Source organism: Cervus elaphus, chromosome 18 (assembly GCF_910594005.1).
Source record: "Cervus elaphus chromosome 18, mCerEla1.1, whole genome shotgun sequence".
In the NCBI taxonomy this organism is placed as follows: Eukaryota; Metazoa; Chordata; class Mammalia; order Artiodactyla; family Cervidae; genus Cervus; species Cervus elaphus.
In genome coordinates this window covers 118,597,738-118,706,407 of record NC_057832.1, presented here as the reverse complement: position 1 = coordinate 118,706,407, position 108,670 = coordinate 118,597,738, and the positions used below count along the sequence as shown (strand labels likewise).

The 108,670-nt window shown below is 60.3% G+C and overlaps 8 protein-coding genes across 20 annotated transcripts; 4 read left to right on the top strand and 4 right to left on the bottom strand.

Annotated features, from left to right (window-relative positions):
• Positions 1–13,445: 13,445 nt before the first annotated feature.
• On the top strand, positions 13,446–16,003 carry TMUB1 (transmembrane and ubiquitin like domain containing 1). 2 transcript variants are annotated; one of them, XM_043872527.1, is made up of 3 exons: positions 13,446–13,578; positions 14,516–14,934; positions 15,190–16,003. In XM_043872527.1, exons 1-3 carry the CDS (start codon positions 13,462–13,464, stop codon positions 15,539–15,541), a joined length of 888 nt encoding a protein of 295 aa, XP_043728462.1. In that variant the 5' UTR covers positions 13,446–13,461; the 3' UTR covers positions 15,542–16,003. The 2 variants fall into 2 exon arrangements, with proteins under 2 accessions (XP_043728462.1, XP_043728463.1); XM_043872528.1 differs by lacking the exon at positions 13,446–13,578 and adding an exon at positions 14,213–14,331.
• Positions 16,004–16,259: 256 nt separating this feature from the next.
• Positions 16,260–20,871, top strand: FASTK (Fas activated serine/threonine kinase). 3 transcript variants are annotated; one of them, XM_043872523.1, is made up of 12 exons: positions 16,261–16,481; positions 16,701–16,754; positions 16,987–17,115; positions 17,300–17,725; positions 18,425–18,604; positions 18,712–18,851; positions 19,356–19,569; positions 19,674–19,833; positions 20,054–20,145; positions 20,229–20,343; positions 20,417–20,531; positions 20,663–20,871. In XM_043872523.1, the coding sequence occupies exons 1-12, from the start codon at positions 16,400–16,402 to the stop codon at positions 20,768–20,770; spliced, it is 1,815 nt and encodes a 604-aa protein (XP_043728458.1). In that variant the 5' UTR covers positions 16,261–16,399; the 3' UTR covers positions 20,771–20,871. The 3 variants fall into 3 exon arrangements, with proteins under 3 accessions (XP_043728459.1, XP_043728458.1, XP_043728460.1); XM_043872524.1 differs by lacking the exons at positions 16,701–16,754; positions 16,987–17,115 and having other exon boundaries at positions 16,260–16,481; XM_043872525.1 differs by lacking the exons at positions 16,701–16,754; positions 16,987–17,115; positions 17,300–17,725 and having other exon boundaries at positions 16,263–16,481.
• A 94-nt stretch (positions 20,872–20,965) lies between these two features.
• On the bottom strand, positions 20,966–35,991 carry SLC4A2 (solute carrier family 4 member 2). 3 transcript variants are annotated; one of them, XM_043872515.1, is made up of 23 exons: positions 35,810–35,991; positions 33,459–33,572; positions 31,483–31,654; positions 31,087–31,328; positions 30,880–30,998; positions 29,169–29,401; positions 28,928–29,070; positions 27,270–27,450; positions 25,853–25,988; positions 25,608–25,773; positions 25,362–25,476; positions 25,098–25,282; positions 24,754–24,979; positions 24,442–24,657; positions 24,204–24,352; positions 23,845–24,039; positions 23,077–23,331; positions 22,874–22,963; positions 22,517–22,683; positions 21,920–22,173; positions 21,638–21,807; positions 21,298–21,471; positions 20,966–21,203 (listed from the first exon to the last, which is right to left on the bottom strand). In XM_043872515.1, the coding sequence occupies exons 2-23, from the start codon at positions 33,507–33,509 to the stop codon at positions 21,123–21,125; spliced, it is 3,720 nt and encodes a 1,239-aa protein (XP_043728450.1). In that variant the 5' UTR covers positions 33,510–33,572; positions 35,810–35,991; the 3' UTR covers positions 20,966–21,122. The 3 variants fall into 3 exon arrangements, with proteins under 3 accessions (XP_043728450.1, XP_043728451.1, XP_043728452.1); XM_043872516.1 differs by lacking the exon at positions 35,810–35,991 and adding an exon at positions 34,062–34,255; XM_043872517.1 differs by lacking the exons at positions 33,459–33,572; positions 35,810–35,991 and adding an exon at positions 32,204–32,363.
• A 1,744-nt stretch (positions 35,992–37,735) lies between these two features.
• On the top strand, positions 37,736–42,114 carry CDK5 (cyclin dependent kinase 5). Its single transcript, XM_043872529.1, has 12 exons — positions 37,736–37,891; positions 38,574–38,662; positions 38,752–38,819; positions 38,935–38,995; positions 39,094–39,150; positions 40,147–40,242; positions 40,365–40,439; positions 40,587–40,683; positions 40,817–40,886; positions 41,456–41,516; positions 41,640–41,720; positions 41,848–42,114. The coding sequence occupies exons 1-12, from the start codon at positions 37,855–37,857 to the stop codon at positions 41,932–41,934; spliced, it is 879 nt and encodes a 292-aa protein (XP_043728464.1). The 5' UTR covers positions 37,736–37,854; the 3' UTR covers positions 41,935–42,114.
• Positions 42,115–43,265: 1,151 nt separating this feature from the next.
• ASIC3 (acid sensing ion channel subunit 3) lies at positions 43,266–47,967 on the bottom strand. Of its 7 annotated transcripts, XM_043873392.1 has the most exons (12): positions 47,654–47,809; positions 46,669–47,498; positions 45,589–45,739; positions 45,303–45,430; positions 44,968–45,163; positions 44,813–44,869; positions 44,539–44,686; positions 44,171–44,262; positions 43,992–44,071; positions 43,818–43,892; positions 43,563–43,621; positions 43,266–43,458 (listed from the first exon to the last, which is right to left on the bottom strand). In XM_043873392.1, the coding sequence occupies exons 1-12, from the start codon at positions 47,679–47,681 to the stop codon at positions 43,380–43,382; spliced, it is 1,923 nt and encodes a 640-aa protein (XP_043729327.1). In that variant the 5' UTR covers positions 47,682–47,809; the 3' UTR covers positions 43,266–43,379. The 7 variants fall into 7 exon arrangements, 6 of the variants coding, with proteins under 6 accessions (XP_043729327.1, XP_043729328.1, XP_043729326.1 ...); XM_043873393.1 differs by lacking the exons at positions 43,563–43,621; positions 47,654–47,809 and adding an exon at positions 47,844–47,967; XM_043873391.1 differs by lacking the exon at positions 43,563–43,621 and having other exon boundaries at positions 47,654–47,813.
• Positions 47,968–49,826: 1,859 nt separating this feature from the next.
• ABCB8 (ATP binding cassette subfamily B member 8) lies at positions 49,827–65,594 on the bottom strand. Its single transcript, XM_043872746.1, has 16 exons — positions 65,400–65,594; positions 60,505–60,817; positions 60,019–60,174; positions 59,843–59,937; positions 59,644–59,749; positions 58,833–58,994; positions 58,634–58,719; positions 58,418–58,515; positions 57,934–58,039; positions 54,731–54,764; positions 54,401–54,537; positions 54,117–54,211; positions 53,853–53,986; positions 53,218–53,365; positions 51,295–51,545; positions 49,827–50,641 (listed from the first exon to the last, which is right to left on the bottom strand). Exons 1-16 carry the CDS (start codon positions 65,492–65,494, stop codon positions 50,516–50,518), a joined length of 2,142 nt encoding a protein of 713 aa, XP_043728681.1. The 5' UTR covers positions 65,495–65,594; the 3' UTR covers positions 49,827–50,515.
• A 2,408-nt stretch (positions 65,595–68,002) lies between these two features.
• ATG9B (autophagy related 9B) lies at positions 68,003–75,969 on the top strand. 2 transcript variants are annotated; one of them, XM_043872363.1, is made up of 15 exons: positions 68,003–68,096; positions 68,496–68,640; positions 68,763–68,806; positions 68,946–69,010; positions 69,125–69,286; positions 69,834–69,975; positions 71,505–72,259; positions 72,436–72,589; positions 72,748–72,927; positions 73,626–73,862; positions 74,016–74,149; positions 74,315–74,411; positions 74,611–74,740; positions 74,824–74,965; positions 75,121–75,969. In XM_043872363.1, exons 1-14 carry the CDS (start codon positions 68,094–68,096, stop codon positions 74,949–74,951), a joined length of 2,376 nt encoding a protein of 791 aa, XP_043728298.1. In that variant the 5' UTR covers positions 68,003–68,093; the 3' UTR covers positions 74,952–74,965; positions 75,121–75,969. The 2 variants fall into 2 exon arrangements, with proteins under 2 accessions (XP_043728298.1, XP_043728297.1); XM_043872362.1 differs by having other exon boundaries at positions 68,007–68,640.
• Positions 75,853–94,308, bottom strand: NOS3 (nitric oxide synthase 3). Its single transcript, XM_043872361.1, has 26 exons — positions 94,089–94,308; positions 92,657–92,774; positions 92,285–92,433; positions 91,873–92,035; positions 90,438–90,529; positions 90,203–90,344; positions 89,743–89,882; positions 89,479–89,653; positions 88,675–88,776; positions 87,977–88,171; positions 87,774–87,847; positions 87,446–87,590; positions 87,090–87,194; positions 84,327–84,394; positions 83,804–83,920; positions 83,511–83,685; positions 81,344–81,476; positions 81,128–81,206; positions 80,785–80,972; positions 79,911–80,083; positions 79,402–79,612; positions 79,207–79,294; positions 78,091–78,212; positions 77,133–77,281; positions 76,630–76,824; positions 75,853–76,469 (listed from the first exon to the last, which is right to left on the bottom strand). Exons 1-26 carry the CDS (start codon positions 94,244–94,246, stop codon positions 76,308–76,310), a joined length of 3,618 nt encoding a protein of 1,205 aa, XP_043728296.1. The 5' UTR covers positions 94,247–94,308; the 3' UTR covers positions 75,853–76,307.
• Between the last annotated feature and the right edge of the window lie 14,362 nt (positions 94,309–108,670).

Genomic DNA, 108,670 nt, shown 5'->3' with positions numbered 1-108,670 from the left:
TAGGAAAATCTGTGCTGACAAAAAAGCCACTGTGAACTCAGTAACACTTCTAAATGGATCTGCGTGCCACCCATCACCGTGGCCTGAGCAGGTACTCGATAAAGCAGTGTTTGCTGAATGACTGAATGAAAACGGCAGGACATATGTGAAGGGCACATTACTTATAAAAAAATTTTGAATGTAATACTTTAGGAAGATGAATCCGAAAGGATATACTTTTATATTCAATTTTTCCAACAAAGAGGTATTCTTTCGTTATCCGACAGGATAAAATTAGAGCCATTCTTCCAATACCAGAGCCACTGGTACCTCCTGGGTGTCTGAAATGCGGCCGGTCTAAATGGAGAGGTGCTGAGGGTGTGAAACAGGGGAGCTTGAAGACTTCATTGAAAAAAGAATGTGAGATGGCTCACTAAACATTTTTATATTAATTGTACATTGAAATGATAATATTTCAGATACAATGGATTAAATAAAACACATCATTAAAGTTGATTTTCTTTTTCCTTTCTTTTTTAAACTTTTTATTTTGTATCAGGGTACAGCCAATGAACAATGCTGTGACAGTTCCAGGTGAGCAGCGAAGGGACCCAGCCATAGGTACACGTGTATCCATTCTTGCCTATCTTTTTACTTTCTTAATATGGCTACCTGAAAATCTGAATTTACACGTGACTCGCATATGTAATTGGTGCTGAATTAGAGGAAATACGCTAATCAACAGGCAAACAGTCAGAGGAAAGCAACGCTGGGTGCCTGTATGACACACTCCTTGTGACCAGCTGTGGTCCGGGGTCTGCGTCTATCAGCTGGAACCTCAGACAAGTTGTGACCAAGCACCCCTGCCCAGCGTCTGCCAGGCTGGACCAACCTACCCCCAACTCTGCCCCCTAGGTCCTCTCGCTTGCCCACTTGGGTCCAGGGAGGGTGACTGCGGAGCCACAGAGGCAGATGCCACAACGTACATGCCATCCTGTGTCCTCACCAAGTCATCGCCCCAGCCCTGCAAAGGCTGGAGCCGCTGGGAACACCTGTGAGGGGCCGGGGCTGGTCTAAAAACTTTGCACGCATTAACACACTTCATCCTCACAGCAATGAGATGGGTGCTTGTTAACCTCATTTTAGCCACAAGGAAGACAAGGCACAGAAAGGTTATGGAATTCACCCAAGGTCACCCAGCTACTAAGTGTTAGGAATCCAAATCTAGGCAGCAGGCTCCATTCTACTGCATTATCCAATGTAAGACCCTCTAGAAGAGTCTAGAAACAATAACCAGAATAAGTGGGGGCTTCAGAGGGGACTGAAAGCCACCAAATCTTCACAGCCTTTCTCACCAAAGGGTCTTCATTTAGGGCCTGTTTAACCAAAAGAGTCCAAGCACATCTACCCCTCCCTGGACGAGACCGCACGCAGAGGAGGGGCTGGGCGCTCCCACCAGGAGCAGAGCCGGAGCACCCAGAGTTCCCAGGCTCCTGCCCCGCACACACACAGACAGACACGCACAGAGAGGCCGTGCCTGGGCTCGAATCCCACTCTACCAGCTTGGGCTCCAGGTTCGCAAGCCATCAAAACATCAAATTAAAAGGCAAAAGAGAAACCGCTGTGGGCGGGCGCGCCAACAGTGGCAAGGAGGGGTGCTGACAAACAAGAAAGAGAAAGAAAATACACAGTATAAACAGGCATGAAAACAGCAAAGGCACATCCCTCTGGGACCACGTGCTGTGGGCTCACTCATCTTGGTGCCCAGGGCCCCAGGAGGGTCAGAGGGCCGCCGGAGAGACACAGACCACAGCTCACCTCCCCAGTCAGCAGTGTACACCTGCTCTGAATTCAGAGATTAAAACTGGCCCACACGTATTAAAAGCAGAAACATCATTTTGCCAACAAAGGTCAGTCTAGTAAAAGCTCTGGTTTTTCCAGTAGTCATGTATGGATACGAGAGCTGAACCATAAAGAAGGTTGAGCACCAAACAATTGATGCTTTTGAACTGTGGTGCTGGAGAAGACTCTTGGGAGTCCCTTGGACTGCAAGATCAAACCTGCCAATCCTAAAGGAGATCAACCCTGACTATTCATTGGAAGGACTGGTGCTGAAGCTCCAATACTTTGGCCATCTGACGCAAAGAGCCGACTCACTGGAAAAGACCCTGATGCTGGCAAAGACTGAGGGCACAGAGGGGACGACAGAGGATGAGATGGTTGGATGGCATCACCGACTCAATGGACATGAGTTTGAGCAACTCTGGAAGATAGTGAAGGACAGGGAAACCTGGCATGCTGCAGTCCATGGGGTTGCAAAGAGTCAAACACGACTGAGGGACTAAACAACACCACGTGTTAAGCAAAAGAGTAACAAACCATGGGGAAGACGAATAAAGGGTATGAACGAAATTCAACAAAATGCAGTGACCAAAAAACCATTGTTGAATCTTAACTCTCACTGGTAATCAAATACACACAAAATAAAACAACAAGAAAAACCCTTTCATCCTTTCTCTTCACCTTTCAGGTGGATGGGGTAGGGGGAGAGAACAGGCAGTCTCTGACCCAGAAAACAGGAAGGGTTTGTCTGCGGGGTACTGTGGCACGTGTGGCCAAAGTCCCCAAGAGGTCGTGCGAGCCCAACGGCCCTACCATTTTCTTCCTTCCAGGAATCTGTCCAAAGGGAATAAACAGATCTAGGCATGCAAAGGTCTCAGTGTGCAAAGATCTAGGCACCAGCAGACTTGGCTCGATTGCACAGCCCTGCCCCGGGCACCACGCAGCCTCTCAGATCACCATGAGCGTGCACCAGGTACCGCTCTGCGCCAGGCAGCGTGTGTCATAAGAGGCGCACAGGTAGGCAAGCTTGGAACCTCACACTGAACGGAGTCTGTCCTCCACGGACCAGGAATCCAAGACTGAGATGGCCCACAAGCTCATGGTGAGCTGTGCAGATGCGACCAGGACTGGGCTCAGGAGAACAGGCCAGGGTGGGGAGGGGAGTTTGGGGGCCTGAGTTCTCGCAGCCAGTCAGCTGCAGAACAGGAAGGAGACCCCAGGTCTCCGGATTCCCCGATGGGGAGCTGCCAGATGGGTGGTTGAACACAGAAGCCTTTCATGAATCTGTGGCTCTGGTTTCCCTTCTCCCCAGTGGAGTATTTTCCAGAGTCCCACATCTGCTATGAAACGGCAATAATAATCATTGATCGTGGAGTAATTAGATATAGCAGATAGATACAGGAGAGGAGGCAGATCAGAGATACCCATCAGACAGACAGCAGGTGTCCTGGGGAGGGGTGGGGTGTTTCTACTTCCTTTCACACTGGAAAGTGTTTGAACAAGCAGGCGTTATTTTCCCCATTTAAACATATATTTACATTTTTTAAACGTTCAAATATTTTGGAGTATTTCCTGACTGAGCATCTTTTCTACCATGCGCAGTATCCACGCTGCTTCCAGAAGGGAGATCCCCCCTCCAGGAGGCATCATTCAGCCGGGCATACAAAACATCCAGAAGAAAACTAAGGCAGGAGAGAAGAGCTCTGAATCACCCTTAAGTTGTACTCTAAAAGCTTGCAAAAGTGAAACCCCAGGTCAAAAGCTTGCCTGAGAAGCACCCAGCACGGCTGACAGCATGTCAGCGTGGCCCAGCAGAACTCAATCAGTCCATCCCTGTGAGGGGAAGCGCCCCAGGCCTGGAACTGGGAAATCAGGCAGAGTCCCTGAGTGGTCTTGGGGATGCGACTCGGACTGTAGGCTACCAGGCTCCTCCGTCCATGGGATTCATCAGGCAAGAATACTGGAGTGGGTTGCCATTTCCTTCTCCAGGGGATCTTCCAGACCCAGGGATCGAACCCGGGGTCTCCTGCATTGCAGGCAGACACTTCACTCTCTGAGCCATCGGGGACGCCCTTCTAAGTCCTAGGTGATCTCATTTGCAAAATGGGGATGATATGTGGATACCCGAGAAGACCGCAAGGGACAGCAGAGGCCTCATGACAATCTCCAGCAGGCAGGCGAGGAATGTTCACTGGTGGGACACTGCACAGCCCAAGGTCCGCGTCCTCAAAGCAGGCGGTCCAGGCACCTCCCCCTCCCGCTTCCATAACCCCAGAGATTAGCTCCCTGAGCCAAACTGGCTGCCCTGCGCCCTTGGCCTGTGTGGTGGAAGCCGGCTAGACGTCAGGAGGAACGCAGTCCATTCAACGAATCCCCCATTCTCTGTTTAATCGAGTTACCTGCAGAGAATGGGGGCAAGCCAAAGGGTCCTGGGTGGGTGTTCGGGCGATGCTGAACAGACCCCTAGGCTCACAGGGCCCTGGGTCGGCCCCCCTCAGCCTCAGCTCTCCCCGGCTAGGGTCTCCTTCCTTCCTCCACTCCTGGGGTTCTGAGATCAGAGGCCTGCTGACAGCGGCTCGGAAGGGCTCACGGTCAAGTGCACAGCATGGACACTAAAAGCTCATTCATCCGCTTCTCCTGCCTGAGTTCCCTGTGACCCTGTACCCTCTGGTCCAGCCAGCACCAAACGGAGACTTCATTCTCAAATGCGAGTGAGAAGGGAAAGCGTTAATCCCTCAGTCGGGCTCAACTCTTTTTGCGGCACCCTGGACTGTAGCCCACCAGGCTCCTCTGTCCATGGGGGTTCTCCAGGCAAGAATACTGGAGGGGGTGGCCATTTCCCTCTCCAGGGCATCTTCCCGACCCAGAGATCGAACCCACGTCTCCAGCATCGCAGGCAGATTCTATACCATTGGAGGCACCAGGGAAGCCCCAACCTGCTTTCAGATAACACCTGCCAGACAGCTCCTGCTTCAACCCTCCGGTGACTGCCCAGCTCCTGCAGGCGTTAAGTGCCACCTTGAGGGGTCTCCTGGAACAAGGTGAGCTGTAAATGAATTCATAGAGAATAAAACATTCAAAACTGCTGCACCAGGGCGTTCCCCCTGCGGACTCAGTGCTCACGTGAGCAGACCAGCCTGTGGCTCCTGGAACCCCATGCCTTGCTGCCTTTGCACACCTGCTCCCTCTGCACGGAGCACCTCCCAGACCCCGTGCCTGGCACGCACATTCAATTAAAGAAGTAAATGGCAGGGACTTCCCTGGCTGTCCAGTGGTTAGGACTCCAGCTTCCACTGCAGGGGGCGCGGGTTCAATCCCTGGTCAAGGAACCAAGGTCTCATATGTTATGCAGCCAGAAACAAATAAATGCATAAATAAATGGTAGAAGAAAGATATGGTACATGCCAGCCATGGGTGTGTTTAGGAACATGGACTGTCTTCCAAATCTGGCAGAGAGCTGGAACACAGTGAAGGAGGACTAAATGGTTGGGGGTCGGGGATGGGGGGGCATCTCCAGGCCGCCCCCACCCGAGTTCCTGCAGACTTGGGGTCTTGACAAGCCTTTCCCAGCCTCTCATCTTCGCCCTGCTTTTCTTAAAACTTGGGCTTTACTCTTGCCACACCCAGTCCCCACTCTGGGACCTGCTAAGGACTGATCCTTTCACCTTCAGTGTCCAGAGTGCTGGCTCAGCCCCCGCCCTCCCCTCCTGCTCTCTGCAGTGCTAGATGCAACTGGGCCACATCGCAGGAGCTAATACACGTATCTGGAACAAATGCAGCTTTCCCTGGCCCCTGGCACCCACACCAATATCCTCTTTTTGAGAATTCCTAGAGCTCTTTTGTGCAAAGTCCTCAATAACCAGTTCCCCACAAGGCACGCATTCCCCAAAGCAGCTAATTACCACAATGACCCCGGGGACGTTACACACCCTGGGCCCCCATCCCAAACCCACCAAGTGAGATCTCTTGGAGGCAGCAAGCCCAGCAGGCATGTGTTATCAGCAGGTTGGGGAATGCCTAGCCTCAGGAGTAGGAGAAGGGAATCAGCTCAGGACAGAGCTTTTCTGTCTCCAGAATGGACCCAATGCTTCTCTCCACATCACAGGGCTGTGGCTGGGATCTGGTCACAGGACAGGACACAACAAGAGACAAAATCTACAGCTCTGGGGAGACCTGCAGCTGCAGAGGCTCCGACCGCCCCACCCACAGTTTCGGGCCACCTTCTCCCCTTAGCCTGGATTTGAACCAGGAACACCCGCACGTCTTTTTATCTGAGTCCCTTTAGAATGTTACCAAACCTGGAGCCCATGGAGATAGGCGGACAATGCCTCAGTGAGTGAGGGGTAACAGGATAGCCATGTGCTGCCCCGACCAAGGAATTCACCGCTTAAGAGCGCCTGGCGGAAGGCAGGCCCGGACCCAGCGGAGGCCAGGCTCCTCACTCCCTCCCTCTCCATGGGGGCCTCGCAGCTTGAGGACTGGGGCAATCCTGGGGGCCACTCCCCAAGCCAGGTCCCCAGCAGGACCACACTCCTGGGCCTCAGCTCACCAGCTGGAGGCTTCACTTTCCTGAAGTTTTATTTTATAACAGGGGTTTCCCTAGGTGGCTCAGATGGTAAAGAATCTGCTTCCAAGGCAGGAGACCCGGGCTCCATCCCTGGGTCGGGAAGATCCCCTGGAGAAGGGAATGGCAACCCACTCCAGTATTCTGGCCTGGAGAATTCCATGGACAGAGGAGCCTGGCGGGCAACAGTCCATGGGGTCGCCGAGGGTCGGACATGACTGAGTGACGAGCCCTTTTTTCCACACTGTAGACAAGTTACATTGGTAAAACATGCTTTTAAAACTAAAGTAAGTTAAAACATCTCAAAAAAAACAACAAAAAAAAAACACCTGCAGGAACAACAAGGGCCACAGGAACAAGTTACCCGGTTGACGCAGCAGCCACCCAGGACCACGGTCTGAATCCAGGCCGTGTGTCGCCCTGGACAGACCTCCCCGAGCTTACGGCTACTCAGGGATAAGCCTGCCTTTCCAGGCCACCCGTGGGGACCCCAAGGGCGGCCTTTCCCAACAACTCATCCCAGCTCCCAGCTCACGTGACCCAGCATCCCTGGGTCCCGGCACACCCAGGCTGTCCCCATCTGGACCCGGATCCTCCGCGGCCCTCTTTCTAGGACACGGGGCACACCATCAGGTCCCCCACTCCTCCGAGCCTCAGTGCCCCCACCAGGGCGGCGAGGATGGCTCAGAGGCTCCGCAGGCGGTGAGCCGTCTCCCCCTCCGTCCTGGCTCTTGATGATACCCTCATACATTCCGTAAGGCCTAACAGCGGACAGGTTCTCTCTTTCCTTGCCTTTGGAGGGAAGAGGAACTCCCTCCCTCCAGATCCTGTGCTGAAACACAGGAAAGCTCAGAGTTCCTCTGCTTCTTCCTGCCCTGGCCACGGGGTTCAGAGGGGCTGAGAGAGGGTAGGAGGATAGGGTGCCACTGAGCCTTCTCAGTCCCAAAGGGACCCCTGATCACACCTCCCCAGTCACCTCCAGGGCTGGAATGAACACCCTTCACCAAAGCACCACCGAGTGAGGCTTACTCCACACGAGGGAAATGTCATCCCTTGCCACTAAGAGGCTCATGTCTAGTAAACACAGGATCGGCCTCCCAGGTGATGGACGTGTTTATGTAACAGCCTCTCAACCCAGGTCTGCGGGGCCCTGGTGAGGGGTTGGGGTGGCGGGGCTCGGTCAGGCTCCCAGGGTGAGCAGGGAAACGCCCTGCCTGTGAAGCTGCCCCCCAACCCCGCCCTCCGCTGGGGAGGTGGGGATGCTGTTTGCAGGACAGCAGCAATATGGTTCGGCAGATGGCGAGAGGAAGGATATAGGGCAGAAATCGAAGAAGGAGTTTTCTGGGCTTTTTTTTTTCTTCTTGATGCCTGCCTACAGTGGAAAAGCTAGGGCGACAGAAGTGGGAAAGCAGGGGTGAGGTGGAGAATCAAGATGGGTCCCAGGAGAGAGGTTGGCAAAAAAAAGAGGGGCGGTTATGGGGGGAAAAGGAGGAAAGAGGGAGGTGGCCTTGCCAAGAAAGAGTAGGGAAGTAGGGACCAGGAGAGCTGGGAGTGGATGTGTAAGAAGCAGCTGGGCCTGGTGACAATGAGACACCGGGTCCCCGGATCTGAGATGGTGATACCGAGCTTCCAGGCGAGGCAGACAGAACTCGGGGTACTTCCAAACCGCAGTGGGGAAGTTGGTCACGGGGGCGGGCTCTAGAGGGGGAAATTCTGCCTGTCGTGTTGGATTCAGGACGGGGGTGAACACCCAAGCATGGCCCAGAAATGTTGGCTTGCACATCACAGAAGATGCTTAGCCAGAGACCTCCTGAGCTGGGGAGGGGGGTGGGCAGAGATTACTGTTAAGGAATCGGAAGTTAGAGGCGGCGTCCAGCTGAGACTCCTGCCTCTCCCTGCTCGGCCTGCCTTCCTCCACACCCCCACCCTGTGGCTGTCCCACCAAGCCTCCTCCCCCTCCAAAAGGGCCTGTGGGGGGCGGGGGGTGGGTGAGGGAGGCATCTGGGCGCTGACGGAACTTACTTCCTCCGGGGGAAAGCGGGAAGCCGCAGGGAATGGCGGCTCTCCCCGCCCCACCTCTTCAGACTGAGGAGGAAAAATTGGTCATCTCCTCTCTTTTGGGGGCCCCTGGCTCACACAGATGCCACCTCCTGGTCCCCAGCCACACCGATGATTCAGGTCATTTACTCAGATCCAAGCTAATGAGGTTTTTTTTTTTCTGTCACATAATTAGTTCACAGTGAACTCAGCCTGGAGAGAGATGAGCAAGGGCTGGGCAAGGAGCAGGAAGAAGTCAGAGAGGACCATGTCTAGAACAGAACGGGACTCCAGCTCTAAATGAGGTCCCCTACCCCCCAAAAGCCCAACGACTCTTTCCTCAGCTGTGGGGACCCCTAAAAGTAGACAGGGGGTGTTCAGAGGAAGGACACCCCACTCCCAGAGCCTCACACAAAGAAAGATGCTGGCGGGGCCCTCCTGTGAGGCCCCAGTAGTGGACAGGCCCCTTCCCACCAACTCCAGGTCCTCAGCAAAAGGCCCTGCCCTCTCTCTACATTTCTGAACCCACCACCTGCTGGGGGGCGTCCCCCTTCAAAGGCAAAGGAGCAGGAGGAGGAAGCAGATGGCCCAAGCTGAGGTCCATCTGCCCCACGGGCGCTCAAAGGTCACCATGCCGCCGAAGGAGGGGGCGGTCTGCCGACGCTGCCTGTCCCCACCACACCAGGGGTCCTGGCACATCTGCTAGCAGCGTGCCCCCACTTGCTCTGCCCCTCAGCTGCCAAGTCCAGGCCTGAGACCCTAGAGAAAGGAGCGCTGGGTAACTCAGTGACCCACGGTTCGTTTCCAACGCCTGGTACCCTGGAGGTCGGTCAGCGCCCAAGAGCCCCCAGCTCGCCTCTGGAGTCGCTCCCTGGAGAGCAGCGGCGGGTGCCCGGCGCGCGCTGGACCCAGCGAAGGCGACACTGGCCTGGCCGAGGCCTCTCACGAGGCCCCCGGTGCCCCAGACCTGCGCCAGGCCTGCCCCGCTCCCGGCCGCCGCGGCGTGCGGGGTGTGCGTCGGCAGAGAGGGCCTCGGCGAGCGCCACCCTCCGGGGCCCGCGGGCGCCGGGCCCGGGAACGCTGCCATCCACTAACGGCAGACTCCGATTCACCGCTGCGAGGCGGGCAGGGCCGGGGCGGCAGCTGAGACGCCTCTCGGGCAGCGGCCCCACCTCCTGGCCCGCCGAGGCCCTCCGCCGCGCCCACCCTCCTGGGCCATGCCCGACCAGACCGGGCCCCAGGGCCCCGGAACCTCCGCGACTCCGAGAGCACCCGTCCCCGCAGCGACGCCACCCTCACACCCTGGAGCACGCAGACCAGAAAACGTGTCCCCCGGCACGAGACCTGCCCCCCAGCCCCAAAGTGTCGCCAGACGAGAAATGGCGAAGCCTGGCCACCGGCTCTGCAGCGCCAGCGATCGGCAAACCGCGTGGCCCCGACCTCAGGCGCGCGAGGACCCCCAGACCGGGAAAGCGTGGCCAGAACGGGCCCGCGAAGCCCCCAGCCGGGGCCGGAGAGGCCACCGCGCCCCGGCTCCCGCAGCCCCCGGCTCCGCTCACCCTCGATGGAGATGACGTGCTCCCGGATCTGATTCTGCAGCGCCAGGTCCTCGATGCGCTCGATCAGGTCGTAGATGGCGTAGATATTGGGATGCACGGACTCGAAGCGCTGGATCTCGGCCCGGATGGCCGCCGAGTTGGAGAGCGCGAACTGCTGGGGGGGCCCGCCGGCCAGCTGCTGCGAGGGGCCGCCGCCGCCCCCGGCCCCCGGCCCTGCGCCGCCGAACTGCCCGCCGCCCCCCGCGCCGCCGCCGCCGCCGCCTCCCGGCGCCGCCAGGCTCGGCTGCTGCTGCGGGCTCTGTCCCCCGCCCGCCTGGAAGTTCATGGCTCCGGAGCCGCGGGGCCCGAGGTGGGCCCGGCCGGGGCCCGGGGCGGCGCTGCGGCGGCGGCGGCGGCGGGCAGGCTCGCGGGGCTGGCGGGGCCGGGACTACGGAGCGGGCGGCGCGGGGCTAGTGCATGGGGCCGAGGGCTGGGGGCCGAGGCCAGGAGGTGCCACCGCGCACGCTGGGGCCGCTGCTGCCGGGCGCTCCCCGGCGCCGCGATCCCGCTGCCTGGAAGCCGCCTCCAGCGGCAACAACAACGGGACCGGGAGCGCGCGGCCCGGGCCCTCCCCCCCGCGTCATGCGCACGCACCACCGCCCCCGCCGGCTCCGGCACACGCAGCCCGAGCCCCCCTCCCCGCCGCCCCCGCCCCTCCTGCGCGCGGGCCCCAGCGCCCCCGCCCCTCGCTCGCTGGCTGGCGAAGCAGCCTCCACCCCCGAGCCGCGCGCTCAGCCCCGGCGGCCAGCCCCTCCCACCCAGCCTGGGCCCTTCCGCCTCCTTTCCAGCCCCCACCACACCCGCTGCGAGGGCCACTCGCTTGGAGGGGACAGCTGCCCTGCCCGCCTCGCGGCCCCAGCTGTCGCTTTCGCCCCCCTGCGCTGGTCTGGGTGGAGTGTCTGTTCTTCGGGCAGTGCCGGGATGCTGATGAACGCGGCTGGTGGGCCGAGGATGGTCGCCCGCCCGGACCCAACTGCGCCTCGCCTACACTGCCCTGCCATCCGTGCGGCACAGGCTCCCCTGTCCCTGCGCCCAGAGGTCACCGCTAGAGACCACGCCAACTCAGGGTTCTTTCTCAGGCCCTCCCTGGACTTTCCATTGCCGGCTGCAGGCACCGAGGCTGGGAATCTGGGTCCCGGGTTTCTATTTCCAGTTCTTCCTGAGACCTTCATCTGTGGGGCCCTTGAAGGTGACACTTGAAACAATGTCCTCGCTCTTATCTTCCAGCCTCTCCTAAAAGATCCCCACTGCCAAACTGGTGGAGGATTCAGTGAACGCTGCCGGACCTCCCTGGAAAGGGGAAGGAAAAAAAGAATCAAGTATTATGCCTTCTTCCCCCACTCACCCCATGTAAGACACTCACCAGGGTCCACATGATGGCCTGTTTTCCTTGTTTTCCCTCTTTTGTCCATCCTGTGTTCCTGTCCACTCCTCCACTCCCGGGGCCAGGAAGCCCCCTTCAATGTCCTCTGCATCCTCATTGCTAAAGCTGAATGCAGATTTGCTAGCCACCCCCTTCCCCCCAACTTTTCCTAAACCCCATATGAGGTGGCTTGTGCAGAACCCTGCCCCCAGCCAATCAGCCTGCTGGGACTCTACCCAGATGTCCCCTGGCACAGTTGACAGATACCATCCTTTTTACATACACTTACACTTCCCAGGCCAAGCTGGGTATTTTCCCAGCATAAAGTTGCCCACCATTTAAGCTACCCACAACCACTTGACCCCAGTACCAACCTGGTCACCATTCCTAAGTATCTTGGACCTTCCAAAGAACCTGGTGCAAGCTAATCAACACCTTGGGGCCTCCAAAGCTCCAGAGAGGTGTGGGTCCTACCTACCTGCTTGATCTGAAGAATGTCTTTCACCCTCTTTGGGTTTCATCTGAAAAAAATATAGTGGTTGAACAGATCATCTAGCCTGATGTTCTGTAAGTCTAAAAGCAGTACCCAACATATATTTTAGATGCTTAATTAGAACTGACAGCAAGAAGTTGCAGTAGGTACCTCCCAGGAGAGATGCTGAAGGTAAAGAGCCCCTCGAAAGTATTGCCCCAGCAGTTGGCACACACCTGTTTTAGCACTAGTGGGCTAATTTAATTGTCTGTGTCCTCTATTAGTACATTAGCTACATGAGGACACGGGTATAGTCAGATTTGCCATTGTATTCCCAGAGTTTGAACCAGTGCCCAGCACATGGTATACATTTAATAAATACTTCTAGAATAAATGGATAAATGGGAAGGAACCAGAGATAAGTTATTAATAGTTCTGTATGTTGTAAGTCTAAACTGACAGTCCCAAGGCAACATTTGGAGTGTCTGCTCCCATAAGTAGGCACAGGCTATCAGGGCACCAGCGTACATTACTTTTAATCAAGACTGACCTATAAAGTCTGTGGCTATAGGAGCCCAAAGGAAGGAGGGAAAACCCATAGAAATTAACTTGGCTCAGGCCACACAAGGCTCAACATCACCTGTACAGCGATACTCTAAGGATACAATTTCTGAGCCCAAATTTGAGTGGAGGAAGCGTTCTAAGTGAGTAAATGTCTACCGTGTGACAGATCCCCTATACAGTTTTCACACTTCTTTAATAAAACACCAAATTTTCCCCATTACAATTGTTTTCCAAGGTAAGTTTTAAGAACGAAGAAATTTAGGTTCATATAGATTCAATAACGCACTCAAGGTCATATATTTGATAAGCACAGGATAAGGGGTCAGAATTTTTTGCCAGCTTCCAAAGTCCATGCTCCTCACACAGTCTTACAGGAGCCCAGTGGAGGAGGGGCCAGGTAAATAAGGCAGCCCCAAGCCCCCCCAGAGGATGAGATGGTTGGATGGCATCACCGACTCAATGGACATGAGTTTGGGTAAACTCTGGGAGTTGGTGATGGACAGGGAGGCCTGGTGTGCTGCAGATCATGGGGTTGCAAAGAGCAACTGAGGACTGAGTGACTGAACTGAACTGAACTGAAGCCTCCCATGGCCAGCCATGAAAACCCATCTCCTCAGCCAGCCTTGGCGGGGACAGCCCGTGGCTACTGGGCTCTGGGTCAATGTGGAGAGTCCACTACTGGGTCAATGTGGAGAGTCCACTCTGACTTAAGAGTAGGACGGCGTAGGGTCCACCTGCGCTCCGCAAAGACTGCATCACCAAACAGGGGGGTGGGGGGGGGGCGGTGATATGACAGGCCTAGCCAGAAACCAGCTGACGTTGGTTTCTGTTGTGATACACGTCCTGGCTGCCCGCGGGCGAGGGAGAGGATCCTGCTGTCCCCCACCCCGCCCCGAACCTCTGCGGTCTAGTACAACCTCAAAGGCGCCCCCGCCAGCCCCTCAGCGATCTGTGGGCGCTGGGCGCAGGCGGCCGAGCCCCGCACGTGGGTCCGCAGCGCAGAACGCTGGACTGCGCATCCTTCCAGACTACAAGACCCACAATGCTCCGGGCGGCGGCGGCAGCGGGGAAGGAGGGGGTGCCTTCAGGTGTCTGCGACCTCGCCACCTCCCGCCCGGAAGTGCCCGAGGGTCCGCTATGGAGCTGGCGGAGTCGGACGGTGAGTCCCTGGGCCTTGGCCACCCCACCCCGCTGCCCCAGCAGCTGGCCCGGCTGGCCCCGCCCCGGGATCTCCCGCGCCCGCCAGCCACTCGGGGTGTGGGGGCGGGCGGCGGGAAGATGCGAAGGGTGGTGGAGGATGGAGGTGGGGAGGGCAAAGTCTCGGGTTCCCAGGCGAGATCAGGGGTCTTGCAGCAGGCTGGGTTTGGAGAGGCTTCCCAGGGGAGGCGCGGGATCGGGACGCCTCGGGTGGGGTTTGAGTGTACCAGGGGGGGCCGAGTTGGGGTGGGGGGTAGGGGTGGGCGGTAGGAGTGCGGGGGTGGGAACCCTCGAAGGTTCCAATTTGCCAAAGGGCAGCACTTTGACATTTGGAGTGGGGACGCCTTGGGAAGACGTCCTGTGCTGCGGGTGGGGGGGTTGGCTGAATTATAAGGGGGCGGTGTGCGTGTGTGCGTGTATGTGTGTGCAGAGACCGTTTTTCTTCTCCCTTGGAGAAACTTTAGCGATGGAGCAGTTTTAACAGATAGGCTTTGCTATGAAATAGGCAAAGGAGTAGATAAACTTTGAGATGATCTAGGTGGGAAGAATAGGTAAGCTTTGGGGTGGTTTGGTGGGGGCTGAATTTAGGGGAGAGGCTGCTTAGAAGGTCAAAGCTCTGACTTCGGAATAGGGTTCGGGTGAACTGGGGAACTGCTTAAACACCTGAAATTTAGGTTACAGAAAATTAGGACTTGTGATTTGGTGTTGGGAAGAGGTAGGTGGGGCAAGTTTGGGGTGGCCAGGTGTCAAGCAGTATATGTCCCAGGGTAGGGCTGGGATAACTGGGCGGAATGAGGACTGTGGGAGAGTTGTGGTGGGGTGGGGTCAGGGGCCCCCTGAAGTTCAGAGGGCTCTTGGCGGGTGAGCCAGCCCCTCACGGGTTCTTTGTGCCTCTCCAGCTCGGTAGCGCGGCGGGCAAGGCAGGTGCCATGGCCCTGATTGAAGGGGTAGGTGATGAGGTGACCATCCTGTTCTCCGTGCTTGCCTGCCTCCTGGTGCTGGCTCTCGCCTGGGTCTCAACGCACACTGCCGAGGGCGCCGATCCACTGCCCCAGCCGTCAGGGACCCCAACACCAACGCAGCCCAGCGAAGCCATGGCGGTCACGGACAGCATCAGAGGGGAGGCCCCAGGAGCTGAGACCCCCGGCCTGAGACAGCGAGGTCAGGCGGCACCACCAGAACCCAGCATGGGGCTCGCAGCAACGCCGCCACCTCCGGACTCCCCCCAGGAGCCCCTGGTACTTCGGCTGAAATTCCTCAACGATTCCGAGCAGGTGGCCAGAGCCTGGCCCCACGACACCATCGGCTCCCTGAAAAGGTAAGCCGGGAGGACGACAGGAAAGAAGTGCTAAAGAGTGGGGCGGGGATGATCACAGTCCTAGAAGGGCCAGCAAAGATCCGGGAGATCCTCTTATAGATGAGGAAACAACAACACAGTGTGTTTTTCCCCTGAAACAGGAGGGCCCCCCCACACACACCGTGGAGGCCAGCGGTGAGGGTGGGAGAGTTGTTCCGGACCAGGGGCCAGGAGTGCCTGAGACCCACTCTATTACCCAGGTCCCTCTCTCCTCAGGACCCAGTTTCCCGGCCGGGAACAGCACGTGCGACTCATCTACCAAGGGCAGCTACTAGGAGACGACACCCAGACGCTGGGCAGCCTTCACCTCCCTCCCAACTGTGTCCTCCACTGCCACGTGTCCACACGGGTGGGTCCCCCCCACCCGCCCTGCCCACCGGGGTCCGAGCCAGGCCCCTCCGGGCTGGAAGTAGGCAGCCTGCTGCTGCCCCTGCTCCTTCTGCTGCTTCTCCTGCTCTGGTACTGCCAGATCCAGTACCGGCCCTTCTTTCCCCTGACCGCCACTCTGGGTCTGGCCGGCTTCACCCTGCTCCTCAGCCTCCTGGCCTTTGCCATGTACCGCCCGTAGTGCCTCCGCGGGCTCTTGGCCACGCCGCTGGCCCCTTGGGACCTTGCTCGCCACGACAAGGTGGGAGCTGCTGTCTGCCCAGGCCCGCCTCTCCGACTTGCCTCTTCCCGCTACCCTGGAGCCCAGCGCTGCGCCGCAGAGCACTCCGGGGGTCGGCGGAGGCCCCTCCCTGTGACCTTCCTGGCTCTGGGCCACGTCCCGGGGCAGCTGGCCCTCAGCGCCCCCTGACAGTGGGCTACCCCAGGTCAGACAGCTGCTGTCGCTGCCTCGGCCCTGGACAGAGTGGGGCCACGCCCCTGGGCCCCTAGGGCTCAGCCTGAGGACCTGGGCACCTCTTAGTCCCGGATCACTCCTTGGCTGGTTTGGGGACCCGAGGACTGGGAAGGGCTGGAGAAGGGGAGTCGGGATGGGTGGAGGGGGCTTTCTGGAACACCTGCAGATTAAATAACTGTGAAGTTTTCACTCTTGGCCTAGAGTCTGCGTGTGTGGGTCGGGGAGGGGGGCTGCCGGGAGCTCTTGCCTACTGGGAGAAAAGGGGTGGGCCAGACGCTTCGCCCAGCCCTGCCCGTCCAGGCCAACCGCTGCCAACTCCCCTCTGCACCCCAATCTCAGCCCCCAGCCCTTTGGCCCCGCCCCGGTCCCGCCCCAGCCCTTTGGCCCCGCCCCGCCCGGCGCCGCGCGTGCGAGTGCGCGCGCAGCTTCCCGGAAGCAGGGGGCGGGGCGCGCGGCGCCTTGGCGCGCGAGGCTTGCCGGGAGCCACGTCTTTTGCTGGCGGAGGACTTACTTGGCGCGGCGATTGGCGTCCGGGCCGCGCGTTTCGGGGGCTGCCGGGAAGATGGAGGACTCGGTGGCCCCCTGATGAGGAGGCCGCGGGGGGAGCCCGGCTCCCGGGCCCCGAGACCGACTGAGGGAGCGACCTGCGCGGGGCCTGGGGAATCATGTAGGGGTGGCGCCTGCGGGGCGGGCCGCGGGGAAGGGCGGCGGGAGTTGGTGTTGGCGACCGCGACCACGGTCTCCTGACAGTACCCCCGGGCCGCGGGTGGGGGTGTGTGTGTAGTGGGGGCCCCCCTGACACCGCCGACTCCGCGCCGTAGCGCAGGCCGCGCCCGCGGGCTCCACGGGCGCCCTCCGAGGTGGGCCTTGCGTTCTCGTTTCACAGGCGAGAAGGTTTGGGCAGGGAGACCGAAGCCACTTGTCCAAGGTCACGCAGCTGGTAAGTGGGAGCGCCCAGCATGGAACCCAGGACCACGGAGTCCGCGCTCCACCCTCCGGTACCGCCGCCGCCTCCTGCGGGAGGGGGAGGTGGTCGGGGGTAGGGGGGAGCGTATCTGTGGGGCGAGCTGGGCTCCAAGCTGGGCGCGACCACTAACCAGATTCGGGACCTCGGGGCTTGCCTTAACCCGCTCGCCTCTCTGGGCCTTGGTCTCTCCACCTGTGAAATCGAGATAGTACCAGCCCCTGCCTACCTCCTCACGGGCGTGTCAGAGGAGGATCAGAGGAGATGATGCATGTGGAATTGCTCTGTAAAAATCCCTCCGTGAGAACTCTGAAGGATTCCGATTGCTCTCGCAAAGGTTGGAAGGAGTCAGAGAGGGGTGGGTTGGGGAAGAGGACCAGAGCAGTCACAAAGAAGGGCGAAGAGAGCCCGGGTTGCTCTGACCCCAGGCTTCTCTGGATGGGGAGTGAGGTGAGGAGTAGAGAGCTGGTCTTTCTCCCCTTTGGAGAATACCTCACCCCCTTTTCTGGGCCACCCCTCAGGGTCTCCAGCACCCAACTCCATGCTTCGAGTCCTGCTCTCTGCCCAGGCCTCCAGTGCTCGTCTGTCTGGCTTGCTGCTGCTCCCACCAGTACAGCCCTGCTGTCTGGGACCCAACAAATGGGGAGACCACCGGCCTCCTGGAGGAGGCCCCCGTGCAGGCCCTGTGCAGGGGTTGCAGCGGCTTCTGGAACAGGCGAGGAGCCCTGGGGAGCTGCTGCGCTGGCTGGGGCAGAACCCCACCAAAGTGCGCGCCCACCACTACCCTGTGGCACTTCGTCGTCTGAGCCAGCTCTTGGGGTCTCTGCCACGGCCGCCTCCTGTGGAGCAGGCCACGCTGCAGGACCTGAGTCAGCTCATCATCCGAAACTGCCCCTCCTTTGACATTCACACCATCCACGTGTGTCTGCACCTTGCAGCCTTACTGGGTGAGGATGGTGTCTAGGGGTGGGTGGGTGTTAATGGAAGGATAGAGAAACCGTAGCAGACCCACCCGAGATACTGACAGAACCCACCTCAGGCTTTGCCAGGAACGGCACACTTGCTGAGGGATGCCACACTTGCTGCTGCTCTGCAGAATCTACAACAGTTATCACGAATCAAGCAGCATGAGTCGGAGCTTAGATTAGGGTGCCACCCCTTTTTTGTTGTTGTTTAGTCGCTAAGTCATGTCTGGCTCTTCTGTGACCCCATGGACCATAGCCCACCAGGCTCCTCTGTCCATGGGGTTCTCCAGGCAAGAATACTGGCATGGGTTGCCATTTCCTTCCCTAGGGGATCTTCCCAATCCAGGGATCAAACCTGTGCATTGATTGGCAGGTGGATTCTTCATCACTGAGCCACCAGGTCTCTTCTAATACAGTGCCCTAGGGAGCCACTGCAATTTATCACCATTGGCAAGAGAGAGATCTTACTACCTTCCCTGTATAGGGCCTTCCCCACAGACTGTTGTGATACCTTTATTCACGTGGTAGTTCCCATTTCTCTGGTGGTTCTGCGTGCTCTGTAGCAGACCTTCCAGCCCAGAAAACAGATGAGAAGGACTGGGGATTCACTAACTAAAACTGCAGGATTGCAGCAGAGCAGAGCAGCTCCTTCCCTGCCTCCTTTGACCCTCTGCCTCTCAGGCTTCCCATCAGATGGGCCCCTGATTTGCACCCTGGAGCAGGAGCGAAGGTTCCGTCTCCCTCCGAAGCCACCGCCCCCTCTGCCGCCTATCCTTCGCGGTGGGCAAAGGTTGGAAGCCGCTCTAAGCTGTCCCCGTTTCCAGCGGCGGCCTCAGCAGCACCTCATCCGCAGCCTGGCAGGTGCTGGAGGAGGGGACAGGTGATGGGGGGGTGGGGGCAGGTGGTATCTGCTGGAATCTCGCCCATGTGTGGCCTGAGGGTCCAGCGTGATAAGCTGTTCTTCACAGAGGCCAGGCCCGAGGAACTGACTCCCCACGTGATGGTGCTCCTGGCCCAGCACTTGGCCCGCCACCGGTTGAGGGAGCCCCAGCTTCTGGAAGCCATTGCCCACTTCCTGGTGGTCCAGGAAGCCCAGCTCAACAGCAAGGTGGGATTGCCTCCCACCTTCCCAGGCTCCTCTCCTGATGGTTCTCAGACACCCCGGCAGGCCTAGCTGCCCACCCCTCCCCCCTTGTCCACTTGATTGGCTGCTGCTTAATGCAGCAGACCACCCACCTAGGCTCTCTGTCCTCTCCCCTGGGGTACCACCTAGGCTCACACCCCCACTGGCTTGTCCAGCCCCCCCCCGCCAGGTACACCTGGTTCTCTGCACTTCTCCAAACACCCTTAGCCACTGTCTTAGCTTGGTCGATCCCACTCCACCAAGTCTTCTGGGCCAGAACCCACAGCCATGTCTCTGCTTGTTTGGAGACTGACCTCACGGGGCTCGAGCAGTGCTTATGCTGTTGAGCGTCTGTGCTGTAGAGGGGACTGTCCTGCCTTTCCAGTGACTGATGTTATCAGCTTGCAGGCCAATCATTCCTGAGGTTCAGCTTGTAAAGAAGACCAGAGAACCTTCCCCCTGGGTGATGGGCTGCTCTTTGCCCCACAGGTGGTACAGAAGTTGGTCCTGCCCTTTGGGCGGCTGAACTACGTGCCTCTGGAGCAGCAGTTTATGCCCTGCCTTGAGAGGATCCTGGCTCGGGAAGCAGGGGTGGCCCCCCTGGCAACTGTCAACATCTTGATGTCACTGTGTCAGCTGCGGTGCCTGCCCTTCCGAGCCCTGCACTTTGTCTTTTCCCCTGGTTTCATCAACCACGTCAGTGGTGCGCAGACCTGGGGGGCTGGCTGTGTCCTGGAGGGCTGGTGGGCCGGGGAAGCAGGAGTGAGGGTCTGCACCCCAGTAAGCTTCGTCCTGCTTTCCCCACAGGCACCCCTCATGCCCTGATCGTGCGGCGCTACCTCTCCCTGCTAGACACGGCGGTGGAGCTGGAGCTCCCAGGATATCAGGGTGCCCGCCTTCCCCGAAGGCAGCAAGTGCCCATCTTCCCCCAGCCACTCATCGCTGACCGCGCCCGCTGCAAGTACAGGTGGGTGGGCACTTGGGGAAGGGGAGGGGAGGGGTTGGCTGGCGAGGAGCACCCAGGTAGACCGGCCTGGGGGACCCTGAGCTGTCTATGCTGCTGTGCTCTGGGTCACCAGAAAGCTAAGCCCCGAAGGCCATTTCCCAGCATGGGTGTGGAAGTAGGTGGGACCAAGCTAAAAAGAGTGTCCTGGGGGACCTTCTGACCCGGGCTCCTCTCCCCTCAGTCATAAGGACATAGTAGCAGAGGGGCTGCGCCAGCTGCTGGGGGAGGAGAAATACCGGCAGGACCTGACCGTGCCTCCAGGCTACAGCACAGGTGAGCTCCGGGTGGGCCGGCGAGCCCCCGGGAAGCAGAGCCTCCGCCGGAAGCCAGTGGCTCTTTCTCTCCCGGCCCCGCAGACTTCCTGCTGTGTGTCAGCAGCTGCGGCGCGGTGCTACCCGTGAGAGCCCAGGACCCCTTCCTGCCGTACCCTCCCAGGTCCTGTCCCCGCACCACTCGGGACCCTGCCCAAAGGTAAGGCAGGAGCCTGGGAGAGCCTCCCCGACCCCCGCGCATAGCGCCTGAGCCGCAGTCCCTTCCTCTCCAGGGTGGTGCTGATGCTGCGGGAGCGCTGGCACTTCTGTCGGGATGGCCGGGTGCTGCTGGGCTCCCGAGCCCTGCGGGAGCGGCACCTGGGCCTGATGGGCTACCAGCTCCTGCCGGTGAGGCCCCGCCCCCATCCCACGCCACGCCCTGCGGCCCCGCCCACACCGTGCCACACCACGCCCCCATTCGACCCGGCTGCCAGTTCCCCAGCCCCCAGGGATGACGAATTCTGTCCTCTGCCTGGCAGCTACCCTTTGAAGAACTGGAGTCCCAGAGAGGCCTGCCCCAGCTCAAGAGCTACCTGAGGCAGAAGCTCCAGGCCCTGGGCCTCCGCTGGGGACCTGAAGGGGGGTGAGGGGTGCACATGGGCTCAGGATGGCCCCCTCTTGGGGGTGGACAATTTGCACTTTGCTTCCCTCTGCGTTGATTTGTCATTAAAGTCCCTTTCCTTCCCCATCGCATGTTTTGTTTCTGGGACGGGTGGGCTGGGTTCCCCCACGTGTTTCCCATTCATACCGGGCTGACACTGACACACACAGAAGACTAGGGATAGGTGGGGGCCGAAGCACTTTACTGCGGAGGGGTGGGGGGGAGGGCCTTAAATTATTCACTTAAATAAAAATGAGGAGGGAAGAGGATGGGGAGAGCACCCCCCAGCCCCTGTTCCCTCTGTCCGTCCATCCCTTGGCTGTCCGTCCAGGCAGCAGTTACACAGGCATGGGCATCTCGTTGTACTCGTCCACACCCTCCCGCTCATCGAACACCGGTTCTGCCTCGTTAGCATCCAGCTGTGGGCCAGGACAGAGTCAGGAAGGTGGGCGACCTCCCAGCAAGACCGCGTGGGTGGGGCCGGGCGAGGCTGGGGAGGAGCGCAGGCCTTACGTATTTCATCTCCCGCTCGGTGAAGATGCGGGTCAGCACCACCATGCGAAGCGGCACTGTGAGGATGAGGATGAAGGGGAAGGCCAGGGAGGCCGCGGTGGACATGACCGCCCAGAGCACGGCCAAGCAGAGCAGCTGCAGGGCCGTGAACAGGTGCATACGCAGGGTCCGGACCTGGGGGCAGAGTGACACAGGGCGAGAAGGGTGAGCCCGGGCCCCGGAGGGAGCCAGGTCTGCACAGGCTGGTGGCTGGCCAGGGTGCATAGATGGGGGGCCGGAGGGTGACCCATGCAGACTGGGCAGGGGGAGAGGCGTGGGGCCCTTCCCAGCCGGGTCTCACCTTCTTGACGTAGGTGACATCTGGGTGGTGTTTGGGCGGCATGAGCAGCAGGTGCAGCCGCTCATAGAACTGGATTCCGTTCAGGGAGGTCACGCCCATGTATAGGAAAATCCCGAAGAGCACAGCCAGGGGGATCTGCCGGAGCAGATCCCCGATGACCAAGGAGAGGCCTGCGGGGAAAGGGGGAGGAACAGCTGGCCCCGGGGCACTCCACCCCTCCACCCGAATTGGCCATGGCCGTGAGACCCCTCCGGGAAGGCTGGGAGGAAGAGGCAAACATACCCACGAGCAGGGCCACCAGCAGCCCTGTCACCCGCTGCTCCTTGACCTCCTGGATCTTGGGCTTGTCCCCAGGTGCCACCGCCTTGCTCATGACCGTGAGCGCATTTGCGTGCGTGACGGAGCGGACAGTGGCGGCAGCCAACCAGGGCAAGCCGAAGAGGGCACAGATGCCGCCCATAGCCACGATGAGCAGCAAGTCCAGGTGGAAGCCGGAGCCCTTCTGAAGCATGCGCTCCTTCTTGGAGATGATCAGCCTGAGCGGGGACAGGCACGCCCTGAGCCCCGGGCCCCCCAGCCCAGCTCGGCAGACAACTGGGTCTTTCCAGAGCGCCCAGGCAGTCACCTGTTTCTGGAACCCGGAGGTCCCTGCCCATCCCCTTCAGGATGAGGGTTCCATCATGGAGCTGAGTCCTATCCCAGTGGCCACCCCCTACCCCCTGGACAGGCAGCCAGTGTGTACTGTGCCCATGTTGGCCCATTTCAGTGGGATTTTCTGTTGTCTACAAACTTCAGCAGCCAGTCTGCCGGGGGGCTCCAGCCCTCCATGCAGCAGGTCGTCCCTGTCTGCACAGCGACCCCTCTGCCAAGACCACTCACGTGGTGATCTGTGTTTCCATGAAGATAAGGATGAAGACCAAGATGGCAGGCAGCAGGCTGGCAACCATCATCCACACAGGGAAGGCGCTCTTCTCCCCCAGGGGGTTGATGACCCAGCCCCGCTTCTCTGGGGCTGTCACTGAGAAGCCGCTGGGCACGCTCAGCTTCTGCAGGGCAGAGGGTGGGGCCGAGGCGGGTGAACCTTGGTGGGGGGCATGCCCTGAGCTGCACTGGGGCAGGGGGCACGCTGAGCGTGTGCTGTGGGAGAGGCTGGGTATCTGCCCAGTTTAGAAGCAGCTCTGGTCCTGGGGGTCTGGAGTCCAGCACCCCCTCATCACTGCATGCGCACCACCATACCTGGGTGTAGGTGTCCTCAATACTGTAATCCACAAGCACCATGATGAGAATGGCGATGGGCACCCCGAAGTCCCCAATGACGCGCCGTACCTGTGGGCAAGCACCGCGCTCAGAGGCCCCACACCGTCATCCAGGCCGGGTAACCCCCTTCCTTCCCCCGCCCCGGGGCTTTATGCCTCCCTCGGGCCTGCCAGCCCACACACCCGGCCGGGGAAGAACCGGCTGTTCTTGAATTTGCGCAGGAAGAAGGCGATGAAGAAGGTGCCGGCCATGAGAACCAGTGACAGCAGGGCGGTGTTGGGTTGGCCCCGGAGCCTGCCCTGCCCGGGCGGCCTGGCTGAGCTCTCGTTCCTTGGCCCCAGCGTGGTTCCTGCCCCAGGCCATGTGGCATTTTCGCCACTGTCTGCCTCAGAGCTGTTGGAGACGGAACATCCGTGGAGGGGGTGCTCCTGGAAGGTCTGGGGAGAGAATGAAGGACTCCATACGCTTAATTGGCCAGATGTCTGGGACTGAGGGTGTTGGGTGGGACAGGAGGGCCCAGGGTAGTCAGCCTGCCCTCAAGGAGCTTGTCTTAAGAAAATGACCGAGGTAAACAGATGGGAGCGCAAGACCACTAAGGGTTAAGAGAGGGGGGCTGGTCTAACTGGGGAAGGCAGCTGGGAGCGAGGCTCCAGACAGGCCTGGAGGAGCATCCAGGGGAGCGTGGCAAACCCTGCGGACACGTCTGATCCTGACCCAGACACAGACATGAGAGCCTGTCTGTCAACTTGGGGGCCTTTCCCTCTGACTTCTGGATCCTCTGCCATCTTATCAAAAGCACACGTCACCTTTGTTATTAAAACTAGGTGAGTCTTTGAGACCGATCTGAAGTCCCGGTGTATGTGTTAGCAACAGGCCTCACACGTGGAGAACCCAGGGGCAGGAGGCCCCCAGCTCCCTCGCGGGCCAGGTCCCATGGGGGCCCTACCCACCTTCACCAGCTTGTAGAAGGTCTCATAGATGAAGATGAGCGAGATGAGGAAGGCAAAGATCTCCTGGGTGAAGCGGGAGACGAAGCGCACCAGGAAGCTGCCCTCCAGGGCCACCATGAGCAGGGCCAGCAGCACCAGCCAGAAGCCGATCCACACGCGGCCCACCAGGTACTCCAGGTTGTTGCTGCTGCAGAACTGGGGTGGGCAGGGGGAGGGGGTGGGCAGAGTTGGGCTCAGAGCCTGGGGGCTCCCGAGGAGTGGGGGGTGGGGTGGGGGGAGTGTGGGGACGGGTGCAGAGGAAGGGAGAGGGAGCAGAGCTGGGCAGGAGGAACCAGCACCAACAACCTGTGGCCGCTCACCGAGAAGAAGGCCTCCTCGAAGACCAGCAGAGGCCCCGAGAAGCCGATCACCAGCAACGGCTGGGCCCCCAACAGGCAGAAAATCACGCCCTGGATGGCCGTGGACATGATGAGCTCCGACACCCCGATCAGGTCGTGTGTCTTCTCCCCTAGGGCAGCAGGAACCCGCTCAGGGGCTGGTGGCGGGGCGTGGGGGGTCACACCCTCCCCTCTCTGCCCTGCCTAAGCCCCTCCTTACCCAGCAGCCCCCCGAAGGTGATGGCGGGAGACAGGGCCGCAAAGTAGATGAAGATGACGGCGGCCAGGCACTGGGGGTCCAGCGCGTCCCGGAAGTCGCTCAGGTAGTGGGGGTAGCGGCGCCGCACGTCTCGGATCAGCCCCCCAAAAGGCCGGCCCGTCCGCCGCAGGGGATCGTCTTCCACCGCACCAGCCACCTCTACCATCTGCAGGAGCGCTGCAGCCCGGGGCCTGCGTCAGGGCACCCGCCCACCCGTCTGCCCTCCTGACACCCCAGCCCGACCCAGCCCCCTGGCTCATACTGGCCCCGTACCCTTATCCTGGGCCGACTTGGGCTCCAGCCCGGCCCCCGGGGGCAGCAGCCGGCCCTGCTCCTCCCGCTTCTTGAGCATCTGGCGCTGGAAGTGAGCGACCGACCGCAGCAGCTCCTCGCCCTGCACCTCCGACGGCGGCAGCACCACGCTGCAGTCCAGGAAGGCGTTGATGGCCGTCAGCAGGTCCTCCCGCTCGTCCGCCAGGTAGGCCGCCTCGTGGAATTGCTGCCGGAGCGGGACCGGGACGAGTGAGGATGCAGGACAAGGGGCCAGGGCCCAGGAGCTGGGCTGGGCACCAGGGGTGGGGGGTTGGGGGTGGGGGTGGCGTGCTGCAGCGGCTGACCTTGTCAGACATGAGGGTGGAGATGGAGCGGCCGATCTCGTGGTAGTCCATGTTGGCGCTGCTCGGGCCCAGCAGCAGGAAGAGGAAGCGCACCGGCACAGGCACCTCCAGCACCGCGTCCAGCTCCACCGCCTCCCGCAGCCGCACGAAGGCCATGGTGGGGCGGGCCAGGAACTCCACGCAGCCTGTGGGTGTGTGGCCATCGTGGGTGAGAGCCCAGCCTGGGTGGCCCCCAGCCCCCGCCCCACCCCTTGCCCTGCATACCCACGAGGACCACCGTGGCCTCGGCGTTCTCAGGGATCTTCTCCAGCAGCTTCAGCTCGTGCTTGGACTTGGAGCGAGTGATGCCGGCCGGAGGAGCCGGAGCAGGCGGCTCGCGCTGGGGAGGCGGGAGGCCAGGGCTCAGTTGGGCCGCCCTGCCCCTGCCCGCCCCCGCCCCGCTGGGTCGGGGTCCTGCAGCCGCTGGGGTGGCCGGACCTCACCCCGGCAAGGCCGCCTTCTCCCCCTCACCTCTCGCTCCACCTCCAGCCGGGTCTCGGGAACGCCTCCGATGAGGGGCTCGGTGACGTGGGGGTCGCTCTCGGCGCCCTGGCCGTGGTGATGCCCCAGCAGGGAGCCCAGGGAACCGGCCGAGATGTTGCGGGGGAAGGAGAAGTCCTTCTCGTCACTCGGGTGGCTGCGGGGCAGCAGGCGGGGAGGTGAGGCGGGCTGGCGGCTGGGGTCAGGCAGGCAGAGTGTGGTGCGCAGGGTCTCACCTGTGTTTCAGTAGCAGGGCCCGCAGCACGTTGGCTCTGTCCTCGGCCTTGATCTGGTCCGAGATGACCATCTGCTCCACCACCTGGTGGGCCACGCCAGGCAGGGTCTGCTGATCCAGGTCCAAGAGCACGGCCCCTGGAATGAGGACGACACAGAGGGGCCTCGTCCCCAGCCAAGAATCGGGGGGCTGGGCTGGGAATGGGGGGACAGCCAGGGAGGCACTGCCCAACCCCGAAACCGGCGAGCGGGGCCCAGCTCGGCCTGAGGCCCAAGTCCCCAGGCCCTCTCTCCCTGCAGGAATGTTGTGAGGCTCAGCAGAGGCCAGGAAACCCCAGCTCTCAGAGAGGACACCTGGCTAGACCTTGCCCAGACACCCCTTCTGGGAAGCACACAGCAGGAAGCGTCCCAGGCCACCCACATAGGCTGGACTGCCCTTCGCTGCCAGGAACTTCCTCCAGACCACGCTGCCGCCTCTGCCGTCCACTTGAGGGCCCAGCTCTGCCCTCTGGAACATGACCCAGCCGGCTGCGGCAGCCCTGAAGCCGTCTGAAGAGTAATCCCCTCCCCCCCGGACTCCTCAGCGTCTCGAAGAAGTCCAGCAGCTGCTCAAGGACACCCAGCCCGTCCCTGCTCGGAGCTGCCATTTCCTAGAGAGATGAAGGTCCTCTCAAAAGTCACCAGGTCGTTTTCCCGTCAAGGTCAACTCACGGGGACATGGAACAAACAGAACCGAAGGCCCCCTGAGCAGCCAAAAGCCAGACAGCACAGCCTTGCGATCAAGCCCTGCGCTCTGGCGCCTCACCCAAAGCCCTCAAGCCTCACTCAGAGCCTAGTAACTCCTAGCTGGGAAACAGTCCTGACAGCAGGTTTCTGAGTCCTCGGCCGCTGACAGCAAGTGGGAGCGGTTCCCCAGCAGGAAGGAGGAAACGAGCCAAGAGCAGAACATCAGACGGGAGCACCTGTGCTCACGCGGCAGAGGCCACACCGCCCTACAGGTTAGGTCACACTGCCAAGAGCCCACACCGCCCTACAGGTTAGGTCACACTGCCCAGAACCTCTAGGATCTCAGAAAGCATTCCGCCAAAACCATTTAACAACACTGCAGCATCCAAAACATACCAGCTTCAGTTTATCTGAAAATATCACTTAGAGAAGCTGCTTGCTGAAGATGCCAGACCAGAGAAGAGGGTCAGTCCTGCCCTGCAGTCACCCAACGACAGAGCCCGAGGAACAGCAGGCCTTGCGAGAGGTGACGTCATGACAAGAGATGCTCCCTCCTGGGCTCTGGTGACATTACACACCCTGTTGCTCAAGACAAATGTGTGGGACCATTTGGTCCTCGGAGAACGGGCTTGGGCAAAGGCAATTCTCAGGGCGAGGATGGGCAGGCTGGGTGGGTACGGGGGCACGCGTTACCGTGGGCCAGGGTCCGGCGCAGCTCCAGGAGGCTGCGGAACGAGAGGGAGGCCACGTGGGGCTTCCCCCAGCGCTCCGTCTCCTCCTCCACGTCCTCCTCGAATTTGATCCAGCGCGCCGTCTCCCGCCACTGAGGCTCCTGGTTTTTGTCCAGCAGCAGCTCATTCAGCTCCACAAACACCTTGGGGCAACAGGAGAGGGCGCGGTGGGACAGAGGCTGTGTCCTGGGGGGGCACAGGGCACAGGCCCGGAGCCCAGGCGAGTTACCAACCCACCTGCGGCTCTCCCTCGGCTGTGAAAGAGGAGCGATGCCACCCACCTCAAAGGCCACTAGCGGGCCAAGAAAGACCCACGTACTGTACGGCTCAAAGAGCTAGGTACTCAATAGTCTGTAATAACCTGTAAGGGAAGAGAATCTGAAAATACAGATAGGTATACGTATGTATAACTGAATCACTGTGCCATACACCTGAAACCAGCTCCACCTTGTAAATCAACTATAATTTAAAAAAATGGGGGGCATAGTGGGGGATAAAAGAAAAGTACACAGAACACTTGGCATGGAGTATGACTCAGAGGAAGTGTTTGATGAGTGGTCTCTCAACACACACACAGGAACTCGGCAGGATGCATTTACACGCATTTCTAGAACTGGCAAAACTGAAGAGTGACACAGCGGTCACTTCTGAGGGTGCCGACTAGGCAGAGGCCTGGAGGAACTTTCTGAGTGTGGGCATGTCCTGTATCAAGGTAGGCTTGGCTAGGGTTGACACGTGCAAAGCATCGTGGAGCTGTACACTTAAACTGAGTGTGCTTTTACTGTGTCTGTTTGACCGCAACCAAAAGGTTACCCAAAAAAAACCCACTGGCAGGGGCAGGGCTCAAGACCAGAGCGCTGAAATCTCAGATGGGCAGCATCACTAAGTACGGGGCTGCCCTGGTGGCTCAGATGGTAGAGTGTCTGCCTACAATGCGGGAGACCCAGGTTCGATCCCTGGGTTGGGAGGATCCCCTGGAGAAGGAAACGGCTCCCCACTCCAGTATTCTGGCCTGGAGAATCCCATGGACTGTACAGTTCATGGGGTCACAAAGAGTCGGACACGACTGAGCGACTTTCACTTTCACTAAGTACCTGAGTGGCCTTGGCCAGTCACTGTCCCTGTCACCCTCACAGGATGTGGGAGGACTCGAGCGGGGAGGTGAGAGGACTCTGAGACATGAAGTGTGCTGCTGCACAAAGCCCCCCTCAGACACCTCACTGCCAGCTGCCAGAGAACGGCCGTGAGAGAAGTCGACATGTCTAAGATGTGGACCAGAACTGTAACAGCCACACCAGCAACGGCAGCTCAGTAACACCATGACAACAATTTGGGGACAGACGGCTCCTAGACTTAACCGTAGTGAACATTCTGTAATGTTTAAATGTTGACTGGTTATGTGGGGCACCTGAGGCTAACATAATATTGTGTTATCAACTATATGCCAATTAAAAAAAAAATCAATACTGTTGAAGATTGCACTCTTGTGCAGTGTGCAACCTTGGAAACCATACATGGCCACCCCTGGGCTCAAGATCACCACTGGTCTGAGAAGCGGTGGGGGCTGTGGAGAACAGATGAACGGGGAGATGATGGAAGGCGGTGGAGTGGAGAACTCACCTCGTGGGGCTTGTGGGGGGCCCGGGGCCGGGCCCGAGGCGTGGGGCCAGGCTCTCGCCCTTCCCGGCCACTCTGTACAGATGCCTTGGCATTCTTCCGCACCAAGTGCCTCCGTACGCCAGGAACATCCTCAAACCGGTGACCTGCAGTGGAGAGGGAGGAGGACAGGGTCAAAGGTCCCTTTCTCTTACCCCCACCCCCCGCCCCACCAGCTCCAGGCTCGCCCAGGCCTGGCACGCACTTTTCATGAGGTCCAGGTCAGCTGTGGCCAGTGTCTGCGCCTCGCTCTCGTCCGTGGGAACCCGAGGCAGCAACGCCTGCTCAGCCCCCGTCATGCTTCCGATGCGTCTCCTCTCCTGCAGGTTGTAGCTGCGGTGCCCGGGCTGCGCCTTGGTCAGGAGGCGCCCGGAGGCGCCCCCGTCATCACCTCCTGCCGTGCCGCTGGCCACGGCCGCCACCTCCTCCACCTGAGCCCTGCATAGACAGGGCGGCCGTGAGCGAGCCTGGGAAGGTTGGCCCCCCCGCTTGGCCAGGGGCCACACGGGAGGCCCCCGGAAAGGGGACCCCGCTGGCCCCAACCCTGCCTCCATCCCCACACGCCTTGGTAGATGGGGATGTGGAAGCGCAGCGAAGGTTCTGGAAGCAGACAGTGGCGTTTAAACCCAGCTCCTTCCTTCCCAGCAATCCCCCGAGCCGCCCAGGGACAGAAACTCAAGCCGCCAAAGGGAGGCTGAGGCCAGCCTTCCCCAGGGCCCAGGGTGGCCCAGTGACGTTGGAAAAGTGCCCAGGGTGGGACCCCTAGCAATGGACTCGGGGCTCACAGGAGACCCTGTTTCTAATCGAATGGAGTAAAGGACGTGGAAATGGGCTTTTGGAGCTGGAGACGCCTGCCCCCGCCCCACAGCCGTGAGGAAGGTATGAGGGCCTGTCCCTTAGGATTCTGGCTTCTGCTTTTATCTCCCAGGCGGGGGTGGTTTCCTTTCTCTCCACCTCCCCCAGAGGGCCCTGTCCCTGCCACACCTTTCTACATCATTCCCCCGGCCTCCAGCACCCCCATGGCTCCAAGCCCCTGTCCTGCGTGCCCCAAGGCAGGCTCTCTCCGCCTGTACCCACCTTCTGTGCCCAAGGTTCTGTTCGCACTCCTGCCCACAAATCTGACCCCCTTGTCCGACGCCACACTCTCTCTCGGGCTTCCCCGCCTCCTGGCTGTCCAGTGGCCCGCAGGCCTGCGCCCCCCATGCAGACGGCCGAGGTGGACCCAGCTCCATCCACACAGCCTGTCTTCCCAGCGAGTCTGTGCCTCCCCAGAGGGGCAACTCGCCCTTCACTTCCCCCCGCCCCTTCACACTGCCTGGCACCCGGAAAACAACAGGGAGGCGATAGTAGTGACCTTGAGACCTCGTTCAAAGTGGTTTCTTCCAGGAAGCCTTCCCTGGCTGACGTCCCCAAACTCTACAATCACCTGTTGGTACTGACGCTCCGCCTGAACCCAGTCGTCTGGCGCAGTAACTTGTGCTGACTACCACTTCACCAGACCACAGCCAGGGTGGGCTGGCAGCTCCCCAAAAGCAGGAGGGGGGGCCTCCTATTCCTCTCACCCCCTTGGGGTCCCAGGGGGCATGAGCAGGTCAGCTGTCCAGTCCCTGATCTGTTTGATGTTGCTCCCCTGAAGTGGTGAGCAGGAGGGTGGGGATGGCAGGCGTGGGAGGAGGTGGCTAAACCATGTTTAAAGCTTCTGTTCACACCACCCTTCAGCCCCTACTAACACCTTGTGGGAAAGGTCCTATTACACTTGGTTTATAGATGGGGAGACAGACTCGGAGACACTGGCTCTTGTCAAGAGTCAAATCCTAGCGGCATGACCCAACCTGAGCCTCTTAAGGCTCTGGCTTTGCCTCCCCACCCCACCTGACTGACGCCGGCGTGGGGGGTCTCAGTGTGGGGACCCTTACCCAGTCTGGGCTGCTTTGGTGGCCCGGGGAGCTGCCTCCTGGTGGGGCTGGGGTGGAGGCGGAGAGGGACTGGTGGCCTCTGCCTTCCGGTCTGCACCTTCATCCTCCTGGAGGAAGAACTAGAACAGGGACGGCGTGTGAGCAGGGGAGGCCGGGCCAGAGACCGTGCAGGCACCCCCCACCCCCGGGAAGCCCTGCCCCTCTTACCTGCACAGAAGAGGGTGTGGAGGCAGGCGACGGCTGGCTGAGGGCCCGGGCCCCCTCGGCCTCACTGGCCTCATCGTCCTCTTCCTCACCCTCCTCGATGGTAGGGGTCTCCCCGGTCGGGGAGGCTCCGGGGCGCCTGCGGAGCTTCCGTCCTGGGCCCTGGGGTGTCTTTCGGCGCCGGGTGTCGGGAGGCAGGTGGGTGGACAGCGGGTGGTGGATGTGATGGGAAGACTGGCGGTGGTCTGCAGGGACAGGTGGACCGGCTGCCAATGGGCCCGGCTTCCCCCCTCTCCAGCTGGCCGGCTCCCAGCCTCTCCCCGCCCCCAGGCCCCCAACTCAGTCACACCCGGAGCAGCACCCCGCCAGCCCCCCACTCGCCTCCCCCAACCCCCTCACATTCAAAGTCTTCCTCCCCGTAGCTGCGGCCGAGCTCCTCCCCTCCTCGGGACCCTGCCTCCTGAAGGATCTCCTCGAACCGCTCCACGCCCAGGGTGCGGTGGAGTTCGTCCTCCTCCTGCTCAGCTGCAAAGCTGGGCGCCGTCACAGGGCCCAGGCTCTCAGGCTCTGGCTGCGAGGAAGAAGGGGCAGTGAAGACTCTCGGGGGGCAGGGGGGTGTGTGTCTCTGCACACCCCCTGCCCGCCTAGCGGCAGAAACCCAGTACTCTCCTTCCCAGCTGCCCCAGCACCCCTAAAGTCAGGACTTAGCACCCTACCCTCAGCAGTCTGCCCCCCCTACCCCAGGGTCCTGGGCCATCAACACCCTGGCTGGGCCCATTCCTGTCGGTTCTGGGACAGGTGGGAAGCGTCAGCCCTGGAGGCCTCTGCAGAAGTCCTGTGTGTCCACCCCAGTGCTCAAGGTCGGGGGTGTGACCTGGGCCGTTCACACGGCTGATGCTGATGGTCGTGAATATGACTGGGACCCATCCCACTGAGCCTGAGAAGTAACTTTTCGGGGGGCACCTGAGCTAACCGACCTAACCGACCGGGGTCGGTCTGAGGCTCCTGGGCAGGGAGGCAGGACGTCACCCCGTCGGAAGAGGTCCCTGCTGGGCAGCTCCCAGAGGGAGCCAGCGCCCCGGGCCGCGGCCCCGCCCCGCCCCGCCCCGCCCCCCCGCACCTGAGTCATTCTGCGGGAGCCCAGGACCGCGGTGGTGCTTTGGGAGCTCAGCCCGTCGGTGCGGGCAGCCACCACTCTGCGGCCTCGGTCCAGCGCCCCCTCCACCTGCCACCACCACCACCCCCTGCCGGCTGGTCTCGGCTCCAGGCACCACCAAATATTTGCTCAAGTGAGAGCTTCTGGACTTGAAGGGCATCGAGATCTCCAAGGGCAGGGGTACCCGAGCAAGAAAGAGCGGAGGGAGGTGGGCTGGGAAGGAGGGCGGGCCTTGCAGAGCCTGGGAGGTGGGGTCAGGAGCTGCTGTTGGGGGGGACACACTGGATAGGAGAGGCTGGGACAGGAGCTTGCCCCCCCAACCCTGGTCAGCCCATCTCTGCCGCTCGAGCCCGGCATCCTCCCCACCACCCCCCAGGCACAGGGCCCCACTCTCACCAGAAAAAGCACCGGGAGGAAGGCGGCGGAGCGGGGCGGCTGAAGCCAGCGAGCAGAAGGGGGCTAGCCCGGGGTGGGGGGAGGAGGGCAGACAGCCCCTCGCACCTGAGGCCGCAGGAGGAAGTCCATGGCCGCCGGCTGGGGTGAACTGGGGGCGGAGGGGGAGGGGACCGGCCGGCACCTCGCCCGGTCACGTGTCCCCGTGGGCCCAAGTGACCAATGACGCACTGATGATGCCGGCGCTGGGGTTAATCATTGCCCTTCCCAGGATCACTGGGAGGGGGACACGTGGGACGACGGACACGTGGGGGCCGGGAGGGGCCGGGCCTGGGTGGCACGTGGGGCTGGGGGGCGGGGCGGTCTGCCCAGAAGCCCCGAGTAGCAGTCCGGGCGGGCGCAGCCTCCAAGACGCAGGGCGGGGGAGGGGGCTGTCGCCGGTTAGAGACCCAGGATTCCCAAAGTTCCTCTCCCGCTGAGGAGGAGCATAAACAACCTCCCGGGGCTTCAGGGAACAGCCGCGAGGCCCTCCCCAGGGCTGGAAGCTGTCTGACCGCCACCACCAGTACCTGTCCCAGACCTGGTGGCCCGTGCAAGGCTCAGAGAGGCATGGCAGAGCCCTTCCCAAGTCCATCCCGGGCTCCCCTCTCGGGCCTCTTCACACGCGCGCGCACACACACACACACTCACACCCCTGTGTGACACAGACCCTCACCCTTGCCCCGAGCCCCAGCGGTGGCCTCTTCACTCACACATGCACACACCCTGAGCCACAGCCCCGGGGATGGTGGTGCACAGGAGAGGAGGGGCAGTGGGCAATACTCACCGTGCGGAAGGAATCCGCGCCCGACGTGGGGCGCCGGGGGCCGCTGCTCATGGCCAAATCTTAGCCCTTCTCGCTGTAGCTGCGGCTTTCAGGGAGGCAAGGTGGCGGCATAACCTGGGGGAGGGCACCGATCACCGGGTGAGAGAGGTCCCAGGCCAGCGGGGGCACCCCAACATTGCACAGCTTCCCCCCTACCCCAAACCACCCCCAGCCAGCCCAGGGGAGGGCGGGGGCTTTGCAGAAGTCACGCGGGGTGGGGGGGTTTCCTGGTTGCACAGTATCCTCCCGGGCTCCCAAGGGCCTTGGCGCCTGATTCTGGGAGAGTGGAGCGGGGAGCAGAGAAAGTTAGAGGAAGAAAAGAGAGGAACAAAGAAACCGAAGCGAGGATGTAGGCTCAGCAGGCCCAGGGACTGAGCGTAGTGAGGGAGAGAGAGCAGAGGGTGGTAGACCCCCGGCGGGGGGTGGAGGAAGCAGGAAGGCGTCAGGCCCAGACCTGGAGAGACAGCAGCAGAGATCAGTGTGGGGAGATAGAGGAAGAGGGAGGACAGGCCGAGCCAGAAGTGCAGTGGGAGCGGAGAGGGCTGAGACCGGAGAGGGGTGTACCCAGGGGGTGAGACCCAGAGCCGGGCCGGGGCAGGGCGGGGATGAAGGAAGGCAGACAGAAATCTGGAGTGAGCCCAGAGCAGCCTGCAAAGGGGGCTGCTGTCCTGTGCCCCTCTCCTCCGAAAAAAAAAAAAAAAGGCCCAGCCCCAAAGTGGGGGAGGAGGAGGCTCCCGGGGGAGGGGTGGTAGCCCAGCTCCACTCTGGCAGTGGGAGGGCAGCACAGGCTGGGCAGCGCTTTATACTGGGGGAGGGGCACGTGATGCCCGGGGAGGAGGGGGACACAGAAACCCTGAGCTTCTGCCCTCGGGGGCAGTCTCAGGGCTTCCCCTCCCCAAGCCCGCGGCCAGGAAAATCTGAGCAGCCGGCTGACGCCCTCCTGACTGTGACTGTAGGGGCGTCTGGGGAGGACGCCGGGTGCGGAAGGAGGCCAGAAGAAGGGCTGCGGTTAGGGAAGCTGGCCAGTGCAAACTGGGGGGACCCGTTCCTAGTGGGGGGGTGCTCTGTGATGGCAAGAGAACTGACCGCCCCGGTGTGTCGCTGGGGGTGGGGGTGGTGGGTTGGTGATCAGGGTTACTGGATTTAGGGCCCAACTCAGGGGTGACACAGGTCAGTGTAGGGTCAAACAATATAGGTCTGGGGGTCAGTCCGGGGTGGGGGGCCTGGAGCAACCCATGCCCCTAGCGGGGCATTCCAGCTCAGCTGAGTGCTCTCTTCAGCTCCCCCCTTGGCAGGCTCTGCGCCAGGGCAAGTCTGCTGTAGGGGCGCCGGGCGCTGGAGGAGGCGACCTGGTCTGGGAAGCAGTGCCCGGCACCTGCCGGTGCCCGGCTCCCACCTCCAGGCTGGGCTCTCGGTGTGCTCCGCCGTCCTCCCCCGCCCTCCTCCCTCTACCTCCTCCCACCCCCACCGCGCCTTCCCCAGAACACAAAGCCGCCTCTGTCCAGAGCATCGGTGTCGATAATCCGGGGTGGGGGCACATTCCAGGGACCAGCCCCGACCGGCCCAGAGGATTAGCACTCCGGACCCCCACATGGGCATTAATCGCCCCCGCCGCCCCCCGCCCCCGCAGCGGACTGGCACATTCCACCGCTCTCCTGACGCGGGGCTGGCGGGAGTGGGGCACTCAGGGAAGAGGAGAAAGTGAACCCTGGAGTGCAGGTCAGCACCGCACCCCCACAGCCAGCACAGAGCTCCCCACCCGGGCCAGCCAGCCAGCATCCCCCCACCCCCGCCAGGAGTTAGGTCGCACTCTCCCGGGCTCGTCTTTCCCATCCCCACCCAGCTGCTCCCTCTCCGGCCTGACCCCTTGTCCCGACCTGACCCGCCACCCCCATTCCTGGCTCCGCCTCCCAAGCCCAAGATTGGGGGGCAGAGGCTGAGGCTCGGAGCAACTCTTAGGCAGGGGAGCCCTGGACGGGCCTTAAGGCTAGAGTAGGGGGTGGCACGCGACGGGTGTCGTCTGGAGTACCGCCCGGGGGTCGGGAGGGCCCCCTCCCGGTGGCAGGGGGCGCGGCACCCTCGCTTTAGGGAACTCGAAGAAGCGGACTCTAGACCCCGCTTTCGACCGGCAATCCCTCCGCTCGCCTCCCCATCCTTCTCCCCCAAGAGCTCGCGTCCCCGCGCCCCAGTCTCCGCCCTTTCCTGCACTTCCACTCCCTCCCCGCTCCGAGTGCCGAGTTCCCCCCTTTCCTTCCCCCTCCCTTCCTCTCTCCGCGGCCCCGGCCCTCCCCCGCCGCCACCTCCCCGCTTACCCGCTTCCTCTGGACCTGGCGCTCCAGGGGTCTCGGGGTCTCTCTCCCCGCCGGCTCTGGAGCCCTCGCGCGCTCCCGACGGTTCCCCCGGGCCCACCTCGGGGCGCGCCCCCCGCCGCTCCCAACTTCTCCCAACTCAACTTTCCCCCGCGTCGCGGGCAGGCCAGCCCCCTACGTGCGCGCGTCCCGGCGCACCGTGCGCGGCCCCGGCGCGGCGGGCCCGGAGGCGGGGAGTGGGGCCGAGACCCGGGGGGCGGAGGCGCGCGGCCAAGCACTGCGGGCGCCCGGATCCCAGAGCAGAGGAGGCCGCCCCTGGCTTGCCGCCCCGCGCTTCCCCGCAACGAGCTCGGGTGCCTGGAGACGCCGTCTCCTGGATTCATTTGGCCCCTCTGGGCGGAAAGGAAGCCCGGTTCATCCTAGGGATCCCAGGCAGGAAAAAAAAAAAAAAAAAAAAGGGGCACCAAGCTATCAGGCAGTTCGGAGGAAATTGAAATGTCAATGCATCGGGGGTCAAGAGTCTCTGCGCCCGCAGGCAGCCCCAGCCTTCCACCCCTAGTTGTCCCCAGTGCCTCCAAGAAAGCCCCTATCTTTGCCAGGAGGATGGGGGTGGGGGCGAAGAGTGGTGATGGCGGCGCGGGGTGGATACCCATTACTCTGTGCTGAGTTAAGTCTTTCCGAACTGGGGGACTTCTGCCTCGGAGAGATTCCCTGCCGTGCCCTCCCTTCTCGAACCCTATTCATAGTCATCATCTGTCATTTAAAGATCTATTTCTTGTTTTCTCAAATTATAAATTCTTCCAGATAAGCGAATCTATGTTTCGCTTCTGAGAGTCTGCCACCGAGGGAAGGACAGCATTGTGTACGCAGAAAACGTTCAGACATAAACGAGTTAATTAACAAACTGTTTAAGCCCCACCATCGGTTCCGGCGGCGCCGAGGAGTGCTGTTTGGGGGCAGTATTCATCCAGTTCACAGCCCTCAAGAATGCAATCATGAGACAATTAGAGAGAAGCCACAAGATAAATCTATAATCAACTCCTTAAGGGATGAGGTCAAGGCCGCTTCAAGTGTAGCTTCTGTCTGTCCTTCTGTCTGTTGAGGGCGGTAACCAACCTGCCAGCCCTCGGGCCACACCCTGGCCGACTCCAGTGGGCCGGGGCTCTGTAGACTGGTGGGGGTGGGGTGGGGTGGGGTGGGGTGGGGGCGGGGGTACACCTCCCCAGTGCGCCAGCTTGCCTCGGAATATCAGGGTGGAGCGAACTGCTGGAGTCGGGTGGATTCCAGGACCACAAAAAGGGGAGAGAGAAGAGTCTGGCGTATGGTGAATCCAGCCTCCAATGGGGCACACCTGTCTCTCTTTCCAGCCTTGCGGGCAGCTGGCCCCTGTGAAGTCATCATCGGCAAGATATGGCTCAGAGCCATTCCCCAGGCAATCCTGAGCTCACCGGACGGCCCAGGGAGAGGTTCAAACCGGTTATGGGAGTGTCAGGAGGTCGTTGGAAGCTCAACACCATCAACCCGGGCAGAGCCAGGGCCACCTGGGCTCGGGAGGCAGGCTGCCAAAGCCCAGACTCTGGAAAGCGCCCCTCCACCCCACCCAACCCCGCCGCCCCCACCCCTGCTGCATTCTGGAACGTGTAGTCCCGGAGAGGCTCTTTCCCGAAAGAAGGGTGTAATCACTGAAAGGGATACCCGAGCGGGGCACCCTGGGAGCCGCACGCGACTGTGGGGAGCCGGGAAAGCGGACACGCAGTGCTTCCTGGAACTTGAAGTCCAAGGGTGGCATCCGCGGTGGACCGGAGTCCCCGGGAGGCAAGAGCTGCAGCGTGTCCGAGCGCAGCCTGCTGGGGGTTGTAGTCTTCTTGTTGCGTACGGCCCCGGGCGCTACTGGGACACCCGGCGTCCTAGGACTACAAGCCCCAGAAGCCCATGCGCAGGCGGGAGGGCGGGGCAGGGCCCGGAGGCTGGGGTACCGCCTCCTCTGCAACGCCGGGCCGGGAGTCTTAGAACCCAGGGCCCGCAAGGGTCCCCGCGCGGCTGCCGCGATGCAGAAATACGAGAAACTGGAGAAGATTGGGGAAGGTAATGGGACCGCGAGATGCCCCTGCAAAATCTTCTGCAGACCCTTCAGCATTCCTTACAGCCCCGGCTCCTCTACCGTCACAGCAATACCCACAGATTCCGACCTTAGCACTGGCTGCAGCCCTGGCCCCCCAGCTCAACACTCCATGCAGACAGCAATCCTCCCCCTGCTAGCGTTTCCCATGGACGCCCCCCTGCCCACCTTAGCACTCCCAGTGACCCACCTCCCGACCTCTACGTCCTGCATTTCCTCTCCATCCTCAGCACCACTTGCACAACCTCACCCAGCCCCAGCCTCAGTTCCCGCTGCAGACCTCCAACCTCTGCATTCCTGCTGGCCTTCATTACTTTCCCAGACCCCTGCTCCCAATTTCCAGACCCTCCAGAAGCTTGGCCTTTGTGATAGACCTCCTCACCTGGCCCCTGCAGCCTCTGCCTGTTGCAGACACCCTTGAGCCATCTGCAGGCACCTCTCTGCCACATTCCCCCCCCCCCCCCCCCCCCCCCCCCCCCCCGCCAAAAGAGCTCTCTGCCAGTGCCCGGCCTTTACCCCGGATCTCTTCCCTTGTTTCTCCAGCATCAGCAGTAACACCCTCCCACGCTGCTTGCTGTCCTGGCAGGGGCTTCCTGGGTTGGGAAAATGTGCCCCATCCTTTCCCTACCCCTCCCCTCCTTCCACTAGGCACCTATGGAACAGTGTTCAAAGCCAAAAATCGGGAGACTCATGAGATCGTGGCTCTGAAACGGGTGAGGCTGGATGACGATGACGAGGTAGGACTGGGGTGCCAGGGCTGGGGAGGGGCCGGGGGCCTGGGCCGGGTGGGATGTGACTATGGCCACCTGGCCCCTCCAACGTGTAGGGCGTGCCGAGTTCTGCCCTTCGGGAGATCTGCTTACTCAAGGAGCTGAAGCACAAGAACATCGTCAGGTGTGTGGGTGGGCTGGGTCAGAGGAGGTGGGGGCTTCAGAGATGGGCTGGGCTGATGTTGGGCTCTTAGGTGCAGGCTGTGGCTCTGCCTGCCCAAGCCCTCACTTTTCCCCAGGCTCCATGACGTCCTACACAGTGACAAGAAGCTGACTTTGGTTTTTGAGTTCTGCGACCAGGTGAAAGGGGAGCTGGAGGGCCAGTAGCCTTGGGAGGATACAGGGACCCCAGCTGAGGTTCATCTCTGTCCCATCCCCCATCCCCGTTCCTTTTTCAGGACCTTAAGAAGTATTTCGACAGCTGCAATGGTGACCTAGATCCTGAAATAGTGAAGGTAAGGAAACTGGTTTCCTGGGAGCTCGTTGAGGCTGGAGTTGGAGTCTGTATTCAGCGAATGTGGTCTCAAGCCCCGCACTGGGACATTCACGGCACAAGGGGAGGAGAAAACTCCTGTCTGCTTCCAGGAGCCTCCGTCTTAGTGATCATTTTCACGCAGTCCCTTTAACCTGAAAGGAACTCTGCTGTCGGTGATAGGATTTACATTTGAGAGGTGGGAACATGAGGTTCCGAGAGATTCACTCATCCCACAGATTCTTATTGAATGCTTTGTGCCAGGCATTGTTCTAGGCCCAAGTGCCCTGTCCAAGGTTCCAGGGGGAAACAAATGCTTGATGACTGTGGTGGTTGTTCAGTTGCTCAGTCATGTCAGACTCTGCGACCCCATCAACTGCAATGCACCAGGCTTCCCCATCCTTAACTATCTCCCGGAGCTTGCTCAAACTCATTCCATTGAGTCGGTGATGCCATCCAACCTGTCATCCCCGTCTCCTCCTGACCTCCATCTTTCCCAGCATCAAGGTCTTTTCCAACAAGTTGGCTTTTCACATCAGGTGGCCAGAGTATTGAAACATTTCAGCATCAGTCCTTCCAATGAATATTCAGGGTTGATTTCCTTTGGATGGACTGGTTTGAGCTCCTTGCTGTTCAAGGGATTCTCGAGAATGATGAATGATAACGCGGCACAACATATACATGGATGGTTATGACGTACGTGTTAAATGAGGCCAGGTAGGGGAGAGAGAGCAGTGTGGGATGGGAAGGCAGGAAGCCCCACCAGGCTGCCAGTTCCAGAAAGATGGGGACCAGGGCTCCCCCATTCGGCGTTCATTTCGAGTACCCAGCAGAGTACAAAGAAGGCCCTCGGTAGTGAAGGGTGAGTTGCACTGAGCTTGGTGCTGACAGACGGCTGGGGTTTCAGGGTCCGTGATCCCCCACAGGGTGTATATCCCATCCCGAGGGTCTGATGACCTCCTCCCTGCCCCTCCCCCAGTCATTCCTCTTCCAGCTGCTGAAAGGCCTGGGCTTCTGTCACAGCCGCAACGTGCTGCACAGGGACCTGAAGCCTCAGAACCTGCTCATCAACAGGGTACCTCTGGGGAGCGAGCAGGGCATCTGGGAGGCTGGGGCAGGGTGAGGGGAGCCGGGCAGGAAGGTGGGAGCAGGGGGCCTGCCCTCAGACTGTGCAGAGCCCCTCTCCTCACCCCCCAGAATGGGGAGCTGAAACTGGCTGATTTCGGCTTGGCTCGTGCCTTTGGGATCCCCGTTCGCTGTTACTCAGCTGAGGTGAGCTGTGGGGGTGTGGGGGGGATGTTGGGAGCGAGGGCGGGGGTCCCCAACGAGCATCGCTCAGCTCCTCCTCCAGAACTCCTATCTGGGCACCCTCGTTCATCTCTAACTGGGGGCTCCCGTGGGCGGGGTCTTCTTCCCCAGGTCGTCACACTGTGGTACCGCCCACCTGATGTCCTTTTTGGGGCCAAGCTGTATTCCACGTCCATCGACATGTGGTCAGCCGGCTGCATCTTCGCAGGTGACGTGCCTGGGTCTGCGGAGCCCCATTGGAGTGGAGGGTCCCTCCAGGGAAGGGAGTGGGGCCCCTGCGGTGGGAGTGGGGAGCGTGGGGGTGAGGGGTTCTTCTCATATCACCCCCACCTCTCTCCCAGAGCTGGCTAACGCTGGGCGGCCCCTGTTTCCTGGCAACGACGTAGATGACCAGCTGAAGAGGATCTTCCGATATCCTTCCGTCTCCCTTTACCTCACGCCGGCCCCCAACCCCCAGGAGGGGATCTGGAACCGCCCCCCCCCCCCCCGCCCCCGAACTCAGAGTGCAGGCAGGGAGGGTGGTGAGGGGCGGGGCCAGGACTGGGGGCACCTCTGGGCTTGTCCTGAGGGCAGAGGGTGGTGAGCCCCCTGGAGGTCACAGGGCAGGTGCATGCTGCTAGCTGGTGTGGCTGGTAGGCAGGGAGGGCTCGCTCCTCCCCAGCGGAGAGCTGAGTCTTCAGGGCAAGGGAGCCAAAAGGAGCAGGAACGTGGTAGAGGGGGAGGCTGGGGCCACGGACCTCAGGGCTTCGGTCAAAGTAGTTAATCATGGCTGTCAAGTACCTGGTCTGCTAGAACAGCATGCCGCTGAGACTGCGCATGAGGGTGGCAGGGGCTGGGGTCGGCTTGTGTCATGAGGTGGGGGATGAAGTGAGGAGGGCCGGGAGGTGGGGGGGTGGGTAGGAGGAACCTCCCCTCCCCAGGGAGAGAGCCCCTCACTTGCCCCTTTCCTCCACCTGAGTGGCCCTTGACCCCATGGACACACTCCTGGGGACGCCAACCGAGGAGCAGTGGCCTGCCATGACCAAGCTGCCAGACTATAAGGTGTGATGGGGAGAGGGGGGCGGGGGTCGTGCGTGGTTCATCAGTAGCCCCCCTGCTGAGTGTCTGGCCCTGGCAGCCTCCAAGCCCCTGCACCCCGGTCTGACTCTCCCTGCCCCCCCACAGCCCTACCCGATGTACCCAGCCACAACGTCCCTGGTGAATGTCGTGCCCAAGCTCAATGCCACAGGGCGGGACCTACTGCAGGTGATGAAGGGCAGCGTGGGGAGGTGGCCAGCGCACTTGTTGGGGCTGGTGGGGCGGGGGGGAGTGTGGATTGGGGTAGCCTGGGGCCTCCTGGCCTGAACCCACCTCGCCGCCTCCTGTCGTCCAGAACCTCCTCAAGTGTAACCCGGTCCAGCGCATCTCGGCGGAGGAGGCCCTGCAGCACCCTTACTTCTCCGACTTCTGCCCCCCCTAGGCTCCAGGGCTGGGGGCCTGGCCTACTTGACGCCCCCTCTGGGGAGGGAGCGAAAGGCAGGGATGCGCCATGTGCCGAGCTCCAGCTGTGCTGGGCCGGCCAGGGTGGAGGTGCCCTCACCCATGGTCTTCACTCCCTCCGTGGACTTTATTTAATTTCATAAATTGGCTCCTTTCCCACTGTCTGGCTGATGTGGTGGTGACGCGGCTCTGGGGTGGGGTGGCCTGGGCGGTGCTGGGGGGCATCTGCATCGCTGGGTCGCCCTCTGTCACCCTGCTCCCAGCTCCAGCAACCTGTCCCGCCCTTGCTCTGTTACTGTAAGTGGCCAGAGGCTGGGGGTTGGCGGCTGTGATGCTCACCCCGTGTGTCTGTGCTCGGGGGGCGGGGGCAGTGCTGCTCCTGCACATGTGTGTGCGTGTGCAGCGGTTCGTGTGCTCTCGTCCCCGCCCCCTTCTCCTCTGCCCAGGAGGGGCTGGTCCTGGGGCGTGAGGCTGCCAGTGTCCGAAGGCAAGGATGGGTTTCCACCGGAAATAGGGAGCAACCACCAGAAATGGGGAGCAGAGAGACGGCCTTTCTTTATGGTTCCTCTGGCCCCTTGTGCCCGCCCCTCCTCTTCTGTCTTCATCCCCCACACCTAGGCCTGCAGGCTGGGCCAGGAGAGACCCGCAGCCGTGGTTGGGAACCCCTCCAGCCCTGCTCCCTAATTTGTCATTTTTCGACACTTAGGGTGCAGAGAAGGTGCAGGGAAAGCGGGTCTGGGCGTGTGCTTCCTGACAGGGGTGGGAAGGGAGGGCCAGGGCTCCCCCCATGCCCCAACCCCAAGCTGAGGCCTTCGGCTCTTGCCAGGAGGCTGGGGAAGCAAAGAGAGGTTCCCATGGAGACGAGGAGGGAGGCGAGGGGGGCGGGCATGCCAGCACTCAGTCCCTAAGGTGAGAAAAAGTCATGATGGCCTCAAACAGGACAACATCCTGGTTCCTGGGAGCGGGCTGCCCCTCCGGCTTCCCGCCGCCTGTTCCCCCGCTTCTCGAGGGGGCTCCAGATAAGCACCTCCCGCCCGCCCTTCCCTGACAGGACCCCAGGGGTTCGTCCTACCGCTGCCTCGGGTCTGCCTTTATGTCTGCCTCTGGGATGTCGGTTTGACAAAACTCACTCACACAGAGGCGCAGTGACCCTGCCCTCCCAGCGCGCTTCTCTCATAGATTTCTGGGGGGTTAACATTTCAGACACCACGTCTGCTGGGTGACGGTGGGCAGGAGCCTTCTTGGGGCTGAGTGGGGCTGAGGGTGGCCGGGCCAGTCGGCCTATAAGAGGAAGGGCAGCAGAGGCTGATGGGCTAGAGCTTTATTTGGGGCGAAGGCGGCAAAGACGCAGGCAGGTTGGTCACGTCCAGGGTGTCGGGGTGTGGCCTTGAAGACACAGACCGCCCCCGCCTCCCACGCCCAAGTCTAGAGGCGGGTGACGAGGTAGCAGGTGCGGTGGGAGGCAGAGAGGGTCTTGGCGACGGCAGAGCGGGGAGTGGGAGGCCTGGGGAGACAGACCGGCTGCAGTGACGGGGCCTGCCTGGCCCCTGCCCTCCCAGACCTAGGCTTTGCCCTCCTCCCTGACCTCAGGAGGCCCTTTCTTGTTACCTAGGGCCTGGGCCGGGGTGGGGAACTTGGGTCTGATGGCCGCCCGGCCCTTCCTGAAGCTGGGAGAGGAGGAGAGGGTCAGAGGTGGGGGTGGGGATGGAGGGGGCTTCTCCCACCGCCCCCCTGCCCCCAGGGACCAGCCTGGGTCGCTCCCCTCCCTTGTCTCCCAACTGGGTAGGGATAGTGTTCTCCACTTAGGAAGGGGCTGAGCACCCACGGTGGTGATGGCAGAGCTGGGGGCTGGGGGCCTGTTACCAGATTGGCGCTGGAGGGCCTCTGGGGGTGCTTTCGGTTCCAGAAGCGACGGCCCAGGACTCTGTCCCAGAACACCTGGGGACGAGCAGTGCTGGAGGTGGACTGCACCCCACCCCAGGATGCTGTGGCTTGACTCCTCCCCCTCTCCCCCAGCTGGGGCCCAGGCCCACCCACCTCACAGAGGTAGTCCAGGATCTCCAGGATGGTGAGCAGGCTGGCCCCGATGAACAGTCCCATCTGGCCCCCAATGTCACCTGTGGAGCCGGGGTCACCCCGTCAGCCCACAGTTGTCCGCCCTGCCCACGCCTCCCCCCAGGCCGCAGGGCGCTCGCTGCACGTGGGTGCAGACACACCGAGCAACTCGGACATTTCATAGGCCTTCTTCTGCTCCACCGCCTCATAGTTGAGGGCCTCGAAGAAGATGTCCAGCGCCAGCACGTTCTCCCTGGAGGAGGAGAGTGTTTTCTGGACACCCCTAGTGCAGGCTGCTGGCAGGAACGGGTGCCCTGTTCTCTGGTCTCTGGGTCCTTTCATGAGCCCGGGTAGGGAGGGGGGGGCTGGTGGTGGGGAAGCCCGTTTTTCAGAAGAACCCAGCTTAGGAAGGTTGAGCCGCTTGCCCAGAGCCCCCTGAGCTGGGGAGCGATGGGTAGCCGGGTTTCCCAGCCCTGCGTGCGCACGGAGGTTCCGCCCCGCCCCGCCCACGGGCCCCCTCCCGGCTCACGCGATGTAGGCCTCGCTGCGGTTGTGTTTCCGGGCCAGGTAGCGGGCAGCGGCGCGGCTGGGCATCCGCACCATGGAGAGCTCCTTGGCGTAGCGCGTGCTGGCGCACGGGTTGGGGCAGCGGCACGCGTCCTTCCGCAGCAGGGCGTCTGCCGGCCACAGGCGCCCGGGTCAGGGCCGCCCGCCCCGAGGGGCCGGCGCTGGGTCGGGGTCGCGGTCAGAGCCGGGTGCGGGATGGGGATGGGGCCGGGGTGCGGGGGAGGCTCGCCCCTTACCCAGCGCCGGGTGGGCACAGTCCTTGTACTGCTGGGGGCTGCACACTGGGGCACTGCCTGCACAGTGGGGGGCGAAGGGCAGGAGACAGCTTCAGGAGCGGCCCCCAGGACCCCCGCTTCCCCTACCCCCTCCTCCGCGGCCCCCAGCCCCTTACCCGGCATGTGCATCATTCTGCAGCCGCACTTCCGGGCCACATAGCGGCTCTCGCAGGCCAGACGACACCCCATTAGACTATAGGGAGGGCTGAGGCCAGGGCTGGGGGTACCCAGAGGACCAGGCGCTTCTGGCTCAAAGTCAGGGTCCAGAGAGACAGAGCTGCAGTCGCCCCAGGGCGGCGGCAGAAAGCTCAGCTGGAGGTGGGAGGGTTAAGGAGGCTCCCTGGGGAGCAGTGAGTTCCCTGGAGCGGGTGTGAGGAGCTGGGATGGGGTCTAGGGGCGTGGGGTGGGGGCTGGGATGAGGAGGGGGGTTGGGGGGCACCAGGGAGGATGCTTGCTGCTTCTGGCAGGACACGAAAGTCTGGTAGCCAGGGGCCGCCCCAAAGCCCAGCTGGTCGATGAGTGGCGGCTCCTCCTGGGTGTGGATCTGCACTCGGACCCCCACCTCAAATGGGGTCTCCTCTGCAGAAAGAGGGGGACCCTGAGTCCTGAGGCCCAGGTCCCCGGGGGCCCCCTCCTGCAGCCCCCTCTCCCCAGAACTGTGACCAGCTAACTCCGCCCCTTCCCACAGGAAAGGACAGGCCTGGCTCCACGCGGGCCCGCTCCCCCCTTCCCCGTACCCACGTCCCTCCACACAGGCAGGTACTCCTCCTGCTGCACGTCCAGCATAACCTCCAGCCCGTTGCCCATGCCGCCCTTAGGGGTGCTGAGCAGCTCGGCTCCGTCAGCGCCGGAGTTAAAGGTGTAGCACTGCCCCATCCGCGTGAAGATCTGGGGGGCGAGCAGAGGACAGACGACTCCGGGGGCCAGCCGGCCCTTTCCCGAGGCCAGCACAAGGACCCTGCCACCTCTCTCCTCCCCAGCCTCTGCCTGGCTCTCTCTTTGAACACTGAAGCCAACGTGTTCTTAATGCCCCCAGCGTGTGTGCTAAGTCGCTTCAGTCGTGTCCGACTCTGCGACCCCATGGACCCTATGTAGCCTGCCAGGCTCCTCTGTCCATGGGATTCTCCAGGCCAGAATACTAGAGTGGGTTGCATGCCTTCCTCCAGGGGATCTTCCCGACCCAGGGATGAAACGCAGGTCTCCTGCATTGCAGGTGGATTCTTTGCCAGCTGAGCCACCAGGGAAGCCCAAGAATATTGGAATGGGTAGCCCATCTCCTCCTCCAGGGCATCTTCCCGACCTAGGGAATGAACCCTGGTCTCCTGCCCTGCAGGCAGATTCTTTACCTGGTAGCTGAGCCACCAGCGAAGCCTCATGCCTCCAGACCCTCCCTCAATCGGCACATGGGCTTGGACCCTTATCAGCTCCCATCACCCCCATGCCTCACCCTCACCCCAGGCCCCGGGCACAGCCCACAGGACAAGTGTTTCTTTGGAGACTGGCGTAAAAGGAAGAGGGTCCCAGCTGCCCTCCTTCAGGTCTGGCAGAAGAGGCAGAGGGAAACCAAGCCTCCTCCCAGCTGGCAGAGAAGTAGGGGGGACCCTGCCCCAGCACACCAGATGCCCCCAACTCCCCAGGAGCAGGCTCTCCCCAGACCAGACCGGGCCCAGAGCCAGCCTGGGTCAGGGCACCCAGTGCCCCCAGTGTGACCTTGCCCTCTGCGGTTCAGCTGAGGGCCAGGAGGGGGCTGAGAAGGACCGTTTCTTGGGCTGTCCAGGATCCCTGGCTTTGGGGGAGGCTGGCGCTGGACGGCTCACCCACCGTGGTGAAGTTCTCGGGCCCGCAAGGCCAGCCTCGGTAGCGGCAGTCCAGCAGCATGTCCTCGAGGGCGTGCCCGGCCCGGGCATAGAGCCGGGCCACATCGAAGGTGGGGCTGGGCATGAAGCCGGGCGGCGCGGGGGGCCGGCCCAGGGCGCGCAGGTAGGCGGCGTGCTCGGCGGGCTCCAGGCCCAGCAGCGCGGGCCCGGCCCAGTGCAGGTCATTGGGCGTGAGGCGTGAGCGCCGCAGCGGGTTGACGTTGCACAGGGTGACGGCCGGGAAGGTGAGCCGGCGGCTCTCGCGCTCCTCCAGGGCCGTCTCGTGGTGGAATTCCCCGTAGTAGCGCACCCGCCCCGCCACCTGGTACAGAAAGGTGGCCAGTGCCAGGAGCACAGCGGCGGCCCACAGCCCCCGGCGCGCCGGCGGGGCCCCCGGGCCAAAGACGTGGCCCAGGCCGTGCATGGTGCAGCTGCTGGCGAATGCGCGGATGTCTGAGGCGGGCAGCCGGGCCTCCTCTGGGCCCGCGGGGGGCTCCATGGCTGCAGCTCCAGGGGCAGGGGTGCAGGGGGGCAGGCGAGAGGGTCAGTCAAGGGTTGGGAAGGGTCATGCAGGGGTGCGTCAAGGAGGGGAGAGGCGGGAGAGAGGCACTGGCCTGGGGAGAAGGGCTGTCCTGTCCGTCGGAGGGTCTGTCTGGCCTTGGGTGGTGGCCCCGCTGGGCACAGTGATGGGCCCTGGGGTGCGGGGGGTGCTCCGTGGCAGAGACCAGGTAGGGTGCAGCTGACGTTGCAAGCAGGGAGGCTCTGCTGGAGACTGCCTGGCTGAGCCGAAGCTGCTGCAGAGGATTGGGTTTCAGCGGTGAGGGGGCAAGGGGGCTGGCAGAGCAGTCTGGGGCGGGGGGGTGGGGAAGGTCCCTGGGGCCCCAGGCTGAGCCATTAGTGCAGCGTGGGGGGGGGGGTAAGGGAGGGGGGTGGCCGTGGAGACTACCAGAGGCGCCAGCAGGAAACCACAGCATTCCTGGATCGGGCTTGAGGAGGGGGAGCCCAGAGATAAATTAGGGCTGGGGGTGCTCTGGGTGGACCCCAGGTTCCCAGCTGCAGCCCCTGAGTGTTGGGCCTGAGGGGCAGCCACTGACCCTTGGCCCAGCCCTCGCTCCCCCCGCTCCCCCCAACCTCACCCTGGTTCATCTGCTCTTTTGCAAACAGCGGAGTTGGCTCTCGACCAGGCTGGAAAGCGATGGGGAGCTGGCATCAGCGAGCTCTTCCTTCCGGGCCCCCAGTGTCCCAGCTGACTCTGGGTGCCCAGGGCTCCTCTGGCCCCACGTCCAGAGGCGGTCCATCTCTGGCGGTCCTCTCCCACCTCCTCACACGCAGGCCCTCCTGTCTGGGGTGGGGGAGCTGGCCTCTGCCGCAGAGAGTGGGCTCACCCGCCACCCTTCAGGTGGGACATAGGTGCCCATGGGCCACCCTCCTGGGTAGTACGGATGCTCTGTGAACTTCACACCTCTTTTCACTTAACGACACATCCTGGAGGCCGTGTGGTATCCAGTACACGGAAACCTCCGGTTTTTTAAACGGCCGCATACCATTTCATTTATGCGGATGCGCCATCATTCGCATTCATACAGCCCCATCCCTGCTGATGGACTTTGGGGGTTTCCAGTCTTTTGTGGCAAACAATGGCGCTCTCAGTAATGCTGCACAGATGGAAACTCCCAGAAATATAGCCGCGGGGTCAAGAAGAGGTAACTGCATGGGGAACCTGATTGACACCGTGCAATTCCCCACGGTGGGCGCTCCCATCAGTAACAGGGTCATGTCTGTCTTCCCTGGGTGGGCAGGGGGAGGGGGAGGGCGCTTTTCTAAAGGAGGACCTACGTGGCCCCTGGGCCAGCTGGGGAGTCTTGGGCCACAGGGCCCAGCACGGGGTGGTAACACTGGCTGTCTCAGGGCAGAGTCGGGGCCCTTGAATGAAGCCTCAGATGTTCCAGTGAGGGTTGGGCGGAGGAGAGCTCCCAGCGGCTGGAAAACAGAGAGCAGAGCTGCAGGCCCACTGGCCTCATGGGGCTCCGGTGTCTTGCTGACCCGAAGTACGGGGGACAGGAAGGAGGCAGCTGCTGAGGGGGCCTAGCTGGGGAGGGCCGGCCAGGCCGCCAGACCCAGTGTTTGGTTAGCTGCTGGTCCGCCCGCGTGCGGCTGCAGGAGGCGCTGCTGGCTTGAGACGTGCTGCGGGTTGACCTCTGCTAGTTTTATCGACTGTGTTCATTTCTACTCCGTGTCCTTCCAAAGAGCCTCTGCGGCGAGGCCCCACGAGGTGTGGGCTCTTGGCAGCGAGGGGAAGTGTGCCAACTGAACATGGCCACGCTGTGCCGCGATCCCCTGGCCTCCGGGTCGTCCTCCCACCGAGACCGTAGCGGGCAAGGGCCTCCCCGTCCCCCCTCGTGGGCTCAGCGGCCCACAGCAGGCGCTTAATGAACGCACATCTTGAAGGAGTGAATAACATCGTTTACTGCACAGATGTAACCAGCTTCTGAGGCTGCAGTCGCAAGTACGTTACCACAGATCATTCTAATTAAACTCTTAAAAACAGGCTCTCAAAATGAAGTACAGCTGGGTTTATGACCCACACGGAATGGCTGCAGGAGCCGAGGTTGGGGTTAAGACTACAAGTGGGCGGCTGACTTCGGGTTCTTCCAGCGTAGGGCCTTCCATGGCCTCACTACTTCCCCAAAGCAGGGGAGGTTGGGGGGGGGGCGGGGACAGAGTTTGGAGAGACTGCCCTGCAGAGGTAAGGAAACACCCGAGATCTGGTGTCGGGAGACGTCTGGAGGCTGCTGGTGGAACAGGAGCTGGATGGGGCTGAGAGGGGCCCGACCGGCCAGTGTGGACCTGGCTGGGAAGCTGAGACCTGCCCTTGGCTGCCCTCCCCAGGGAGAGCAAGCTGGAGCCAGGCCAGGCCTGCCCAGGGAGTCGACCTCTCATCAGCAAGGAAGCAGGGCATCCAAGCAGGCTGGCCGTGGCCGACAGTAGCATCTGCTCCTGGACCACATCCACGGAGGCTGCCGCACGCACACCGGGGGCAGGGGGTTGGCGGTGGCTGTGGCCTGTTCCACATGAGGCTGCCAGGAGCCAGCCCATCTCCCCACTGCCCCGGCCCCATGCACCTCGCGTCTGTCACCTGGGGAGACTGTGGACCCCTGCCGAGACTGTGGACCCCAGCCCTCTAGGTGGGGCACCTGTCCCGTTCAGACGGCGGTAGTGGGGGGTGACATCTAAAGGACTGTGTTATGGGGCAAGGAGAAGGGAAGCTGTGCCCAGGACGGCGCTGTGGGTTTGAAGGGTTGGCTCAGAGGGTGGCCTGCTTCTCCCAGGGTCTGAGAGACGGGTTACGAGTCCCTGGAGGAACTCGAAGTCATGGCTCGGGTGTGGGAGGAACACTGGGGTGAGTCCCCACTGCCCTCCCTCAACGCTGACTTGTGAAGAGCCCTTGCAGCTGCGGCCGGGACACCGTGAAGGTGTCAGGTAGAGGGGAGGCGTGGCAGGGTGAGGAGACGGGTCAGAAGGGCTGGGCTAAGGGAGGGGGCCCGCGTGGGGCCTGGGAGCCCGCCCCCTCCCCTGTGCGGCCAGCCCAAGGACTCTCAGCTCCAGCAGGAGGCGGGCAGCCTAGCGGCAGGAGGATGGCTGATCCCAGCCTCCTCCCAGCCCAGCGCCTGGCCCGGGGTTTTATTCTGAGCAGGGGGAGCCGCCCCACCCAGCACGCTGGCTCTACTCCTGGGGGCTGGGTCTGCGGGGCTGCCCCCTGAGCTGAGCCCTGGTCTAGGCCACGGACGCCTAACGGTGACCAGACCTCTCAGGACTTGGAGTGCCGGTGCCCAAGGACTCGGGGCGGCTCCGGAGGCGGGGTGTCCAGGGCCTGTCTCCGGATGAGCTCTGAGTAGAGCCCGCCCTTCTTCAGGAGCTCCTCATGCGTCCCCACCTGCAGAGAGGAAGGGGGAGCAGAGGGTCACCCTCCGCCCGCCCCAGAGCTCACAGCCCTCAGAGGACCAGCTCCTTGGGCCGGCCTTCACCTAAGCCAGAGCCACTCCTGAGGACAGAGCACTGTCGGTCACAGGTTGCGGCTGGCGCATCTGTACTTGTTAGCCGAGCGAGATTGTGCAAGAGCCTCTGGGTCCCCCTGTCCTCCTTACAGAGCCCAGCGCCCCTCGCCCGGTGCAGGCGGCTGGGGGTCTGTGAGCCGGGCCCCATACAGCCATTGAGCCCCGCTGCAGACCCAGCCTCTGGGTGCAACTCCCGCTGGGCCCCATCAGGGTCCCCTGGGTCCCCTCTTCAGCCCCTCAGCCCCAGGGCCCTCCCCCAGCACCGTGCGCTCCTGAGAACTCTCCCCCATGACCCTGGGGATCTCACTGAAGCTCTGCTCACTGCTCCCCCACCCCCACGGGAAGAAATGGGGGCCCAGAGTGGCCAGGGCTTACTGAAGGGCAAGAACTCCTGAATCCACACGGGTGCTATTTCCAGACCATAACCCCCAGCCCCTGGGGCCAGACCAGACCCTCCCACAGCTCAGCTGAGCCACCCATCTCCCCGTGTCCATCCCAGCCCCCTGGCCCACGCCCCGGGGCCCTGGCCGACCTCGCAGACCCGGCCGTGGGCCATGACGACGATCTGGTGGGCGCCACGCACGGTGCTGAGCCGGTGGGCGATGACGAGCACGGTGCGCCCGGCGCTGGCGCGGTCCAGGGCCTCTTGCACCACCCTCTCAGACTCCGAGTCCAGCGCGCTGGTCGCCTCGTCCAGGATCAGCACGGCGGGCTGCTTGATGAGTGCTCGGGCGATGGCCAGGCGCTGCTTCTGGCCGCCAGACAGGGTTGCACCCCGCTCACCTGGGGGGCGGGAGGGGAGAGGGCAGGCGTGACGCCTGGCAGCAGCCCGATCCCCCACCCCGTGCACGCGGCGGGGCACAGTGATGCCCGAGGAGGCCGGGCTCCTCCTGCACCAGGGCATGGCTCGGAGCCGCAACGGGCCCGGGCCCATCCGCCCCGGCCCTGAAGCTCTAGCCGCCTTCTGGCCGCCTGGGTCTCTGCTGGACACAGACGTGGCTCCTGGGGTGGGGGTGGTCAAATGGTGGGAGTCCACCCTACCGCCAGACTTTCTGGAAAGACCGCATGCGGGGTCCAAAATGCCCACAGAGAACAGCAGAGGTGGCAGGCTGAGAGCCAAGAAGAGCCTCCAGGTGACGACAGTCACAGAGCGGGGTGCCGGAGGGACAGGGAAAGCGCCGAGAGAGGTGTGGGCAGGCTCCTCCAGGCAGGGCAGGGTCCACGGGAGTCTCAGCAGCCACGGACCTCGAAGGATGGCTGAACAACGTGGCGGGCTAAGCTCAGCAGACCGAGGCCTAACTGCGTCAGTCGCTCAGTCCTGTCTGACTCTGCGACCCCGTGAACTGTAGCCCACCAGGCTCCTCTGTCCATGGGACTCTCCAGGCAAGAATACTGGAGCAGGTAGCTGTTCCCTTCTCCAGGGGATCTTCCCAACCCAGGGGTCAAACCTGGGCCTCCTGCATTGCAGGCGGATTCTTTACCATCTGAGCCACCAGGAAAACCATGACTGAGGCCTAAGTGTCAAGAAGAGTTAAGAGGGACTTCTCCAGTGGCCCAGAGATTAAGACTCTGTGTTTCCACTGCAGAGCACACTGGCTGGATCCCTTGTCAGGGAACTACAATCCTGTGTGAAGCAAAGCGTGGCCAAAAAAAGAGTTAAGAACTTTGGACATGCCTGCACCGAGAGGACTTCCCAGGTGGCGCAGTGGTAAAGAATCTGCCTGCCAATTCAGGAGATGCAGGAGACCTGGGTTTAATCCCTGGGTGGGGAAGATCCCCTGGAGGAGGAAATGGCAACCCACTCTGGTATTCTTGCCTGGAGAATCCCATGGACAGAGGAGCCTGGCGGGCTACAGTCCGTGGGGTCACAAAGAGTCAGACATGTCCAGCACCATGAGAAATGCTGCAGCATTCTGCAGCAGAGCCAAGAGACTCTGGATAAGGAACATGAGCCCATAGGTTGAAGAAAGGACCTCTGAGAGGAACACACAAAGCTGCAAGCGTCAATATGAAGATTCTAGTGTGATGCTACAACGTTCCAGTGTTCTAGAACCACCAGAGCCCTCTTCTGGGTAAGTCAGAACAGAGACTTGCTCAACCAAACCCATCCCCATGGATAACAAGACTGGAAACACCTTTCATTAAAGGATAAAAGCCAGAGAGAGAAAGAGATTAATACCCTGTGCTTCTGGTCAGGTCTCAGCAGCTGATGTGGTGAACTCTGAAGAGTCCCTACGTCACGGATCAGATGTATCCCCATCATGCTCCTGTCCCTGCAGCCGGCTTCTGCCTGAACCACCCGGGCATGGTCTCCTCACTCCCCGGAGAGCTGCCTCTGTCCCCCTCAGCCACGGTCCCGGTCTGGTCTCCCCTGACACCATGAGTGTTCCCGCCCCTCTGCCCCCCAGCCCACGTGGGCCCCCAGACCCGTGTGGGACACCGTCCCTGCACTCACCCACGATAGTGTTGTAGCCCTCCGGGAAGCTGGTGATGAACTCGTGAGCGTTGGCTTCCCGGGCGGCTGCATAAACCTCTTCGTCAGAGGCATCCACCTTCCCGAAACGAATGTTCTCCATGATTGTGGTTCCAAACAGGACGGGCTCCTGGGGGTGGGAGGTGGGGGGAACCAGAGGAAACATCCTGACTCTGCCCCAAACCCCTGAGGGGTGCCATCAGGAGAGTCCTGGCCACAACAGGACCCCGTGGAGGGCAGGTGGGGAGGTTCAGAGTTACAGGTCAGAGACAGACCCATCAGAGTGGGGAGAGGCCGAGCTTGCTGCAGGAAACGGGGCCCCTTGGGAAGAAGTGAGGGAAGGCAGCTAGGAGAGCAAGACCAGCTGGTTGGGCAGGGGACCCTGCTATGGGGAGCCAGGCAGGGAGAGTTTTATTATTACAGTTTGACCTTCTGGGTGCCACGGGCTGTCAGGGATCCTGAAAGGGCCGCCCCATGGGATCTCTTAAATTGAGGAACAGAGTCTAAAGGCAGAGCTGCAGCGGCTGGGACCCCGGTGAACGAACACAGGGACCAGTGAAGACTGCCCGCCTGCCCCCACACCCTTGAGGGCCGCAGGACCGAGAAGCAAGCTTCACCTGGCTGATGAAGCCAATGACCTGGCCCCGGAGCCAGGAGGGGTCGAGGGTGCGCAGGTCCTGCCCGTCCAGCGTCACCACACCCGCTGTGGGGTCGTAGAAGCGCTCGAGCAGGGAGGCCACGGTGGTCTTTCCTGGGGGCCAGGGAGGGGAGGGGGGCGTGGGTTTCCGAAGCGTGTTCCAGGAGAGCAGGGCCCCTCCCGCCACGCTGAGTGGTTCCCATGGGGCAGAGTCACAGGTTGGGGGGTGGCGGGCCCCTCTTACCTCCCCCGGACTGGCCCACCAGGGCCACGATCTTGCCTGGGGGCAGCGTGAGGCTGAAGTCTCTGAGCACGGGGAAGCCGGGGCGGCAGGGGTAGCTGGCAGGAGGTGAGAGACCCTCAGGTCGCACCAGCTTCTTGGACCCTTGTCACCCTGGTCCCTCCTGGACTCTCAAGTCTCCCTGAGCCCCGGAGGGGGGCTGATTCAGAGGGAGACACCACCCCACGGGTCCCCGGACGGGCCCCCTCCCCCGCCCTCAGCCCAGAGAGGAGGCGGCTGACACCGACCTGAAGGAGACATTGTGAAAGGTGATAGAGCCGCGCAGGTGCTCCCGGGGCAGGCTGCAGCCCCCGCTGAGCGGGATGCCGGGGCTCAGGGTCATGTACTCGAAGACCCGGGCGCCCGCGCTGAGCCCCCGCACCACCTGGGGAGGGGTTTGAGTCTGGGGTGAGGGAGGCCTGGGTCCGAGGGAAGGGGCAGCATCTCCTGGACGCCCCGGGGGGGAAGGGCTCACAGTGTCCCCTTCGCCCGACGCCCGGTTTCCGCAGCACGCAAGTCACGTGCGTGACTCCAGCCCAGATTTGGCGCCCGCACCCCCAGACCTGACTGCAGCTCACCTGACCGAACAGGATGGAGAGGTTGGCCATGGACCTGCAAGGAGAAGACGTGGGCTGAAAGAGGGGAGCAGGGACAGGCTGAGAGAAGGTGGCCCGGAGGCAGAGGGGGCAGGTACTGGGTGGCCTGAGGCCAAATGGAGAGGCTTCTCCTGAAACCTGGGGCCCCCGGGGCCCTGGGACCTGGCAACCCTGGGACAAGTCACTCTTCCCTTCAGAGCCGCCTTCTCTCCTGGCCCGGAGGGCGCTGACAGCCGGGGACTCCCTGAGGGCTGGGCTCCAGGGAGGAAATGGCTGAAGGCTGGGCAGGGGGCTTGGGCTCCATGCTGCCCGCAGCCTGCAGGGCGCAGGGTGAGGCCCACCCAGGTGGTCGGATCTAGGGCTGTCCACGCCCGGGGAAACAAGGTCTAATGAACTGGAAAAAAAGGATGTTACTCCTTCCACGGGAAGGAGACAGAAGACACTGGACCGTGGGGGGCGGGGGGGACCCCAAGAGAAAATTCCCTGAAGATGTTATCTCATCGCAGCTGCGCCCAGACGGTGGGCGGCTGCCTCTGTCACACGGGGCTGGAGGGGGGTGAGTCACTGCTCCTTAGTCACAGCGCCCGGCTGGCCTGGCCGCCCGTGACTCTGCGTCTGCGACGGTGTGTGTGGGTTTTCTAAAAGCAAGACTGACTCCCCAGGGTCTCACTTGTCCCGGCACCCAGGTGGGGGCGAGGCGGGGGGGACGGGGCTCAGAGCGCTTGCCGGAGGGGGCGAGAGGCATGGAGAGGAGCCAGGATGGGGCGTGCTCCACCAGTGTCGGGATAGCACGGCCCACCAGAGGCCTGGAAGCTGCTAGGGCCTGGCGGGGGTGCTGCGTGGCAGCCAAAAACCAGTTGCATGTGACCCTGCTCGCAGGGATGGTGCGGGAGGCAGGCCTCGCCCTCCCTGGAGGCCCTGCGGGACAAGGTGGTGGATGGGCCCATTCCCAGGGGGACCCAGACCCGGACGCCTGGCCGTTACCCTGGTCTGTCTGCTTACCTCCCCGTCCCTTCCAGGACCCCAGGGCCACCACTGAGAACCCCTCGGGTGGGGTCCAAAGGTTGAGGCTGCTTGAAGTCGGGGCAGGCCTGCCTCCCTGCCTCCCCCTGCCGGACCCCAGGAGGAAACACCAGCTTCTTTACTGACACCCAGTTCCTCCAAGGTGGGTGGTGAAGGCGCTCCATGTGGGGTGTGGGTGTTAGTCACTCAGTCGTATCTGACCCTGTGACCCCACGGACTACAGCCCACCAGGCTTCTGTGTCCATGGTGAAGTGAAGATGCTCAGTCGTGTCTGACTCTTTGCAACCCCATGGACTGTAGCCCACCAGGCTCCTCCGTCCATGGGATTTTCCAGGCAAGAATACTGGAGTGGGTTGCCATTTCCTTCTCCAGGGGAATCTTCCCAACCCAGGGATCAAACCCGGGTCTCCCACATTGCGGGCAGACGTTTTACCATCTGAGCCCCCAGGCAAGCCCCCTGTCCATGGCAAGGGGCCCCCAAATGGTTGGGCCTAGGGCCTGTGTGTATGCGAGGGGCCCCACCTGGCAGCCTGTGAGAGGCTTTCCTGAGTCTGTAACGGCACTCTGCTAGCTCACCAGGCCGTGCAGCGGGGAGGGAAGGAGCGGGCCTGTGCCCAGGCCACAGCGGGGAGGGGGCCCAGCAGAAGGCGAGTCTGAGGGAGGAGGGCCGACCCCGTGCAGGGAGCCAGGGGTGTCCATGCAGGTCAGCACCGGGGGAGGGGCAGCCGGGGGCGGCCCGAGATCTGTCTCTGGAACCCTCAGATCTCTGTGTCCCAAGGCCACGGGGGAGGAGAGGTGTCCAGCACCAGAGAGGGTGTGAAGGGGCCTGACTAGGCAGCCCTGAGCAGAAACGGGGGGACCTTGGTCTTTGTGGGACACTGGCCTGGGGCTGGGAAAGGGGGGGCTCTTTCTACCTGCCCTGCCTTGGGGTGAGCGCCACTTGGCCCCGGACGGTAACAAGGCCAATGGTAAAGGACTCTGGAAGAGATGCCCGCCACACTCGCAGGGGTGAGTCTTCACGCTTCAGTTACTTATTTCACACTTACTCTATTTATCTAACATCTATTTACTTTTCACGTGTTTTGGTGTATGTGGTGGATGGGGGGAGGACAAAGCAAGGAGAAACGCAATCAGCAGAGGGAGCTGCCAGGAGCTCAGCTCGCAAGGGGCAGGGGAGGGGAGGAGGCCGCCCGCCCTGAGTCCTCTCGTGGCAGAGCCAGTGGGCACACGGGGCCAGCGGAGCTGCCGACCCAGGGAGCCAGCTGGGTGGGAGGTGCAGGGGAAGGTCAGGCAGAGGGTGGGAGGCCAGCTCTTAGAGACCGCATCAAAGATGGGCTACCATACATGGAATCTTAAAGTGAAGTCGCTCAGTCGTGTCCAACTCTTTGCAACCCCATGGACTGTAGCCCGCCAGGCTCCTCCGTCCGTGGGATTCTCCAGGCATGAATACTGCAGTGGGTTGCCACTCCCTTCTCCCGGGGATCTTCCCCACCCAGGGATCAAACCTGGGTCTCCCACACTGCAGGCAGACTCTTTACCATCTGCCACCAGGGGAGCCCACATGGAGTCTTACTCAGCCTTAAAAGGGAAGGCAGTTCTGACACCTGCCCCGACGTGGATGAACCTGGGAGAAGTCGCGCTCAGAGAAAGACGCCCTCACCAGGGGACAGACACCATGTGAGCCCACCTAGATGAGGACCTGAGGTGGGCAGATTCACAGACAGAAAGCACGACGGGGCTGCCAGGGGCTGGGGAAGGGGTCATCAAGGTACAGTATTTCAGTTTCGCAAAGTGAAGACGTTCTGAAGACGGATGCTGGTGACGGCCACACAACCTGAGTGTTATGTGATGCTAATAAACTGTACTTAAATACAGTAAGACGGTAAATTCTGTTACGTGTATTTTATCAAAATTAAACAAAAAAGGCTTATCAAGGAAGCTTTTGAATTGTTGGGAAGTTGAAGCTGAAGGCTGTGTTTCTGAGGGTACAGTCAGTGAATGAGGTTGTGGGGAGCCCTGAGTGGGCGCTGCTGGAAGGCAAGGGGCCCCCTCCCCAGCCCTGCACTTTGCTGGGGGAGCTGGTCACCGTACACACAGCAGACTGGCGCACCCTGCTCCCTGCCCCGGCTGGGCCCCTCAGGAAGAGAATGGCCCACACTCACCTCTGCACAGTCTGGGAAGCCACCAGGAAGGACATGAGGTCTCCCCCCGTCAGCTGCTGCCCGGCCACGAGGGAGCCCCCAATAAACAGGGTGCCCAAGACCATGCCTGCAAGGGAGCAGGACAGGTGGTCAGGGAGGGGGCCGGGGGACAGAGTCTGGCCCCTGTGCCAGTCCCTGCCCCGCTCCCCACTGACTGGCGTTTCAGTAAGTCACCTGAATGGTCTCTGCCTTTCTTCCTTTGGCAACAAGGGCGATGGGGGCACCTCACTGCTTCCTCCCAGCAGCTCTGCCCGTGGCTCAGATGTGGTACTGGGCCTGTGTGCCCACTGCCTGCCTGAGTTGGCAGCCTCCTCCCCTAGTTAGCAGACCAGCTGCCTGGCACTCGGGAGACGTCAGCCACCAAGCAGGTGGAGGGCCGCCCTGGCTCTTCCGAGCTCACCCCGAGCCATGCCCGTACTCCCCCCGGGGGTCCCTGCTCACTCACAGTTGAAGGCAATGTTGGAGAGCCCCTGGAACAAGGCGATGCCTCTGCCCAGCTCCTCTGCCTTACAGCGGGACCCCTCCAGCTCCGCTCCGTAGCGTCTGGGGACAGAGGCCAAGCCCGGCCCTCAGGAAGTTGGCAGGGTGGGGCGCGGGACGGATGGAGGGGCCTTTGGGGAGCACCCCCCAGCTCTGCGCTCTGCCCCTGCTCAGGACTCACTCCTCCTCCCGCTGCTCCATGGCGAAGGCGCGCACGGTCCGAACGTTGCCCAGGGCCTCATCTGCCACACCTGTTGCCCTGGCGACCTGCAAGGGACTCAGGAGTTAGGAAGCCAGGATGCAGATGGGGAGGGTGACCAAGGAGCGCAGGGTGCAGAGAAAGAGAGGAGCACAAGAGGGGTGGGCGGGAATTCCAATACCTGCTCCTGACACTGGCGAGACAGTTTTCTGAGAGCTGAGCCCATCAGGGTGCCAACTCCCATCAGGGCAGGCGTGGCCACCATCAGCAGCAGAGTGAGGCGCGTGGAGAGCATGGACAGGGACACCAGGCAGCCGGCCACCTGCGTGCAGCTCCGCAGCCCCTGGGCAGTGGACAGGAAGCCTGTGAGGTGTCAGCACCAGGACGTGGGGACTCACCAAGTGTCAGTTGGCTAGAGCCAGCTCACCACTCACTCACAGGCGGAGGCCACAGGTCTGATCCCCAGGAGGCCACCAGTCACAGACTGTAACCCTTTCCTGACCAGCAGGGGTGAGAAACTACAGACCAAGGCCTCCTTCTCCTCCTGACAAGGCCACTGTCCTCTTCTGCTCCAGAAACTGAACCCAAAAAAGGACAGCCTGGTGATACCGCCCAGGGCCTGCTGGGGGGTCAGTGACAACGTGGGGAGCGGGGGATGAAGAGAGGACATCAGGAATTCAGCAGAGCTGTCGCTCGCTCTCCTGTCAGTGGGCCAGGCACTCCGGGGCCAGGCTGCGATGATGCTCTTGGCAAGTAGGGCCGGCAAAGGCTCCTGTCTGAGTTCTCGGGAAGGGTTTTCCGGGGGAGGTCGGATTTCACCGAAGGAGAGAAACAGCCTGTCCTGACCTTGGACACACCCTGCCCGCTGGCACCTCTCGCCTACACCCTCACCAGAGGTCAGGCCTCTGGCTTTGGTGTGAGCTGGGGGCGAGGGGGCCCAAGAGTGTGTGCAAATGTGCGTGTGACAGTCGGGAAGCACCTTTGGCACTGACCTGGGAGACGACGAGTTTGAAGGAGGATTTAAACTCCTGCACGTCGGTCGTCAGTCGGCTCACCAGCTGCCCTGTCCTCTTAGCGTCAAAGAACGCGATGTCTTGGCTGGGGCCCGCAGTTGGAGAGAAGGGAGACACGCCCTCAGGGTGAGGCCCCGCCCCAAGACACGCCCCCAGGCCCCAGGGCCCTGCCCCCTACCGGAGCAGGTTGCAGAAAAGCGCCCTTCGCAGGTCCACCGCCATGCGCTCGCCGATGCGGGACAGTAGCACCAGGTACCCGAAGGTCAGCAGGCCCTGCGAGAGAGGCGTGGCTCTCCGAGGTGCCCGGGGCTCCTCGGAGGGGCGGGGGCCCCCCAGCCCTCCCTCCTGCGGTACCTGCAGGCCGTAGAGGAGGAGCAGGTGGGTGCTGAGGCTCCGGGACTCCGTCAGGAAGCTGCCCGCGTGGTCCCTCGTGTACTTAGCCACAATCTCCACCAGCTGCCCCAGGAGCAGGGGGATCTGCACATTCACCAGGGCTGCGCCCAGCGCCAGCTTGGGGGTGGGGGCGGCTGTTCAGAGGGGGACCACCTCTACCCATCCCCGATCCTTCCTCTCTCACTGCTGCCCCTACTGTGCGGGTTCCTGTGGCTCTCAGAGAGGAAAACCCAGCCGCCAGCCCCTGGGGACGCTTGGGCCCTGTCCCCCAGCCCCACGCAGGTCCTCCAAGGACCCTCGGCCGTGTCCCCAAGCCAGTGGCCTGGGGTCTCCTCAGAGACTCGGCCGGGCAGGAAAGCTGTCCCTGCGCAGCTGGGGGCTTCTGCAAACGGGGGCTGTATCCTTCCCTTCCCTGGTGTTGGGGCGGGGGGCGGGAGAAGACCTCACCACGACGGCTGCCCCCAGGACCAGCAGGTGGGGGCGCAGAAACTGCCAGAAGAGCGTCCAGTTAAAGCGGGGCTCCAGGACACAGGGTCTGGAGCGGGCCGGGGGGCCCTCTTCTGCCTCACACAGTGCCACAAGGCCGAGGCGGGGGCACTTACTCAGAACCAGGGGGCCCAGGAGGACTCCCCCAACCCAGCGCCAGGCAGAGGGGCTCCGGATGGGAGCTGGAGGTGCTCGAGGGAGGCGGGCCCGGAGCTGGGAGCGCAGCCGGGCCACGGCCCCGAGGAGGCAGGCGCTGGGGCGGCCATCGGAGGACCTGCAGGGAGAGAATGCCGTTGACGGCTCACAGGCCTGGCTGGCCCTCAGCCTAGCAGCACGGTGCCCGGCTCTCGGCCTTGGCTCAGCCCTCCAGGGGACAGAGGCTTCTCTTGTGACAGCTCCCCCTACCTGTCTCAGGGAGGCTCTTAAGCAACCTCTATTTCTGAGACGAACACACCAAATGGAGTCATCGAAACTTAAAGGTGTTTGCTCCCGGCTTGTCTCTGGGACGGCTGGCTCTCTTCAGTGACCATCTCCACCCTCTGCTCTTTCAAAAGAATGGCGGGTCATCAGACCTGGACAGCGCTCCCCTTACAGATGAGCAGCAGAACTGGGACAAGGTGGGAGCCCTGCTGTCTGACTCCAGAATCCAGGCTCTGGATTGGGTGTGATGAGCTCACAGTTACATGTGGTGAGACCAGGAGTGACCCCAAGACTCTGCCCACTGGTCAGAAGCTTATTACACCCCATCACTCTGTCCCCTCCCGGGCCTCGAGTGCTAAAGTGACAGATAAGGCATGGAAGAAAAGGGTGACGGGCTCCCTCTCTGTCAGCTGGAGGAAGAAAAATAAAATCCACGTAATTTGCATCTAGTCATCTCACATAGGCCAAGATCCCCCGTATCCTGCAGTTTTGCATTCACATGGCAATGCAGGGTGACCAGCCTACTGTGCACCGTGCTCTGCTCCGAGGTCCAGGGAACAAGAGGCCAACAGGATAGGCCAGGTAACCGCCCTCGTGGTGGTTAAGCTTCAGTGTGGGTGTATGGATAGACCCTGATGCTGGGAAAGATTGAAGGCAGGAGGAGAAGAGGGCGGCAGAGGATGAGATGGTTAGATAGCATCACGGACTCAATGGACGTGAACTTAAGCAAACTCCAGGAGATGGTGAAGGACAGGGGAGGCTGGCGTGCTGCAGTCCAAGGGATGGCAAAGAGTTGGACAGGACTTAGTGACCGAACAACAACAATGTATAGGGCGGGGGGGACACAAAAAAAGCTAACGACAAAGCTTGCTGAGGGTGGGTGGTGGGAGTGGGGGACCCGTTACCGTCCCTTTAAAACATGTGGACTTGAGAGAGCAAGGAAGACCATAATCATAATTGCATTTTAAAGATCCCTGCAGAGAAGAGTGAGCTGGAGAATGACAGGAGCAGCTATAGGGAGGCCTGTTAGAAGTATCCGTTACCTGGCCAAGAGTAGATGGGAGGATGATCAAAGATGCAAACGAGATTACTGATGGGGAGAGGCTTTTGAAAAACAAATGGATGAGAGGGTTTTCCTTGATGACAATGGGTTTTCCTATGTCCAGACCCTCCTAACTACACACTCAGTCTCATCCTTCCCTGTTTCAATGAGGCCTGCCTGAGCTTCTTGCCACCTCCATGTGACATCTCCCCCTACCTCGTCCACCTGCCTGTTTTCCACCGCATATTTCATATCTATCCAAAATATAAATGGAAAAAATATATAGACTGAGAAGCTCACTGTCCTGCTCTCTGTAAATGCCCCACTTCACACATTCCTTGATGGCAGGAAGTGAGATCTTACTCGCCACTGTATCCCCAGAGCACTGGGCAGAGCTCTGGTACAAACCAGAGCCCAGCACATGGTTATGTGTGTTGAGTGCGTTACGCCCTCATTAGAGATGCAGAACAATCTGACAAATCCAACCCTGAATTTCACTGCAAGGACTGATGCTGAAGCTGCAGCTCCAATACGCTGGCTACCTGATGCCAAGAGCCGACTCACTGGAAAAGACCCTGATGCTGGGAAAGACTGAAGGCCGGAGGAGAAGGGGACAACAGAGGATGAGATGGTTGGACGGCATGATTGACTCAATGGACATGAGTTTGAGCAAACCCTAGGAGATGGTGAAGAACTGGAAAGCCTGGCATGCTGCAGGCCATGGGGTCACAAAGAGTTGGACATGATTTAGTGACTGAACAACAAGTAACCTGATTCACTGCTGAATGTTTGTAAAGGTTTAGACTTACTGTAGACAATAGTACGAAATATTTTACTTTATGACCTAACACAGTGAACATATGTATGTTGCAGAAAATTTAAATGCTTCACAAAACAATACTTTCCTTACTTATTTATTTATTTTTTGGCCTCAAGGTTTGCAGGATCTTCATTTCTCCACTAGGGATCAAACCTGAGCCCTGGCAGTGAAAGGCCCAAGTCCTAACCACTGGATCGCTAGGCAAGTCCCTCCCTAATTTGTTTTTTAAACAAGTATACTACTATATTCACTTTCTTTACAATTTAATTCATATGCGGCTGTGCTGGGTCTCCGTTGGTGCACTCGGCCTCTCCTGAGTTGTGGTGAGCAGGGGCTACTCTGTGGTGCCCTGCACGGGCTCCTCATTGCGGGGGCTTCTCTTCCTGCGAAGCACAGGCTCTAGGTGTGTGGGCTTCAGTAGCTGCAGCATGTGCGCTTAGAAGTTGTGGCATGCTGGCCAGGTCCTAGAGTGCGGACTCAGCAGTTGTGGCCCACAGGCACAGCTGCTCTGAGGCACATGGAATCCTCCCGGACCAGGGATCGAACCCGTGTCTCCTGCATTGACAGGTGGATTCCCATCCACTGTACCACCAGGGAAGTCCTATATCCCTTCTAAAGGGTCCAGACTCACTAAATTCACTTTCTGATCTATTGTGCTGTGACTTGCAGGTCTGAAAAACACTGCACTATGAACACACAAATTCTAGCACACTATTTGATGTCTTTCCTGGGATTGTGCTCTTGTTTAAATAACATCGACACACTTACTCTTTTCCTAAGGATTGTATTCAAGCCTTTTAATAATTTATCATGGCCACTTTCCAGCTTTTCTCATCTTCTCCAAACTAAGGTCTAAGCAGTGTTTAAAGTGAAAGTGAAGTCGCTCAGTCATGCCCGACTCTTTGCGACCCCATGGACAGTAGCCTGCACCAAGCTCCTCCATGCATGGGGTTTTCTAGGCAAGAGTACTGGAGTGGGTTGCCATTTCCTCCTCCAGTGGATCTTCCCGACCCAGGAATCGAACCTAGGTCTCCCGCATTGTAGACATGCTTTACCTTCTGAGCCAAGCCTGCATGCAGTGTTTGGTCACTGCCAAAAACTGGTGATTACTTCCCAGCACCAGTACTTCTAAGCTGCAGCTCCGTCCCTCTTGCCCTCCATCAGTCAAATGCGCTTCCTGAAGGACACAAGTCCACATCCACCGGCCCCTGTGATTTGCTGCCTGCCTGGCTCTCGGGTTTTCACTCCAGGATCAGAAAGGAATCAGTTGTGCCTTGTAAAGTGTTTACAATGGAGTCGCAGTCTCTGCGTCCTTTTCATTCCCCATTTGTGTTTTTCTCTCTTGGGACCAACGTGTGCAGAGTGAATGAACACCAACACGTACATATGCTTTATCTCTGCTGAAAGTATACAGATTTAGGAACCATTTTTGTTCAGTTCACACTGAATCTCTGGAACAACAGTCATGCTGAATGTCTCTGGACACTTAATTTTTGTCCGCATCACCAGACCAATTCCAAGAATGAGGACTGAGGCCAGAAACGGGGGGCCTGATGAAAGTGAGAGTGAAAAACTTGGCTTAAAACTCAACATTCAGAAAACAAGATCATGGCATTCAGTCCCATCACATCATGGCAAATAGATGGGGAAACAGCGGAAACAGTGACAGACTTTATTTTGGGGGGCTCCAAAATCACTGCAGAAGGTGACTGCAGCCATGAAATGAAAAGACGCTTACTCCTTGGAAGGAAAGTTATAACCAACCTAGACAACATATTAAAAAGCAGAGACATTACTTTGCCAACAAAGGTACCTCAAGTCAAGGCGTTGGTTTTTCCAGTAGTCATGTATGGATGTGAGAGTTGGACTATAAAAAAAGTTGAGCGCTGAAGAATTGATGCTTTTGAACTGTGGTGTTGGAGAAGACTCTTGAGAGTCCCTTGGATTGCAAGGAGATTCAACCAGCCCATCCTAAAGGAAATCAGTCCTGAATATTCACTGGAAGGACTGATGCTGAAGCTGAAATTCCAACACTTTGGCCACCTGATGCAAAGAACTGACTCATTTGAAAAAACCCTGATACTGGGAAGGGTTGAAGGCGGGAGGAGAAAAGGACGACAGAGGATGAGATGGTTGGAAGGCATCACAGACTCGATGGACATGAGTTTGAGTAGGCTCCGGGAGTTGGTGATGGACAGGGAGGCCTGGCATGCAGCAGTCCATGGGGTCGCAAAGAGTCAGACACGCCTGAGCGATTGAACTGAACTAACTGACACCTGTGCAGCACGGCGCCCCCTGGTGGGGAGAGCAGACCTAGCGTGGTCCCCGACCCAGAGCGCCCCCCTGCGTCCAGCCTTCGCGCGGACAGACGCGCCGAGCCTCCCGTCGGCACCTGGCCGTCTCTATAAATAACTGAGGCCGATTCCCCGGGAACGACAGTCGACCCCCGGGCCAGGCCGGCCTACAGCTCCCAGCAGACCTTGCGAGAGCCCGGGACTCCATCTCCCGGCGGGCCCCACGCCCTTCAGGTGGGTCAGTATCCCACGCTCCCAGTTAGGTCTCGTCCCTTTTTACCTGATAGCCGAGAATGTCTGGAAGCGGAGGGGTAGCAACGGCTTGCCTGGGACGGGGCCACCCCGAATCCCGACTCGAAACAAGTGCACCAGCATGATGTGGGGAGAACCGGACCAGCCGGCAACGACAGCTTCACCCTGATCCCATTGAGGGCTCCATGTTGGCTCCGGCCCGCATCCCGACAACCCTCGCGCGCCGCGGCGCTGATTGGCGGAAAGAAACATCAATTTCATTGCAAGCTGTGATTGGAGGAAACCTTGTTCGCGCCTCAACGATGATTGGAGAGAGCCGCCTGTGGCCCGCCCCCTCCCATCCAGTTCTGGGCGGGGCCGAGCCGGAAGCGGCAGTGTTTTCCGCCCGCCTCCGGGGTTGGGCTCTGAGGTGACGTCTTGAGGGCGTGCCGAGTGCGCTCCCCCGCCCCGCCGGGTATCCATAGTAACGTGTCAGCGGCCTATCCCGGGGTCAGTCTCTTAGGCGTGCTCTTAGAGCATTCCAGGTGACCCGAACTCTCCGGGGAGTGTAGAACGCTGGTTCTGGGAGACCAAGGGACAAAAATCGTTTGGAGTTTTTTTTTTTTTTTCCAAAATATGTGCACGTGCCTTTCCACCCACCCCGCTCTCCTAGTCGAGTCAGAGCTCCAGGGACAACGTGCGTGCTTGCTTAGTCGCTTCAGGCGTGTCCGACTCTTTGCGACTCTACGGACTGCAGCCCGCCCGGCTACTCTGTCCATGGGATTCTCCAGGCAAGAATACTGGAGTGGGTCGCCGTGCCCTCCTCCCGGGGATCTTTCCGACCCAGGGATCGAACCTGAGTCTGTCTCCTGCATTGGCAGGCAGATTCTTTACCACTAGCTCGCCAGCAGCTGTGGCCGCCACATATATTTGGGGAAAAACTCCCCTGGTGATTCTGATAAGCTCGCGCTACAAAATGGTTTAGAACCACTGGCGCGACCCCGGGTCCATCTCCCTGATAGATGCCTTCCTACCGCAGTCAGGCTGACTTGCCTGTAGCTGCCACCGCACAGCTCTTACACCTGCAATTTCTCTCTTATTTATTTCTTCCGTGTAATATGTGCTTGCATAGCCACCTCCCTACCAGGCTGTGACTTCCTCTTGGGTAGTGGCTCTGTCTTGCTCATTGGTCCCCTCCTTCCTCTCTCCATGCCTGGGAAGGAAAAGTGCCCTTTATAAGTAACTTGAATTGGGCTGGTGGTAGGGAGGCTGTCCATTGATGAATCTGGAGTGAAACTGGGGAGGAAAATGTGCCAGGATTAGTTTGTAGTTCGGCTGGGTGCAGAGGGTGTATGAGAGGATCCTAAAGTGCGTATGGTGGAAAACTGGGGTGAGTGAGGTTGGGGAGAGACCAGAGGAAACCCCACAGAACCCATTTGGGCAGACGTCTCAGAGAGATCATGGGAATTTCCTAGCCTCTCTGCAGTGTGAGATTCCACTTGGGGACACCAGAAGTCTTGTTTTCATAGCTCTGCCTCCTGCTCTGGGATAAAACTCTGCAAGTCATGAGCTCTTTTTTTTTTTTTTTTTTAAGTCATGAGCTCTTATGACACTTCCCCTCCCAGGAAAGAAGCACAGGTTCCTTCTCCAAGTTCCTCTAGAAGGCAATCTGGAATGCACTGTGTTTCTCTCTCTCTCCATTTCCTGGACTGGTCTCTACACCAACCCTTGGGCCTAAGCCCTGGGGGCCCTAACACCTGGGTGGTTGAGTCAGCACTGCAGGAATGGGCTTCAGTAGGAAACCTAATGATTCAGGACCTCAAGAATGGCGTTGGACAAGCCACCAAACCAGCCGTCTGGGCCTCCGCCTCCTCTTGAGATGGCAACAAGGAACTCAGCTCAGTCACGGGGCACCCAAATTACCTGCCCTTGCAAATTCCAGACCTTCAGCTGCCCTCTGCTGGGTCAGCCCTGACACTTCTCAGCGGGGCCCCCAAAACTGGATCAGAACTTGGTGGAGAGGGTTTCAAGAGGATGAATCAGTAAACACAATGGAGCTTCAAGGAACCCCGCTTTCCTACTGTAAAAGCTCCAAGAACCATCTCATATCCAAAATAATCCCCTCTCCTCTCTTCAGTTCTTTCCTGTCCTCAGTTTCCCCCGACCTGAATGCCAAGTCAGTCTCCCCTTTTCCCTTCTTTAGTACCATCATAACAACAAAACATGCACATGTTTTTCTTTTTTGTTTTTGGTACCAAAGTGTTTCTCTCTTGACCACTCTGTGTGTGTGTATGTAGGGAGGAGAGAGAAGTTTTGTTTTGTTTTGAGATTAGGTTTTAAGACACCAAAGATGTACAATATTGTCCTGGCCCCATAGCTCTAGCATCTTTAATAGGATTCTTTTTGCTTTGGTTTTGGCTGCTGCTCTCTGGCCTCGCCTTTAAATCCCCTGGAGGTCTGAAGGTGGGACTGTGGGGATCTCCTTCCGTCCTCTGCAGCTCCTGCCCTGCCAGGTGTGGAGGTGGAGCCCTAAGAGGTTTGGCCGCAGGTTGCCCTGGAAGGGGTGTGAGTGGTCGGACTGGTGACTGCGAGTTGGGACGCCTGAGGCCTGCCCCCACTGAGTCACGGAGCTGTTGTTGTCAACCTGTCCTAGTTGTCAAAGTCCCTGCTCAGCAACGCAGCCCTCTGCGGAAACGGCAGCAGCTCTCATCTTTCTGAGCTTTCAGGAGAAGCCGCTGGCCTGATGGTGAGGCGAATGGGCTGGGGGGGGACCAGGGGGCGGTTGGGGCGGTGGGGAGACCTGGGGCCTGGATCCGTGCCCCTGCTCCCCACGCCACTGCCTCCTCTTCCTCCTCCTCCCTGTCGGGGACCTGGGGTGGGGAGGGTCTCCTTCTCTCTGTCCCCTGTCCCTCCCACAAGAAGGGCCCCTTCCTCAGCTCCTCCTTCAGCCTCGGGGCTCCCCTGCCCAGTGGTGCAGGCCCCAGGGGCTTCTCAGCCTTGCCACTGTGCCCCCCCCACCCACGCCACCCCCCCAGCGCAGCCCCAGCCCTCCATGACACCTGCCTCTGCTCCCCCTCTCTGGGGTTCCCACTCTGCCCCTCCCCCGGCCTCGGGGACTCCCCCTCCCCCACGCCAATGCCCCCAGGACTCTCCTGGGCTGCGGATAGGCCCTCTGATCCCCGAGCAGGATTACGAGCGGCTGGAGGACGGTGACCCCGAGGGGTCCCAAGATTCACCCCTCCATGGGGAGGAGCAGCAGCCCCTGCTTCACGTGCCGGAAGGGCTCCGAGGTGAGCGGGTGGGTGTGGGGCTCTAGGGTTGCTCCCCCTCAACCCCGCCCCAGGCTGGCAGCAGCTTGAGGGCATGGAGTCAGGTGAGCTCCACGCCCCAACGCTCTCCCTTCTGTGCCCAGGCTCCTGGCACCACATCCAGAACCTGGACAGCTTCTTTACCAAGATATCCTTTCTGTGCGCAGCCTGGCAGAAGGGGCAGGCAGGGGGATGGGTGCCGTGGGCCGGGGACTTGGCGGGGGATCGGGAGGCATCCTCAGGAAAAGCCCATCATGCTTCAGGCTGACTTCTTGACTTGCGGCCACATCTACAGCTACCACCAGAGGAATGGCTTTACCTGTATCCTGCTGGAGGATGTCTTCCAGCTGGGGTGAGATGTGCCCAGGGGCCCAGCAGGAGGGGCTGACCAACCCGGCAGGCCTGGGGCTGGGGCAGGAGCCCACTCGGCCCTCAGGCTTGAGCACCGCTCTTCCTCTCGTCCCAGACAATTCATTTTCATCGTCACCTTCACAACCTTCCTCCTGCGTTGCGTGGATTACAGTGTTCTCTTTGCCAACCAACCAAGTAACCGAACACGACCTGGGCCACTCCACAGCAAAGTGACCTTGTCGGACGCCATCCTACCCTCCTCACAATGTGCCCAGCGGTGAGTGAAAGCTGGCGGGGGCAGGGGCTGGGGGAGACCAACGCAAAAGTCTCCCCTCCTTTTGTTCCTTGGTCTAGATCAGCCATTCTCCGAGGTTTTGGCTTGAGGACACCTTTAATCCACTTAATATTGGTGGAGAATACACCTTTAATACACTTAATATTTGTTTGTTGAGAACCAACTCCCAGGGGCTTTTGTTTCGCGCATCCTATCTGCATTTACCTTGTTAGACATCAAAACTGAGAATGGCTTTAAAATCTATGAATGTGGGAACATACATCCCGTCTGTGAACATGGTGTTACACAGAGTCTGGAAAAGCCCACTGGATTCTCTTGGGAGAATGAGAATGAAAATGGCAGAAAACCTGAATATTAGCTGAGAAGTTTTGACCTTGCAGACACAAGGGTTGGGGGACCTCTAGGACCTACACTGAGAATCACTGGTCTGGCAGGGCCCCCTCTCCATGACCTCCATCGCTCCCCAAGACTGGCCTGCCTTCCTATGGGGCCCCTACTTTGTCCCTGCTGTCTGTTTCGCCTCACACAGGATCTGCTCCAGCCCCCTCTTGGTCTTCCTGCTGATCCTGGCTGCTGCCTTCTGGCTGTTCCAGCTGCTTCGCTCGGTCTGCAACCTCTTCAGCTACTGGGACATCCAGGTGTTTTACAGGGAGGCCCTGCACATCCCCCCGGTGAGTTGGATGAGTGTGTCTGTGGCGGGGTGCCATGTCGGGGGGCTGGGGGGCGGAGGATGGGGAGGAGCGGTGGCCTGTGCAGACAGGAGGAGCCACTGGAAAGAGGGCAGAAGACCTTTGTGACACACCTACCTAGGCTTAGCCCCAGATAATGCTAGGAAGTGGGGTACCACCCCTGAGAACCTGAGGTCCTTACTGTTGTGGGGCTTAGTTGATACAGATGATTATGGAAGATATGTACAGCCACGTGCTTGTGGCCCAGACGCTGGGGACTTAGAGGGGCGGTCCTCTGGTTTGACGAAGCAGGAGGAACTGAGACCCGGCTGGGAAGGATAGGCGGTGAGGAGGCGTTCCAGGCCCCATGACGGAAAGGGGTGGGGAGGAGCAGTGAGCGTCTCGGGCAGCGATGAGGAGACTGACCTACCAGCTTGCCACTGAGTGTTCAGGCCCCTGTCGGGGGAGCCCACCCCGCTTTCTGGCTTCTCTTTGCAGGAAGCTGCTTCGTGGGCCCCTTCACTGTCCCTGGCCACACTTCGCTCTCTCCTCCTCTTGGTCTCGCTCCATCTGCCTGTGTACCTAATTCCTTCTCTAAGGCACAGCACAAAGGCTACCTTCGGCAGTCAACTTCCCTTGCTCCCCTCAGAAGTCCAGAACCTTCTACCGCCCTCCAGTGCAGCAAAGGGGAGAGGTCCTCCGAAAGCCCCCTTGAGTAGGGGAGTCCGAGCCACAGCAGAGGGCTGGGGACGGACGCAGGGAAGGTCGGGAGCTGGACCACTGCTCCTCCGGGAAGGCGCCTGACCCCTTCTCTTTCTCCTTCCTTCTTTCTCCTCTTCCCCACTTCCTTTCAGAGGTAGGGGAGACCCTGGGGTGGACTGGAGAGGCTGGCCTGAAGGGACGTGACTAAGCTGGACTGGGGAAGCTGGGTGAAACTGGGCTAAAATGAGTTTTGCAGCTGAGCAGCAAGTGAGGTCTGACGGCCCCCCCAATCCCAGATGGGGACCTGGCCACTGTCTTAGGAAGGTTAATCTGATGGAGGGGATGGGGATGGGGGTGGGGTCTCCAAGCATGCGAGGTAAAAGCTTGTGGGGCTTCTGCGCCCGGCTGGCTGGCACCCTAGGAAGGAGAAAGAGTGATCACCCAGTTACCTGCAGCTGTGGTGCGCCTTTTGCATGCAGGGCTGCCAGGATGGGGAGGGGGCGTGTCTGGAAGATCTGCTTGGAAGGGGCCGAGCTCACATGCCTATGGAGTTTAACTTATGAAGGGTCCCTGGGGAGCACGTGACTCCTGACCCAGGAGGGGCAGGGGCCTGGGGAGGGCGGTTCAGACCGAGGATAAGGTGCCGCTGGTCGGTGGCAAAGAGAGGAAGGCGAAGGGACTGCCGTGGAAGGCGGTAGGTTTCTGGCGGGAGGGCCCCGGGTAAGGCCGGTGGGGAGGGCACGCGGGGATGCCGCTCTGGTCACGCGGAGGGTGGGCATCGTGATGGACAGGAGTCCGGGGCGCTGGCCTCAGCAGTCGGCTCTCCGCAGGAGGAGCTCAGCTCGGTGCCCTGGGCAGAGGTGCAGTCCCGCCTGCTGGCGCTGCAGAGGAGCGGGGGGCTGTGCGTGCAGCCGAGGCCGCTGACGGAGCTGGACGTCCACCACCGCATCCTGCGCTACACCAACTACCAGGTGGCGCTGGCCAACAAAGGGCTGCTGCCCGCCCGCGCCGCGCTGCCCTGGGGCGGTGGCGCGGCCTTCCTCAGCCGCGGCCTGGCGCTCAACGTCGACCTGCTCCTCTTCCGCGGGCCCTTCTCGCTCTTCCGCGGCGGCTGGGAGCTGCCCGACGCCTACAAGCGCGGCGACCGGCGGGCCGCCCTGGCCGCGCGCTGGCGGCGCACGGTGCTGCTGCTGGCGGCCGCGAACCTGGCGCTGAGCCCGCTGGTGCTGGCCTGGCAGGTGCTGCACGCCTTCTACAGCCACGCCGAGCTGCTGCGGCGCGAGCCCGGCGCGCTGGGGACGCGCCGCTGGTCCCGCCTGGCCCGCCTGCAGCTGCGCCACTTCAACGAGCTGCCGCACGAGCTGCGCGCGCGCCTGGCCCGCGCCTACCGCCCGGCCGCCGCCTTCCTGCGCGCCGCCGCGCCCCCCGCGCCCCTGCTGGCGCTGCTGGCCCGCCAGCTCGTCTTCTTCGCCGGCGCGCCCTTGGCCGCGCTGCTGCTGCTCACCGTGTACGACGAGGACGTGCTCGCCGTGGAGCACGTGCTCACTGCCATGACCGCGCTCGGGATCGCGGCCACGGTGGCCAGGTGCGATGGCAGAGGGCCGGGGAGGGGGGCCCCTTCCTCGGTCCTGGGTTGGAGCCTCCGTGCACCCCTCCCTCTCCACTCCCCCCTCCCCCCCGCTAGCGTACCCCCACCTCACCCCCCGCACATCCTCTGAACCGCGGGCCGCCTTCTTTCCCCACCCCAATCCCGCCCTCTAGGTCTTTCATTCCGGATGAGCAAGGCCAAGGTCGTTCGCCGCAGCTCCTGCTGCAGGCGGCCTTGGCCCACATGCACTACCTCCCCGAGGAGACTGGCCCTGCCGGCAGGACCAGCTCTTACAGGCAGATGGCGCGGCTGTTGCAATACCGAGCGGTGAGGGTCACGCCGGAAGCCGGCCGGGCTGCGGAGGCTTTTGGCTGCCCTCGGAGGTCTGGGGGAGGCCCCCGGAATGACCGGGTTGGAGGTTGCCTGCCAGGCGAGCCTGGTTGCCCTCCGAAAGGCCTTCTCAGCCTCGGGCCTGCTTTCTCCAGGTCTCCCTGGTGGAGGAGCTCCTGTCCCCTGTCCTCACACCCTTGTTTCTGCTCTTCTGGTTTCGGCCCCGGGCCTTGGAGATTATCGACTTCTTTCGGCACTTTACTGTGGACGTGGCGGGGGTCGGCGACATCTGCTCCTTTGCCCTCATGGACGTGAAGCGGCATGGACACCCTCAGGTGGGAGCCTGTCCCGGGTGGTGTGGGGGCAGGTAGGTTGGGTAGGCGTTGGCTTGCCTCACTGGAAGCAGAACTGGGTTCCACCCCCACCTGCACTCTTGGCACCTGTGACCCGGAGCTCCCCCGTTCACTTTCCCGAGCCTTCATTTCTCAAATGCGGGCAATGACTAGCCAGTGCTCAGGCCTCTTAGGAGGATCACCTGAGATGACAGGTGGAGAGCCCTAAGAGGGTGCCCAGCATCATCACAGCAGTAAGTGGGAGCGCAGACCACTGGAGAGAAACGCCTCGGTCAGTGGACGGGGCTGGGGTACGGACGTGTTTCCTGACCAAGGCCGTCAGGCCAGTCATATCTAATGCGTACAGGCCGGCAAAACACTGAGCCCACATCATCTGCTAGTGCTGGGTCTGGACCCGGGTCCTGCTCTCCGGCTGTGTTTTTTTGGCTGATCTTGAACTCGTCCCCTTGTGGCCTCCATCCTTTCACCCTGGGGCTAGTGTTTCCTGTCCTGCCTACCGCACGAGGCCCCCACCGCAGCTATCCAAGTGGAGTTGGCTGGAGTTCCCTGGTGGCCTAGTGGTCCGGCTTTAGCGCTTTCACTGCCAGGGCCCCCTGTTCAGTCCCTGGTCGGGGACCTGAGATCCTGCAAGCTGCACTGCCTGATGCTGGCAGCACCTGAAGGGCCATCGTTCCTTTCAGTGGCTCTCTGAGGGACAGACCGAGGCCTCACTGTCTCAGCGCGCCGAGGACGGGAAGACAGAACTCTCCTTGATGAGGTTCTCCTTGGTTCACCCACAATGGCGCCCCCCAGGCCACAGCTCCAAGTTCCTGGGGCACCTGCGAGGCCGGGTTCAGCAAGACGCAGCCGCCTGGGGCGCCAGCTCGCTGCGCAGCCCCCCTGCCCCCGGGATCCTCAGCACCTCTCCGTCCCCTCTGGTGAGTCGGAGCCAGGTCTGCCTTCCTGTCCCCACCACCCTTTGCCTCACCCCTCTATGAACCTGCTTATTGGTGCCGTCTGCTCTCCTGCCTTCCTGGACCTCCTCCCTCTCCTCTGTCCTCTTTTCTGACCCTCTCTCCTCTCGCTCCCAGCCGGAGGCCTTCCTGGCCAACCTCTTGGTGCAGCCCCTCCGGCCGCCTCAAGACCTCAGCCCTACAGCCCCCTGCCCGGCCGCAGCCACGGCTAGCCTCCTGGCTTCCCTTTCCCGAATTACCCAGGACTCAAGGTGAGGGGTGGGGGCCTGAGATGCCGGGAGCAAGGGGTGGGGCTGATCCTCCAGGAGAAGGGGCACTGGAGTTGGGGGGGGTGGTGATGTGGAAAGGGAGTTGAAGCCAGGTTCTCCCTGGGGGTATGTGTGTGTCTTCATGATCAACTGCGCCCTCTGTTCTAGCTGTGTGTCCCCGGGAGGCACTGGGGGCCAGAAGCTGGCCCAGCTCCCAGAGCTTGCATCTGCTGAGATGAGTCTCCATGCCATCTACCTGCACCAGGTGAGCAGAGGGGGTGCCAAAAAGAGAAGGGGAGGGAGAAGGCAGCTGAACAAAGTGGAGAGTGTGGAGGGGGCTGGAGTGTAAGGAGTTACTCAACAGGAGCTGGGGGAGGAGGTGTCGACAGTCTCTGTACCTGGCCCGGGGCTGGGCCTCACAATGGGGCAGGAGGGAGGCCTCTCATCTTCTCCCTTCTGTTTAGCTCCATCAGCAGCAGCAGCAGCAGCAGGAACTGTGGGGCGAGGCTTCAGCCTCCCCCCTGTCCCGGCCCTGGCCCAGCCCCCCACAGACCCTCTCTCCAGATGAGGAGAAGCCGTGCTGGTCCAGTGATGGTGAGGCGGTCAGGGTGTGCAGGGGACACGCCAGGGAGCTGCAGGCATCATGGCATTGCCCAACTGATGGCATTTCTCACTAGGCTCCAGCCCCGCCTCCAGCCCCAGACAGCAGTGGAGAGCCCAGAGGACCCAGAGTTTGTTCCCTGGAGGGCTCCAGGAGCCCACAGACACCCAGAAGGAGCCTGGCCAGGCCACAGGCACTGACTGAGTGGGCTCCTCGGGGTCAGTATTGTCTCACGGGGGTGGGGGAATGGGTAGGACATCGGGTGGTGTCGGACTTGGAGGGGCGGGAACAGTGGTGGGAATTTGGGGTGACCGGGTGGTCATCTCTGGAACCTAAACCCCTGGACTACTAACAAGAGCTTTTCCTCCCCCAGGCTCCCTGGCTTCTCCAGTCACAGGAGATCGGGCGAGGTGGAGTGGAAAGGCATGCCCAGCCCTCTTTCAAGACCCCCACGAATGCTTTAGTTGGGCCGGACTTGGGAGTCATTGACGAACTCGCCCAGAGAACAGAGAAACGGTAGGAGAGGAGCTGCCCAAGGCCTCAGGAAACACGTCTTGGAGACATTCCCCACATGGGGGGCTAAGGGACAACTGTTGGTCCTGGAGTGGCGGCCCGGGAAGAAGTTACCAAGTGACCTCATGCCGGTGGGCAGGGCCAAGTTAGAGGCCAAGCTACACATCAGGGAGCGATGAGGGACAGGACCTGAAAGGCAATAGGTGCTCAGATTCATCTGGCCCTTAGGTTCCCATGGGACTGGTGGAAGGGCATGGGGACCGTGAGCGGAAAAGACTAGAGGGGCCTGATGTGTTTGGAGTTCATGGCGGTGTGACGTCTGAGAAAGTGGCCGTGGGGAACCATCAGTGAAGGTTGCTCACAGCTGTGCTGCTCATCTTTGTGACCTTAGTCCTGGACTCCCCACGCTTGGCAGCCAGGGCTGTCCCGGCTTCTCGTCAAGATCAGGGAAGCCACACTGGAGAACTGCCTGCACTTGGCTGGAAACCAGTTTTCTACAGGGCAGGGGTCAGAGAGGAGTGTGTGGGACAGGACTTCTCCGTCCAAGAATTACCACCCCCACACCGTGTGCACAAGTTAAAAGACAAAGCTCGTCATTATTCTGTAACTGTAATTGACAGCGCTGGCTTAGGCATCTTAGTAGGTCTCCTAACTTCTGGTCCAGTCTCTTATGGTAAATCTTCAACAATAAATATTTGAATGATTTAGAGATCAGGTTTCAAGATAAGATACTTCCGAGAGAGGCGAGGGGAATCTAAAATTCACCTAAACACCAAAGGGCTGACTGTAGGCTCTGGAATACCGCTGCTGGGAGGGGTCTTCCAGATAGACTCAGACTTAGGGTGGGGAAATAGACCCAGAGATGAGAGGATGAGATAGTACAGGGGATGCGAACAGTCTCCATAGACTCTGGACAGACGGTGAGAGGTCACCTCGGGAGGGGAGGGAGAAGTGGCCGGTCCCGGTAAGGCCGACAGGACAGCGGTAGAGCCATAGTGGAATGACAGCCCCTCTCTCCGGGAACTGCAGTGGGAAGCAAGAGGGGTCTCAGGGGCCGGGGGTGTCTGGGCCGGGCGGGTCGAAGGCCCAGGGCACCGCGCCCCGCAGATGCCGCTCCTGCAGGGAAAAGCTCTGGGTGCGTATGCGGCTTGTCACCTCCTGGGTGCGCAGCGTGAGGCCGAAAATGTCCTCGTGATAGCGTTGCTGATCCTGGGAAGGAAAAAGGGCGGAGGATCAAAACACCGGTGGAAGTGTGGGGCGGAAGTCGGTCCCGCCTCCGCCTGGCCCCGCCCCTGCCCGGGCATGTCCCCGCCCCCGTCCGGGTCTGGCCCCGCCCCTGCCCGCCTGCCCCGGCCCCGCCCCTCCGTACCCGCAGCACGCCGATGACGTCGCCGGCCTCGTCCAGCTCCATGTCGCCCTCTGTCGCCAAGATGCGCTGCACCGTCTGCAGGACGCTGGTTGCCATAGTGACGTCGCCGCAGACAAACATGTGGCCCCGCTCGAGGCACAGCACGCGGTGCACCTCGGCAGCCAGCTCGGTCCTCAGGATGTCCTGTACGTAGGTCTGAAGGAGAGGCGGGGTTAGGGGCGGACCCCGGCGGGGCCCGCCGAGCGAAGGGCAGGTCCCCAGGGAGCGGGGAGGGCGGCCGGGTCCTGGGTGAGAAGAGATGCCCTGGGTGCCAGGTGGGGCCCAGGTGCGCGGGACTGGCGAGACTGAGCGGAGCGAGGGGCGCGGCTTGGGCGAGGGTGAGCAAGACCCAAAGGGGGCCCAACGAGTCGATCCGGGTGGGTCTCAGAGCCCAGCTGGAGCGCACGGAGGTTCTTCCTCCGTCCCTAGCTTCGGGTTACCCCAGCACCCTCAGGGTCCCGCACCTTGGGGCTGTCAGGTTCCCGGGAGAAGGCGGTGAGGACGCGGCCAAACACCCCGCGCTGCTGGGCGTCCTGCACCTCGTCGCGGTAGAGATGGTCGAGCTGGGAGCACCGGCAGCCGAACACCAGGGTCATGGGGGCGGGCTGCAGACCTGCGGGCATCACTGTGGTTTGAGAGCGCCCCCAACCCCTCCTGGGGGACCCAGCCCCAGGGACACCTCCCACTGGCTTCCCTCACTCAGGCCGACCGCCCACCCTTTCCTGCAGAAACCACCACTCTCCACTCTTTAGCCTCTAGGAGAGGGCTAGATGTTTTCACAGACACTGCCTGGGGCTGATTTACAGAGAAGCCCAAGGTCACAGGAGGTGGTGACTTCTCTCTGATGGGATGGCCAGTGGTGACACTGTGCTACAGCTGGGCTTTCTGACCCAGAATCCGTGCCCTTGGGACCAGGTAACACTGCGGCCTGAGACAACCGGCCCTTCCCTGCTCCGACCCCACATTCTCCCACACCTTCAGCTTCTGCACTCTGCACATTCCTCTTAGTCACAAGCCCCCTTTCATTTGATTGGCCAGCTTCCCTGGGCACCCCGTACCCAATCCAAACACCCTTCAGCTTCCTGGGATCTCAGACACACTTAGTTGACCTCTGACACAGTCCAGAGTCCACCTGGGGCATTTCCATCTTCTGAGTCCCAGCCCTGTCTTCTCCAGGCTTCCAGGTTCCCTTTGTCCTTAATTCAATCCAATGCTACTTTGTGCTAGGCTAGCCAGACCTACAGGGCACTGCTTTTGTCTCTAGGAGCGCCCCCCCCTCCCCAGTCCCGGTCTAATAAACTTCACCTTTGTAGTCCTGTTTCTTGCCCTGTTTCCTGCCTTTCAGCATCCTGCCCTTTGGTCCCCCTAAATTGTGTGACTCCCTCCTGCCTTCCGGTCATTCCCTTGGGTCCCCAGCCTTACCTTTGCTCTCAATGTCATGCAGCCTCTCCTGCCAAAATCCCCGGAAGGGGGCGATGCCAGTGCCGGGGCCCACGAGGATGCAGGGCACGTAGGGGTCAGCTGGCAGCCGGAAGGAGGGAGCCCTGGCCAAGACACCCTCCGTCAGGCCTCCTTTGTCCCCCCAGACCCACCACTGTTACCAACCTCGGCAAGGTGGAGAGAGGAGAACTTAACCTGCTTGCGTCTAGCTTATAGTGAGCATGGGGTGTTTAGTAAAAGCACTGTCCGTATTGGCAGAGACTCCCTGGACCTGTGGTTTCTGGATGTTGCATCAAAGGAAATAAAGCTCAAGTTTGAACTGAAGAACGTTTTGATGTCTCAGTTTAGGAGATATAGAAAGTATGGGGAAGGGAAGGGCAGACAGCCTTTTGGTTCATAATGACTTCACTGAGTGTATTTTAAACCACAGCCTCGATATGGTTTGTGTTCACTAGATGGGCAGTTTATTTGTAATGTGGCCTGCCAGATGGGTTCGGGTCACTGTCCTGGCTGGAGCATCCTGGGAACTCTTGCTTGTGTCACCTTAGGCCTCCAGCTCCTGGGTGCTGGATGGGGCAAGACTTCTGGACACAGCAGGGAGGGAAGGGTGTCCTCAGATCCTTCGCTTCCCTTGAGTCCTCACTGACACTATGGTGAGCTAACTAGTTCTCCCCGGACTAAAGGCGGGTGGAGCACAGTTCCCAGGTACCTGCCTGCCAACATCCAATGGACCCCAGGGATGTAGGGAGGGACACGGTACCCCTTCTGAAAGGGACAGGGCCTGCTGGGGTGGGATCCCAGCCCATTCCTGGGAGCTGCAGCTTCAAGGTAGGACCTGAAGTCCGAATCAGTGAGAGGCCCAAAGCTCAGCCAGAGTTGTGAGGTGGCTTAACGGGATGCCCTGTCCTGGTTGGGTTAAGCAGGGCCTGCCTGCTCCCACTCACATGCTCCAGCAAGGCTTCTCCCCCCTGCTCCGTACAGCTGGCCTGTCCATCCGTCCTCAGGCCATCCGTGTGGTGCTCTGTCCACCCTGGCTGGACAGACGCCCTCCTCCTCCCCGTGCCCCTCCCATGCGCCCCCCCCCAAGTGCTCACTCACCCCCTGATGAAGCAGGGCACGGGGTCTCCAGTCTTGAGCTGGCTCAGCCACGTGGAGCAGACCCCATAGTGTAGGGGGCCCAGCCCGTCTAGGGGGTGGGGGGGAGGGGGCAGTCGGTGAGGGATCCGCACCCCCTCACCCCGCCCCAGGGGTGCCTGCGGGGGCCCAGCCCCATCCCCCTGCCCCCTGCCTCACCTTGGGTCCTGTATGCCAGCACGGCCACCGTGAGGTGGACCTCTCCGGGGTGGGCGCTGGGGGCTGAGCTGACGGAGTAGTACCTGGGCTGCAGCAGGGGCAGCTGGGTGAGGAGCAGCGGGGCGGGCAGCGCCACGGACGGGAACTGCTCCAGCACCTCCAGCAGCGTGGGGCAGCGGAACCACTTCCACTCCTCGTAGCGCCGGGGGTCCTGGCGGGGCGGGCGGCAGTGAGCTCGGCACCTGCCTCCTGTCCACCTCCCTTCTTGACCCCTCCTGAGCTGAGCCTCCTGGGCAGGGGGCTTCTCACCCCTCAGGTGAGGCCACAAACATTTCTCCAGCACCTTCCGCGTGCCTCTTTAAGGCCAGAGAATTCAGAGATGAATAGGAACTCCAGAGCTGGGGGGGCGGGTCTTAGACCTTCAGGACTTTCACCAGGGGTCCCCCTCCCCGCAGCTCATCCCATCTCACGGGCCCCTGCTGCCCCATCGGGGGCGGGGGGCTCCCGACCTGACTGAGGGTCTCGAGCTCCTGCTGCTCGCTGGGTTCTTCGGCCAGGGTGCTGAGCAGTCGGAGAAGCCGGGGGCTGGGCGGGGAGGTGATGTCCAGGAAGAAGGTGAGAGCCTGGCGCAGCGTGCACGGGGGCAGCCGTGGGTCCCGCACCCAGCTGGGAGGAGGGCCACCTTGGGGGGGAGGCGGGCATGAGGAAGTGCTCAGAGGACGGGGCCACGCTGGGCCTGCCTTGTCCAGGGTGACAGCTGCTTCTCAGGGGAGGACACGGGGACTGACCACACCTTATGGTGTCATTGGAGGGCTGGCTCTTGGACAGCGGGGGTGGGCCTGTCTGGGCAGCCCGTGTGTGTGTGTGTATGTGTGTGTGTGTGTGTGTGTGTGTGTGTGTGTGTGTGTTCGAGGGCCCCTGCTGGATTGGGTTGCTCTGGGTGAGTGTGTCTGTGTGTGTGTCTGTGTGTGTGTGTGTGTTCGGGGGCTCCTGCTGGATTGGGTTGGTCTGGGTGTGTGTGTCTGCATGTCTGTGTCTGTGTTCGAGGGCCCCTGCTGGATTGGGTTGGTCTGGGCCCCTGCCTCTCACCAACTCATCTTATCGTAACTCCAGGCCCGGGGGAGCGGAAGGCAGACCTGGTGCCAGCTACAGAGCAGGCTAGACTGCTGGGGATGGGGATGGGCCCAGAGGAGGGGTGGCCTTTTGTGGGGGCTCTGGGGGTGGGTTTGAGAAAGGAGCCACGATCCATGCAGGTAGCACAGTGGCTGTGAGTGGGGGCTGCAGCAGCCTCCCGTCGGGTCCTGACCCTGAGGGGACCCTGGGGCCAGAGGGGTGGAGGGCCCTCGCTGGCCCCCCCACCCCCGCCCCCAGATGGCCCCTCACCTGGGCTGCCCTTTTCCAGCTGCTCCACAGCCACAGACTCGGTGGGCGGCGGCGGGTCCTCCACGCGGCTCAGCAGCGCCTCCACGAGGCCGGGCCGGTTGGGCGGGCAGATGCCTATGTGGTCCCCCGGCTGGTACTGCAGCCCCTCCTGGCCTGCAGTGTCCAGGCGCACCAGGATGGTGGCCCGGCTGAGGTGGGGAGAGGGGGAAGTCACAGGAGGGCTGGGGGCGAGGCGGGGGTGCTGGGGTCTGGGGAAGTAGAGGTGGGCGGGTGAGGGTGAAGGGGTGCCGGGGTCTGGGGAAGGAGGGGTGGGCGGGTGAGGGTGGGGAGTGGCCCTCCTCACGTGGACTTGCTGCTTTGCAGGTTTTCCACTGAGAGGACTGTGGCCTGAAACATCTTCCGTCTGTGCACGTGGACCAGGCCTGAGGGGCGGGGGGTAGGGGGGAAGCAGACGAGACTGAACCCGAGCCAGGGACTCAGGCCTGGCCCCCGAGTCAGTGGGTCTGGGGCCCCCTGGAGCCCAGCGGGCCGGCAGGGTCAGGGTGACGTCGGGCCCCACCTGGCAGCAGCTGGAGGCCCTCGGCCTGGGCGCTCAGCCGGTACCTCTGGCGTTTCCAGCTCCGTTTGGGGCTGAAGATGTCCTGGGCAGCGGCCTTGGCCTCCTCCCCGACGCAGAACGTCTCGCAGGAGGCCTGGGGGTGAGGAGGTGAGTGTTGAGGATCCCCGGCCGCCAGGGAGGCCGGAACAGCAGGGAGCTCAGAGGAGCTGATGAAGAGCCCGCTGGATCCTCGCCACCCCCCCAAACAGAGGCTGATGGCACTTGTCCTTCAGCCCACTTGGTGCCGCTGTGCTGGCTACTCTTTGGCATGTATTTGTTAACGTATTTGGCACGGTAGTTAACCTGGTGAGTGTTAATCTCATGTTGCAAGAGGCACAGAACTCCTTGCACACAGCAAGTAGCCCTCAGCGAAGGTGTCTGTGTGTTCAGACCCAAGGTCACAGTCTGACTCCTAGACTGAAACTGAAAGAAAGTGAACTCACTCAGTTGTGTCTGACCCTTTGTGACCCCATGGACTGGAGCCTATCAGGCTCCTCCGTCCATTGGGTTTTCCAGGCAAGGATACTGGAGTGGGTTGCCATTTCCTTCTCCAGGGGATCTTCCTGACCCAGGGATCGAACCCAGGTCTCTTTGTAGGCAGCTGCTTTACCGGCTTTACCGTCTGAGCCACCAGGGAAGCCCAGGGATTCCTAGACTAACAGCTTGCAAGCCACCAGTTCCCAGTCTTTACACACCTCCTTAGAGTCTGCTGAAGATGAAATGAGAAGCTTAGGTAAAGCCCTTAAGTGCTTCTGGAGTGGGCACAGAATGGGAGGGGTCTCTGGCTGGTCTGCACCACACACCAGGGACTGCAGGGGGGCAGGACCCCTGGGAGGGTGTGTATCCTATTTGTTTTTGCTCAGGCGCAAGCCTGGCAAACCACTTAGCCCTTAGTGTGAAACCTACGGCTCATCCAGGATTGGCTGCCGCCTCCCCTCCCACCCCTATCACCAGTCCTGTTAATCTTTCTTTTGTGTGTGTAAAGTCTTATATCTCTTCCTTCCTTCCTTGGCCCCCTCCCTTCCTTCCTACTCCCCGCTGCTCCCACCCAGGTCTGCTCAGAGCCTTCCTGCTTCTGTCTGGATGCTCCTCCCGTCGGCCCTGCATTTCTAAGCACTGTCCGCCAGCCTCGTGCCCACTCCCCCCTTCTCTCCTTGAGCTCCCAGCTTCCTGTCAGTTCTCTTTGTCTGGATTCTTTACTCCTGTTTTCCATTCCCTCTTCTCCTCCCCAGCGAGGACTTCCCTGGTGGTTCAGATGGTAAAGAATCCGCCTGCAAACCGGGAGACCCGGGTTCCATCCCTAGGTTGGGAAGATCCCCTGAAGAAGGGAATGGCAACTCAACGGTATTCTTGCCAGGAGAATCACATGGACAGAGGAGCCTGGTGGGCTCCATCCAGTCCATGGGGTTGCAAAGAGTCAGACACGACTGAGTGACTAACACTCTCCTCCCCAGTAAAGCCTCCATCTGTGCTGGCCGGCCCTCCCCACCCCTCCTCCTGGGGAGCCCTCCTTCCTGGCCATTAGTCCAGACCTGCTGAGCTCAACCTTGGGAACCCTGGCAGGGCCAGCACTGCCAGTCCGTGTCAGGACTGGGAGAAGGATCCCTGCTCAGCTCCAGGTGTGGTCCTGAGACCAGGCAGGGCTGCTCTGGAGGAAGCCCAGGCTGAGAAAGTCCTGTCTTATCCTCCCCTCGCCCAGGAACCCCCTCTGGCCCAGTCACCACCCCAAGCCTGTCTGGCCCCTGACTTCCTGTAGTTTCTCAGCTTCAACCCTTGGCTCTGTCTTCCCTTTTCCCTTCATCCTGCCCTGCACCCCCTCCCCTGCACCCACCCAGGAGAGGGAGCAACCTGAGGTGCCCGCCTGCCTGCTGGGGCCCTGGCTGCTGCTTCCGGTGGGTGCCGTTAGGGCCATGTCGTCCATCACTACTACTCAGGACTCAGCCAGAAGGGCTGGCTGTGCAGTGGGGCGAAATATGAGGGTGGATTTTGGAGGAGCAGGAAGGGGCCGGAGTTTCCAAAGAGTCAGGGCGGTGGTGAGGCCCCGGCCTCCTCCGTGTGGCAGGTCTCCGGGGCGGATGGAAGGAGTCAGCATTGGAGTTGGAGGGGTGGCGGGAGTTGGGGGGCTCACCTGGAAGGCCGCCTTTGCCCAACCACGGAAGGCCTCCTCCTGGCCACAGAGCTCGTCGCCCTGGCCCAGCTGCAGCAGCCGCTCCCCTCCCAGCTCTTCCAGTCGGGTGTCCACCGCTCGCGCGAAGGCGCAGAAGTGGGGGTATGCCCGGGAGCCCAGTCCAAACACGCAGAACCTGGGGTACCAGGAGGCATCAGGGCAGGCCCCCTCATCCTCGCCCCAGTGCCCAGGCAGCTCGCCACCCCTCCACCCCCCGCACCCAGCAGAGCTCCCCTCGCCGAGGCCCCCCGGACCTGAGGGTCCCCAGCGCCCCCGCGCTGTCCGTGTTGCTGGACTCCTTTCTCTTCCGCCGCCAGGAGGACACCAGTGGGTCTGAGCAGGAGACGCTGTTGAAGCGGATCTTGTAACTCCTGCAGGAGACGGGGGGACAAGGGTGTCACAGTGGGGAGACTGGACAGGGCCCAGACACTGCCCGGGGGCCGCTTCAGGGGCTCTGCCTCCGTGGTGCTTGGGGGGTGGCTTGGCTTCGTGGCTGAGGGCCCGTGTCCAGGGGTCCCTGAGCCCTAGGCCCCGCCTCCCCTCCTCTCTCTGCAGGAGACGGGCCCCTCAGAGTCCCCAGGACTGAAAGTGGGCGCGTCACAAGGCAGAGGGCGTCCTGAGGCTGCGGGGGGTGGGGGGCCCAGGCCTGTGCTCAGCTGTCCTCCAGCTTGTTGGGAGGCTGACTTGCAGCCCAGAGAGGGGACTCTGTAGGCCCCCTTTCCTTTCGTGTCTCCAAATGCCTCCCTGTCCCCTCCCCTCCCTGCCCCCCCAACTCACTTGTGCTGTTCCGGCCTTGGGGAGCTGTTGTAGGGCCCTGACATCTCCATCAGTGCAGCTGCAAAACTCTGGGGAGGGCAAGTGTTGGCACCGGGATTAGTTTTATTTCAGACTGTACAGAAGCTCATACTGCACTGGAGTGGTCCCTGTTATTATTAGTTACGATTTAAATTTTTAATTTGTTTTTAACATTTCAAAAAAGAGGTATGGGCTTTTGGAAAACATTACAGAAGCATGTCAAGTAATAAAATAGAAACCTACCCTTCCCTTCCCTCCAGTCTCATCCGTCAGAGCAGGTGTACCACGGACAGCTGTTACACTTTCTAGCCCCTTTTTCATTGTGCCTAATGTATGTCTGTATTTATAGTTTATTTATTTATTTGGCCATGCCACATGGTTTGCAGGATCTTAATTCCTCGACCAGGGGTTGAACCTAGGGTCCCCCAAGGTGAAGGCACCATGTCCTAACCACTGGACTGCCAGGGAAGTCCCTAGTTTTCCTTTTAATTTAAATGGGACCATATTATACTTACCTGCTTTTTGTCAATAGCTTATCGTGTGTGTCCTTCATGTCCACGCACAACACTGACCTCAGTCTTTTAAATGACGACACAGCATCCCATCATTTGTAGGTACCGTTATGCATGAGACCTGCCTTTGACAGGGACATCTGGATGGTCTACAAACAATGCCAAACACTCATATGTGCCTGCTTCCTCCTTTGCATGTTTCAGGAGGGTGGTCCTTGGATGTGGACTTTCTGAGCCAGGATCTGAGAACTCGATGGGTCATCAAATCGTCCTCCAGGATCCTGTCTGTGCTGGAGGTGACCACTCCGTAATGTTTCAGCCAAGTTGATAGGTGGAAAACAGCTCTCAGTCTCCCTGCGTTGTCCTGATCACTAGCAGCTCTAACACCTTCTAGAAAGCTGAGCCGTTATCACGTGCTGCCACGGAAACAGCTTAGAACTACACGTGCCAACCTTTGCACAGGAAAAAACAAACCGCGGCAAGGCCATAACATCCCGGGATCCACTGCAGATACATTTAGGTGGTGGGTCTACAAGTTTACCGCAATTAGCATGTGCTACTTTAATTTTATTTTCTGAACATTTTCTTTTTTTTTTTAAACGGGTGTACATGTGTTCCCCATCCTGAACCGAACATTTTCTTGAAGTATGATGTACCCACAGAAAAGCAACCATGTTATAAATGCCCGGCTTTATAGCTTTTCACAAGCTGAACCTACCTGTGTAGTCAGCATTCCATCAAGAAACGTCACCAGCGTCCTAGAAGTCACCTTTGGGTGACCCGACCCCAGGTACTCCCCCGCCTCCTGCCCTGGGGTCACCACCTGCTCTCCTGATTAAAATACCAGAGATATGTTTTCCCTGTTTCTAAACTTGGTACAAAGTGAGTCTGATGGTCTGATTCTTTAGTGCCTGGCTTCTTTCCCACTACGTGATGTTTGAAGTTCATCTGTTTTGTTGTGTGTGGTTGTAATTTGTTCACCCTCATTGATGCATCGCGTTTGAATAGACTACGATGTATTTTTCCCATCTGTGATTGAGAGTCATTTGAATTGTTTCCAATGTGGGGATACCATGAGGAGTGCTGCTATTAATACTCTTGTTCATGCCATTAGTAAATATATGCCATTTTCTGTGGGGCAAATTCCTAGGTTTCCTCCATTAAAAAAAGAATTTGAGGTAAAAATATACATATATTGAAATGCATGGAATTTAAGGGTGCAGTTCAAATCGGTTTGGCCACTGGGCAGTTTCAAAGTTAGATATATGTCTACCCAGTGACCCAGCAGTTCCACTCCTAGGTATTTATCCAAGAGAAATGAAAACATAAGGCCACAAAAGCCTTGTACAAAACTGTTCATAACAGCTTTATCCACAATAGCCAAGTGCTGGAAAACAGCCCAGGTGTCCATCAGCAGGGGAGCAAAGAAATAAACTGTTCACGCCCCCGAGGTGGACAGAAATGAACCCCTGAATCGTCCAACAGCAAGATAAGCCTCCAAAGTAGGGTGGGTGAAAGAAGCCAGACACGGCGTGCCCCTTTTCCGTGACCTTCTAACACAGAGGACAGGAATCAGGACGGGGGTTGCCTTTGGTGGAGAGACTGGGAAGTGGATTGACTGGGGGAGTTGACTAGGGGCCTTTCTAAGTGCTGGGAATGTTCTCTGTCTCTATAGGAGATAGGATCGTGGGTCCCACGGATGCAAACATGACTCTCACCCTAGAAACAGCTGGTGAGTGTGTTTTTCTTTAGAAGGGAGGTTGGATGCAGGACTGAAGGGGCAGCGTGGTGGGGGAGAAGCCCTCTGCGGGCATCCTGCTCTAGGGGACTTGAGGTGTAAGTGTGAAGAAGACATCTAAAAGCAGGAGCAGACAAGAGCTCCGGAAAGGAATGGGAAGCAGGGAAGGTAAGGGTTAACAGCCAGGTATCTAGCCCGTGGGACGCTAGTTGGTTTCTTTCAAGATTTGTTCAGAAAGTGAGCTTACCTAATTTCTGTTAGCATCTGAGCAGTGGTCTTTTCTTTTGTTAAGAAAGGGAGAAAAGACAAAAAGCTGAGGTCTCACTCTAGCTGCTGCCTTTCCCATCTGTCAATGCCTGACCGGTCAGGAAGTGCCTCCCAAGTGTGGAACGCTTGCTCTGATAGTGGAAGTGACTCGGACTGAGGGTCCTGCCCAGCCGCCTGCAGCTCTGAGTCTCCCTTATTCCCAGGTGCCCCTTCCCTGGCAGGCCTCACCTCTCCATTCTCCGGGGGATCGCCATTCCCAAAGGTGCTGGTCACCACCAGCACCAGCGTCTCGTGCTCCAGGGACACCACGTCATACTCATCCATGCACAGGACCTGCGGGCAGGGAGAGGACGGACGTCCTGGGGACCGCTGCCCCAGTCTGTTTCATTCTAGTCCTCCCGGCAGGGCGAGACTCAGCCCCTCACTTGATCCCTGGGTCCCTCCTGAGGGTCCTGGGCTCCTCGTGGGCCCTGGCTGTGACCCTCTCCTGTCCTCCAGCGTGTGAATGAGGATAGGGCCAGGACCATCCCCGACCCCAACCCACCACTTCTTTTCAGACCCTTGCCCGCTGGGCTCAGCCCTACCCGGGGGTCGAAGGCCTTCCGGAAGAGCCTCCCCAGCTGCTGAGCGTAGCTCTGGGCCCGGCCGGTCTCAGAGGCGTATAGGATGGTCGCCTTCACTCGCTTGGCCATCAGGGTGCCCATAAGTGAGGCAGAGATCTTCACCGCGCTGTGAGCAAGGAGGGGATGAGGGGGTCCCAGGCGCACAGAGCCAGGGGCCTCCCTATGCGAGCAAGTTCTCGGCGGGTTTGCAGGGGTGGTGTGATACGGGGGGTGGTGGAGGTGCCGTGGGGGGCGGTTCCCTGGGGTGTGGGGGAAGGGCAGCCCCCAGCGGGGGTGGGGGGGCACCTACTTGGCCACTTCCTTAAAGGTCTTCTTCCTGGTGATGCCGGTGCCCTTGGCTGAGCTCCCCTTCCAGGGATCTGGCTGCAGGGGGATGAGGAGGGGCAGGAGTGAGGGGGGAGAGGAGAGAAGAAAGGGAGCTTGGAGGCCCCTGGCAGCTGCTCCGTTAGAGCTGGCGGAGTGGGCATTAGCCAGTCTGGGGGGGGTGGGCACCTGGTAGCGGAAGGCAGGGGACAGGACGTAGTTGACCATCTCCTGGTGGAAGACGGGCGTGAGGCTGCCCGAGATGGGGGGCACGATCCAGGCCCAGTCGGCGGGGCAGCCCCCCCTGGCCTTCTGCTCGTTCTCCAAGTGCTTCATGAAGGACACAGTGGCGGCGTGGTGGTCCACGATGGTCACCTTGGCGAGCTGGGGTGAGGGGTGGGTGGGGCTAAGACCCGGGCCACAGACCCGCACTTCCGTCACTCACCCCAAACCTGACACGCACGGTCCTTCCTGAGCCAGTGTCACCCCCTGCCTGGGGCGCACGTGGTCCTGCTACCAAGTCCGCGGCAAAAGCAGCAGCTCTGATCTGCGATGTCTGTGTGCCCGCCTTGTCCCCACCCCACACATCAAGATAGCCGAAGCTCTCGAGAGCCCGCAGAAGTACTCTGCAAGCCCTGGTTTCCTCAAATTATAATGCTCAGCGTGCAATCGATCCTAGAGTTAGAGTTTCCAGACTACAGTGCAAAGCCCAGAAGGCCCCCGGGGAGCACCATTACAGGGCACGTGCCAATCGGCTGGGTTCCCCTACCGGGACCACAGGCCCAGGCGCTCAGAGCCTGTGACTCCAACCCCTGCCCGCTTTCTGAGTGGCTCCCTCTCTTCCAGCCCCACCCCCGTGCGCGCCTGGCCCGTCGGGGCCCGTGTACCTGATAACTGTGGAGCACGGCCAGGTTGATTTCCACGGCCGCCTTGTCCTTCCACAGGGACGAGGTGGTCCGGGTGTCGAGGTCCATGCAGACGGCCACATCCTGGGGGCAGGGGTGCCCGGCATCGGTCAGGATGGGGGTGGGGGAGGGGGAGGGCGGTCAGAGAACGTCTCTGTCTCTAACTCATGAGGGGAGGAGGTGGGGGTGGGTGGATGGCCATCCGAAAGCCCACCTGCTTCACTGGGGGCTGATTCATGTGCCTGCCTGCAAAGGCATCTCAGGGCAGAAAGGGACCCTGGTGCCAGCCACTTGTCAGCCCCACTGATTTCTCATTTCTAAAATGGGTTTTCACATGTTTTGAGTCAAAATGCCCTTCGAGAGACCCTCCCAGATGGCGCTAGTGGTAAAGAAACTGCCTGTCAAGGCAGGAGACGTAAGAGATGCGGGTTTGTTCCCTGGGTCAGGAAGATCCCCTGGAGAAGGGAATGGCAACCCACTCCAGAATTCTTGCCTGGAGAATCCCATGGACAGAGGAGCCTGGCAGGCTACAGTCTATGGGGTCGCAAGAGTCGGACATGACTGAGCGATTTAGGACACACATGCACACACGCGCTTTGAGAAACTGATGAACACTCTGGCCCCCATTCCCAGAAAAATAACTACATCTTCACACGTGGGCACCCCCCTCTGCCCCGACCTTCGGTTCTAGTTCAGGAGGCAGGCTGGACCTGGCTTGTTCAGATTTCTCCCCGTTGCTGACATCCTGTACATCCCCGCCCCCACCCCCGCCACACTGGTCCTCACCTCCAGGATGTTGTAGCGGTGAGGGTCACACAGGTTCCGCGTGCCGATCTCTGTGCTCATGTACCAGCCGCTGAAGGGGGCCGCGGGGAACTCCAGCCCCCCAATTTCCAGCAACATGTTGGACACAGCTGGGAGGGCGTACCAGCGCAGGCCCAGGGCCGCGAACCACTCCAGTCTGGGGGCATCAGGGCATGGGATCAGCCTCTGTGGAGCCTTACCTGCCCAGTCACTGCCCCCCATTTGCCCCAGCCCCTCTGTGCTCACGTGGGGTGCTCCAGGGGCACTTCAAGGACCAGCTCGGGGGGCAGAACAAAGAGCTCCGGAGCCTCGTCTGGGGCCTGGAGCAGCAGGGGCAGCACGTCGAAGCGGCCATTTCCGGGCGTCCAGCCATGCTGGATGCAGAGCTACGGGGAGCGGGGCGGGAGTGGGGTCTCAGGGGCTCCCTTCCTCCATCGTCTCAGTGAGGTCCCCCTGCTACGCTGACCGCTCTTCCACTGGACCCTTCTGCCTCCTCCCAGAGCCCTCACTGGCTGCCTTCCCCCTTCCCTGCCTCCCCGTGCCCACCTCCGTAATCACCATGTTGGCCGGGATCCCCCTTCTCCTCTCCCAGTGCCCACCTCGGTGATCTCCATGTTCAGCAGGTCCTCCTTACCCGCCTCCCCGTGCCCACCTCCGTGATCGCCACGTTGGACGGGTCTCCCCTTTCCCGCCTCCCCGTGCCCACCTCCGTGATCTCCACGTTGGCCGGGTCCCCGCGCACGGAGCCGTCCTGCTGTCTGTAGCCCGCGTAGCGCACCAGCTGGCTGTTCCAGATCCGGAAGTCTCCGCGGCCCGGGGCGCGCTGCGGGAACACTGTGATGGCCGAGCTGACACGGGGATGAGAGCTGGTCAGGGCCTGGGTCCACGGCCCTCACTGGGGCAGGGTGGGGTCTCGAGCCGACAGGGTGGGGGCCACTCACCGAAGGTTGCCGCGGTTGGTGGCGTACTTGATGTGGTTGCAGATGTAGGTGAACATCTCCTGTGCTGAGCTGCAGTCCCGGGCATCGAACACCTGAGCCGGCCGAGCAGGGAGACAGGAGGGAGGTGAGGGTCTTGAGTAACAGCCCCGGGAGAAGGGAGGGAAGTGGGGCAGGGACTGACAACCTGGCCACAGCCCTTGAAGGCTGGCGGTGCCCAGAGCTGTGAACTATGGCTCTTCTCCGGGCAGCCTCCCTGGCCCTTTGGCCCCACACCGATCCTTCCTGTCCTGCACCCCATATGCCCGGCATAGCCTGGCCTGTTCCTTATGCTGGCTAGTGTCTCCCCATCCCTATAGGCTAACTTGGTCCCTGGTACAGAAGGGGGACCCAGTCACTGCCAAACTGATCACTGGGGAAAGGCCGCCGACTGACTGGGAGGCCACCCGGGGTATGGGTGGCGAGTTCCCCATTTCTCACGGTGCTCAAGCAAAGGCGGGTGAGCCTGGCCCATCTTCTGACCCTCCTTGGGCACACAGATGATGGGAAGGGGGGTGGCTGCAGTATGCGGCCTCTGGGGACCCTGCCCATCCTGGCATTCTGATGCTAGGAGGAGCCATCCTCACTGGTGGGGTGGAAGCCCCAGAGGCTGGGAGGTCTGATTCCTGCTTCAGGGAGGAGGGGACTCCTCCTCTGCTGTTGGTGACAGTGGAAGGCCTAGGGTCAAGGGTGGGTCAAATACAGAATCTCTGATGGATTCAGAGCTGAGGGGGGGCCTTGAACCAACTTCACGGGTCATGCTAGCGTCAGACAGGACTGTTCCGATTTTATTCAGGACTCCTTTGGGATTTACAGGGCACGTGGCTTCCTTCCAAATTCTCTGGTGTCCAGTTACGGCTAAGGAGGCCAAGGTCACGGACCCAGCTCCCCCATGGGTCAGGCTGTCCCAGTAACGCAGGCAGGCTGGTGTGAGTCATGTGGCGGGTGTGTGGAGGAGGGTGTGGGCCAGAGGCTCGGGGTGGTGGGGGCGTGTGCTGGGAGGGAGCAGTGTTTGGGGTGAGGAGGCTGGGCTGGGCAAGTGGGGGCCTTTTCTGGAAGACTGTACCTGTTGCTCTGACAATACCCCCCCTCCAATCCCCCCCTGCCCCAGGGATCACTGCTCAGCTGTCCACACCTACTCATTGCATCCGTCTGAGCATCTGGCCGATTCTCCCCACCCAGCCAGGGCACTGTTGTGGCTCTTAACAACCAGCTGTTGGCTCCTGGGCTGAGGGCACTCCCGGGATACTAGTCTCTAGGGGGAACGGGCAGGGATCTCCCCACTGCTGGGACCACCCCCCCTTCTCGGCCCAGGAAGCCTCAGGAGCTTGTCACACTCCTCTTTTTTCTCTTTAGCGTCCCCTGGCCCCCACTCTGGGTGCTTGCTGGCCGACCACACCTGCAGCTTCCCCCACTGGATGCGGCCCACGCAGCGGGGCGCGTTGCGCCAGGCCTGCTTGGCCCCAAACACCAGCTCGCTCTCCCGCAGGTGGTAGGTGCCCGTGGATGCCACCTCGGCCTCCACTTCCTGAAGGCGCTCCTCATGAGCCTGGGAGCCGCTCCTAGGGAGGAAGAGGGGAGCAGGAAGAAGTCGTTGGCAGGGGAGGACCCCCCAGGCTAGGCGAGCGTTTTGTGGAGGGGCGCGGTGTTGGCAGGTGTTGAACTCAGGCCCCCCCTCCCCTGTGCGGTATCAGGATGGGGGGGGCGCGGATGGGAGCGGCCCCGAAGGAAGTGTCACCCGCTTCTGGGTCTCAGCAGGACCTGAGCCCATAGGACAGGGAGGGGCAGAGGGGCTCAGGGGAGGGTCTTGCCTCTTGATGGAGCTGTAGTACTGGTTGATGAAGTCCCTGGCCTGGCTCAGCAGCTGCTCAGCGGGTGGAGGTCCCTGGGAGGGCCGGGTCTGCAGTTTTCGGGGCAACACCAGGGAGCCCAGGCAGCGTCTGGGGGTGCAGGGCCCGTCCTGCGTCGGTGGAGGAGAACCAAGGTCAGGACCAGATCAGGGCTTGGGGTGGGTGTGGGGCTGGGGCCTGGAGGCAGGGTCTGGGGCCCAGGGAGCGCTGCGGGCTGGGGCTCCCAGCTCAGACTTTAGCAAACAGCCGGGAGGTTGGGCTGGGTTAGGGCAGCTTGAGTCCCTCAGCTCCTCCAGTTCCTCCCAGACAGGGGCCTGAGCCTCTAGTCCCTACCTGCTGGGCCTGTGCGCATAGAGTGTCGTAGGTGATGCTCCCCAACTCCCAGTTCTTCACGCGAGGGAACTTGGGCCCCTCCGGAGGCCGGGTCAGCGTGGGGCTGTTGGGAGCTGGGCTGGGTCATGAGAGAGAGAGAGAAGCACAGGACCCTTGGGGAGTGTCGCAGAGACCTCTCCGGCTACGTCAAGAGCCCCATGACTCATTTCTTGCCTGCCACATGTTTTCTCACCTTTCCTCATGGCACTCACGATGGCCTTAGGAGGCAGGCGGCATCGCCCCCCGCCTCCCCGGGGGGCCCAGCTGAGAGATCTGAGGCTCAGAGGACCTCAGGATCATCCAGGGGCCTAACTGCCCCTTCTATACCCAGGGCTGCCTCACACCCACCCTGGCTGCTCAGCCAGACCCAGAGCCACGGGGGCTGCAGTGCTGGGATCCCGAGGCCCTGGCGCAAGGCTGGTCCTGGTCCCCGCAGCCTCCTCTGGACATCCTCTCCGAGGCTGACAGCAGCCCTTGCTGGCCTGGAGGGGGATGAGCCTGAGGAAGCCCCGGCAGGGACTCCTGGCCCAGATTTCCCTCCAGCTCACGCCCCTCCTGACAGCGGCTGCTGTGTGTGTGTGAAGGGAAGCCTAACGGGCCTTATCACTTCCTCCCAGAGCCGCCGGCCCAGCCTCGGGGAGGAAGGGAGGACCTCGGGGCTCGGAGTGCCTGGTGCTAGGGCCCCTGGCCCCTAGCCCTTCCCCGCAGAGCTGCCTGCCTGGCCTGGCACCCCACCTGGTCCTTCTTCTCCCCAGGGACCTCTGCCCTGGAGGGGGGTTGGGGGGAGCGGGGTGGCCCTGCTGGGCCCGGGGATGCAGGCTGAGTTTTGGGGTTGATGGCCAGTGGGATGAGGGGTCCGCAGCCAGGGAAAGGGGACCTAGCTGCACTGTGCTCTCAGTTCTTCCCGAGGCTCTCAGTCTCTCCCCCATGGCCTCAGTCCCTCACCCCATCTCTCCCCAGCTCCTTTCCGTTCCCGTTAAATCGTCACGGCTGTCTGTTTGAAGTCTTGAGGTCAACTAGCAACTCAGGACAACCCCGTGGGGGTAAAGGACCACTCTGTCCATATTTGATATAAATGGAGGTTCAGAGGTTAAGTAAGTTGTTTCGAGTCACACAGCTCTTGGCAGCCGAGCAGCCCTCAAACCCTGGCCACGTGCACCTGCTACGCTGGCACCCTGGCCCCCAGCTTTCACCTGCTGCTTGCCGGCCCTGATTCGGGTTGATGGTCTGAGCCTCCTTGGCGATCTGTCCGCACTGAGAGCCTTTGGCATCCGCCACCTGGCCCTCCGGAGTGAGAAGCAGGCTCCAATCCTTCCCATCCCAGCCTGCAGAACTCCATGGCCGCCCCCCCCCCCCACCCCGCCACCTGTACCCCAGTCTCTGTGGCCCTCACCTGTGGTCTGGCGCTTTCGGGGTGGCGGGTGCGGGGGCCCGGCTGGGCTCAGGTGCCGGGGAGGCTGGGCCCTGCTTGCCGCACAGCCCAAGGCCCAGCCCCAGCCCCAGGCCGCAGGGGGGCCCGGGCTCCTGGCCCACGCTCTTCAAGTTGCCCATGCCGCTGGGGCGGGCGGGCGGCCTCCTTCTGCTCTGTGGCTCCCAGCAGAGCCTCGGGCCTTTTCCTTAGGAAGGGGAGGGGGCGGTAGGAGGGGGCCCTCGCCCCGCCCCGGCCCTCACACACACAATGGGACAGGAACTAGCCCGGCCGGGAGGCTCCAGAGCCTCGGCTCCACGCCCGCAGGCCCAGAGGGTGGAGGGCCAGACGCCTGGGTTCCGCTCTGAGAAGGAGGGTGATAAGGGGGAACCCAGGTGTCTGGCAGAGCCCTGGGGCCAGAGCGCAGGGAGTGGGGGTGTGGCGGGACAGCAGGGTGGGCTAGCCAGAGCGCCCGAGAGGACCCTTCGGGGGTGTCTGACCAGAGGGGAGGCCTTCCACCTCGCCCTTGCTGGCCTCGCCCCGAGGCGTCAGGCAGAAGGTGGGCACTGTGGCCGCAGCAGGTGATGACTAGCCCCTTGCTCTCAGTGACCACAGGGACCACTAGGGTCAGCCCAGGGCTCTACCTGACCACCTTCCCGACATCTAAGCACTCCTGGCCTCCTACTGTTGAGTCCTTTCAGGCTCCTGGGGATACAGGCCCAGCAAGGGGGCACTGACCCTTTGTCCTTGGGTCTGGCATTAGGGTATTCCACTCCCTCCTGGCCCCTGTTTCCTGGAACCCCCGCCCCACCCCGCCGCCCCCTGTGACTCAAGTTGGGGGACACAAAAGGGCAGGAAGCTGCAAAGCAGGGCCTCCACCTCCCACCCTGTCACCCAGTGACGCACGCTTCCCCGGGGGTGGGGGCAGGGGCAGGTCAGCAGATAGACCCAGCCGTCAGGGCTGAGGCAGGGACGGCCCACTGGGGAGAGCGTGGAGCCCTAGGGAAACTACAATTCCCAGAATGCAGGTGGTGTACTCAGGCACTCCTCAGGCACCACGAGCCGTAGCGCATGCTGGGGTTTGTAGTTCTAAGCCATTTAGGGGCTGGAGAAAGGCGGTAAGCTGGGGCTTCAGCATCTACAGGGGTTCCAGCCTCGTGGATCTGAGACCACGGAGACCAAGAGGAACTGCGAGAAAGAAACATAAGTTGAGCGGCTGAGATGGGCAGAGACCGGGAGAGGCAGACAGGCAGACAAACAAACATGTAGATTTGTGTTGGCTGAGCTCCTTCGAAAAGCAGTGGAAGATATGATGGGTGCGGGCCTGGGTGGGGGGCGAGCAGGCGGACCAACCGGAAGGAACGGGCTGTGCTGCGAGCTCTGGGGTCACACCAAGAAGGTGGGGTCTGCCGGTCTGCAGGGAGGAGGGTGAGGGGGCCCTTGTATGCCTGGACAAGCCTGACCTCCCGGGCTCCCAGAAAGCTTTGCTGCCCCTCCCTCGGCCAGGGGGTGGGTGAGATTCAGAAGTAGGAGGCCTGTGTTCATCTCGGCCTGTGCCCCCCCACCCCATCCCCCTCCGCTGACCCTGGAACCCAAGGCCCCACCCCACTTGCCTCTGGAGGCAGGAGACGGGGTCCAGGCCCCTACCTCTCAGACATTCTCCCCACCATGGCCGAAGCAAACTGACCCCATTTCTGGCTCCCATGTAGCCACCACCTACCATGCACATGACTGAGAATGGCTCCTTTTTCCAGATTCCAGCTAACAGCTGTGACTGGCCTCCCCAGGGACAAAGCGGCAATAAGCCGCAGAGGCTGAAGTCATTACGACCTCTCGCCTGCAGCCCTGACCACAGTCCCTCCCTGTGGACTCCTGACCTCGAGGTCTCCCCTTCCATCTGCGCTCCACACTGCCGCCAGATCCATCTCAAAGTCAGGGCTGACCTCACGCTTTGGCCCTTCCTGAAACCTTCAACCCAAGGTCGAAACACTGGCCCCAGGCCTCGATTCCCCTCATGTACCACTTACAACCCTCTGTTCTAGACAAACAGGCTTCCACACAGGTTTCCAAACAGTCCTTGTGACCTCCTGCCCCCAGACTCTTGTTTACGCCACCCTCTCGCCCTCTTCCTTAGCCCTCCGACTAAAAAAGATCTTTCTTTTCCTTCCTCGTGGCCCAGCCGTGGCTGCCCCGGGGGCATCCTGCCCAGGGAGGACCTGGAGCAGGAAGTGCAGGTGTGATGACCTGAGACTGCGCAGAGCCCGACCCAAGACCACCTGCTCCTCCAGGGCTTCAGACGGTCCCTGGGCTCCCGAGGTACGCGGGTTCAGCACTGCTGCCCACTGGCAGGGGGCGGGGGCGGGGGTCTCTCCAGGTCGTCTTCCTGTGGCGCTCCTGTCGGCCTGCTGAGACCATCTCAGGCCTCGCTGTGATTCGAGGCCAATCCCATCCAGCCCTCCCGCCCCTCTCCTTGCACAGATGTCAGACCTGCATCCTGTCCCTCGCCTACCCGTTGTCTTTCGCATGAATCCCTTTGCTTCCAGTTCCTTCTGCGTGTGCTTCCCGGAGGACGCACGGCCTCGCTTCCACCAGCCCCCTTCTCCAGGCGCCCCAGGCCTTGGGAATGTCTCTTGCCCTAGTTCCTCCCAGGGGCGGTTCCTGGGCAGCTTGATCTGCATCTGATTTTTCTTCCAAATGAACTTGCCGTTGCTCTGGAAGAACAGGGCAAGCGCTGCTCCTCTGGGGTCCTGCCAGGCGGGCGTCTTCTGCACCAAGTAGGCGCTTTGTGGATATTGGCTTGTGCAGCTGCAGATGCGGCAGCCATCCCAGGGTAGCAGTTATGTTCTCGAGGCAGTTGGAGAGGGGCCGCTGAGCAGGAAGTTGGCTGAGGCTCGTGGGGCTCAATGGGCAAGGTGATGGTGCCAAGAGGAGGCCTTCTCTGGCCAGGGAGGCTGAGGACAGTGGAGCGCTGCTGCATGGACGGTGGGGACCAGGGGCCCTGAACTGTTTTGGGCAGAGGGAGCTGGCGGGGGTTTTAGGAAGGGAGACAGAACAAGTAGAGCTAGAGAAAGTCAGAGGTGAGGCTTTACCACAGGGGAATTTCTGTTTGGCTGCATTTCCTGGAGCTTTGGCCAGCACTGCCCTGCGTGTCCTAGCTCCCATCCAGAGACCCTGGCATGCTTGACAGTTTGACCCTCCCACCTCTGGGCTGGGGTCATTCCCATCCCTCCCCAGGCCCTGCCTTGATCTTTATCAGCCGTCCCCAGTGGGCATTAAGTCTTATGCATCTAAGTGGCTGATTACTCTTCTTAGCAACTGCATTTTTTTTTTTTAAGTTGGGATAGAATTGCTTTACAATGTTGTGTTAGTTTCTGCCATAGAGTGAAGTGAATAAGCTATATGTATACACATATCCGGCTTCCTGTGTGACTCAGTTGGTTAAGAATCTGCCTGCAAAGGAGGAGACCTCCTACCAATGCCCTGGATCAGGAAGATCCCCCAGAGGAGGAAATGGCAACCCACTCCAGTATTCTTGCCTGGAGAATTCCACGGACAGAGCAATCTGCTGTGATACAGTTGATGGGGTTGCAAGAGTCTGACACGATTCAGTGACTAAACCACCACCATACACATATCCCCTCCCCCTTGTACTCCCCCAATTCTACCATCTAGGTTAGCAATTGCATTTTAAAGAGTAGTTGCTAGGCTTCTCTGGTAGTCAAGTGGTTAAGATTTTGCCCTTACACTGCAGGGGGTGTGGGTTCGATCCCTGGTCCAGGAAACCGAGATGCCACATGCTGCATGGCCAAAAAAAAAAAAAAAAAAAATTGCCGAAAAAACAAACATTTGAAAATCTGCAGAGTTGAAGTTTCCATTGATGGGAGAGAATTTTAACTTATTTTTTCTTAGCTGCACTGCGTGGCTTTCAGAATCTTAGTTCCCCGACCAGGAATTGAACCTGGTTCCCCTGCAGTGGGAGCGCAGAGTGCCAACCACCAGACGGCCAGGGAATTTCCAAGAATTTTCAGTTTTCAAAAAAAAATTTTTAATTGAAGTATAGTTGCTTTACAGAATTTTGTTGTTTTCTGCCAAATATCAACATGAATCAGCAATATATATCAACATGAATCAGCCATTGGTTTAGTTCAGTTAGTTGCTCAGTCGTGTCTGACTCTCTGTGACCCCAAGGACTGCAACACGCCAGGCCTCCCTGTCCATCACCAACTCCCGGAGTTTACTCAAACTTATGTCCAATGAGTCAGTGATGCCATCCAACCATCTCATCCTCTGTCGTCCCCTTCTCCTCCCACCTTCAATCTTTCCCAGCATCAGGGTCTTTTCAAATGAGTCAGTTCTTCACATTAGGTGGCCAAAGTATTGGAGTTTTAGCTTCAGCATCAGTCTTTCCAAGGAATATTCAGGACTGACCTCCTTTAGGATGGACTGGTTGGATCTCCTTGCAGTCCAAGGGACTCTCAAGAGTCTTCTCCAACACCACAGTTCAAAACATCAATTCTTCCGGCGCTCAGCTTTCTTTATAGTTCAACTCTCACATCCATACATGACCACTGGAAAAAGCATAGCTTTGACTAGACGGACCTTTGTTGGCAAAATGATGTCTCTGCTTTTTAATATGCTGTCTAGGTTGGTCATAGCTTTTCTTCCAAGGAGCAAGCCGTATGTCAACATGAATCAGCCTCGTCCCCTCCCTCTTGAACCTTCTTCCCATCTCCCTCCCATCCCACCCCTCTGGGTTGTTACAGAGCCCCTGCTTGGGTTCTCTGAGTCATAGAGCAAATTCCCACTGGCCCTCTTAACTTAACTGGGATTTCAAGCAGGAATGGACTTTGGAGAGGAACAGTTTGGGATCCCCAGCCCTGACAGTGGCTGTGTTTTCTGCCCCTGGGGATGCCAGCCCCTAGCCCCCAGCCCCCTGCCCCCATTAGTCCTGATCCATAATGGTGAGAGACCCTTTGGTGGGTGAGTCAGCCAGGCCCTTGGTGCTCCCTGGTCCCTCAGAAGGCAACCCACCTTACTCCTGCCTTCCCCCTTAGAGCAGGAAGCCCTGCAGGGCTGGGGGCGGGATGCCCTGACCTTGGGGAAGGGAAGGCCCTGGCTGGGGGTGGGGGAGTGTGTCGGGGCTGTGGGACTGTGGATGATGGTGGCGTTGACAGGGGGATGGAGCGGAAGGCCCTGGCTCTTTATAGCCCAACCCGGGGTTGTTCAGTGTGAGGTGGAAGTGCCCCACCCTCCCTGCTATGAGCAGCTTCCTTCCCGCCTGCTGGCAAGCCTGGGTGGGGAGCTGAGGGGAAAGGAGGGGAGGGAGGCTGGAAGCGGGTGAGGAGGGAGCGGGCAGCCCTCTGGGCCCCCCACCCCAGGCTGAGTGGGGGGTGGGGTTGACCCTCAGGATGTAACTCACGTTGGGGTTGGGAGCAGAGAGGTTGGCTGAGCTTCCCGACTGCAAGGCAGAAAGCTGGGTCTTTGTGGGTGGTGGTGGGGGCTATGGGCAGGGTGTGGGGTGTTCAGGGCTCAGGCCCTGGAAGATGCTGGCTGTCCACAAGGGGCTCCTGGCGGGCACCAGGGCAGCCATCTAGCGAGCCCTTCCTGAGGACGCCACAGGGAGGCAGCAGAGAGCTGGAGAGAAGAGATTGCTGCAAAGGCCTGAGCTCAGATCCTCAGACCCTCAGGGAGACCCAGGATGTGCCGGGGACCGTGGTGTGTGCCCGGCTGGGGTGGTGGGTCCACATTAGCTCCCTGGGACCATGGAGTGGTTAGTCTGCATAAACCTGAAGCCCCTGATGATGACTCTGTGACCAGTCCACCCCCAAAGGAACAGGGGTCCTGCTCTTAGAAAACCCCCCACCCTTCCAACCCCGTGCTTTGGAGCTCCTGGGGAGACGGTACTAACTTCCTGAGGAAAACCTGGTGTCTCCTTGATTCTCCTTGAAGTTTAGACTTTTCCTTCTCAGCCACAGTGTATTCTCTGCCTGTGTGTGTGTGTACATGTAAGTAGGAGGATGTGTGGTTGTGTACGAATGTGTGTGTATATGATGTATGTGTGTGTATATGATGTATGTGTATATGTGCGTGTGTCTGCGTGTGCACATGCCCTTAGGCAGTGTGACCCGGCGCTCACTCCTTTCCCTGCCTTGGTTTCTGGTCCCTGCCCCTTCCAAAGCTAACGTGGACCAAGAACATCAGGGTGGAAATGAATGTTTTTCACATCCCTGGGGACTAGAAAATGCCCTTTGTTCCCAAGATCCCGAGTGAAAATGAGGTGTTTTTAGGGTCAGGCTGAGGTTTCCTGATGGACGACCATGGGGGGCCCTACGTAGAAGCCGTGGTTGTCGGGGATCAGCCTGACAGGCCCTAGCCACTTCCTCTCTCCTCCTCTTTCCTTCAATCCCTCTGGCTGGCCCAGTTTCCTGGTGCGGTTGGTGGTGTGGTTCTGGGTCTCTAGGGAACAGGGACTTTGAGCATCCAATGTGCCCAACATGGAAATTTCGTAGCAACAATCACTGAGGACTGGAAGGGCAGCCTCCCTTCCCACTGCCTCTCAGGTGCTGGGGCAGGGACGGGCTCTCTCTCCAAACCAGAGTGGAAGAGAAGCCTTTATATCCTTGCTTCTGCTCTGTGAGATGGAGAAACCCTGATCCCAAGCCCTGGTACATCTCCAGTCATTTTGTCTTTCTCCTGTCCTCCCAACCAGATTACAAGCCCCTTGACTTCCATCTCATCCTCTGCTGTCCCCTTCTCCTCCTGCCTTCCATCTTTCCCAGCATCAGGGTCTTTTCAAATGAGTCAGTTCTTCCCATCAGGTGGCCAAAGTATTGGAGTTTCAGCTTCAGGATCAGTCCCTCCAATGAACACCCAGGACTGATCTCCTTTAGGATGGACTGGCTGGATCTCCTTGCAGTCCAAGAGGCTCTCAAGAGTCTTCTCCAACACCACAGTTCAAAAGCATCAATTCTTCGGCGCTCAGCTTTGTTTATAGTCCAACTCTCTCACATCCATACATGACCACTGGGAAAACCATAGCCTTAACTAGACAGACCTATGTTGGCAAACTAATGTCTCTGCTTTTTAATATGCTGTCTAGGTTGGTCATAACTTTCCTTCCAAGGAGTAAGTGTCTTTTAATTTCATGGTTGCAGTCACCATCTGGACATGAGTTTGGGTAAACTCTGGGAGTTGGTGATGGACAGGGAGGCCTGGTGTGCTGTGGTCCATGGGGGTCGCAAAGAGTTGGACACGACTGAGCGACTGAGCTGACTGAACTGACTTTCAGTCACCAGCAAACGAGCCATTCCTGCTTTATGTGCTGTCAGTGCTGAGCTGGGCCCTTGCTGGGTCCTCGTTCTGTCGCCTGCCTTCCTTGGTTCTAGTCTAGGCGGCTGTAGGAACCGGCCTCCACCTGCTCTATGTGCGTGGGTGCTCAGTCACTTCAGTTGTGTCCAGCCCTTTGTGACCCCGTGGACTGCAGCCCGCCAGGTTCCTCTGTCCACGGGATTCTCCAGGCCAGAATACTGGTGTGGGCTGCCATGTCCTCCTCCAGGGGATCTTCCCGACGCAGGGATGGAACCCTCCTCTCTGATGTCTCCTGCACTCGCAGGCGGGTTCTTTACCACTAGCGCCACCTGGGAAGCCCCTGCTTTAGAGGAGCCTGATTTATATGGTGTTTGGCCTTGTGGATCCAGAAGGGGGAGCCCTCCAAGCCTCCGCTTTCTTATTTCCAGGGGAGAAAGATAAGAATCCTGGCTTCCCTGACGTTTGGGGCCCGTGCCCCGCCGTGATTGGTTTCTGCTCTCACTTTCACAGCCTCACCAACTCTGTCTTCCTACCAGGAGGGCCCATGCTGGACTGATGTTCTCTAGAGGGACAGAGATGAGGTGTCCTGACTGCTGTTCTCAGCTCAGCCAAATTCCCCTTAAGCCTTGCTCCTTTGTGCTCAAGGCTCCCTTTCCTTTCCAGCCTTAAAATGAATGATCTCTCCCTGTTCCAAAGTCACAGCTTCATGGTCTGCTACCTGGTACACTACCTGGTACTTGTGATCTTGGACCATGTGACTTACCTTAATTGGCTGCCGTTGTTTGTAGTTGGTCCCTGTAGTATTGTCTATTTCTGTGTAAGCATCTTTTCTTCCTAACTAATTACAAACTTTTTCAGGCCCAGGGGCTGGATTCCTCACATCATGGGATGCATAGAAAGGGATGGATAATTGTTTGTGAGTAGATTGGGGAGATGATGGAATGGGGGACTTGGTTGGACTTAAGTTCTCTTCTCCGGTCCTTCATGTCACCTGATGATTCATGGGGTGGGATGGACACCCTTCAGGATATGGAGCTAGTGATGGGTTAGCATTACAAAGCTCATCCCTACCACTTAGCTGGGGTAGGCTGTGAATTCTTTTTTTTTTTTTTTTTTTTTAATATTTATTTTGTTTATTTGAGTGCACCAGGTCTTAGTTGCAGCATGTTGGATCTAATTCTCTGACCAGGGATTGAACTACCCCCTGTATTGAGAGCTCAGAGTCTTAGCCACTGGACCACCAGGGAAGTCCTGAGGCTGTAAATTCTGCCTGATGAATTTAACAGAATGAACAGGGAATAGTTTTGGAGAGCTGACATAGCCGCATCTGTATCTAGGGTTATCTGGGTCTTGCATCTTCTGTCTCTCTCTCTCTCTCACACACACACCTTGAATTCTCAATTTCTTTTTTAAAAAATAATTTTATTCATTTATTTATTTTTGGCTGCACTGCGTCTTTGCTGTGTGGGCTTTTCTCTAGTTGTGGAGAGTGGGGGCTACTCTCTAGATGCAGTGCACAGGCTTCTTGTTATGGTGGCTTCTCTTGATGTGCAGCGCGGGCTCGACGGTGTGTGGGCTTCAGTAGTTGTGGCTCCTGGTCTCTCGAGCACAGGCTCAGTAGTTGTGGTGAATGGGCTTAGTTGCTTTTTGGCATGCGGCATCCTCCCGGACCAGGGATCGAACCCGTGTCTCCTGCATTGGCAGGCAGGCTCTTTACCACTGAGTCACCAGGGAAGTCCCCCAGTTTCCTTTAGCTCTTGCTGTATGTGGTATGTGATTGTGGACCCGGCCTGGTATACGCGATGAGGAAATCCCTTGACTGAGATCTAGGGGACCAGCTTCTGTTTCTCACTCATAGCATAACCTTGAGGAAGGGTCTGTACTGCTCTGAATCTCTTTTCTCATCTGAAACATGAGAATTATTTCTTTCTGGCTCTAATATTTCATAAAGCACCAGAAACCTCCAGGGGAAAGAGTTGCAAGCATAAAGCTCACAGGAGGATTCGTATTCTTTCCTTGATGATGTGTGTGGGGTGGGAGTGAAAGGCCTGTTTTGGTCATATGGAAATGAGATGAGCTTCCGAGAACTGATTGGCAAAGCCAGCTCTGGATTCATCATGTGCTGCCTCCTGGAGCTACGGACCAGTTCCGGAAGCATTTTCATGGCTTTGCGGGACTGTTTAACTCACTTTTTTTCTGGAGGAGAGCCCCGGTCTTGATCACCTGAGCTGCCCTTCCTGGTTTCTGGCTGAGCCTGGCATGAAGGGCTTTCAGCACCCTGGACAGAGACAGATCTCCTGGGCAGCCAAGAGAGCTTGGGATTGCCTGCCAGGCCAGCTTCTCTGGCAGAGTGGCACCAAAGACAGTTTGCTCCTTAATATTTTTCAGTCTCTCAAAGGCACTCTAAAATAAACCTCCAGTCGATGTCTAAACGGTGCGCTCATTCTGCAAATTCTGATGGCATGGCTTAACAGCAACCGCCACAACAACAACTATATCCTACAACAGTTTCAGGTACATATTAATAGTAGGTCCTTAGTAAACACTTACTTTAAAAGAACATATGAAAAACCCAGCCTCCAGACACGTGTCCTAGGCACCCCCCCCCCTTATAATCAGGTTTCCCCCTCCTCATTAGCACCTCCTATATAATAATTCTGGAGCTTCCACTACTTGTTGAGCTTCAAAGCCTTGCTTAAGTCCCTTTTTGTGTCAGAGAAGGCCAAGCCCATCCTTTAATCAAAAGAACAGATAGATGGCTGTTAAGTTCTCAGGCAGAATAAACTTAACTTGGCCCTTCCTCTTTTTCATCTGGGAGTAAGTAGATCGGTGTGAGAACTCACATCTGATGCCTATGAGGATCTTGCCTTATGTAGATGTTCACTCCCTTCCTCTGTGCCTGAGCGAACCCTTCCAATCCAGGGGGGCTCAGCTCTCCCAGGAAGCCCTCCTAGCTCCCCCAGCACCCTTAGAGCCCTCTCTCCCCTGGACTCCTTGCACATGTTGTCAGCAGAACAGCATCACACCAGAGCATTTTCATTTCAGGTTCGTTGGTTCTCCCTCCCCAGTTAGATTATGAACTCCTTGCAGGTGGGGGTCCATATTATACATCTGTCTGTTTTTAAGAGACCCCACGGTGAGGAATACACAGCAAGGTGGACTGAGAGATGGGTGGGTTTAAGGATCTTCTCACCTGCCCTTAAGGTATCTCCCACTCCACTTATTTTTAGTCTGAAATAAACATGTAGAATGGGCCAAGGTCCTATCTGTGGAGTAACCAATGGTCTCAAGGACTCCTAGGATCAGAGAGCAAAGGTAGGAGGTGGAAGTGGAGGTGGAGATGGGTAAGGAGGGCAAATGGAGAGTGGATTGGTGGGTAGGGAATGCGGTTGTGTAGAAGGAAAGAATCACTCACTCTTGGGGCTGGAAGAGATCTCAGAGATCAGCTTGTTTGGTCTCCTCGTTTTACAGGTAAGGAAAGGGAGATTTAGCGATCCTCCTAAGGTTACACAGCCAACAGGCCCCTTTCCATCACCTCTGACCTGGTTCAAGTCTTCCACATCTCTCCTTGGACTACTGTTCAGCTTCATGTGGCCGGCGATATTTTTCCAAGATAGTCATGCCAACAGATCCATTGCACGTGCTTGTCTTATGTCAGTGACGCTCCTCCATTGTGAAGAGGGGGTCTGTGCTCCTCTCTTTGAATCTGATGGGCCATCACTACAGCAGAAGGTATTTCGTGTGACTTTCTAGGTTAAGTCATTGAAGGTGGTGCAGCTGCTGCCTGGACCTCTCTGGGGACACTTGTCCTTGGAACCCAGCCACCACGCTGTGAGGAAGCCAGGCAGCCACGAGGAAAGGCTTCATGTAGGCATTCTGGCCCCAGTCCTGAGATCCCAGCAGACAGCCAGCAACAACCACCAAATGTGAGTGAATGAGCCTTTCAGTCCTGGGTTGAGTGGAGCAGACACAAGTGGTCCCGGTGGAACCGGTCCAAATGGCAGACCCATGAGCAAAATAAATGCTGTCATTGATTTAAGTCACTGAGGTTTGGGATGATTGAAACACCTTATGTCTGCCTCTGTTTCTCCAAACTATGATACACATTTCATTACTTCAGTGGATCTGTATTAGATGCCGATCATATGCTAGAAGATGTATGAAGACAGACATGATTTCTACACTCAAGGACAATACATTTCCTCTGTTCCTCTGCACAACACTGTTCCTCTGCACACACAATAAAACCCATACTCCTCAGCCTTCTGCTCATGGTTCCAGCCTACCGCTCCACTGACACCACACTGAAATATTTCGTCCCCGGACCTGAATTCACTCTCCACTCTCTGCCTTCGTTTATGTTGTCCCTTCCACCTGCCCCACCTTCTCGGTCTTCAAGGACCTGCTCTGGAACCTCTCCCCTTCACCAGGCCCTGCCGGACTCCTCCAGTTGGAGGTGATCGGCACCTCCCCGGAATCCCATGGCACTTACTGCAGACTGCACAGTTTCTGTCTGCACACTGCCTCTCCAAGCTGCAGCAGACTGTGAATCCCTGGAGGAGGGAACCTGGCTTGTCCCTTCTGTCCCTCACAGCATCTGGCAGAGGGCCCAGCACCTAGGAGGCCCCAGCAAACATCTGTCGACGTGACTAGTAGCAGAACCAGAAGGGAAAGTCAGGTGTCCTGAACCCTAGTCTCCAGAGCCTTGCTTGCTTCTCTGGATAGCGCCATGGCAGGGGAAAGTCCCAGCCGTGGAGGGTATCAGGTGGGTGGGAGAAGACCTTGGTTATGGCTGGGGGTGACAGGATCATTGCGCGTGAAGCTGCAGCTGGCTGGGAGGGGATGGAGCTCTGGCTCCTGGCCAGGGCTTTGTGGTGGGTCCCTCCCTCTCTCCCTTCTTGCTCTCAGCCAGCCCTGAGCACCCATTTCTGGAGGGAAAATGTGCTGTTTCTTTGACCTTCCTCTCCTCCAACAGCCATTCATTTCTGAGAACACCTTCCTTCTCAGGGCCCAGTCACACAGAAACCCAGGCCGCACCTGCTATCCACGCCTCCCCCTGCACCACAAGGGCTGGCTCTGCGTTCTGCGTTCTTCCCCGGGGGTTTCCGAGGCGCCCCGTCCTCTGAGTTCTCTTTCCTGCGCCCACCCGATCAGGACTGCTCCCTGGTCCCAGTGGTTGTCACTGGCTCTCCTGGGCCCCATGCCGGCTGCACCTTGCCTGGCCCGTCCCTTAGGGGTTCACCAACAGGAGCAGGCTTCAGTTCGTCTTTGTCTCCAGGGACAGGCGCCCTCAGACTGAGCAGGAGCAGAGAGTGGGGTGGGCAGGATGTTGTCCAAAGACTTTTCTCCCTGCGCTCTCTTTCTAGGAGCTGGGAGGGGCCTCTGTGGCTCACTGTCTGTGTGCAGCCTGTCCCCTCTCCTGCCGCATGGTCTCAGGCCGGGTGGGGGAGGGCGCTTCCTAGGACTCATCCCTGCAAATGGCTCCGTGAGCCCCAGTGGGGGTGGGGCAGATTCTGGTGGCTCGGGTATTAAGGCTGAGCACTTTCCTCTCTCTGCGGAAACTGGGGTCAGTGAGGGTGGGGAGGTGGGTGGGCGGGGGCGGCTTCTCTATCACCTCCTCTGCTGCCCCTGACTGCCTGGGGGCCTGGAACCTGTGGCCACAGGAAGGATGTCTATGCCCTGAGCTCCTCCGTATCTCCCTGTCCTGGGCTGCGGGGATGCTTCCATCCGGCTACCTTCAGGCTCTCTGCTCGACCTCCAGGAAGTCAGTAACCTGCATTTGGCTCTGACTTCTGAGTGAGAGGTGTGTGTGTGTGTGTATGTGAGTCGGAGAGAGACAGAGACTGGCCTCTCCTTAGCCTGAGGCCACAACTCCCGCCTTGCCTGCCTGCCTCTAAGCACAGGACGAGGGCTACCCTCTGCCCGCGGTGTCCTCTCTGTTGGGAGGATCACTGGTCCCTCTGATTCCCTCATCCTCCAGGGAACACGGGAGCCTCAGGGTGGACAGCTGGCCAGGCCAGAGGAGATGCCCCTTCCACTTCTTTCCCCATGCCCAGTCTCACTGCAGGCCCGTTCTCACTCTCTCAGTCCCCTGACCCGGAGGGGAAGACACCCCAGTTGGAGGTGGATCACCCTAGACTTAAGGCTGGCAAAGCAGCATCTAGGGTCATCGACTGGGTTCCTCCCGGCACCCTGAGGGTGGATGTGCCTCGTGCCGGGTCACCGAAGATGGGGCGCCTGTGCCACCGAGGGCCTTGGGCACCTTGAAGGGCGAGTGAGGAAGCTGCCGGAGGTGGTGAGGGCCGAGGGGATGACTGTACAGACAAGAGCCTCTGGTCTTTTTTAGCATCAGCTGGTGGAGCCACCTCCTTCTCTCCCACTGGCTGCCTCCCTGAGTCACTGCCCACCCACCAGCAAATTAAAAACGGGTGTCATCTGCTGGCCAGTGGCCCCATCCGGCCCCCAGGGTTTGCCTCTTTCTGCTCCCGGGTGGAAGGTGAAAGTCTAGGTAGGGTTGCCTCCGCAAGACCTTGTTCCCCTGGGCCTGTCTCTTCCCAGTCTCTGCTTCCTCCTCTGCCCTTTGTTCCTCCCCTCCCCCCACATGCCATGATGGTTCTCTCCGGTGACAAGACCCACCCCCTTGCTCCAAGGACCGAGGCAGCTGCAAGGCCTCAGGGGCCCCCCACATGGCCCCATCCATCTCGCCCGGTCTGTGATCCGGGCTGCAGGGGAGGGGACCCGCGGAGTCCGCGGCTCCCTCGCGGACTCCTCCCCGCCGGCAAGCCCAGCTGTCAACACTCGCCTGCCGGCCCCGGCCGTCCTGAGGCCCTGCCTGGCCGCTCCGGCCGGGGACATTGCGCCCCGGAGACCCTCAGGCAGGCCCGGGCGGGCGGTGGGCAGGCGGCGGCGGCCACCCTGCCTTGCCCTTGAGCATCCCCGGGCCTCTTTGCCTAAATAAGGGAGCTGCAGCTGGAGGGAGCCAGCTGGCCGCGGGGAGGGGCCTGTGGCTGGGCCAGGGTTTTCCGAGGGGATGGGCCGCCGCCGCGCCGCAGGGCCCCGAGCCCGCCGATTGGGCCTGCACCGCCGGCCCCGCGCTGCAGCGGGAGGGCGGGCCCTTCGCACAAGGGGATCCCCAAGGCTGGAACCTCGCGTTCGGGGGCCTCTCTTTGATTCCGCAGCGAGGAGGCCGAAACCGCTGTCACCATGCCCCTCTTTGGGCAGGAGAGCCTGAAATCACCCCCAGAAAGGGCTGTGTGTGT

Bases quoted from the DNA above. Each gene is read 5' to 3' on its own strand.
- SLC4A2 (XM_043872515.1), bottom strand. From the start codon at position 33,509: ATGAGCAGCGGCCCCCGGCGCCCCACGTCGGGCGCGGATTCCTTCCGC. The intron at 22,174-22,516 runs GTGAGTGGTCTT...GTCCCCGCTCAG, and splicing joins ATGGAAACACAGATCACCAC to GCTGATCATCTCCAAGAAGG. The intron at 21,472-21,637 runs GTGAGACCCGGC...CTCTGCCCCCAG, and splicing joins ATGTCACCTACGTCAAGAAG to GTCCGGACCCTGCGTATGCA.
- ATG9B (XM_043872362.1), top strand. From the start codon at position 68,094: ATGGTGAGGCGAATGGGCTGGGGGGGGACCAGGGGGCGGTTGGGGCGG. The intron at 68,641-68,762 runs GTGAGCGGGTGG...TTCTGTGCCCAG, and splicing joins CGTGCCGGAAGGGCTCCGAG to GCTCCTGGCACCACATCCAG. The intron at 72,928-73,625 runs GTGGGAGCCTGT...CGTTCCTTTCAG, and splicing joins AGCGGCATGGACACCCTCAG to TGGCTCTCTGAGGGACAGAC.
- TMUB1 (XM_043872527.1), top strand. From the start codon at position 13,462: ATGCTCCGGGCGGCGGCGGCAGCGGGGAAGGAGGGGGTGCCTTCAGGT. The intron at 13,579-14,515 runs GTGAGTCCCTGG...GTGCCTCTCCAG, and splicing joins GGAGCTGGCGGAGTCGGACG to CTCGGTAGCGCGGCGGGCAA. The intron at 14,935-15,189 runs GTAAGCCGGGAG...CTCTCTCCTCAG, and splicing joins ACCATCGGCTCCCTGAAAAG to GACCCAGTTTCCCGGCCGGG.
- ASIC3 (XM_043873391.1), bottom strand. From the start codon at position 47,681: ATGCTGTGGTTTCCTGCTGGCGCCTCTG. The intron at 45,164-45,302 runs GCATCCTCCCTG...TCCCACCTCCAG, and splicing joins TGTCCTGCCAGAAGCAGCAA to CTGAGCTTTCTGCCGCCGCC. The intron at 44,263-44,538 runs GTGAGCCGGGAG...CTCCTCCTCCAG, and splicing joins CGCAGCGAGGCCTACATCGC to GGAGAACGTGCTGGCGCTGG.
- NOS3 (XM_043872361.1), bottom strand. From the start codon at position 94,246: ATGGGCAACTTGAAGAGCGTGGGCCAGGAGCCCGGGCCCCCCTGCGGC. The intron at 78,213-79,206 runs GTGAGTGAGCAC...TGTCTTGGCCAG, and splicing joins GTGCCCTGCTTCATCAGGGG to GGCTCCCTCCTTCCGGCTGC. The intron at 77,282-78,090 runs GTAAGGCTGGGG...TGATGCCCGCAG, and splicing joins GCATGACATTGAGAGCAAAG to GTCTGCAGCCCGCCCCCATG.
- CDK5 (XM_043872529.1), top strand. From the start codon at position 37,855: ATGCAGAAATACGAGAAACTGGAGAAGATTGGGGAAG. The intron at 37,892-38,573 runs GTAATGGGACCG...TCCTTCCACTAG, and splicing joins ACTGGAGAAGATTGGGGAAG to GCACCTATGGAACAGTGTTC. The intron at 38,820-38,934 runs GTGTGTGGGTGG...ACTTTTCCCCAG, and splicing joins AAGCACAAGAACATCGTCAG to GCTCCATGACGTCCTACACA.
- FASTK (XM_043872523.1), top strand. From the start codon at position 16,400: ATGAGGAGGCCGCGGGGGGAGCCCGGCTCCCGGGCCCCGAGACCGACT. The intron at 16,482-16,700 runs GTAGGGGTGGCG...CTCGTTTCACAG, and splicing joins CGCGGGGCCTGGGGAATCAT to GCGAGAAGGTTTGGGCAGGG. The intron at 20,344-20,416 runs GTAAGGCAGGAG...CTTCCTCTCCAG, and splicing joins ACTCGGGACCCTGCCCAAAG to GGTGGTGCTGATGCTGCGGG.
- ABCB8 (XM_043872746.1), bottom strand. From the start codon at position 65,494: ATGCTGGTGCACTTGTTTCGAGTCGGGATTCGGGGTGGCCCCGTCCCA. The intron at 58,720-58,832 runs GTATTGGAATTC...AGTCCCTTGCAG, and splicing joins CTCGCCAGTGTCAGGAGCAG to GTCGCCAGGGCAACAGGTGT. The intron at 51,546-53,217 runs GTGAGTGCAGGG...CCCGCCCCCCAG, and splicing joins GGGCTACAACACTATCGTGG to GTGAGCGGGGTGCAACCCTG.